Raw genomic sequence first — 137,053 nt, 5'->3', positions numbered from 1 at the left:
CACCCCAAGCTGAGTGGCTGTTCCAACCATCTGCCCCATGGGGAGCCCCAAAATCACCCTGCCCTGACCCCTGACCTGTGAAGTGTTCCCTCCTGTGGCCAAGGAGCTTTGCAGACCAGGCCATGTGTCTGTATAAAGTGTTCTGAAGGTCCCTATTCGGATCGCGGTGAGAGCCGGGGGCCACCCACGTCCCACAGGCTGTGACCCCATTGCCCCCGACAGACGGGGCACCCCCTTTGTCCTGTACCTGACACTGTCAACTCCGATTCTCTCAACGAGGCCAGCGTGACCCTGCCCAGCCTCTGCAGATTTAGGATGTGTCAACCACCCATCGGGGCAGGGGTGGGGGCTGCGTGAGCTGTAGGGCCCGCGGGGGCACCCAGCGATATGTGCTCACACACGGCAGCAAGGAAGGGGGTGGGCCCAGGCAGGGTGTCGTCCTAAGGGGTCTCTCAAGGAGAGAGAAGAGGAGAGGGGGGGGATGGCTGTACCCCGGGACAGCAGAGGGCTCCCGGTACCAGGGGTGTGAGCTCCCGTGAGCAAGAAGGAGCTTTGTGGTCCTGAAGTTTAGGGACTTGGTGGGCTTCTTTGGAGGGAGGTGTCCACTCTGGAACCCCCCCTGAAGGGTGAGGATCCCAGAAAGACCAGGAGAGCCCGGCAGTCCGACGCTGGGCTCAGGGTGACAGGGAGAGGACCCTTCTGGTGTGTCCAGGGTCCTTGGAAAGGGGCAGCCCCACCCCACTCCCCATGCATCCCCTGAAGAGCCGCATTTGAGTAGAACCCAGGATCTGGGCTGATTCTGGCGTAAGAGGAAATGGCGAGTTCCCTGGCAGCGGGACAGGGCCCCCCAGTGCAAGGCTTCCCCACAGCAAGGAGAGACTCCCCCCGGGACATGAGTAGCAGCCACAGGACCCTGGCCCACGACCCTGCACCTCTGTCAGGTCACCTCCCTCGGGCAAACCCACAGGTGGTGAGCTCCTTGTGTGGTTGGACCCCTCTCCCCACTGTGTGCGCCCTGGCATGGGTGGGCAGGGGGACCTAAACCACCCAAGGAGCCTGTGCCCTGCTGGTAGGCCAGCAGCAGTGCCCACCCGGGTCACTGGGACCGACAGGCCACGGGAGGTGGTGTCCGGGCCCTGCCTCCCATCCCCGCACCCCTGATCTGGGCGGTGGGCACAGAAGTGGGGTGCTTGCATGTGGGAGGGTATTTGGGAGCTGTCAGTCATTTCTTTTTAATGCACCATAACTGAAAAAACCAGGACCTTGCTTGGATGGGCCTTTTGGGCGTCAGCTGTGGAGTGTGGATCTCTGAGTCAACCCGTAGATAGGATCAGGCATTCAAGGCCCACTGGAGGTCATAGGACAATCCCCCGGTACAAACCACCCTCCATCTTAATTCTTTCTAAGCATCTGCTTCATGAGGCTTGTAACCTGTACACCTTAAGTTCATAAGCAATTTATCCCTATTTGTGCTCCCCCCCAAATATTTGAAGCAATTTAAAAATAAGCACTCTTAAAAAAAGACATCAAAAAATAAAACTAGAAAGACGGCTCACAGTTAGGTAGGTGGAGGTAACGTCTACCCTGAATGTAGAGTAACACAGCTGAGAGAGTGCTGAGTTCGCTCTGAGATTCCTGGTGGCAGAGGTGAAGACAGACAGAGACGGGGAGACAGAGAGGGAGCAAGGCAGAGAGTTCCTGTTGCTGGAGAAAAGGCAGCATCCCGCTGACCGGCCTTGACACACCGAACATCAGTCCTCCTGTCCTTGAGAAGGAGCGGCTTCGGTGTTCGTGAGTGGAGAGGCAAGGCACGCTACGGACCCGGGATGACGGGCCTTCCCCCAGACCAGGCACAGACAGTGGTGGGACTCGCGGCGGGGACACACGACACTGCTCCCCTTGATGATCCACTCTGGACCTTTCTCGGGTTTCTGTCCGTGGTTTTCTTGGTTTTGGGGTTTTAGGGTTTCTCCCCCGCTCTCCCCGGACTGAAATTTTGGCACAAGTGCTACTCTTAACCAAAACTCTGAGAATGAACAAAGTTGTTCAAAGGTTAGTTTGAACTACCTGTTTCACTTACCTCTCGAGAAAAACCTGGTCTCTACTACTTTGCTCTGGAAAGAGTTCTGCGGTCAGATGGGTTCAGGAAATACTACCAGGGGGACAAGGTAAATCAGTTCTGCCTTCCACAGATGAGTCTACACCCCACCGTCTGCGGGGCAGACCTCACACACGTGGACAAGAGCCTTTCTTCTCGGAATGCCATTCACACCGTACAGGCGCCAAGCGGCCGAGGCCGGCAGAGCGCAAGGGACATGGAACGTTATGACAGACGGCCTGGTTTTAAGTCCCAACAGGGTCACTGCCTGACTGTGTGGTTGTGGGCAATGCCATTTCTCCGAACTCTGGCTTCCTGGCCTGTCAAATGGGCCCGATGGTCACGTTTCGGACTTGAAGCGTGGCGCAGTACTTGCAACGCAAGGGAGGGGTCTGTGGGGGCGGAATGCCGCTCAGAGGGGGCTGGGAGGCCCCAGTGCTCGGGGCACCGAAAGCTTGGGTCAGCCACCACCTGCTATGGAAGTGAGGGGGGACAGGTGGGCGGTGTTCTGCTTCCGCCAGCAGGCACTAGGGCACCGGGCTGATGGGGTCCTTGGACACGGGGGCGCTGGGCAGGGACTTCAGGTACTCCAGGTGCCTCCTGGCATCCTCCTGGTTCTGGCGCACGTAGTACACGACGTAGGTGATCACCATGGCGAACCAGCCGAACATGGTGACCAGCATGGCCACGTCGGTGGTCTTGCGGTGGGTGCTGCAGAAGCTGACCCCGGAGTCCAGAGCCTGGATCAGCGGCTTCCCCACGAACTCCTCCTGCGCGGCCGTGTGGCAGGCGATCTCGTCCACGGACTCGGGGTCCAGCTTCAGCTCCCACAGGGCCTCCTGCAGCGCACACTCGCAGTGCAGGGGGTTGTGGGACAGGCGGATCTTGGCGCTGAGCTTGCCCAGGGCATCCTTCGGAATCCTGCGGATGCGGTTATGGGACAGGTCCAGCAGCCGCAGGCCCCCGGCCAGGCCCGAGAAGGCAGCGGGGCCGATGGTCTCGATGGTGTTCTGGGACAAGTCCAGCTCCCTCAGCTGGTTCAGGTGCTGGAAGGCTCCGTTAGGGACGTGGGTGAGCTTGTTGGCATCAAGCTTCAGGAGCACAGCGTTGGCGGGGATGTCCTTGGGGATCTCCTGCAGGCCCCTAGCACTGCAGTGGACGGCCACGGCCCCGGCGTGCTCAGGGCACTGGCAGCTCTGTGGGCAGGAAGCGCCCAAGCGCAGGCAAAAGAGGAGGATGAGGCAGGAACCCCCCGCGGGGACCGGCAGGGATGAGGGGCTCTGCTTGCCCACGGGGCCCATGCTGACCACACCTGGGGACCGGCGGACGGTGGTCTCCTCCCAGCGGGTGCTGCAGACCTGCGATCTTCCTCACCCCCCCAGCCGCCGCTGTGCAAGTGACCATCTGACACAGGCGTCAACGCTCCCTCCTTCCGTGCAAGGAAAAGCGGTGTTCTCCTCCAGTCCTAAAAGAGAGCGGCAATCAGCATCGCGGTCCGCAGGGAACCCCGGGGAACACTCTGACTCTGCGGGAGATGTCACGGGCACACTGAAGCATCTGACCAGCGGGGGTCTCTGTAACTTCTTTCCGAGATTCCCAAAGCCACCCAGAAAAGCAAGGGCAGGTCGCGCTGACCGCTGGCTGGTCCGGGAACCCTGGACACACCCATGGCACACCTAGAGGAGCAGGGGCTGGCCCGCCGGAGGAGGGGTCACCCCTCCGAGCTCCCGAGGCTGGAAACCAGGAAGACGGGGCTGCAGGGGTTTCCCAAGAAAGAGGAATGCAGGGCAGAGGGATGGGCTAACGACTGGCAACCGAGCGGTGCGCGCTCCTGGCCGCCGGGGTGGCCGCCGGGGTGGCGGCCGTGGCCGGGGTGGCGGCTGTCGGAGCTTAGCACTTTGCTCATCCTGACACCCCTCACACAACTGTAAGCTCGGAGAGAGCCCTTCTTTGTCAGCCCAGCGGGGACGAGCACGCGGCCCCGGGGGCGGCGCCTTGCATTTCAGTTGTGGTGGAGAAAGAAGGAGAGCGAGAAGGGAGAAAAGCCAAGCCCTGGGCGCGCGGCCGCGCTGGGGCGTGGAGTGGCGGGGCCGCGCGCGGGGCCTGGCGGGCGGGGCTGGGACCCCAGACCCGGGATCCCGGGACCCTGCGACCCCGGGCGGCGGACGGGCGGGCGGGGGCTTTACCTGCGCGGCCGCGTTCGGAGGCCGCTCTGCGCGAGGCTCCCGGCTGCTCGGAGCCCGACCCGGAGCCACACCCCGGCGCGGCGGCGACCCCGGGCCTGCGCCCACCTCTGCGGCCGCTCGGGACACACGCGGCTCGGCCTTCGGCTCCGCGGGGCGGGGCCTGGGGTGGGGGCGGGGCATGGGGCGGAGCCTTAAGGGCGAGATGGGGTGGGGCCTGTGGGAGGGGCGGGGCTTGAAGCGGAGCTGTAAGGCAAGAACAGACGGGGTCTGGAGGCGGGGCCTGAGGCGGCGGAGGGGCGGGGCGGGGCTTGAGGCGGCGCTGCGAGGAGGACGGGGCGGGGCCTGAGGGGGTGGAGGGGTGGGGCTTGGGCGGAGTCTCGGATGGGGCGTGGCCAGGACGAAGCGGGGCTTGAGGACCAGGGGCCCGGCCTGGGGCGGAGGGTACGGCCGGGCTTGGGTGGAGTGTGGGGGCTGTGGGACGGGAGCGGGGCGTCACTCTTAGACGGAGGGTGGGGCGCGGGGAGGGATGGAAATTTCAGGGTCTGTGGGCGTGGCTGGGGGCGGGCCGTAGGGCCGCAGACCCCACCCCTGCTCGTGCGGCTCACGCCCGGGCTGGGAGCGGTGCCTTCCCGGCGGGTCAGCAGGGCCCACCCAAGCTGGTTAATGTGTTCTCCGCCAGGCTGGGTCCTGCCCCAGACCATGGCCCCAGCCCCTACCCTCCCGTGTTCTGAGTAGGTAATGTGGGGGTGGGGTCTAGCATTTAAGCTGGACTGGAGCCATCTTTAGGGTTTTGAAAACAGCCTTATTGTGGTGTAGTGACACACAAAACCTCATATTTACATTTGCTGTGTTTGACATCTGTATGCAGCCGTAAAGCCGTCACCACAATCAACAAAGTAAATAGCCCAGAGTCTCCCCTTTCCCTCCGGCCCCCTCACCAGGCAAGTACCGGTCTGCTGGGTCATTGTACCTCAGCTTGCATTTCCTGTAACTCATATAAACGGAGTCGTGATCGTGTCCCTTGTTGGCCCAGCTCATTTCAGTCAGCGTAATTATTTCGAGTTTACTCATGTCGATGCGATAATCGATAGTTACTCCTTTTACTGCGGAGTAGTAATGCATTATATGAATGTTCCATGCTTTGTATATTTTTCATTTATTATCCATTTTGGGTTAGTTTTGGTATACGGTGTGAGATGTAATTCAAGTTTGTTTTTTCTGCCTATGGCTATCCAGTTTCCGGGGCTGTTTGTTGAAATAATGATCCTTTCTCTGCTGAGTTGCCTTTGTACCTCTGTTGAAAATCAGTGATCCTTTATATGTGTGTGAACCTATTTCTGTACTCTGTGTTTCATTGGTCTATTTGCCGATTGTTTAGATTTTATTTACTTATTTAGAGAGTGGGGGGAGGGAGCAGAGGGGGGGAAGGGAGCAGAGAGAGCGGGAGAGAGAGAATCCCAAGCAGACTCCCCACTGAGCGCGGAGCTGGACCAAGGGCTCCCTCTCCCCACCCTGAGATCATGACCTCAGCAGAAATCAAGAGTCAGGCGCTCAATCAACTGAGCCACCCAGGCACCCCTCTATTTGCCTATTTTTATGCCAATTTTCCAAGCTGTCTTCATTGCTGTGGCTTTATAATGATTCTTGAATCAGGTAGTATGATCTTCCACTTTTGTTTTCATAAAGTTCTTTTTGGTTATCCTAGATCCTTTGCACTTCCTCATGAATTTTAGACCCAGCTTGTCAACTTCTAGCAAAAAAGCCTGGTGCATTTTGTTTGGGATTCCACTGAATCTATAGATCAGTTTGAAAGAATTTATATCTTGACGATATTGAGTACTTCAGTCCATGAACATGGTATATCTTCTCATTTATTTAGAACTGCTTTTGTTTCTTTCAGCTGTGTTTTGTAGTTTTTGGTTTAGGTATCTTGCCTATCTCTTGTCAGACTTATTTCTCATAATTTCATGTTATTGTTAATGGTATCTTTATTTCAATTTCTGCTTGTTAAATGCTAATATATAGAAATAAAAGAGATTTTTGGGTTTTTTAAAGTTTTTTTTATTTTTTATTTTTTATTTATTTTGACAGAGAGACACAGCCAGAGAGAGAACACAAGCAGGGGGAGTGGGAGAGGGAGAAGCAGGCAGGGAGCTCGATGTGGGGCTCGATCCCAGGACCCTGGGATCATGACCTGAGCCAAAGGCAGACGCTTAACAACTGAGCCACCCAGGCACCCCTAAAAGAGATTTGTGTATACTGATCTTAACTTTGCTAAAATCACTTATTTGTTCTAGTAACTTTTTCTATAGATACCTGAAGATTTTCTACATATACAATCACGCTATCTGTAAATAAAAAGATTATTCTTTTTTTTCCAGTCTGGATGCCTTTTACTTCAGTCTGTGTCTAATTGCTTTGGCTAGAGCCTCTATTTCGATACTGAATAGGAGGACTGAGAGCACATATCCTTGTTCATCCCAATCATAGAGGGAGAGCATTCAGTCCTTTAAGAATAATGTTGGTGGTAGAATGTTTTTGTAGCTGTTCTTATCAGTAAGAGGATGCTTCCTTTGTGAAAATAGAGGAAACCTCTTGAAAATGGAGTCAGGAAGCCCCAAAGAAGCACTGTCACTCATGTCCCACTCCTTGCAGCCTGCATCACCAGCAGGAAGAAAGAAGATAAGAATTATCTTGATGAAGGAGGACATTTTTCCCATAGGAATTTAATCTCCTGCTCTTAAAGAAAGGAAGGAAGATCCCTCCCTGTCCTAGCAACACACTAACTAACCACCACTTACCGCCAATGAGGAAATGCCAGTTTTCTCCAATAAACTGTTTAAAACAACCCTCCCCAACTTCCTCCTGAAACCAAATAAAAGCTGACCTTCCCTTTGTCTCTTTGGACCTGCCTCGGCTCACCATGATTTGCCTCACTCCAAATTGCAATTCCTCTGCTATTCCTGAATAAACTCATTTTGCTAGTAAAAGAAGTGGTTATTTTATTTTTAAGGTTGATACCTTCTATTTCTAGTTTGCTGAGAGTTTGTTTTATCAGGGTTTTGGATTTTGTCAAATGTCTTTTCTTCACCCATTGAGAAGCTTTTTTAAAATTAATATGTTCTTATGGAAGATTATATTAACTGATTTTCAAGTGTTGAATTAACCTTGTGTCCTTGGAATAAATCCCACTTGGTTATGATATATCATCATTTTTATATGTTATTACATTATTTAAAGAGATAGAGCTGCTGAAGTTATATTTTTCCTTGACTGAATGTTGGTAGTTCATCTCTCTCAAGGAATTGTCTGTTTCCACATAGATCAAAGGAACAGAATAGAGAACCCAGAAATGGACCCTCAACTCTATGATCAACTAATCTTAGACAAAATAAGAAAGAATAGCCAATGGAAAAAAGGCAGTCTCTTCAACAAATGGTGTCGGGAAAATTGGACAGCCACATGCAGAAGAATGAAACTGGACCATTTTCTTACACCACACACAAAAATAAGCCCAAAATGGATGAAAGACCTAAATGTGAGATAGAGATGCATCAAAATCCTAGAGGAGAACACAGGCAGCAACCTCTTTGACCTCAGCTGCATCAACTTCTTGCTAGACACGTCTCCAAAGCAAGGGAAGCAAGGGCAAAAATGAACTATTGGGGCTTCATCAAGATAAAAAGCTTTAGTACAGCAAAGGAAACAGTCAACAAAACTAAAAGACAACCTATAGAATGGGAGGAAGATATTTGCAAATGTCTTATCAGATAAAGGGCTAGTATCCAAAATCTATAAAGAATTTATCAAACTCAACACCCAAAGAACAAATAATCCAATCAAGAAATGGGCAGAAGACATGAACAGGCATTTCTCCAAAGAAGACATACAAATGGCCAACAGACACATGAAAAAAATGCTCCACATCACTCGGCATCAGGGAAATACAAATCAAAACCACAATGAGGGGCACCTGGGTGGCTCAGTCGTTGAGTGTCTGCCTTCAGCTCAGGTCATGATCCCAGGGTCCTGGGATCGAGTCCCGCATCGGGTTCCCTGCTCGGTGGAAAGCCTGTTTCTCCCTCTCCCACTCCCCCTGCTTGTGTTCCCTCTCTGGTTGTGTCTCTCCCTGTCAAATAAATAAATAAAATCTTTAAAAAACAACAACAACAACAACAAAACCACAATGAGATACCACCTCACACCAGTCAGAATGGCTAAAATTAACAAGTCAGGAAACGACAGATGTTGGCGAGGATGCGGAGAAAGGGGAACCCTCCTACACTGTGGGTGGGAATGCAAGCTGGTGCAGCCACTCTGGAAAACAGTATGCAGTTTCCTCAAAAGTTGAAAATAGAGCTACCCTATGACCCAGCAATTGCACTACTAGGTATCTACCCCAAAGATACTAATGCAGTGATCCAAAGGGGCACCTGTGCTCTAATGCTTATAGTAGCAATGTCCATAATAGCCAAACTATGGAAAGAGTGCAGATGTCCATCAACAGACGAATGGATAAAGAAGATGTAGTCCATATATACAATGGAATATTACTCAGGCCTCAGAAAAGATGAAATCTTGCCATTTGCAACGACATGGATGGAACTAGAGGGTATTGTGCTAAGCAAAATAAGTCAATCAGAGAAAGACAATGATCATACGATCTAACTCACATGTGGAATTTAAGAAACAAAACAGAGGAGCATAGAGGAAGGGAGGGAAAAATAAAACAAGATGAAATCAGAGAGGGAGACAAACCATAAGAGACTCTTAATCATAGGAAACAAACTGAGGGTTGCTGGAGGGGAGGTGGGAGGAATGGGGTAACTGGGTGATGGACATTAAGAAGGGCACATGATGTAATGAGCACTGGGTGTTATATGCAACTGATGAATCATTGAACTCTACCTCTGAAACTAATAATACACTATGTGAGTTAATTGAATTTAAATAAATAAAAAAAGGAATTGTTGGTTTCATTTAAATTGTTGAATTTATCAGTATAAAGTTATCTATAATGTCCCCTAGTTATCTTTTCAATATGGAGTGTGAAGTGATGTCAGTTCATTCCTGATATAGGTAATCTGCATCTTCTTTGTTCTATTACTGATTAGTCAGGATAGAAGTCTACCAATTTTACTGACATTTTCAAAGAGCCAGTTTTTAGTTTCATTGACTTCTTTATTGTTTACTTTTTTATTTCCCAATTGATCTTTTGCTCACATTGAGTTTAATTTTCTCTTCATTTTTTTGGTTTCTTAAGGTGAAAGCTGAGCTCACTGGTTTGAGACTTTTCTTCTTCTCTAGTACAGGCATTTTAGCGCTATAAATTTCCCTCCAAGTCCTGCTTTAGCTGCATCCCAGAAATTCTTAATGAAATTCATTAAGTTTAAAACACTTTGTAATTTACCTTTTGATTTCTTTTTTGACTCATAGATTTAGAAGTGTTTTATTTTGTTTCCAGATATTTGGGGCTTAATTTAAATTCATTGTCAGAGAACATACTCTGTATGCTTTGGGTCCTTTTAAATTTATTGACTCATTTTATGGTCCAGAAAGGGGCCTGTGTTAATAATTGTTATATGTGTGCTTAAATGTGTTGTATGGTTGCTCCGTGGAATGTTCTAGAAGTGTTGATGAGATCAAGACTGCTGATAGTGCGAGTCTAGAATCTTACATTATTGCTGATCTTCTATTAATTGTTGACAGAGGGGTGTTGATGACTCTGCCTGTGACTGTAGATTTGTCTGCTGTTCCTTGCACTTCTATCAGCTTTTGCTTCATGTATTTTGAAGTCCTTTATTCAGATTATGATGTCTTCTTTATAAACTGGCCCTTCATCATTATGAGGTAACCCTCTTTGCCCCCAGATTGTTTGCCTTGGGCTCGGTTTTGTCTGACACCAGCGTAGTCGCTGCAGCTTCCTTGCGATTACGTCAGCGGGGGGTGTCTAATTTCATCCTCACACTTGTGTCTTCACACTTGGCTTCCTACAGGGTTTCTATAGCACCAAAGTATCTTCCTCCATATATTTATTAACTACAAAGGGAAAAATAATCATTTTGCGGTGGAGAAGCATAGCAGAAACCACCCTACCTAGGGGACCAAGGTTAATATCATCAGTAGTGAGAAATGAGTGTCACTTAGCCCTTGATGCAATGGACCGAGAAACACACACCAGCACTTCTGGGCTGTTCTTGCCAATAATGCATGATCTCACTCCAGTCGTGAGAGCTCTTCAAACACACCCGAATTGAAAGACACGTTACAAGTGACTGATCAGGGCGCCTGGGTGGCTCAGTTGGTTAAGCGACTGCCTTCGGCTCGGGTCATGATCCTGGAGTCCCGGGATCGAGTCCCGCATCGGGCTCCCTGCTCTGCAGGGAGTCTGCTCCTCCCTCTGACCCTCCCCCCTCTCATGTGCTCTCTCTCTCATTCTCTCTCTCTCAAATAAATAAATAAAATCTTTAAAAAAAAAAAAAAAAAAAACAAGTGACTGATCAGTGCACTTCATAAAAGACAAGGAAGAAAAGCCTGCGTCGGTGTCACAGACTGGGCAGAGCGAGGAGAGAGCAGAGCTAACTGCGATTGGGTCCCGGACAGATGAGGACGCTGCGGGGGGAGGACGCGACGAGCACCAGGCCATAGCGTTTGCTGGCGGTGCTGTCCTGGCTGCGAGAACCCATACTCCGGGCTCGGGCTCGGGCTCCAGTCTGTCTTCCTCTGCTCTGCTCCCTTTTCCTCTCTCCCTGCCTTCTTTTGGACGCATTTTTGTGATCGTGCCTTTTGTTCTGAGTTGGCTGTGACAGCTGTGACTCTTTACGGTGTGATTTCGGTAGCTGCTTAGGGTGTCACGTCCAGCTGTGGCTGCTTACCACAGTGGTCCTTCAGGCCACATTTGGCCGCGGCCTGTGCAGCGGTGTACGTCCTCGTGTGTAGGGACCACACAACACCTGATTATTTCTGCTTTCAACAGCCGACTCTCTCTTTAGAGATTAAAATAATGCAAGCCTTGAAGCTGCGGGTATGTCAACGTGGGGCAAGTCAAACAGACGCCTAAAGGGAGCCCCCAAATTAAGGAATATTTTAATATTCAAATTAAATTAAATGGGGTTGCTACCCCAAACCACAGTGCCGGTCTGGGGAATCCACAGACATGAAGCAGAATGGGAGAGGCCAGACATGCCAAGCTCACGCTGTGCGGTTCTGCTTATGGAAAGTTCCAGAGGGCAGTGATGGGATGGGGCAGGAGGGGTTCCTGGGGCTGCATGTTCTGGATCTGGATCTGAGTGCTGGTTGCTCGCAGATCATATGCGAGATGTGCCCAGAAGACTAAGTGTGTTCTGCCTCAACAACAGAAAATAGTAACGTGCCACACAGGTTTGCTGTTCTCGGGCAATTCTGCATGGACGGATGGACGGACAGATCGATTCAGGCGCTCGTGGAAAGCTGTGTGGTGAGCCGTCTTCCTGATTGCATGGCCAGCCTCACAGGGGCCGCCGGCCACTGGCCAGGCCACAGCCACAGAGCCCTGCGAGAGTCTGGCTCTCCGTCCACTCCAGACAATGCGCCTGTGCTCTCAGAAACACCAGAAACCTTCTACTGCTCTCCTGGCCGTGTGGTCTGCCCGCTGTAGCTGCCCGTCAGACTGTAATTGGGCTCAGGGCTGATTATCTCACCCATTTATCCACCCAGAATCCAGGCTCGCTCGCCCCGGGGATGCAGGACAGCTGCTCCGGCTGGTTAATTGCTTCCCCATCAGGAAGGTGGTTTTGCTAGGCAAGGTCCGAGAGCATCTCTCTGGGGACAAGCACAGAGGAGCCGAGCCTGCGGCATCCACAGGGGCCAGGATGAAACCAGGCCAATGAAAAAAACACCTCGGTGAGGTCAGCATGCTGCCCTCCCCCAGGGAGACCGCCCCTCCTCAGAGTGTCTGGGTGTGCGCTCGCCTCTCTGCTGCCCTGCCCCGCCCTTCCTGGTGCACGGTCAGCCCTCTCTGCCCTGGCCTCCACCCCGGCCCCAGGGGGCCCCAGATCCGGCCCTGGCCCTGCCATGGGGACCCCCAGACAGAACCCGGGGCCTGGCAGGCACTGTTGGGAATAGCGGGCTCCCAGGAGGGACTGGAGCAACACAGAGGGAGAGGACAGAGGGCAGCTGACGGGGAGCCCCAGAAGGCAGGGCCGGCGACCCCGCGGGCTCTCCCAGAGCCTCGCTGGCTGACGGATTGCCACGTTCTGTCTGCTTGGTCCGTCTTTTCCAAGAACCGGCTTTTTAATGTATTCATCATGCAGACTCCTATTTTTCCCTCCTCCATAAATCCCGACTTCTTTGGCCCCTGCGTTTATGTTGTAGCCTTTTCTCGAGCTTCTTCAGTTATAACCTCAGATAATTCACTTTCAGTCTTTGATTTTCGAATAAGGGCATCTAAGGTTGTAAAGGTTTCTCTTGAGACTCTCCAGCCGCATCCCACAGGTTGTGACATGAACCCCCTCACTGTCTTGCACTGGTTTGCTCCCCACTAAAGGGGCAGGTCGCAGGCAGGGAGGCGGCGGGCACAGTGGCTCCCCTGGGCTTTCCCTGGACAACGCCCAGCTCACGGTGCTTGCTTGTCCTTCCCCGAGCAGCTGGGGGTGGCCCTGGGACAGAGTGCTGGCCAGAGACTCAAGGACAGCGTCTGCTCTCCTGACAGAGGCTCTGCCTTCCTCGTTAGTGCTCTTGCCTGGGAAACAGGACCAAAGCCCCTCCAGGGAGGACAGAGGGCAGAGGGCTGCATCACCCAGCAGTGCCCTGCCCTGGACACCACCTCCTGTCCCTCCGAGCTGGTCAGGGACCAGTCACTCACCGTCCCAAGCACAGGCTCCTGGAACCACTAGATGTGGTTTCTGTCCCTTCTGGTGTACGTCCTTGTTCTAACATTACTGTTGTTGTTGTTGTTGTTGTTGTTGTTGTTGTTGTTTTAGATTTTATTTATTTAGAGAGACAGCAGGAGCCGGAGGAGGGGCAGAGGGAGAGGGAGAAGCAGGCTCCCTGCTGAGCAGGAAGCGACGTGACACGGGGCTCCATCCCAGGACCCCGAGATCACGAGATCATGACCTGAGCTGAAGGCAGACATTTAACCAACTGAGCCGCCCAGCACCGCTGCAATGTTACTGTTCTAATGCTCTGGCCGGGGAGTGTGGCTCCGTCCTGGGGCTGCCTTTGCAAATCTGTTGCGATCTCTCCTCGATGGTGCAACACACGCTTGGTTTTTGTGAATGTCCTGTGTGTCTCCTCTGGGCCTCCGGTTCCTGCTGTTGGGGTCGGTGCAGAATCATATACACACACATGCATGAGCAATGTATGTTTATGTATGTGCTATGTCTGTATGCATATGTTACACACCAGTTAATACACAAACATACATATTTCATATTATATATAAATACATTGTACATCACTTATACAATTTGTATGTAAATGAATTTATGTATAAATTACACATAATGTATGTGTATCTCATATAATTAGTACATATATTTACATATGAATACACACATGTACGTATGAAATTGTACACACACACCCCACACAACGACACACACAGAAGGACCTCAGTCCTATTGATTGCATTATTCAAATTCTGCCCCGTTTTCCTTTTGCTTCATGATTCCCCGATTTCTGAGAAAGTATCTCAACTATTACTGTGAATTTGCCAATTTCTCCTTGAATTTCTATCAAGTCTGCTTTATATATTTAAAAAGCTGTGGTGTTGGGGGGGTAACAGTTCCTGAAGGTGCTAGCTTTTCAGCAGATGATACCTTTGCGTAATCAAACACTCCTCTTTGCTCCTCACGGGAGCCACGTAGGCGCCTGCGTCCGCGGGTCCTGCTAGAACTCTTCCCACACCTTTCTCTCTGAGAGCCTTTGCCCAGCACGACTTCCCCACGTTGTTAGCTATCAGACGTCTGTCTTAGGTGATATAGAAAAATACACGGGAAACAAGACAAACGAGGTGCGTTGTTTTTTTAACCCCGTATGAAAATCACGATATATGCGGGCCATAATTACTGCTGTGCCTTGAGCTCCCTACCATTTTATTTCATAGTAACCATCCTCTGCGGATTATTGTGCGTCCCTTGATCTCATCGCTCCCACTTAATTGCTCTGGGGGTGCACAGTTCTTCCCCCGCCTCTGCCCCACCCGCGGCCACTAGCCCCACGACCGTCCCGCGGCCCCGCAGCAGTGAGCCCTGCTGTCCACGCGGCACTGCTGTGGGCAGCATCTCCTTCCTCCTCCGAGTGAGCGGGGACCGTGGCGCTGGGATCGCCCGCATGTCTCCTCCGCCTGCTCCCAGGGAGACCAGCTAAGCTGGTATTAAGTTTTCTTTGTACAGCGTGCCTCAACAGTTACGGGACTTAGCCGTACGTTTTAACAGTTTCTTCGCCAGCACAGAGCTTGGTCTGTGTGCCTGCGTGTGCGTGTGCGTGTGTGTGTGTTAAGGACGGAATGTTTGTGCCCCCCACCAAATCCCTATGTCGGAGCCCTAACTCCCAGTGTGGCTGTATTTGGAGGTGGGGCTCTAAGGAAGTAATTAAGGTTAAATGAGGCGAAGGAGCGGAGCCCTGAGGTGACAGGTTTAGGATCCTTGTAAGAAGAGACGCCGGAGCGCTCACTCCCTCTCCATGCACACCAAGGATGGGCATGTGATCGGGGCAGTGAGAGACAGCCAGGAAGAGAGCTCCCGGCAACCGACCCCACTGGCACCTCGATCTCGGACCTCCAGCCTCCAGGACTGGAAAGAAACGTCTGCTGTCTGAGCCGCCCCGTCTGGAATTTTGTTACGGAAGCCAAGCTAAGTCAGTGTTTGCTTTTCTGAAATTCATCTTAGAGAAATTCTTTCAGAAAGAATGTGTGAGTAACACATTTTTTTTTGAGTCCTTACAATTCCAAAATGTCTTTATTTGGTGCTGCCAGTTGAATGCTAGTTTGGCTAGGTATATGAGAGATTAAAAACCCAGGCCCCCACCTGCATGGGGGGAGCCATGAAAAGGGCTCGAGATTGAGGAGTCCCAGCCTCGGTGCTGGGGGCCGATGCTGGGGCCCACGTCCTGGAGAATAAAGTGTAGGGAGAGGGGCAGGGGTGGATCGGAGAGGACGTGGTGAGTTTGGGCCTCAGGGGCCTGCAGGATGTCCACGGGGAGGAACCTGTAGGAAATGGCCACAAGAGACGCCCTCGGGCCACGGGTGGCTTGGCCATGGATTGGAAGAGGTTTCAGTGGCCCAGACATAGCCCCCTGACCACTGTATGTGTCTGAACTTGATGTAGGAAGCACGGAAGACTCTGGGCAGGCTGGTTTGGGCAGCACATTTAATGTTGGGTTTTACAATATTCCCAGGCCTGACGATTCCTGGTGGTTTATGCTGATGGTCTGTGAGCCGCTGACAAGGAGCAGGGTGTCGCCCCGCCATCTGTGCCCACTGCCTGCCCCTCCCTGCACTCACAGGGAGGAGGGAGGGAGTGCCATGCTGCAGAGCCCCCCGAGGCCCCAGGTAGCCCATAGGCAGACACCCTTGGGTCTCTAGAGAAGGCGTGTGCTTGCGTGGCCCCCGCCCCCTGGTGCACGGGCTCAGCCTTGACCGCCCGGGGCAGTGAACTGAGGGGCCTGGTGCCCCACCCCAGAGCAGGTGAGGGTCCGAGTAAGGTCACAGTGAACACCGTCTCCGGGATGTGGGCCCGAGGAGAAGGCCACGGGGGAGCCCCGACTGTCCAGGAAACACCGGCCTTGGGCCAACGCACGTCTGGTCATGGACCAGCTGCTCATGATGTGACCAGGAGGGAATCTGGCTGAGGGCCGAGGCTGCAGGGGCAAGGATGGCTGGCAGGGTCCCAGGGGCCACGTCAACCCTGACGAATGGCCAAGTGACCAGAGCCAGATGTCCCCTGCCTTGACTCTCCCCTTGGGGTGCCCTGATGCCCTCCAATTCACAGGCTCATCTGGTCGGCGACTCGAGGTGGCTGTGAGAGGTGGCAGATGCCCACAACACACCACGCGGTGCCCCAGCAGCAGCCTCTGGCCGCCCGAGGTCCAGGGCAGCATGTGGCTCGGGCAGCTGGTGTCAGCCTGTGTGCAGGGCAGCCCAAGCCTCCACGGGGACTGCGGGCGGGCTGGCCGCACCTGCCCCTGGCAACAGGGCCCAGCCGAGTCCACGGGTCAGTAGAAAGCCTCAAACAGAGTGGCCACCTTCTGGAGGATGGTCTTGTGGTGGGCATACAGCGGGATGCGCTTGTCCACGACCTGCCACTGGGCGGACATCCCCGGGTCACAGGAGTGCAGGTGCTGCAAGAGGGCAAACGCAGAGCCTGACTCCCCCCGAGCCAGCCCAGGCACCCCAAAACTTCAGCTGCGGAAGGGCCGCAGGGACACCACAGCCCTGGTCCCTGCTACGGGCCCGGCCTATGGCTGGCTCACTGTGCTCTTCTAGCAAAGGGGAGTGAGAACAGCTACTTCAGACACGACTCAGAGAATCCTGCCCAGCCCTGATAATCCTTCGTGAGAACAGAGCAGGTGGCCTTATTCTCAGGTGTTCGTCCTGCAAACCCAGCCCCAGGTCTGCTCCCTGGGCCTCGGTGGTCCCAGCTCTAGACTGATCTAAGTATGGGGGACGCTATCCCCGTGAAGACACGTGAATCCTGCAACTCTGACTCGGCTCTGGCCTCTCCTGGTGCCTCTTGGAGCCCCCGACTCTCTGCAGCCCCCACCCTCTGGCCTTAGCCAGCTCTGGCCGCCTGAGACCCCGGGTAGACCCCTCCCGGAGGCCTGGAGGTCCCCCAGAGCACGCTCGCCCCATGTCTCCCCCTCCTGGGAGCCTGTGGCCGAAGCCCCATACAGAGTTCAGCCTCTTCAGGTCCATGTCGCTCTGGTCTGGGAAGTGGATGCTGATGGCCACCGTCTCAATCCAGGCGTTGTCCGTGTTCCTTGGGTCGTCCACGTACCCCTTGTACACCTGGGGGGCGGCGCGGGGGTGAGCTGGTCCGCCCAATGGAGCACTGAGCCCCGCCCCGGCGAGCTTCCAGAGGGAGGGGCACCACGCGTGCCCTTTGCTCCCTCCAGGCCCTGGGACGCCCTGGGCACAGCTGTCCGCTGCCCCAGGCCCCGCCCCCGTCTCCCTGCCTGGTGCATCCTGCTCCCCAACACGGCCCCAGCTCCCTCACTCAGCTCCCTCCCGGGTTCTGGCCCAACATCCAGACCCTTGGAAGGACTGAAACAGGATGGCGGACCTCAAAAACATGAGGCTAAGTGAAAGAAGCCAGATGCCAAAGGCCGCACACTGTGTGATTCCACTAGCAGCGGGGGTCCTGTGGGGGCCGACAGGTGCCTGCAGGGGCGCGGGCGGGGGCGAGGGCGGGGGCAAGCGCTGCTGGGTGGGGCGGGCGCTTGGGCTGATGGGAATGTCCTGGACAGGTGGACTGATGGTCGCACCCACGGCCAGGGCACTCAAGGCCACCGACCTGCTCACTTTGAAACGGTTAATTTTATGGTACATGGATTTCAATAAATAAACTACTTAATTCTTCTCACAAAGTTGAGAAAAGAGACGGTGGTGTCGCCCTCAGCCCTGCCCGGGACGGCCCTCGTGAAAGGACTGGCTCCGTAGATCAAAACTGAACAGCAGCTCTTGCCTGTTTCGCCCCGAGCGGGACCAGAAACAGGGCCGGGAACAACTCAGATGTCTGCTGAGGACGCTCGGCAAATCGTGGCGCAGAGCCTCCCGGGGCCATGGAAAAGGGCGGGTGAATTTGTAAATCAGGGCTTAAAAATATGACCATTACGAATTAAGTGAAAAAGGTTACGGAGAAATGTGTGCCATGTGGCCCCATTTCTGTCAAGCGTGTGTGGTGTTCACGCGCAGAGGTCGCGGGCACCGGAGACCCACGTGGGCGTGCACAGAGGTCAACAGAGAGCCTGGAGCAGGGCTCTCCGGGCAGCCCTGTGGGCGAGAGTGAACATGGGTGTGTGACGGCAAATGCGGCTGCTTTCAGAATGACAAATAGATTCGATGAAGAACACAGGCCTGACCAAGCTGCACGGGCCAGGGCCTGGGGAGCCGGCGGCTGGCGTCCCAGCACCCCTCTGCCCGGGGAGACACAGACCCTGCGGTCCCCGTGTGCCCGGGTGTGCTCAGGGCAAGAATGAGTGTGGGAGGGAGGCACCCAGCCCCTTGATTTAGAGAGAATGGGGACAGAGAGGGAAAGCAGGTGCCCAAGGGCCAGAGCCATGGCCTGCCACCCCTCCCGCTCCCAGCTCCTTCCTCCAGGGGCTGCGGGGTGTGGGTTGGCAGCAGGGTCCCCAGTGACCCATCCTGCTCACCCTGCAGCCCTCACCAGCAGCACGCTGTGGGGGACCAGGACACACAGACAGCACTCTGAAGCAGGAAGGCCCCCTTACCTCAGTGCCCTGAATCAGCAAGTTCTGGAAGGAATACCAGAACTCTCTGCGGAGGACCTGCTTCAGCTTCCGGGGCAGTATCTCTCCTGGTTCGCGGGAGCCCTAAGCAGAGAGGAGGCAGAGGCAGGTCTGCGAGGCTGTGCAGAGACCCACCTCCACTGGCCGCCTGCCCAGCGCGGGCAGCCAGCCAGCCCCACGGAGCCGCAGGCGGACGAGGGTCTGGCAGCTTGGCTGTCTCGGGACTGCAGTGACGCTGCCCAGAGCCCGCTGTCCGCGTCAGCCTGGGACGGAGTGGGGCTGAGTCAGGCCAAAGGCACAACCTCGGAGGGGTGCACGTGGGCACCGGGGCCTCTCTCTGGCGCCCATAAGGTAACCAGCACCCTACCCCCAACCTGCCCACCAGCAGGAGGGCATGTTTTCGTTGTTTGCATCCCTCAGATGCCATCTCCCACCTCTGCTCCCCCAGGCTGGGCTCCCGGCCACTCCCAATGCCCCCTGTCCCGGGGACCTGGATCCTGAGCCTGCACCACCCGGCCCTTGACCCTCTAGGAGACCCTGTTTGTTATTGAAGTCCCTCCAAGTCCCTATCACAGCCATCCTGCTTTGGCCCTTGAGACACGCCTGCCCCTCGAAAGATGCAGTGCCAGGGACCTGTTCAGGCAGGCCGCTGGGGGGTCTGCAGGCACAGTGCCCGGGGGTCTGCAGGCACAGTGCCCGGGGTCTGCAGGCATGCTGCTCGGAAGATGCCAGTTGGCAGGAACCACATTGGGGCTGGGCCAGTGTCCTGCCCGGAGAGATCAAAGTGCCCAAGAGGGAGGCTGAATCATGTTAGAGAAGCCCCAGGGCGAGAGGGGCTGGCCGTAAGCCAACCTCCCGTTCAGCGTCGTGCTCCCTCAGCTGGGGATACGGGAGTCCTGGCTTCAGGGGCCAGAACTGCCCAGCGCCCCGGACTCCTTGTTGCAGCCTGGGGACCTGGCCATCCCCAGCCGAGCAGCCACTGGGCCATGGGCAGGTGCTGAGCTGGGGTAGATCACGGACATCCCGGGAACAGGCTCAGAGGAGAGGCCCCCGAACAGGGCTGCATCCCAGACACTGTGCACCAGCTCAGAGCCTGTCGGGGGGCCTGGTCCTCCTGCCAGGACCCCAGAACAAGGATGGGGGCCGGGGAGGGCAGACTGATCTGGGAGTAAAACCCAAGCGGTTCAGCCCAGGGCCTCCTGCACCCCAATCAGGTTTGTCCCCACAAGGCCTTGGGGTGCACTCCGGCCTTCAGCCCTACAAGCATCTGCCACTCCCTGCCTCCCCACGGCCCTGCACGCTGTCCTGTCCTTAGAGCTCAGCTCAGCGCCGCACAGAGGTATGTGCCCGCCAGGGACACCTGCATGAGGAGCCGTGTGTGCCCCCGAGGCCACGAGCTCCACAGGAGGCCCAGCCCGGGCTCTGACACAGTGGGTATCAGTCAGACTCTCACACACCAGAGTCTTCGAACCTGTTTTCACAACTGCCAAAGGAGCAAACAGGACGGGGTTCCTTCTACAAAGCCCAGTCCGTTTGTCCTTCAGGACCAGGGACAGAGTCCAGAGCGGGCGGGTGGAGGCGGGGTGGCTGCAGGGGGGAGGTGTTGGGCTGGCGGGTGGGATGGACGGACCGGACGGACAGCTCCCCCTGGCTCACCCCTGGCAGGGCCCAGGATTCCGAGAGCGGAGGCTTCACGACCAGCACCTCCAGCATTTTCTTTACGCTCTTCCTGCAGACGGCGCCATCCTGGTTCCGCCTCCACCTGCAGAATGGGCCGCTCACGGGGATCCTCTGACCTGAGCGCTCCCCACCTCCGCCCCCTGCCCTCCCGGGGCCAACCCTGTCTCCTTCCCCAGCGGCCGCTCCAGGGGAAGAACCGGGTGGTGGCCGTTGGGGGGTGTCTTTCCACTTCACGACTGCTGGGAGGATGAGAACGGGCCGGCTTCTCAGGCAAATCGTTTTTTATCAAAAGCCTCAAGGAGGCACATGCCCTGACCCCCGCTGATCCACTGCTCCCTCTTTGGAAATGCTGGGTGGGATTACACGTATTTTCGTTTTGTCGGTGGTCCTGGGCCTTGGCCATGGCTTTGCCCCTCCTCCCAGAGGCAAGCCAGGGGATGGGGACCCAAAGGGAAGCAAGGGCAGCCCAGGGCGTGGGGACGGGCCTGGGTTTCTCCCAGGGGGTACGGACACTCCCGCCCCATGTCTCAGGTGTGCCCAAGGGTCAGCGGATGGAATGGACATGAGGAGGGCCGTGGGTGACTGGGTGGCCTCATTGGTGGCGTACTCACTGGGTGATCACAGGCTGCAGTGTGTGGTTGGGTCCCAAACAACGAAGGCTTCCCCGCCCACGCAGTCCCGTGCGGCCCATGGGGTTCCTGGGGTGGACAGGGATCTGCTTAGATTGCCGCTTGCCTCTGGGAGGACCAGGCCGGGGCAGTGGGCAGGGGCCCCTCAGGGGGAGCGCTCTGGCTCCCCCCGGACCTTCTGCGGCCCAGGATCTTCAGAGCACAGATAGCTCACCGCAGCGGGATGCTGGGAAAGAGCCAGTGTGTGGAGGCGTTGATGGGACCCCAGATCCACCAGCCCGGCCAACTCCACCTCCCCACCTAGGACTGTCCCGCTGGGGACACATGTCCCTGAGGGCCTCCGAGGGATGAGGCAGGAGCTTCAGGTCACCTTGGAGCTGGTTGGAAAAGCAACATCCAGCCCCACTGTTGGAGTGGACACCGCGCCCCCCTGAGAGCGTGTGCCTAGCTCATCGTGCCACACGACGCACGTCCACACCCGAAGGCCTCGTACACGCGGGTCCCTCTGTGACATGCCAGCCTGCTCTCTCCCTGTGCCACGGCCCCGCGTGGACTCCTGTCTTGGCAGCGGGGGCCCGTCTCCCACCACCTCCGGACACAGTGGCCCACTCTTGTTCCAGGACATTCCTGAAAGCCCTGCCCCTGCCAGCTCTCTCAAGCCACCCCAGGGCCCGTCCGCTCCACGGGGCTCACGGTATCCCAGCAACTGTTGTCCCTCCCCTAATTCTGATGGCTCCTTCCTCATCCTCCAGCCCCTGGAGCTGCCTCCTCCCCAGCGACCCCACCCAGAGGAGGCTCCTTCAACTCCAGACCCCCAGGCTGACACACGGAGGTGATCCCCAAGGACTGCCGGGCATGATGTCACCGGTCACTCGACAGCTGGACTCGGACATACAGAGTGCCCGTCCCCGCACAGAACAGACGCTGAAAACACCGTCATCCCCTGACGTGACCCCACTGCCCCTCAGCTGCTCCCCTGCGGCCAGAGCCCTCTCGGGGGAAGTCTGCTCTTTCTCAGAAATCCATGGAGATGGCGGGACAGTCACCCCCATTTTACAGGGAAGACTGGAAGTCCCCGAGGTTACTCAGGGCTGAAGGCAAAGCACCCAAGGTCAGTGGGGTGAGCCCCGGGAGGGGCAGAGAGGGGGCCTCGTCCAGGTGCCAAGGAAACGTTTTATGTCAATCTGTCCTTTCTTCTGTGTTTTGTTCATTTTTACCAGAAAAATGGCTAGTTTGCCAAGACAGGACAGCTGAGCCCAGAAGCAAGCCCCCAAAGGCCCCCCACAGGGTCGGGGTGATGCGGGATGGCGGGCGGCCGCACTCACAAAGGGAGCCCGTCCTGAACCGCGTAGAGCCCGTGGAAGCTCCGCCGGTCTATGGGCCCGTCCACGGCGTTGTAGCTGATGCCAGCCAAGGCTTCCAGGGCGCTGGGAGCAAGCGGAGAGTCACGTCCCCGGTAAGAGAGGGTGGCGCCCTGGGCTGGGCAGTCAGAGAGCCCACGACCGCAGGTGCCCACAGCCACGCACCTCCCAGCTCATCCCAGCCCTTGGGGAGAGCGGGCACCCTGTCCAGGCAGGAAGCAGACCCTCACCCTGAGCTGGCGCTGGCGGTCACCTGGGAGCACCCGGCAGGTCCCTCGCCCACCCTCCTGCCGGGGGCAGGGATGCACACACTCACTTTCCCACGGGGTCCACCAAGCCCTTGTCCTTCCTGTCGTCCGTGTAAAAGGGTGGGTCGTAGATGAGAAACTCCGTCTGCACAAACACGGCGGTTCTCCCCTCAGACGGTTACCCCAGACTATGGCTAGGGCACCCAGGATGACCAACGGCGGCTCCTCCTCGTCAAAGTGCTCATAGCCAAGGACCCCGAGACTGTCCCCAAAGTGCACGTGGTAGCTCTGAGCTCAGGCAGGCCTGCGGGGTGCACCCCTCACTGGGGACCCAGCCAAGGGGGCGGCAACGGCACTGCTGGTCTAGGGGAGCCCCCAGGATGGGGCGGGGGTCCAGGCTGGACTGCAGGAGTGAGGAAGACTCCAGCTGGCACAGACTGGGGAGAAAGAATGGAAGCCACAGCCTGGAAGGTTCTGGAAAGGCCAGAGAGAAAGCCCGTGGGGCAGGGAGGGCACGCAGAGGCCGTCAGCCCTTCCTCTCCCTTCGATGCCTTCCCCCAGCTGGTGCTCACAATAGGGGCACTGACCCCTCCGGGATGCTGGGGTCCAGGACCAGCGAGGTGGCTGGAGGTAGTAGGACGGTCTGCTCCCCATGTGGGTCAGATCCCAGCTCCACCACCCCCAGCTGTGTGTACCTACGGGACTCCGTCTCCACCTGTGTCCAACACGTCCCTGGGGGGCTGCAGCAGGCAAGTGCACCTGGGGCCCGGCTGTGTCGGAGGGCTCGGGGCAGGACCGCCGCCCCGGAACCCGGGCACCTCCGGCCAAGGCTGGCACTCACCTCCCAGGGCACCTTCTCGTTGGGCACGGGGAAACGCGTGACGTGAGAGTTGGGGTAGAGGAGGTGCCGGGCATTCACGTGGTGGGTGTCGCCCACGTCTTCTGCCTTCTGCTTGCCGTCCAGCTCATGGTCCTGCCCCTCTGAGGTCTTCTGGGGTGCTGGAACAGCCACAAGGAGCCGTGGGCAAAGCCGGACTCCGGCTCAGGCTCCTGCCCACAGGACAGGGGCGTCCTCTATGGCCCTTTCCCCAAAACTGAGCCTCCTCCACCTCCCTGAGTCCAGAGTGAACACCACCAGCCCTGAAGGGGGCCCCAGCCCAGGGCCCCTGGACCATGGCTCTGGGAAGACCGAGATCTGGGGTCAGGGAGTGTGTCCCCAGCCAGCACCTGCCTCCTTGTGTGGCTGCCCCAGAGCCCATCCAGTTAAGGAGGGCCAGCAATGCCCCAGGAGGGCTAGTCATGCCCTCTTCCTGGCTGGCTGCAAACTTAGAAATGCAGACTTTGCTTTCTGTCCCCCAGCACCTTCTGGAGCTGCCCCTCCTTTGTGTCACGATGCACAAGAGGAGGTCAGGGACGTGGGCCAGGCCTCTTCTCAAAGTCCCCCACCTGGTCATGTGGGGTGCTCGGCTGTGCCGGGCCCCTGCTTCTCTGGGACAGGCTATGCTCCCTCTGGGCGCTCGGGGCTCAGGAAGAGCTCAGTCAGCCCACCCCCAGGCCGAGGGGGAGCCCTGCTTACTGCCTCTCCTCCCCATGGACCCCCAGATTCAAAAGAACACAGGCCAGTAGAGACCAGCCGCGGTCGCGGCCTCCACTCACCCAGGGTGGGGAGGCCCTCCTCTGAGCCAAAGCCACCATCCCTCAGCGCCTTCATGATCCAGTGCAATGCTCTGGACATCTGGGCCACCTGGAAGGCAAATCCCAAACAAGGTGTGGTCAGCACCTTCCTCTGTACCGCACAGCCACCCCCCCACTGAAACCACGAGGGCACTGCTGGGAGCGCCCATCCCGCTGCAGTGACCCCACGGGCATCCAAGCCCGCCCTGCTTCCCTTGGTCACCAGCAGTGCCCACCAGAGAGACACAATGGCCACTGGGACTGGACACACCAGAGGCCACTGGACTATGCTGAAGCCCCAGAAGATAGCTCTGAGCCACAGGGAGAAGGTGGGGCACCACGACCCACGGAGCTTCCCACGGCTCCTGCTCCTCCCAGAGAAAAGAAGCTTCTAGAAACCAAACATACTCAACTGCAGGCGATGGCAGGAGCCACGTGATGAATAGGGGCCAGGAGGACGCTGCTCGGCAGCACCCGTGTTAGAGGGTGTCAGCAAGGCGAGGCCCCACAGGGGAGGAGGCAGTTAGGGCAGACCCCCGCATGCAGCGGTCCCTGGGCAGGGGCTGGCTGACGGCGGAGCCCCCGCCAGCACAGTGGCCGGGTGGCTTGCCCCCACCTGACACAGCAGAGCTGAGAAGAGGCAAGACTCCAGTGCCAGCCTGGGGGACTCAGGCGCTGCCTGCTGGGAGGCTGCTGTGGGCGGCAGGGGCTCTCATAAGAAAGCACAGGTCCGCTGTGCCCCCAGCAAGAGGGGCACAGAAGGGCAGGGACCCAACCTCCACCCTGCCTACCCCTCCTTATCCTGGAGGCTGGAGGCCTCCCTGACTGCCAGCCCCTATAACTGCCTTCGTTGCTGTGCTTATTAAACCACACTGTGACAATGGACATTTATGTCTGTGCCCCCCACACTGGAAACCTCTGAGGGGGAGACAATTCCTGTTCACCTTGACATTCCTCAGGCCAGCCCTGGATGTGGCACAGAGGAGGAGCACGGGAAACATGAAATGAAGGATGGATAGATGGATGGATGGATGAAAGGATGGATGGATGGATGGATGGATGATGGATGGATAGAAGGAAGGATGGATGGATGGATGGGGGATGGATGGATGGATGGATGATGGATGGGGGGATGGATGACAGATGGATGGGGGATGGATGGAAGAAAAGATGGATGGAAGGAAGGATGGATGGATGGAAGAAAAGATGGATGGAAGGAAGGATGGATGTATGGAAGGAAGGATAGATGGATGAATGGAAGATCCTGAAGGATGTATGTATGGATGGATGGATAGATGGGGGATGGATGGATGGATGGATGGATGGATGGATGGAAGGAAGGATGGAAGGAAGGATGGATGGATGGATGGATGGATGGAAGGAAGGATGGATGGATGGATGGAAGGAAGGATGTATGTATGTATGGATGGGGGGTGGATGGATGGAAGGATGGATGGATGGAAGGAAGGATGGAAGGAAGGATGGATGGAAGGATGGAAGGAAGGATGGGTGGATGGATGGATGGAAGGAAGGATGTATGTATGGATGGATGGGGGATGGATGGATAGATGGATGGAAGGATGGATGGAAAGAAGGAAGGATGGAAGGAAGGATGGATGGACAGATGGATGGATGGAAGGAAGGACAGATGGATGGAAGGATGGACAGAAAGAAGGACAGAGGGGTGGATGGAAGAATGGATGGATGGAAATGGATGGATGGAAAGAAGGATGATGGACGGATGGATGGAAGGATAGATGGATAAATGGATGAATGAATAAATGAATGAATAGATGGATGGGTGGGTGAATGAACGTTCAGGGACCTGAGCCCAGCTAGCCTGCAAAGCTGCTCAGGGCTGCCTGTCTCAGGCCCAGGGCTTGGAGTCCAGTGGATGTGGCCCAACTGGTGGGGGAGCATCAATGTTCATTGATGGGGGATGAGTGGGGCAGGGGCTGTTCACCTAATGCCAACTGCCTGTTGACAATGTCCTTTGAGCTCCCTCTTACAAAAGAACAAGCTCCCTGCGTGCAGAAGCATCCAAACCTTGACCCCACATTCCAACCATTGGGGGCTGGTCTGAGATGTCCACACGCTGCTTTCTGACGTTGCTCCCGACATTCAAATGCATCTTGCGTCCCCTGTGACCCTCCCTCCCAGCATCCCCAGGCAGCCTGGGAAAGCAGGCCAGGGCGTGTGTAATTCCCACAGCGTCTGGATGTGGAGTCCTGCAGAGGGGTCATCTCAGAGGACAGCTCTGAGGAGACCAGAGAAGGGGACCAGAGCAGCCCCCCGGTATAGACACCTCCCAGTGCACTGGGGTCGAGCTCAGTGGGGAATATTTGACAGAATTTTCTGGAAGACAAAGAAGGCACTTCTTCCGGTTGGGAACGGTTGTCCCAACATTCCCCAAGTCCTTCTCAGGGTCATTTCCCCAGCATGCTCCTTCTCAAACAGCGGTGCCCAGGCCTGTCGGAGGCATGACCCAGAAAAGGAGGCCCGGCCCGGCGCCTACCTGCTCCTCCAGGGAGGACAGTCTCTGCTCCATGGAGCCTGACCGCTTCAGACTTTCCATCTCCAGCAGGTCCACCGCGGTGTTGACCCTGGAAGAGCACACAGCTGAGCCCAGGCCAGGCTCGGGGGCCTGGATGCTGAGGAAACATGGTGCTAGGCTGCAGGGGGAGGTCCCTGCCAGATCCAGCAGCCTGGCCCCTCCTGCCCTTAACTTCAGGCCTCTTCCCCTCTATCTGAAAGTATTTATAACATACATTTCTGTGCAGAATGAGCACTGCCTCCTGCCCCGAAGGGGAAGATCTGGTAGCAAGTGCATTGCCCCCCACCTCACACAGCCATTCTGACTCCTCCCCGGGGGAGAGACGCAAGTATGCGAGACGCTCCTTGCCCTGATGGGCCCACAGGCTGCCAGAACGCGAAGCACAAAGCTCCGAGCTGCTTCTGGGCAGCACTGGGCGGGGGGAGGGGCAGCACTGCTGTTCGGTTTGGTCCTATTTTGCTACAACATGGGAGTTTCAGCAGCTTTGGCCTGCCGCGTTTACAGTAATTCCAAACGTCGTCCAGACTCTCCTGTCTGGCTGTGCGTAGGGCACCCAGTCCCACCTGCAGGGGACGCTCTCCTGTAAGAGACTTAGCCCCCACTTCAGTGGCCGGTGGGCGCTGAGCTGGGCCCGTGGCCCACTTTGAATGGTTCTCTAGGGAAAGGGGAGGGAAGCGCCTCACTGAGGGCCCAGGCGTTTTCTCTTCCTCTCACTACGTGTTCCCTAATCCCACAAAAGCCACAAAACCGCTTCCTGCCACACCCCCATCCAGCCCGTGAATACGCTGCGTGGGTACTGACAGTGTCTTTGGACCCCTCTGACTCCCATCACCACGACAAGCTTGTCAGAGACCCCACCTCATCAACAGACTCCTTCCCCACTTTGTGGCTCAGCCACAGGGCTGTGGGGCCGTGGCGTGCCACGTGGCCTCCGGGGCCTTGGATCCCTCCCCCGACCCGGGGGGGAAGGTGGCCAGTGCAGGGCAGCATCGTCCCCTGTGCCCCAGCCAGGACGCGCTCCTGCCTTATACGTGCGCTCCCTCCCGTGTGCTCCGGAAACCGTGCCAGGCGATGGCTGTCATCACAGCTCCGTTCACCGAGGAGCCCAGAGACGCACAGCAAGGCAGGTGCACAGCTCTGAGGAGAGGTGCGCTCGGGCTCGGCCTGGCTGCAGGGAGCCCACCCCCTGGATGCTCAAGGCCCCAGGACGTCCTTCTCCACACACAGCCCACGGGACCGCACCAGGGACAGGACATAGTTACAGGGCACGTGTCCCCTGCCTCCTCCTGGCCCATGGCAAGGCATACCCTGACCGCAGGACCAACTCCTTCCACCCATCAGGGCTGGGGGTGAGCAGCCCCGACCTTACACCAGAAAGAAGGCGGGAGGGAGGAACTGGGGGCAGGGGGACAATGCTCAGTGAGCCTGAGCTCCAGGCCCAGCCACCACGGCCCCACAGAACCTGCAGCAAGGCTGTGTGCCAATAAGCTCACTGAGCTCACCCCCCAGGCCAAGTGGGTCTCCCCTGCCAGCACCCCTCCTTTAGCCCTGTCCGCAGGGGTCAGCCCTGTCTGCAGCCCAGGTGATCTTCTCCCACCCCGTGGGGTCCAGTCCTCCTAAGGACCCAGAGGGAAGGCCATGGGTCAGCTGGAGGACACAGGTTTCCCACCCCAGGGGCCTGGCCCAGGTGGGCTATGGCCCCGTGTGACTTGGAGCTGCAGGGGTTTCCCCGCCCCCGGGCTGCCCCGGCCTCCCGTACTTATCGCCGATGTCTTGTATCTGCTGTTCGGGCCTCTGCTTCTGCTGGTACTGCTGGTTCTGCAGGTAGTTCTCCTTCAGGTAGATCTCCCAGGACAGAAGGGCGGCCTCCTCGTTCTTCTCCAGCTTGCTCTCTGCAGGGGCGGGCGGGGGCAGATGGAGGGACCGGATCACTGGGGCGGAGGGGGGACTGGGAGGGGCCGCGGCGGGGAGGAAGGGCTGGGGAGCCCACCCAAAGGGCTGGGGGGAGGTCGGAGGCCCATGGAGCTTCCAGGATTCTGGAAGGAACAACCATGCTCCCTACAGGCCCCTGACTGCACCCAGGACCCGAGACAGTCAGTCTGGGGACCGCGGAGGGAGGGCCAGCTCACTGAGCTGCTTGTGCCTCTTGGCGGGTATCTTCAGGACGACCCTCCTGATGAACAGGTGCAGGTGGCTGAGGAGGATGAAGGGGGGCGGCGCGGGGGGCCTGCTGTGGTACTCCTCTATTAGGTCGTGGCGCTGGAACTTCCAGATCTGGTCCGTGTGCTCCTGGACCTGCTGGAACGTGTAGCTGGCAGGAGGCAAGGGGCGCAGGTCACGGAAGGGCTGGCGGGACCCCCAGAATCGCCCACAGCACCCCCTGGGGGGCCTTGGGGGCGGCCCGTGAAAAGCAAACACACAGCACCCCAGTGGACAATTCCTGACGCAGACAAAGACCAGCCTCAGGGTCCTGAGCTCCTGGGAGCCGTGGTGAGAATGAAGATCCCTGGATTTCAGATGTTATAAAACTTGTTAGCGGACAAAACAAGGCAGAGGACTGTTGGGAGGTGGACAGGGTCCTGGCATTTGACAAAATCTAAACAGAGATTATCTGTGAATTTGACACACAGAAGGGACAGGATCTTCAAGGGCGGACGCGGCTCATCTCCGCACACTTGTCGTCTAGCCAATGGGCCTTGGTGGGCTGCCCCACAATGCCAGACATAGAGAGGCCCCCGAGGGGCGAAAGAGAAAGACACCCGTCCAGACCAGGAACACAAGGGACCCTGCACGGCTGACCCACTCGGCTCCTGTTGGGGCTTTGTACACAGAGGACGAATACAGGTCATCCCATATCGGAAGAGCCGCGTCCTTAAATGCTGGGACACACTCTTCCACATGCAGAGATGACCTCAGCCAGGTCCCCTTGCCGCACAGCCCAGCTCCCTTGTTCGCAAAATGAAAGGTCTGCTCATGGGGCACCCAGGTGCCTCAGTGGGTGAAGCGTTTGCCTCTGGCTCAGGTCATGATCCCGGGGTCCTGGGAGCCTGCTTTTCCCTCTGCCTGCCCCTCGCCCTGCTTGAGCTCTCTCTCTCTCTCTCTCAAATAAATAAATAAAATCTTTTAAAAAAAATAAATGAAAGCTCTGCACAGAAAGCTTTCGCCCTCTGGATCTTACTTGTTTCCACAAACAATCTGTGACATAGTGTTTTCTCCACCAGGACAGAAGCTGAGCAAAGCTCGGGTATTTCTGAGAGCCCTGGGTGAGACTCCAAGCTGCGCCCCAATGTGGCTGTGCTCCGGGCCCCCAGGAGGCTCACTTCCCCGTAAGTCCCCGGCCCGCGGGCGGCCTCCGCACAGCACGGACCAGGGAGGGAGGCCATGCGCTGGGCGGAGCGAGGCAGCTTGCAGCGTGGGCGTCTCGGGCCCCAGGCTCGCTCCATCCCCCGCTGGCTGGGCCCTGCGCCGGCAGCACTCACTTGAACATGGCAATGAGGAGGTTCAGCAGCAGGATGTTGGTGAAAAGCAGGTAAAGGCAGAGCAGGATGACGGTCAGCCACTCGGGGAAGGCAGGCTCGTGCCGGATGGTGTCGCTCTCGGGGCACTTGGGCTTGTAGCGGTCTGTGCCATTGGGGCTGCACTGGTCCAGGCTGAAATTCACACCTGGGGGGGGCAGGGAACAAAGAAACCACACAGAGTCACAAGTGTCCCTTGGGCAGTGAGCACCCCGGGGCCTGGACGCCCCCACAGCTGGCTGACCTCAGCTCTGTCAGACAGAGAGAGGCGTCTGTCTACACCCAAGTGTCCTCTGTGGGCAGGAGGAGGGAAGGACCCCTCCAGGACACGTCCTGGGCCCCGGGCAAGAGCCAGCCCCAGGGGGTGATGCAGGCCCCACCACGGAGAGCCCAGTGCCGTGGGAGAGAATTCGAACCGAGAAAATGAACAACTTTCACAACGAGGAAGGAGGCAGGGGAGGGAACTGTGTGGCACGGGCCACGTGCTGACCCACACAACGGGGCGGGGGGTACAAACCGAAGTGCAGTCCCACATTTGTAGCAGAGTGAAGGGTACAGAAGATAATAAAACATAAATAGACGTCCAGCTTGTACGTCAAAACACTCCCAAGGAGGCACAGCCATTGGCAGCTCTTAACGGCAGCTAACCCGGGAAGCGGGGTCACAGACAGCATTATTCTTTAGACCTACTCTGGATTTAACAGTTTTTCAACAATGAGCATGCACTATTTTCTTAAAAACTGGAAGTCTGTACCTCCCACCGCCCTGCGCCCATTTTGCCAATCTCCCTGCCCAACGAGCATGCACTGGTAAGGAGAAGAAAGAGCCCAAATCAATAACATAACCTTCCACTTTAGTAAACTAAAAAAAGGAAAGCAAACTGAACCCAAAAAGGAAGGAAGTAAGAAAGATCAAAATGCAAATAAATAACAGAGAGAATACAAAAAACAATAATCAATAAAAACCAAAATCTGTTTCCTGGAAAAGATTAAGAAGATTACAACCCTTTACCTAGACTTATCAAGGGGAAAAAAGGTTCAAATTGCTCAAGTTATAAACGAAAGAGAGAACATTACTACCAACCCTAAAAAATAAAAAGAACTATAAGGAAATACTACAGAACTGTGTGCTAACAAAGTAGATGACTTGGAAAAATGGGCAAACTCCTAGAAAGAGACAAAACACCAGAAGTGACTGAAGAAGAAATGGGAAATACAAACAGACCTATAACAGGCAAAAAGATTGAAGTAATAATTTAAAACTTCACACAAAGAAGAGTTCAGGCCCAGATGGCTTCACTGGTGAATTCTACTGAATGTTTGAAGAATTAAAACCAATCCTTCACAAACTTTTCCAAAATATGAAGCAGGAGGGAACACTGCTAACTTGTTCTATGAGGCTAGTATCACCCTGATACCAAAACCAGACAAAAACAAAACTACAGACCAATGCCCTTTATGAACATAGATGCAAAAACCCTCCCCAAAATGCCAGCAAATTGAATCCAGCAACACATAGAAAGAATTACACACCATGACCGAGTGAGATATATCCCAGGAAGGCAGAGTTGGTTTTACATCTGGAAATCAATTAATATAACACACCATATTAATAGCATGAAGAACAAAAGTCATGTGAACATTTCAACAGATGCAAGAGAAGTGTTTGACAAAATCATATATGCTTTCATAATAAAAGCACTCAAGAAACTAGGGATAGAAAGGTGCTTCTTCACTCTCATGAAGGACATCTACAAAAAACCCCACAGTGAACATCATACTTACTAATGAAAGACTGAGAGCTTCACCCTCTAAGATCAGGAACAACATAAAAATGTTTGTTCTGGACACTTCTATTCAATGTTGTACCAGGAGTTCTAGCCAGGATAATGAAGCAAGAAAAAGAAATAAATGTATCAGATGGGAAAGGAACAAGTAAAAGCATCTCTATTTGCAGAGAGCATGATCTTGTATATAGTAAATGCCGAGGAATCCACTAAAAAACTATGAGAGCTATAAAGACATTCAGCATGGTTTCGGGATACAAGATCAACACACAAATATAGCATATTTCTACACACTAGCAATAAACAATCCAAAAATGAAATTAATAAAATAATTCTATTACAATAACATGAAAAAGAATAAAAATCTTAAGAATAAACTTAAAAGGAGTGTAACTTACACACTGAAAATTATAAAATATTGTTGAAAGAAATTAAAGATCTAAATAAGCAGAAAGGCATCCCATGCTCACAGTCAAAATCCTAGATGCCTTTTGGAGAAAGTGAGAAGCTGAATCCAAAATTCATGTGGACCCAAGGAACCCAGAGGCCAAAGCAATCTTGAAAAAGAAGAACAAAGTTGAAGGACTCACACATCTCTGATTGCGAAACTTACTATGAAGTTACATTTGCCAAGACCGTGTGGTGTTGGCACAAGAACAGACATACAGATCAACAGAATAGGGTTGAGAGTCTATAGATAAACCCTTTCATTAATGGTCAGTTGATTTTTGACAAGGAGGCTAAGACAATTCAATAGGGAGAAATCGTCTTTTCAATACATGGTGCTTGAACAACTGGAAATTTGCATGCAAAAGAATGGCCCTTACCTCACACCGTATAAAAAATTAGTTTAACTAGCTCAAAGGCCAAAAGTAAGAACAAAAGCTATTACTTCAGGAATAAGAACACAGACATGAGTCTTCATGACCTTGGGTCAGGCATCAGGTTCTGAGATATGACAACAAAAGCACAAATGATAAAAGCAACTGATAAGGTGGACTTCATCAAAGCTAAAAACTTTTGTGCTTTGAAGGACACGATCAAGAAAGTGACAAGCTGACCCACAGAAGAATATATTGGTAAATCATACAGATGAGAAGGAACTGGTATCCATACGTAGAGAATTCTCGTAACTCAGTAAGAAAGAAAAATAATCCACTTGAGAAATGGGCCAATGAGAGGAGCAGACATTTCTCCAGAGAAGACATCCGAATGGCTCAGGGAGCACATGAAGAGATGCTCCACATCATTCACCATCAGGGAAATGCAAATCAGAGCCACAATGAAATGCACTTCACACCCACTGGGACGGCTAGAAGCAAAAAAAAAAGACAATGACAAGCCAGAGAGAATGTGGAAATTGGGGCCCTCATATACGTTGCTGGTGGGGACATAAAATACAGGACAGCTGCCATAGAAAATAGTTTGGCCGGTTCTCAAAAAGTTAAACACAGACTTAGCATACAAACCAACAGGTATATGTTACAGTTCCAGATATATATCCAAGAGAGAAGAAAACATACGTCCACACAAAAACTTATTAAAAAACATAAATAACTGTTTATAGCAATGTTATTCATAACAGCCAAAAAGTAGAAACAACGCATGTTCACCAACTTACAAATGCATAAACTAAATGTGATCTATCCATACGATGGAATATTATTTAGTAATAAAAAAAGGGAATTAAATACTGATGCAGGCTACAATATGGATGAGTCTTGAAAACGTTACACTAAGAAAAAACAAGATACAAAGATTACATATTACATTATCTGATTTATATGAATGTCTAGCAAAGACAAATTGAACAGACAGAAAGTAGATTAGAGGTCACCAATGGTTGGGGGGGATGGGGAGTGACTGCTAATGGGTGTCTTTGGTGGGTGATGCAAATGTTCTAAAATTAGATCCTCTAAGTACACTAAAAACCACTAAAGCACACACTTTATATAGGTGAGCTTCACGGTATGTGAATTATATCTCGATGAAGCTGTTGAAAAGAAAAAACTCCATATACAAGAAGGATTCTCCCCGTCCAGAGGAGGAGAAGGGATAGGGAGGCATGCAATGTGGGGGAGGGGTGCCAACTGATGCCCCAGAGCCCCAGGCCACATCCTTGGCCCGCCTGGGATCTCAGTACGGCTTGGCTTCGGCTTCGAAGATCCCAACCCCCTCAACCAAAAACACGCACCTGTCTCTCTGTCATGCAGGCACTTGGGGAGCTGCCCCCCTTGTCCCCCTGTCCCCCATCTTTCTGTGAGCTTTGCAGGTGCCCCTGCTGGAGCTGTCAACACCCCATGTCCTACCGTCAATGTAAGCTGGCATCTGCCCGAAGATGGTGAGGTATGACTGGTAGACGACCCCCCGAAAGATCCAGTCCACCCGGCTCTCGTTGTGGATGAGGATGGCCTGCTTGGCCACCCCGAAAGACACCACCCACACCGCCAACAGGAAGAGGAAAAAGAAGACGTCCTTCATCTGCAGAGACGGAGGGCCCCAGCTGCAGCCGCGTGCACCCACACGTGCCCCCTCCCCCCACACCCAGGTTGTGCGCTCTGCAGTGGTGGGAGGAGCCGCTGATGCCCAGGGCAGGGACACAGGGGCCCACAGTCCTGGGCCTGTCCCCATATCCTAACAGGGTGCTGGGCACCACACAATGCATACGAGGGGCTGGATGCGACTGTGACCCACGGAGAGGAGTGACCGGAGCTGTAACAGCAATAAGGAACGAGCTGTGGAGATTAGGGAAGGCTGCCTGGAAGAGGTGACATACAGGCAAGGACCTGAGACAGGCATGCTGGGGTTGGGAGCCCGAGGGCAAAGCAGGGACATGGGAACCTAGTAGTGTGCTCAAGTCCTGGGGCACCTCACGTGCTGCTGGTGCAGGACCCGCTCATCCCCTTACCATCCGCTTCACGATGATTATCTTGGGCCCCAGCGTCTTACTGATGGTAAAAATGTGCATCAGCCGGAGGCAGAACATGATGAAGTCCAGAGAGAGGATGATGCGCCCAGAGTACAGCAGCCCGGGGATGAGCCTGCCCAAGGCAGAATCAAGGACCCCTCAGCTCGCCGCTCCCGGAGCCTGCCCCCAGCTGCCTGCTCACCTGCCCGAGCCCACATGTGGCTCTGGAGGCCTCTGGACCCCAAAGTACTAAAAATGGGGTATGAGCTCATGGACCAGAGCTTCCGGGGAGGTGTGTTTTCCAGAAAAGTCTGGGAGCCCAGCCTTGGGCAGGGTAGGCAGGCCATGCAGGCCTCTTGGGAGGCAGTGTGGCTGGTCCCTCTTGCTTCTTGGAGAAAGGGACCATGGCAAGGACGCATGTGGCCCCAGTGGGCAGCGGAGTGGCCGGGGCCACAACAGGAGGTGCCGGGAGGGGCCACTGGGCTGCAGATGCTCAGCCATCTGAGGGGCAGGGAGCTCTGGCACCTTCCTGCTCTACTCCTCCAGCAGTCCCGGGGTAGGTTCTGCCCACCAGACAGACAACAGGCAGGTTCGGGGCACCTGAGCCCTCGGGGCTGCAGTCGCAGACGGCGGGGAGGTGCAGGGCAGACAGGCCACTCACCTGCAGGTCAGTCCTGCTACGAAGAGCAGGATGGCACTGATGTCCAGTTTATTCCAGAAGTCACTGAAGTACAGGAGTGCCATCTTCGTCAGCCCGAACTCGTCGGGGTCATAGAAGAGCTGAGAGAGGACATGGTTAGGGGCCTGGCTGTCGCCACCATCGTCACCTGAGCAGTGAGAACGCTCGCTCCTTCCCGGAGAGGGAGGCCAGCCAGGCAGGGCACAGACTTCCACCGTCCCTGGGCCCCCGGGTGGAGCAGCAGCGGGAGACGAGCTCCAGGCAGAGGTGTCGCCAGGCCGCCCTGAGCCCGCCCTCCGACTGACCACAGCCCTGCTCAATTCGCAAATGGCTGTGTTCTTGGGGCCGACTATCCTCTCTGTCAGCAGTCAGCCAGCTCCCACCGGACCCCTGTTCCCCTGCTTCCACGGCAGCCCCAAGAGGGGTGGGGACCGTGGCAGCCCTGGACCCTTGCAGTTGGGCGGGTCCCTTCTGGAGATGGTCAGACTCAGGGAGGAGGGTACATGTGACCCCCATTCTGGGGCTGCCACCTTTGAGGCCGGGGCTTCGTCCCCAGGAGAGGGTCTGGCTTCAGGAGGCGGCGCAGCCAGAGGAAAGCTGGGAGAGGCCAGGGGGACAGCGCTGCCTCCCGCACCGGCCTCCCAGGGGTTCTGAGGCCGCCCCGGGCCCTGGCAGCGGCGCCTGGGCGCCTGTGAGCCCACCGTGAGCCCACCCACGGAAGTGACCGGCTGCGGGTCCCGGGGCCAGGTGCTCCCAGATGGGGGCGGGGACCAGAGGACAATCCACGCGGGCTGGGGATGTGGGGAAGGGGGCCCGGGGGGCGCACCTGCCGCAGCTCCTCACACACCAGGGAGAAGAGCCAGAAGTAGATGAGGTACTCGCACCACGAGGGTGTGGGCTGGAAGTCCACCATGAGCACGTAGGCGAAGAGGCACAGGAAGGCAAAGTAGGACAGGATGTTGAGGTGGAAGATGACCACGGGCGCGTTGAAGAAGGCACGGACCCGGAGCAGGCCCCTCCTGGCCTGCAGCTTCCTCTCCCTGCAGGGCAGACACCAGGGGGAGGGGGGGATGGCAAGACTGTGAGGCGCCTGAGAGCCCAAAGGACCTCTGCCTCCCCCAAGGAGTGGGGCCAAAGTGCTCATGTGCTCACGTCACATGACAGAGACAGAAGCACTAGGACAGACGCTGTCCATGCAGCCCATGGACCCTGCATAGGCAGCCACGTAGAGGGCTCCACCAGACGGCTCCACGTAAGGGAGGACCCTGAAAGAGCCCTTTGGCTCTGGTTTTGTTAGGACTGAAATGAAATGCTTGGCTAGTGGGTGCTCAGCGCAGGGCAGGTGCTCAGTGTAAAGTAGGTGCTCAGGGCAGGGCAGGTGGGCAGGGAGGGCAGGTGGGCAGGGAGGGCAGGTGGGCAGGGCAGGGTGAGTGCTCAGAGTAGGGCAGGTGCTCAGGGCAGGGTGAGTGCTCAGGGCAGGGCAGGTGCTCAGGGAGGGCAGGTGGACAGGGCAGGGTGAGTGCTCAGGGTAGGGCAGGTACTCAGGGCAGGGCAGGTGGGCAGGGAGGGCAGGTGCTCAGGGCAGGGCAGGTGGGCAGGGAGGGCAGGTGCTCAGGGCAGGGTGAGAGCTCAGGGTAGGGCAGGTGCTCAGCGCAGGGCAGGTGCTCAGGGCAGGGCAGGTGGGCAGGGAGGGCAGGTGGGCAGGGCAGGGTGAATGCTCAGGGTAGGGCAGGTGCTCAGGGCAGGGTGAGTGCTCAGGGCAGGGCAGGTGCTCAGGGCAGGGCAGGTGGGCAGGGAGGGCAGGTGCTCAAGGCAGAGCAGGTGCTTAAGTCAGGTGAGTGACAACGCAGGGCAGGTGCTCAGCCCACAGTGGGTGCTTCACACAGGTGGGGACCCTCCCTCTGCCTCCCGCCCGCATGCCTCTCCACCACTGTAGGACCCAGGGGCAGCCATGAGGATAGGCATGACTTGCCCCCTGCAAGCACAATGGGGAAGGACGGTCTGAGGCCCCGGGCCCTGCCCACAGCCCAGCAGCCACCTGGTACCTGAAGGAGATGAGGCTGGTATAGAGCAGCGGGAAGGCCAGCATACACAGGATCACCCGCCAGAGCCCGTTGTCCACGCAGAGCTGGCCCCACCACACCTTGGTTAGAAAGGCCTGTGGACAGAGGAGGCAGCTTCAGAATAGTGGGCGACACTGGACCCCACCCCTGAGGGTGAAGGACGGGTCTGCTCCATGCGAAGTGCCTACATGCTCCCTAGCACAGTGCTCTGAGCCCCCCGGGCCACGCCGTGTGGTGGGCAGTGCAGGACAGACCCCATCATCTGCCGGCTGAGGAAGAGGCTCGCGGTGGGCAGGGCCCAGCCAGTCTTTCCCAGGGGAACGGGCTGGGGCCACCCGGAGGACTTCAGGCTCCCAGGTAGGAACACCCCTGTAGGGATGAGCCTTCACAACCCACCACCCACTCTCTTTTAGTGTCAGTTTCCTGACCTGCAAAACGGGAGGGGAGCACACAACCAAGGGCCAGACCCTGTCCCCGGGACCCCGGGCAGCCGCAGCACAGGGACCTGTGTGCCTGGAGGTGAGCGAGAGGCTGCATCGGCGCCCACAGCCCACAGGCAGCTCTTCCTGGAAGTGAGCCTCAGAAGGTCACCTGGATGCCTCCGTGAGACACGAACTTCATGTCCTTGGCCTGCAGGGCCAGCTGCAGGCAGGTGGTCTTCCCCCAGGCCTCCGACACACGGGTGAGCAGTTTCTGCGCTCTTTCCTCGTCCTTCCGGTGGCACTCGGTGAACACCCCTGGCAGAAGGAAGATCCATGTTCGACCTGGGGACAGCATCCGGGAGTGGCTCCTCCAGATGCCACGGTCCGAGCAGGACCAGGGATGAGGACCCTGGGGCGACGTGTGAGGAGTTGAGCCGTGGTCCAAGGCCACCACCCATGAACTCACCGATGGCTCTGTGTTCGTACTCATCAGCGAGCACCAGCATCCCCTCCAAGCTATCCGTGTCCTCCTCCTCCTTGGACAGCTCCTTCAGGATCTTGCTGCAGGCCAAGGCCGCCACAATGCAGTCCTGGCTCTGGGCACCAGGGAAGCTACCGTGAGGACCTGGACGGTCCAGCCCAGGAACCCCAGTCACACTGCCCGGGAGTGATGAGAACAGAGGCCTCACGACAGCGTGGGCCACTACATGATTACTTGTGCCCCTGTCCACATAAACCACTTGGGTCACCCCAGATCAGTAGGTGAGCCTGAGCTGGTGGCCCAGTCTCCCACACTGGCCAGTGGGAGGGGTCTGCTTGCCCACCCAGAGCACAGCCCAGACAGCATGAGTCCCAGCACTGCCTGGGCATCTGGTCAACCCCAGGCACGGGGCTAAAGGGCAGACACGGGACCAGGTCCACACAAGTCCCCCTCAGGCTCTAGCCCCCCCGCCTCAGTGGCACTACAGTCCCAGGCACCAGGGATGCTGAGAAAATCTCAAGCACAGCCCAGAGGTACTGTCTGGCCCACAACAAGGGGCTGGTGGCAGAACCTGGAAATCTCTGGTCCTCCCGTGCACTGAGCCCCACAGAGCACACCCGAGGCCACAGTCAGGCCTAGCTCTGCCGCTGACCCACCACATGCCTTGGGAAAGGACAAACCTCCCAGAACCATGGAGAGGGTGGAAGCCACCAAAGCCTCTCTGCTGGTGACACTGGGGAGGGGGCCAATTCCATAAAAGCAATTTGGAAATGCCAACACTGAGAAGTAGGGGACTTCTCTGAGAAAAAAATTACACTTTAATTTACCTTTACGAAGAGAATCTGCTTGAAATAAAGGAAAACCACGTGTGGGGGACTTGAGCCTGGCACGTCCTCCATCATGACCATGAAGCTGCCCACAGTCTAGTGATGAGGGAGCTGAGGGCCGATGTTCCCAAAGAGCTCACAAAGGGGCTCAGGGCAGATACATCGGGGGCTTGCTCCCCATCTGACTGTCTCTGTCGAGATCCCTAATGGTCAGTGGAAGGAGATGCAGCCCCTCCCCGGATGTCACCTTCTGCAGAGTCTCTACTGAGCAGGTCGGCCATGGCACAGGGGCCGACTCACCAGAACCCACCTGTGTCACCATGGAGGTTGGCTCCACCCAGCTGTGCCTGCATGCTGAGCCTCCGCCCTGGACAGCACACCTTCTTAAAATTCTTTCCTTGCCTGAGCCAAGCTCTCTGTTCTCCAACACTGGGCACTCTGGGTCCCTTCTGGGGTCATGGACACCCACTGCCCTCCCTCCAAGGTCACATGCTCCTCTACCTGCTGTTGGTCCTGGGCTTTCTGGCCACACTCCCTGGCTGGAGCCCTGTTACCTGTCCACACACGGTCATGCATCTTGAGAAACAGGTCTAGTTACCTGCGCCCAGATGATTTCTGCCAGCTCCCGACGGTTCTGGATGATGGCCCAAATGAGAAGATCACGGATTGGGTCCATGGTGAAGGACACATGTCCTGGTGAACGCTTGTGGAGGGACCGGAGACTCACTCCCTGCATCTGGTGAGCAGTGGACATTCAGAAACTCTCCTAGGTTCCCACTAGCATCAGTATCCCTGGGTGGGCCTGTTGAGGGTGCAGGTCCTGAGCCCAGCTCCACACCTTCCCAGAACCACTGTCCCTAGAGGCTGAGCCCCCCCACACCTTTCCAGAACCACTATCCCTGGAGGGTGAGCCCTGCAACTTGCATTTTCAACAACACCTTAGACCGATTTCATGCATACTGGAGTTTTAAAATCGTCACTCTGGAGACATGTAGAAACATTCAGAAAGTGGAATACCCAGATAATTCCTTTGCCAACAATTGTAGCCTCTTATTTACACAACAGGCACCTCGAGTTTCCTTAATCTTATCTGATGGCATCAAAGCCTTTCTGTGATGTCAACTTCTAGCACAGAGTCTGTTCTAGATTCATGGCTGTGAGCTCCTCAAGGGAATCTACACAGTGTCTCCTGCAGAGAAGACCAATAAGAAAGAGCCGAACAGACAATGATTACATGTGACCAGGAGGGCACCTTGCCCCCAGACACACTCAATTCACACAGTGATGCAGGAATCCAGCTTCCTGGCCCATCAATCAGTAAACACCTACTCAGACAGTCTGGAAACAATTTCCAGAAGTGAGAACACATTTCCCACACCACACACAAGATTCCACTTTCTTTAAGAAATTTTAGAAATTTCTTGAAGGCTCGTCTTTATATTAAAAGAAATTAGTTGACAAACTAAATAAATTACGGACATGGTTAACTATGAGCTTCCACTTTGGATCTTTTTAAAGGGTATCTTAAATACAATGGAATCAAGAAGAGCAGAATTGTGAATATACAAAACCAAGCCACAACAACATCTTTCTCAGGAGGGGTCAGACAGAGCTCACCCGAGACAATGGATGAATTTGAAAACCTGAAGGAATGGGATAATTTTCTACCAAAAAAAAAACACCCCAAAACAACAACTACAAACCAAATCTGATTGTAGAACACATAGAAAACCTAAACCAAGAAATTATCAGAAAAGAAACTGGAGAAAGTTCTCAGAGCTACTACCCAAAAAGGCACTGAGCCCTGATGGACTCACAGGAGAGCCTGCTGAGCTTGTAAGAACAAAGAATTCCAGCCACATAGAATGTTCCAGAGCAAAGAAATAAGGAAGGTTTCCCAATGGTTTTCCCAAGGATAACATAAAGCTGATACCGGAACCTGACAAAGATAGCCCCCAAAATAAAACTACAATCAAAGGCTCAAACATTCTGATGCAAAAACCATGAAAATATTGGCAACATAATCCAGCATCATACTAAACACATGTTCCGCTGCAATCAAGTTGAGATTAAAACAGGAGTAAAAATGTTTTGCTATCAGGAAATCTATTAAAATAATTCAGCAAATTCATAGGTTAACAAAGAAGAGCAGTTCAAATTCTCAAAACGCACCTGACAAAACTCAGCGCTTGGGCTTCGTTTGTGAAAGCTTCAAGAATGGGGAGGTGGATACTCGCTAACATAACACTTAGTGCTGAGATGCTGCGGGATTCCCATCAAATATGGATAGAGACTAGAAAAGGACTTCTCCCGCAGTGCAGTGCACGTGCTGGGTACCCTCGCGGTGATGCGGTGGAATCCTGCTGACCTGACCACATGGTGGCCAGGACTGGAGTTCATGGCATGAGGGGGACCATTTTCCCCACATAACCTTTTGTTCCATTTGAAATTTTTAGAAAGGGAGAACTATGGACTGAAATGTGTCCCCAGAATTTGTATGTTGAAGCCCCAACTCCTAAAGTGACTGTATTTGGAAACAGGGTGTCTAAGGAGGTGATTAGGGCCATAGGTTGTGGCCCTGATTTGATAGGACTGGTGTCCCTATAAGAAGAGAGGACACCATTGCTCTCTATATCTCTCTGCGTGCCCACGGAACAAAGACCACGTGTGGACGTGGCAAGAAAGCAGCCGTCCTCAAGCCAGGAAGAGAGGCCCCACTGGAAACCAACCCCGCTGACGTCTTGACCTCGGACTTTAGCCTCCAGCCTGTGAGAGACTAAATGTCTGTTGTTTAAGCCGCCTGGGCTATGGTATCTTGTGATGGCGGCCCTGACAGACCAAGATAGGGATTATATTTCTTTCCAATAACAATAAAAGATTATTTCTTTAAACAGAAGTGCTAAGAACCTAGCAGCGGCCCAGCACCCAGGCCAGGCAGGGCGGGGAGCCCCGTCACCAGCACGCACATTGAGCTTGATATTTGGCACGGGGAGCAGGAGATGGGGCCGATCGCCCGTCCGGGGCCGGGGGTACAGCGGCTGCGTGAAGTCCCCCAGGAGCTCGCGGAGCACCTGGGCCACGTGGTGCATCTGCACGCGGGGGGCCGTGGGCCCGGACGCCGGCCGCTCGGGCTCCTCGGCCAGCACCTTCTGCAGCTTGCTGTGGAACAGGCAGGAGGGGTCCAGGTGCTGGTACAGGTAGAGGAGGGTGTCCCAGGTCACGAACTCCTTCAGCCGCACCCCATTCTCCAGGAAGAGCTTCACGAACTCGGGCTTGTTGGAAATGAGGGCGGCCATCATCACGGGGTGCAGCTCTGAAGGCTGAGAGAGAGCAGCATGGGGGGCACGCCTCGCATACCCTGATCGCGGGGTGTCCGATTCGGGAAGGGAGGAAGTGACCGGGGTGCTCTCCACCAGGAGGAGGCTGGGGTCTAGACAGAGGCCACCCTCAGGGCCTGTCCTTGCTCCTGCCGGCCAACAAGGCCGTCCGCAGGGCCTCCCAGGAGCCCTACCTTCCACTGCCGCTCGTCAGAGAAGATCTCGCTCCGGGCGATGTCCACGCGGTTCCACGCCACCGCCAACTTCAGCTGGTGGCCCCAGTTCTCGTGGCCAAAGTAGTCATGGCTCCGAGAGGCTGCAGGCAAAAGGCACTCATGTCAGGGGGCTTTGGTCTGGGCCTCAAAGCCACTTCCCTGCATCCGACAAAGTCAGACAGGGAGGCACCTGTCACCAAGCCTGGTCCTCCGTGACTTCGACCGAAGAGCGTGCCCAGCAGCAAAATCCGCCCCCGTGAAGGCGCTTTTCCTTTCAGTGCTGGAATCAGAGACTCTCCGGGTTTGGGGCATCGCTTGGGCTCACCCCTGCCCCCTGCCTGGTCAAGCCCCTTGTCCCCCAAGCTTAAAGAAAACACCGTCTTGGACAGACAGGCGTTTCTGAAGGAACATTCGGAAGTGACACCCACACATGCGGGCCGTTCCCTTTCCCGCCTTCAGTGCAAAACCAGAGTTCGGCCAGGCTCTCACCGCGGGCACTCTGCCCACCAGTTCCTGCTCTCTCCTGCTGGCGTCGCGCACTAAATCACGGGTGCTTACTTGGGGAAGGGAACAGCAGCTTCGACCCTTTCTCACACCACACAGTGCGGGAGCCAGCGTGGGGCGCAGTGTGGAGACGCCAGCAGAAGGCTGTGCCCACAGCGAGGCCGCCTGAAGCCTGAAGCCTGCAGTCGCGGGCGCGGGGGTTTCTCGGGCGCGGGGAACATGAGCCACACGCGACAAAACGGGTCGATGACGCTCCGGTGAAACCTAAGCCTTCCGCTCGCCAAGGACACCTTGAAGGAGCTGGGAAACGGGGCCAGGACCCAAGAGAAAGCACCCCCAGGGCATGTATCAGACAGAGGCCCTGAATCCGACTGCATCGAGAACGCTTAGGACTCAAAAACGAGACGACCAACAACCAAATAAACGCGGACAGAAGACCCGAAAGACCCGTCTCCAGGATGATACGTACCCGGCCCACAAGCCCAGGATGTCGCCGGCCATCGGGGAGACGCGAATTCAGACCACACTGAGCTGTCACCTCACACCCCCCGGATGGCGACCGCACCGAGGGACGGTGAAGACGCCGAGCCGCTAGAGGCCGCGTCCACGCCTGGCGGCGGGGTAAAGGGGTGTGATCTTGTTGGAAAACAGTTTGGCGGTTTCTTATCAAGTTAAACATACGCTTACCATAAGGAACCAGTAATTCCACCCCGAGATGTGGACCCAAGAGAAACGAGAACAAATAGCAGCTTTATTTATAAGAGCCCCACGCTGGAGGCGGCCTGCGTGTCCAGCGACACGTGCACTGGAAAACTAGCACTGGAGGACTGCTCGCGGCAGAAAGGAACAGAGTTCTGGGACGTGCGACAATGCGGAAAAATCTCCAGATGTTGCGCTGAGCCCGAGAAGCGGGACAGAAAGGAGTACTGCGTGTGGTTCCACTTATGTGAGGCTCTGTCATGGGGATAAGCCCGCCTATCAGGACAGAAAGCAGGTAAATGGTCGCCTGAAGCACACAGAGGCACAGGGAGCTTTCGGGGGGGGGGGCGGGGGGACGTGTCCTGCGTCTGGATTGGATGGGTGCACGGGGGGGACATACCTGTTGAAATGCACATAGCAGTAAACCCAGGATGGGGGACTTTAACTGTATATAAGCCGTATCTCAATAAAGGTGATTTTTAAAAGGGGTTGTCATTGAAAAACCATATATATGTGTATATTTCTATTTTCTCATATATACTCACATAATAAAGGGAGAGTCCCTTTCTCCCAGAGTCCCACTGCCTTTCTCCTGAGCAACGAATTACAACCAATTGCTCTGTGTTGCTTCCAGAAATAAATGCAGCCTCTGTCTCTCCCCCATGACCCGCTCTCCCCCGGGCTGGGACTCGGGAGGCACCGTCCACAGATGCTGCCCAACACAAGCTAAGGCCAAACAAGCTTTCCCTAACTCCTCACGGAGGGTGACCTACCTCTAAAGGGCACCGCCTTAAATGTGCAGCTCAGCGACTCTGGCTGACGTCTACACCTGTGTCACCACCACCAGGATCGAGAAATGGAACTTTCCACCACCCCAGAGGCTCCGGCCCACCCTCCCAGGCTCGGCGCGGGCCCCAGCAGAAACCACGATCCACAGCGCTGGCCTCACTGGGTCTCGGATGCCCGAGAGCACACGTGAGAGCAGACGTTGGGGTCCATCCTGGCCGTGAGCAAGGGGTCCTTCCCTCTGCAGCGGTGTGCGCAGATGGCCACACCCAGGGCCCCAGGCCCCCTTCACCGCCTTCGAGGGCATTTCCCTGGACGCGGGCGGCCTGGTGTCCCTCTTCTGGCTCCTTCGGCCACTTCACAGAAGGCTAGGAAGGGACAGACGCCCTCACGGCCCCATCCTTGAACAGAAGGGTCGGGCACGGCAAAGTGAGACTGTCGACCCCCTGCCATCACATGGACATTCACGCCGGCTTTTCTGGCCCCCCGTGCCCTTGCTGGTGGGGGTCTGTGGGGTCCGAGGGGTCCACCTCCTGCTCTGCCACACGGTCAGCCTCCACAGTTGCTCTGATTCTATTCAGCCGGCTCCTCCCGGCTCTTCTGTCTCCCTGGACAGAGGTCTTGACGTGGGGGCCCTGGTCCTGGTTTTAACCATCTCGCTGGTTCTGGGAGGTTTTACGTCAGGAGGAGGTCGCAGAACAAAGCCGGGTTTGAGCCTCTCCCACCAGAGCTTCCTGCCCTGTCGCCCGGCTCTGCCTGGGCCGCGTCCCTGGAGGGTGAGGGGCAGCCGGCGGGCAGAACATCAGGACGTCTGCAGCCCTGTCGGAGCCAGTGGAGGGATGGGGGCATCTGTCTTCCCCCAGGAGGGGAGGGGGGAAGCGTGGGGCAGAGAGCAGACCAAGGGGTTGGCCCAAGCCCAGCCACCGCGGGAGCTTTAGTGTCCGGGGGGGTCCCTGCTGCATGTGAGGACGCATGGGAGGTCAGGGGCAGGCCTTCCGAGACCTAGAATCGTATGTGCAGCTGTGACGACCGTGGGGGGCACCTTAGTGTGGGTGCCCTCGGGTTCCCGTGAAGCAGAGAAGCTGCAGAAAGGAGCCCGAAACCCCAACACCGGCCGCAGGGCACCCTCCGCCTGGCAGGAGAGCGAGGTGGGCCCCAGCACGGTCCACCACCAGCTGCCCTCTGACCAGCACGTCTGACCCAGGGGTCGGTTTTTGGCTCATGCAAACTCAGGGTCCTGAGCCCCCTCGTTCTGCTTCTCCCTCTCGCCCCACCTTGCCTGACTCTCACCTTTCAGCAAGGCCTGCAGGATGGCCACGTCCACGTCCTGCTGGCCATCCTTGCCTTCCCGGAAGATGGTCAGCAGCTGCCGCTTCCGGACGATGTCTTGGATCTGCAATAGACATTGCCCGAGTGAGGTTTGGGGTGACACGCAGGCCCCCTGCCTCCTCAAAGGGCACCTGCAGAATCGAGACCCCAGACACACAGCCGAGCCCAGGCGTGAGTCCTGCCTGCCGGTGTGGCCTGGGCCAGCACCTCGCCTCCGTACGCCCCCAGTGGTGAAGATGAAGACACATAAGGACCAAATATGCAATATTCGTGAGTGGTCTGCCGGTGGAAACACAACCCAAGTGTAAGGAATTTCACACCGGCATGAGACAGTGTGTGCTGAATGCCGGACACCGCTGAACTTGAGACTTCTCCCCCAGTCCTCCTGCCTGGGCCCTGCCACTCCTCACCTTGCCTACCCACCTACCTGCCCGCCCACCAGCCATCCAGTCGTCCACCCACCCACCCACCTGTCCACGTACCTATCTATCTGCTCGTCCTACCTACCTACCTACCTACCCGTCTGTCTATCCAGCCACCTACTATATCCGTCTGTCTGTCCATCCATCCGTCCGTCCGTCGTCCATCCATCCATGTACCTATCACCCATCTATCTATCACATCTAAGCTGCCAGGCACTGCTCCCCATCGGCCCTTCACCCTGAGGCCAGGGTGAGTCTTTCACAAGCACATCATACCGCGGCTCCCACGGGCCTCCGGCCTCTCCCCTAGCTCCCTAGTCGGCCACGCCCAGCCTTGCCCGCCCTATCCCCCCCCACCCCAGCCTGGCCCCCTCCCCACCTAGAGGGCGGCCTCACTCGCCCCACCTCCACCTCTAAGACCCCAACCTTCCCCATCCCTCAGGTCCACCTTTCACGCCGACTCTAAAATACCCCCCGTCTCCCTGCCCAGCCCCCCCACCCCCAGCTGAAATAATGTCTCCTGAGTTTAGGCCCTGAGCTGAGTGGGAGCAGCTGCCAGCATTTGAGCTTATGTGTGCGGACACAGTACCAAGCACTTTGTGTAGATACTCGCTGTCTGTCCTCTGAGCTTAAGCGATATTATCCCTATTTTAAGGACAAGAAAAGCAACACTCAGAGAGAGCAAACAATTCCCTTTTGACACACAGCTCTCTGGTGTTGGCTGCAAGCCCCCGCAATGAGCAACCCCTCACCACGGTGGATGTCCATGCCCACCCGCGGCAGCATCGGAGGGAACAAGACCCTCCTATTCATCCCAGCCACCACCCACGGTGTAGACCAACACTCTGAGGTTTGTTGAATGAATAGCGGATCGGGACTTGTAGCCGAGGGTCCCCCCACCCCTCCGAACAAGAATGACAATGAATGGCAAGACTTGAGATGGATTCGTACGAGACCTTTTTTAGGGCTTTGAGTCAGCCACGGAGAGTGGATTCGAACAGGCAACTTTTGACAATAGTGAGTTAGATTCAGTTCGAAGAATTGCCTGAATAATTTATAAAGTAACTGGAGAAAGGCCCCAGGGCGTGCCCACCAACGCCCAACGGCGCCATCGGGAGCTGAGCTGACGCTCACAGCCGGACCTCGGCGTCTTCACAGACTGAGCCGGCGCTCAGGGCGAAACCATCTCGCGGAACATCCGGATCTAACGTGGTCGCTCAGAGACCGCAGCACGCACACGAGAACGGGGTCACTGTGCCATCCACAAAGCCCTGAAAACCTGCGCCCGCCCCCCTCCAGAGTGAGCCCCTGCTGCCCCCACTAGGCCCAGCCCCTCCCAAGCCCGCATCCCCCCTCCACCTGGCCGACCACGGCTGTCCCTGTGGTCCTGGCTGCTGGGCACAGATTGTCCGCGTGGCTCGAAATTAGACATGGTCAGAGGAGCTAAGCTGATCTACAGACGTGCCCCGAAAAGCATCTGTCAGGTGCTTAAAACTTCGGATTTGCAGGAGTTTTTACAACCCGGCTTGCTGTTCACACACCTCAGTGAAGCACAGAGACTGAGCTCCTTACTGGGGAAACCGATGACCCGAGAAGCACCAAGAATGCAGCTGTGAAACAGAGGTCAGGTGACCTCAGATGGGCCCTGAGCCCCCAGGTTCAGAGAGCAGCAGGGACAGCAGGGTCCGAGTGACCACCAGAGTGGGAGGTGCTGGGGGCTCCCCGCTCGAGCTCCCCCAGGCTGGCCAGGCTGCATGTGCCAGCAAGGGCCCACCCGGCCACACTCCTTCACGCTCATCGCCCGCCCCGGCAGGCTGCGGTCCTTCCGCAGAGCTCACGGGGGCCACCCAAAGTCTGCTCTGGGGACACAGCCGCTTCTGAGGCTCACTGCAAATGCTGCAGTTCTCCCAGCGGAGCCAGACAGCCTCCGGGCATCTGCGAGCGTCAGGGGAAGAGTCCTTGCCTCATTCCTGCACTAACTCCCCCCACCCCCCACCCCCTGCCTGCGAGGACCCCCGCTCCGAGAGATCACGGGGTGCCTGTGAGGCTCACAGCTCTGGAGCTGAGGACAGGAGCAGAAAGTGGGGCCCCCCAGCCCCCAGCCTGCCCACAGCCGGAGCAGCCCCCCTTTCCTCCCGAGCTTAGGGACGCTCCAGAAAATCTCTGCAGTCTGGCAGCTAGCTGCAGGGAGGGGAGGGGGGCTCTGCGTTCAGCCAACAGTGAGGAACCAACGTTCATCTCTTAGTTTCAACAGTGCGCTGCTCCTCTGCAGGATGTGGGCATCAGGAGAGCTTGGGTGAAGCGTGGATAGAAACCCTCTATCTTGGCAACTATCCTACAAAGCTACAATTATTCCAGGATAAAAAGAGCGCGAGAGCAGGACCAGGGCCCTAGAAAGGCTGAGCCCAGCAGCTGAGGGCCAGGCCCATCCCTCTCGGGGCGTGTGCCCAAGGTGTTAGCTGCGGGTTCGTGTCCCCAAACTCCTGGTGTCCACTCAGGATGTCCTGCCATGGTGCCCCTGCGGGGGGCCTCCTGGAGAGCAGGGGGATCCCCTGGAACGCTCCCTGCACCTGCAGATCCCCAGGAAGGGCCCCCATCTGCAGATGCCTCTAGCGGAGGGGTGCCCATGAAGCCCCTTCCAGATGCCACACGGGCCCCTCTCCCCTCACCTGCCTCCCTGCCTTGCCGGCCCTCAAATGCCTCCATTCATCTGCCGCGGGGCGGGGGGGCGGGGCTGAGCTTGCCAGGCTTGCAGGCTGGGCCTGACCCTGCCACCCGTGGCTGTCACCTGGAGCGCCCCTGTGGCCTCTCCAGCCCTCTGCCCCCGCCCTGGCCTCTGCGGCAGCCTCCTGCCCCCAACCCAGCAGGCCCCTCTTCTGAAGCAGCTGTGCGGTCAGCCCCCAGTGTTCCCCAGCAGAGGCCTGAACTTCGGGGGGCAAGAGGTTCAACACACCCACCCTCGGCAGGACAGTGTGCGGCCTCAGCTGAAGGCTTCCCAGCCCACCCTGGGCCCCCTGCCTGCCCGGCACGAAGCCCCCACCCTCCAAAGTGCATGCCATGCCCCCTCCAGGCCCACTGGGGTCTCCGTTTCTGGGCTGCAGCCCGGGTCCTGTTTCCAGGCTAACGGCGTCTGGGAGCTGGCTGCACACCTCCCGACCCACAGGCCCGTCTGCTCGCCTTTTTGGTCCACTCGACAATCCTGTTCTCGCTGAAGGTCTCAAACGTCTCCTGGAAGAACAGGCTGAGCTTCTGCTGAATCCTGGAGATGGTGATCTCGGATATGGGCAGGCCGGCCACCTGGGCAATGACGTCGGCCACGCGGCCCGAGCCCTCCACGACCACGCAGGGCGTGCCGTTGGTGATGGCATTGTAGACGGTCTGCAAGGCAAGGGCCCCCCGTGAGCCCCGCGCTGACTCTCCCCGCACCGGGGACTTCTCCGGCAGCAGGGCTCAGTATCGGAGCTAAGGCGCTCCCGCGAAACGTACCGAAAACATTGCGTTTGGTAGCATTCCCCTGCCCCGAGGGGAAAAGTGGCTCATCCTGACAGACCAGCTCCTTCAGGCCCATTGCTCAGGGACCGTGACCACCGAAACAGAACCCCCATGACGTGTCGGCCCATTGATCCGTGTCGCGGGCGAGGGTGCCGCCTGGCCCGGCCCTTGGGAAGGCCCAACGTGAGACCAGGACCACCAGGGCAGATCCCCCGACACCCAGGGTGAGGTCAGCCTCAGGAAGGGCCTCGGACCCCTGCGGGAAGACACCCTCCGGGCCGACGAGGCAGGTCTGGGCACCACCTGTGGGACCCCGTGCAGAGCGCTGCACGTGGGGAGGGGGTGGGACACCAGGTGCACTCCTGTCCCCCCGGCAGTCCTCCCGCGAGACAGTTCCTATGGTCCTTCTGCCCCAAATGTGTTATTATCCTGCGGCAGAAGTGAAGGCAGGCAGCGCTCCAGCAGCGAGACCAACCTCACTCCGTGGACTGGGTTCTCCGTGGGAGCCAGCTTTACACTCAGCTGTGGTCCCGTGGGGCTGGGGCGGGGCCTGACCTCTGCGCTGACGCTCCCCCATCTGGCTCTGTCCTTGCTGCCGTCCCCTGGAGGCCCCTCTTCCTGGCCACACACCCAGGGCCAGAGCCAGCACGTCCCCCCCCACAGCAGGGCGCCTCCTCGAAGGCCACCTTCCCGCCACGCCTGGAAGGGCTCTGTCACACGCCCCCTCCCTTTCTCCCGGCCCCCCGCCTTGCCAATGGCCCCGCGGGATGCTGGTCAGGGGGCTTCGGGCCAGCAGTCCCCCCTGCAGCAGAGCTTGACCCCCAGAGCCCCCTCCCCCGGCCACTACTCACGTGCAGCGTGCCGGGCCCCCCTTCCAGCACCACACAGACGATGGGGATCTTGATGGCCATGCCTAGGACGAAGCACGGATCCCCAGTTTAGGGAACATGGGGGCTCAGACCCTCCACCTGGGCACTCTCGCCCGCCTCCCACCAGCTCTAGCCTAATCACGGCGATGCATCTGATGGGAGATGCGCAGGAAGTACTCAGTAGCTTCCGCAGGCTGATGCTCTGCAGTCGGCGGACGACCTGCTTGCTCTGTGTAACAAGAGCAAATCCGAGGCCCTGAGACAGGTCCTCCACCGCGTACTCGCACTCCCGTTCTGGGGCGGGAGGGGAGGAGGGCCGTCTGCCTGGCCGGCCACCATGACCAGCCTGCTTCTCTCGCCGGCCCTTTTATGGCGCCTCAAACCTGGGCACGCCATGGGGACACACCAAGCCAGTGGGCGGAAGGCACCATCAAGGCGGGGGACATGGCACGGGGAGAGCAGGGGGTCCCCTGGGACGCTCCCTGCACCTGCAGATCCCCAGGAGGGGCCCCCATCTGCAGACCTCTGTCCCACCATTCGCCCCCTGCCCTGGGCCTTTCATCCATCCCGGCGGCCTGGGCCTGCTGAGGACTTTAGAAATCTCTCCGGGGCAGCAAACTTTGCCTCCAGGTGCCGCCGAGGTTGCTCTGCCCTCCCATCTGCGCCCCCCCAGGCTCCCGCAGGCAAAGCTGGGCTCTAAGTTGTGGTCCCAGGCCAGCAGCACCAGCCTCACCTGAGGCCCGAGAGCGGCCAGGTTGGCAGGTCCTCGGGGGGCTTGAACACCCCTGCTCACCACTCTAAAAGCTCCCACCCAACCTGCTACGGAGCCGGAAACTCCTGCTATCCGGGTCCCCCCTCTACCCCCCAAATTGTGCACAAATTCCTGCGTGTTTGCCCTTCCCGTGTCGCAGAACCCACCCCATCTCACCCACAAGGGAAACGGTGTCAGGGCCGCGTTCTGCACATTCCTGTTTCTGAACTGAGCCCGGGTTTGTGGTGCAGAGTGACTGTAGGTGGTCTACGACCCGAGAGAGAGCAGAAAAACCGGGGGCCTGACCCCACCTCCCTCCACCAGCTAAACGGGGTGACAGAAGGCGTCCCCACTGAACGCGCACGGAGAGACGGTGGGAAGAAGTCCAGCTGTGCCCGATGGCGCCCGAGCAGCCCGCCTGTTGAACGTCCTGCCACGGCCGGCTGTGCCCGGGACTCCCTGGCCAGCCGGCGCCCCCCACCGCCCTGAGAGCCCTCAAAAATACGCTCCACTCACCTCCTCTTTCCTTCGTCTGCTCGGATATGAACTTCTCCAGCTTCGTCCGCAGGGGAATCTCGACCCCATAGCGGCCGTGGGTCCCGTCGTCCACAAGGATGAAATGGGAGTGGTTACTGTCCAGGCAGGTCAGCTGCCCTTGGCCTTCCTCGTCCATGATGTACTCAGCAGGAAAGCTGCCCTGGGGGCGGCCAGAGAAGCGTCAGACACGGACAGACGGGAAGCTCTGCGTCTTGAATGCTAGGAATGGGGGGTCCGGTAGGCTGGATAATGAGCCCCAAAGATAGGAAGTCCTAAATGCTGGCACCTGTGAACGTTACCTTATTTGGAAAAAGAGCCATTGCAGGTTTGATTGAGTTAAGCATAACATGGGAAGATTTTCCTGAAAGGTCCAGGCAGGTCCTAAATGTCACCCCAGGGTCCTTACAGCGGGAGGCAGAGGGAGATGGACCACCAGAGGGGGAGAGCCCGACGACCGTGAAGGCAGAGACCCGAGCACTGGGCCACAGCCAAGGACAGCCCGCAGCCGCCCGGCCAGGCGTGGCCCCCCCGAGCCCCACTGACTCCAGGAGTGGGAGAGAGCCGTGCAGATAGATAGAGTCGCAAGAGCGGCGAGGGCTTGGAACGCGGGGTCGGGTGGAGGCTGACCGAACACGGGCACGTGGTAGAAGAGGCCCGGCCGCCTGGAGCAGACAGCGCTGGGCAGGGCAGCACTGGGCAGGGCAGCGCAGGGCAGAGGGCTCGGCGGGCGCCGCCAGAGGGGGTGGGGAGCGGGCTGCGCGAGCCAAGGCTGTCTCCAGCGGCAGGGCGTCCCTGGCCGTATGGACGGATGCTGAGGTGCTGCTGGGGGCGGCCCAGAGGGACACGAGGACCATGGCATTGGAAACGGGAGGAGGGTGACCGTCCTCTCTGAGGACCGATCCAGGAGGGACGGCAGCGGGGCCAGCGCACACGGAAAGCGGAGCTGAGCCGCGTGGGGCCGCCGTGCGGAGAGCGCGAGTGTAAGCGAGGGGCGTGGACGCTGAGCCAGGGGCTTTCTGAACAGCCGTGCACGTGCCTCCTGGCTTCTTCTTGCTGAGAAAGGGGACAGGCTGAGGGGACCGGGACTTGATGACGGGGGACACGCTCAGCCTGTCCAGATTGCGATGCCTGCCTGCAAGCTCCTGGCTCGCGGACAGGAGGCCCCTCTCAGGCGGGGCTGGACCTTTGCTGGGGATGCGACAAGAGGCGTGTGACTGGGGGCTCCACCATCTCGGGGGACCCTGGAACACAGGCGGCATGGGGACCGGCTCCATGTCTGTGGCATGCCCCTCCCCGGGACACACGCCGCAAAAACAGGATGTTGTGTCAGCAGAAGCACTGCTAACCTGGACCAAAGGGAAACAGGATCTGCACTCCCAAACCTCTTCAGGCGGGAAACAGCAGATAACCTTCAAGAAAACGGCATGATCATCCCCGGGGCAGGGTCACGGACGAGGCAGAGGCTGGGCCTCAAGTCACAGAGATTCCAGAGTTCAGCGACCTAACGGATTTCCCCGTTGGGCTTGGAGATTGCTGGGGACCCGGGACCCCTTTATTCCTGGCACGTTCCCCTTTCTGGGAGGAGAACATGCAGCTATTCTAGGATGCCCATCCCATTATTGTATTCCGGAAGAAAGTAACTTGTTTTCCAGTGTCACGGGGCCACGCACAAGGGGGAGCCTTGTCCCAGGACGGATCACACGCAGAGCGTCGTTCATGCTGATTTGGATGATTCAGATCATGAGATCGGGCACTTTTTGGCTGAGCAGATGCTGTAATGGGTGGATAAGGTGGGGAGTCTAGGGATGGGGTGAATATACTTTGTGTGTGGGACGGACGTAAATCTTAGGGGGTCAGAGGGTAGGCTGCAGCGGGCAAACCTCTGTCATCCAAAGACATCAGGACCCCGAGCCAGGGAAGGCCCAGCGGCCAGCAGAATCTGCAGGAGGCAGAAGCAGCCTCCCCCAGAGCCTCTGGAGGGAGGACAGCCTGTCCGCACCATGACTGTGGCGAGGGAGGCTCATTCCAGACCTCTGGCCTCCAGAAGTGGGAGAATGCATTTCTGCTGCTCTCAGCCACCAGGTTTGCGATCACGGGTTCCAGCAGCCCCTGGACACTGATCCAGGAGGGATGGCTGCAGGGCCAGCGCACACGTCCCCTGTGGTCCACAGAGGACGGCAGGGAGCTGTCATGGGGACAAAGTCAAGAGTGGTCTCGGAAGTCACCCCATCTCTCTTGGCCTCGGGTTTCCACTCCCTGGAATGAGCAGGCAAGGTGGAGCAGTCCCGTCCCTCTAAACACACCTGCGACTCTGACACAGGAGGACAAAGCCTGGCCAGTCACCAGCAACCGTGATGGAAAAGGGGTCACTGTCACAGAAGGGATCTTCCTGGGAAAGAGCACTCAGCGCCGTGGCCCCGAAACCGGGAGGCCCCCATTTGTAAATTACCACTCACGGGCCCGTCGTGGGCCCGTGTGTCGCGGGACGTGTCTGACTGTGTGTTAGGTGGCCCTGTGCTCCTTGTGCCACATCCACTGTGTCCTTCAACAATCTCATCGGAGGAACCCGATGATCTTTTCCAAAGCAAGTCTCCGCATTCAAGCGAAGGCCCCCACTACCGCCCCCTCGGCAACACACCGGCGTGGCAGCGACTGCCAGAAACCGTTCTGGGCTGGAGCCACCGCAGCGTGCGGGGTTCCAAGGGTTCAAGTCAGGCTCTGGGATCACACAGCCTAGGCTCACCCTAACCCAGACGCGCCCTGCCCTCTGCGGAATCCGTGTCTCATCTGAGCAGCTGTTCCGACGACCTGTGGTGGCTCTGAAGCGGCTCCTACGCGGACCCGTCCTGTGGTTGTAAGGGAGTCCAGCCGAGCTAGCTGCCTCCCCCGGTCACCAGGGTCTGCGGTGCAGCTGGGCATGAGCCCCGGTCTCCTGTGCCCCTGTCCAGGCTCTTCCCCCTCCGCTGCATTTACCCCGGTGTCCAGACGGTGGCCTGTCCCCTGCAGGCCTGGGCACTGGGATCCTACACCTCACCTCCCCTGCCCCCGAGCCCCAGGGGAGGTCGCCGAGCTCACCGAGGGGTGGATCAGGCCTTCCCGGTTGTGCACGGTGCCCCACGTGGCAATTCCGACAGTGACGACTTCTTCTTCATTGTAGCTGCTGCTCAGGGTGAAGTCCCGCACCGCCTCGCCCACCTGCTTCATCACGCCCGTGTGGGACCCGCCGGTGATAATCCAGGCCCCTGGGGAGAGGAGCAGAGGTGCGCACCTGCCACGCACAAGCCTGACGCCGAGGGCCCTGTGTGCTTCCCATGCTCACTCCCCTTTATCTGCAGGCCCCTCCTCAAGGGCTCTCTAACTCATCACCAGGCATAAGTCTCAGAACCACGACCACGGAGGAAACCACACTGTGATTCTGTCTTTAAGGTGCGGCTCTGGGGGCCAAGGTCTCCCACATGCTCAGGTAGGCGGTGGGGACAAGAACGGGGACAGCAGGCCTCTGTCCCCACCTGCCCGTTGCTTCTTCTCTGTCCTGGACTCGGGAACACGTTTGTCTGAATTCTTCTACTCCAAGACATAAAAGTCCCTTCTTCCCCTCAGTTCCTGGGGCCTGAGTGTGGTGGACTATTCCGCTGCTCCTGACCTACTCACCCCGCCACGCTGCCCATTGGCACGTGGCTTGCAGTGGCCCCGGCAGGGCACCCCCTTCCCAGCCACGGCCCAGCCCGGGGACCTGCTTGGTCACCGCACGCAGGCGAGGAGCATGCACGCCAGGCCTGGGCGCTGTGAATTTGTGCCGCAGCTGTTCTTGCTGTGTCTCTCCTGCCACGAGAAAGCCAATCCCCGTGAGGTCTGCTCCCCTAAGCTGTGTCCCAGGTGAGGGGAGACGGGGGAGAGCTGCCACCGTGGGCCTGCAGTCGCCTGCTGGGAACGCAGGCAAAGGGTGGAGTTCACGGCTGTGCGGTCGCCTGTTCCCAGGGCCATGACGACCACGGCACGGAAGCCAGCTCTGCGTGGCCATAAGGAACAAGCTCAAACACGCGGCTCGGGCTTTGGGGCCGGGACGTGGCAGCCAGGACATTGCTACTGAACGCGAAAAAGACGACCATCAAGACTTGTCACCTGTGATGACCTGGGGGACAGGTGAGCACCTAACAGGTTCACAGCCAAGCTCACGAGTGTGCCTGGGTAATGGTCAGCTGCACTTAGCCGAGGCCCGCGTGCTGAGGAGACTCCAAGAGACGCGGGCCAGGAGGACTCAGACTGAGCCTCTGTTTCAGGGCAAGGACCAGAGGGCGTGGGCCTCCTATGCTGCTAAAACTGGATCCTAGAAAGAGGGTCAGTGTCCCCCTGGATGGCCCAGTCTCACCTGGACCCAGAACCCTCGCTCTCCTGCCATTAACTTACCCAGTGTAGCCCCCCCGGAGGCCACGGGCACCATGGTTACTCCTCCAGCGTCCCTCTGAGAGAGAGCCAAGGGCCGCCTCCCATGGAGTGCACGCAGCCTCGGGCCCTGCCCTGTGCTCACGAGGTGTGGCCTCGGGGGGCATGGAGCCCTGAGGCAGTCACCTCACACAGCAGTCCCTCCTTCCCAGATGTGGACAGAGGGATGAGGTAACAGGGATCTGGTTAACAGAGACCCTCACCGACATCCCCACGACTAACACAACCACCTCCAGGCTCCTCCACTGGCCACCACATTGGCTCACAGTTAACTCGGGCCTCCTGTGGGTATAGAGCAGTGCGGTGCCATCAGGAGCTTGCTAGAGCTAGGTCCACCCCACGAGCAAGCCTCGCAGCTGCCACTGTGGGGCCGCAAGGCCCGGCTGAGTCTGACCTGGCAGGGCATGGCCTCGGTGACCCCTGAGGACTGCTCCAGTCCCAGCACCCCGTGCTGTCCGCTCAGCCCGCCCACGGCTCCCAGCCCCAAGTGCTACCTGTGGTCTGGGCCACCTTGACCAGGCCTCTTCGGAAGACACTCTTCAGCCTGGGCTTCATGTTGAAGTCCTTGGCCCCGCCTGTCACCGAGATGAGGAGGTTGGGGATGTCCAGGCCCCAGTACTGGGTCATGAGGTGGTAGATCACGCTGGGGGGCGTGTCCTGGGAGAGGCGAACGTACTGCAGGGAAGTCAGAGGACAGCAGAGGACACCCTGTGTCAGCGAGTGGCCAGCCCAGCCCCAGGGACGGCAGTGCAGCTGTGCCCGAGAGCCCCAGCCAGGGGATGGACACCTCCCACCCTGGGTCTAGAGTCAATGAGTAAAAGTGGCCACACCCAAGTAGAATTAGGATTGAGAGGAAGGGGGAAGGGGCGAAGGCCCAGCGAGATGACAGGCCACCCCTGGGGAGACCAGCCCCCATCTTCCCAGCTCCCTCAGGCCACCCCTGGGGAGACCAGCCCCCATCTTCCCAGCTCCCTCAGCCCAGCCCCGTGCCCACAGCACCCTCCCCACCCTGCTTCTCTGCTGTAGGACGCACCCAGCCCAAGGCTCACCCTGCCCTGTGGTGACCCAGAACTCAGAGCACCGTGGGTCTCCTGTGAGCCTTGTGGAGCCCCCGCCCACCCCTCCCCTAGTGCTGGCAGGCTGGATGCCTTGGGTTTCAGCCAGCCTCTCTCTCCCACGCCAGGAAGTCCTGGCCACTCCGACCATGGAAGGTTGACGCGAGTCCACAGTGAAAACAATGGAGGGATGAGGACCAACCTTTCCCACCTTCTGGCCCAGGCCCGTGAAAACAAGGTCACCAAAGGCGTCTGTTGGCATCTGCTGCACATGTTTTTTGGGGTCCCAATCCTTGCCCTGCAAAGTGTGGGGCCTGGTAGCCTCCTCCAAGTGTTGTTGCCGTGTGTATCCACACTCACACACCACCTTCCTGCAAAGACCACACAGTCACTGGAGGAAGCAAGGTGCCCCGTGCTCCCCTCTGGGGGGTCAGGACTTCCAGCCCCCAGCAGTGAGGAGGCACCCCAGCAGCAGGGTCAGTGGAGGCCCAGTGGGGAGTGGAGCAGCCCTCCCACACCCACAAGAACAAGGAGCCCCTCCCTGCCAAGAATCAACTCAGGCTGAGAGGGGCTTGGACTTCTTTGCCCACGTGGCAATAATGAGGCAGTGGCCCCCTTCCCCATAGATAGGTCATAGGCGACCCGCTAAAACACAGGATGCAGAATCTTATATATCATACCCCAAATACCACAGTTTCAAATTGAAAATCACTAGTCATACCAGGATCGGGAAAATCTGCACTAGAATGAGCAAAGACAGCGGCCACCAATGCCAAGGTGATACAGACGTTAGGATTAACTGTCAAGGACTTTACGGCAGCTATCTTAAAAATGCTTTACCAGGGAATCATGAACACGCTTGAAAAAAAAAGAAAAAATGTAAAGTCTCAGCAAAGAAATAGAAGGTACATCAAATGGAAATTTAGAAGTAAAAAATGCACTAACCAACCAAATTTCAAAAAAAAAAAGATCAGTGGGTGAACTCAGCCAATGAATGAAGGTGGCAGAGGAGAGAATCCATGAACTTAAAGATAGAACATAGAAATAACCCAATACAAACACCAGAGAGAAAACAGACCTAAATAAACAACCAAGTGAGGAGCCTCTAGGACCTGCAGAACTATGACGAAAGACCAAACATGCATGTCATCAGAGTCCCAGAGGGAAGAGAGAAAGGAGGCAGGGCTGGAAAAGCATGTAAAGAAATTATGACCAATCACAATGAGCACTGAGTTATGTATGGAAGGGCTGAATCACTATATTATACACCTGAAACCAATATCACACTGTACATTAACCATACTGGAATTAAAATTTAAAAGTTAATAAAAAAAAATATGACCAAATGGGAGCTTCCCCAGCAATGCAAGGTTGGGTTATCATATTAACAGAATAAGGAAAAAAAGTCTAATGATCATTTGCTTGGGTACATAAAGTGTTTTACCAAATTCAACACCCGTTTATAATAGCGACTTTCAACAAAGTAAGAATGGAGGGGAACTTTCTCAACCTGGTGAAAAAGCATCTGTGAAAATCCTACTGCTAACATCATACTCAAGGATGAAAGGCTGAGCACTTTGTCACGAAGACTGGGGACAAGACAGTGGTGTTGACCCTCAACTCTGCTGTGCAGCATGGCACTGGAGGTCCTAGCTAACGGAATGACAGAAAAAAGGGAAAAAAAAAGGAAAGAAGAGAAAAGAAAAAAGGAGGGAAGGAGGGAAAGGAAAGAAAAGGCACACATATAGGAAAAGAAGTAAAGCTATCTTTATTCACAAATGACATAATTTGGTGTGTAGAAAATCCTAAGGACTCCACAAAAAGCTGTAAGACTGACAATAAGTCTAACACAATTGTAGGGTACAACATCAACAGAAATAAATCCATTCTACGTCAATTAGAAACCGAACAATTAGAAACTGAAACCAAAACAAAATACTACCTATAATAGCAAAGAAACATAAAAAACGGCCAAAATCTCCTGCATTTGGAAAGAAGACATAAATCTACAATTCAAGAACCTCAAGGAACACCAAACACGATAAACCCAAAGACATGTATGCCAGGATACGTGAAATCAAATGTCTATAAACCAAAGACAAAAGAAAAAATCTTGAACGCAGCAAGACAGAAATGACACCTTAACTATTGGGGGGAAATCATTCAAATAACAAAAAACTTCTTATCAGAAACCAGAAAGCAGTGCAAGGAGGAAGTGGCAAACAAAACCAGAACCTCCGACCCAGAATTCTCTACTCAGCAAACATCGTTCACACGGGAAGTAGAAGTTGGACATCCTCAAATGCAGGAAAACTAAGGGAATCACCCACAGAGCTAACCAAAAAGGATGGATGAAGGACATTCTCTAAACAGAAATGGAGTGATAGCAGGTGAAATTGTTGAATATCAGAAAGGAAGAAAGAACAATAGGAAGGGTAAATGGGACTCCAAAGAGATGTCTGAGTCCCTCAGAAGCGCAGAAAAAGAAAAAAAAAAACCTGAAAACAGAAAAATGCAGCAGCAGACTTAAATCCTAACATATTGATAATTACATTAAATATAATGTCCTAAATATGCCAATTTAAAAAAACACCGATCAGCAGAGTGGGTTAAAAAAATAAGACCTCTAATTATTTGTTTTTTTCAAAAATCTCACTTCCAGTATAATGATGGTGGCAAACTGGAAGTGACCAGACCACTCAGCAATGAAGAGGAGAAGACTGGACACACACAACACAAGTGGGTCTTGAAGGCATTGTGCTGAGGGAAAAACTGAAAAGACCACGTAGGGTAGGATTCCTCATGTGACATTCTCGAGGTGAGAAAGTTATAGGGATAAAGAACAGATTCATGGCTGCCAGGGGTTAGGGTGACGGGGGCAGAGGACATGAGTAACCGGCGGTGGAACCAGGGGAGATATCTTTTGTGTCTCTGCAACTTCCCAAACTCTATAATTATTCCAAAATAAAAAGGTTAAAAATCCCCAGATGGTGCAGGCTCCAAGCAGGACCTTCCAGACACAGGCCCAGCAGGATGCACGAGGCCCGCACCCTGCAGCCAGCCCCGGGCCCAGCTGGCCTAACCTGGGTGCCGCCACAGCAGAACCCCATCTCTAGGACGCCCCACTCTGGTTTCTGCCTTCCCCACAAGAATGCACCAACGCCTCCTGTCAGCTATGACCTCCTCTCTTATTTCCTTCATGTTCATGGATTGAGACTTTTTATTCCTTTACTGCTATTCCCTGGGGCTACAGGAGAGAGAGGAGATAAACGTGCTCCTTATACCTTGTTTAATTGGAAATCATGAATTTTTAGGTTCTGACTTTTTGTTAGTACCGAGTGACCTGAAAGACAAGATCCAAATGAGACAGAACAACCCGTCCAAGGCCAGGTGAGACCAGGGCCAGGTGAGGCCGGGGCCAGGTGAGGCTGGGGCCAGGTGAGACCGGGGCCAGGTGAGGCCGGGGCCAGGTGAGGCCGGGGCCAGGTAGCACAGGGAGAGGACGGCTGGGCTGCCCTGTCACTTACCCAGTGCACAGTCCCAGATGCGCTGGCTTTCCATTTCTCTGCTGGTAGATAAGGAAAACAGTGCATTCCCTGACCCCTACCCTACTAAATGTTTTGAGGGTCAAACAAGGTTCTAGAAATAATTTTTTAAAGATTTTATTTATTTATTTGAGAGAGAGAGAAAGAGAGAGAGACAGTGCGCATGAGCCGGGGGAGGGGCAGAGCAATAAGCAGACTCCCTGCTGAGCACAGAGCCCAACGCAGGGACCCCGGACCAGGACCCCGAGATCATAACCTGAGCCAAAGTCTGATGCCCAACCAACTGAGCCACCCAGGTGCCCCTAGAAATAATTGATAAAACTAGCGCAAAACAGTTGACCATGCAGAGCACCAAGGATGGGTTAAGAAATGCACAGCCTCTCACACCACACACAGAAATAGACTCAAAATGGATGAAAGACCTAAACATGAGCCAGGAATCCATCAAAATCCTGGAGGAGAACACAGGCAGCAACCTCTGTGACCTCGGCCGCAGCGACTTCTTGCTAGACACGTCTCCAAAGGCAAGGGAAGCCAGAGCAAAAATGAACTATTGGGACTTCATCAAGATAAAAAGCTTTTGCACAGCAAAGGAAACAGTCGACAAAACCAAAAGACAACCGACAGAATGGGAGAAGATAATTTGCAAATGACATATGAGATAAAGGGCTGGTATCCAAGATCTATAAAGAACTTATCAAACTCAACACCCAAAGAACAAATAATCCAATCAAGAAATGGGCAGAAGACATGAACAGACATTTCTGCAAAGAAGACATCCAAATGGCCAACAGACACATGAAAAGATGCTCAACATCACTCGACATCAGGGAAATCCAAATCAAAACCTCAATGAGATATCACCTCACACCAGTCAGAATGGCTAAAATTAACAAGTCAGGACACGACAGATGTTGGCGGGGATGCGGAGAAAGGGGAACCCTCCTACACTGTTGGTGGGAATGCAAGCTGGTACAGTCACCCTGGAAAAAAGTATGGAGGTTCCTCGAGACGTTATAAATTGAGCTACCCTACGACCCAGCAATTGCACTACTGGGTATTTACCCCAAAGATACACATGTAGGGATCCGAAGGGGCACATGCACCCCAATGTTTATAGCAGCAATGTCCACAATAGCCAAACTGTGGAAAGAGCCAAGATGTCCATCGACAGATGCATGGATAAAGAAGATGTGGTATATATATACAATGGAATATTTTGCAGCCATAAAAAAATGAAAGCTAGTCATTTGCAACGACGTGGATGGAACTAGAGGGTTTTATGCTAAGTGAAATAAGTTAATCAGGGAAAGACAATTATCATACGATCTAACTCATATGTGGAATTTAAGAAACTAAACAGAGGAGCATAGAGGAAGGGAAGGAAAAACAAAACAAGGTGTAGTCAGAGAGGGAGACAAACCACGAGAGGAATCACAGGAAACAAACTGAGGGTTGCTGGAGGGGAGAGGGATGGGGGAATGGGGTAACTGGGTGATGGGCATTAAGGAGGGCACGTGGGTGTTCTATGCAACTGATGAATCACTGATCTCTACCCCTGAAACTAATAATACAGTATATGTTAACTACATTGAATTTAAATAAAAAATTAAGAGACCCACAGCCTGCCCTGTACCCAGTGCTCCTGGGCTCCTCCAGGGCTGCCCCTCCTGCTATGTGGAGTGACCACAGGGCCTCCCACTGCTCTGAGCACAAGGGCCCACCCACGGCGAGCTCAGGGCGTGCCCTCTGACCTCCTCCACAGACCTCCTAAGGGGGACTCAAGGCACTCTCAGACTTGCAATGATCTCGGGGTACATGTGGGCTATGTGACGTCCTCGACCTATGGTCCACGGCAGGGACGGAGCCACCAGGATGAGGACCCAGCTCTTTATCTTGGCCCAGTGCTGCCCCAGACTTTCTACGTCTCTAATAGCCTGTGACAGGCCACCTCCTTAGCTGGTCTCTGAGCCAGCCCCTCTGCTTAGATCTTAAATCTACGTGGCTTCCCAAGCTGACTCAAGGCAGGAAACGGCACCCAGTCCACTGGCCCAGAAATGAAATAATCAGAGCATTTCTGCGGGGCTCTGGGCCCAGACGGGCATGAAGGGGAACCAGCACCAGCCCTGTGGGAGAATGGAGGCTGCAGCGTCGCAGTCTCTCCGTCTGGGTCCCTCCCAGCCGTCCGGAGAGGCACCTTGTCCCACTGAGCACGCTCGCCTCATCCTGAAGATCGTTTCCAAAACATCCACTTCGGTCTGTGTGTGACGGCGGAGGATTTGGTGTTCCGGGGAAGAGAACCACACGCCAGGGCCGCGAGGTAAATGTGACAGAATGCGGGACGGTCCGGGGTGGTGGTAGGGAGAAGGGCAGAGCTGAGCAGGACCCTCGGGACACGGGACTAATGAGAGACGGCAGGTGAGGCGGGGGGCTCCTGTCTGGAAGAAGGTGCGGGAGACCCTAGCGCATTTGATGGAAATGTTTAAAGTGTGGAGATACATCTATTTCGAGGCTCCGTTGGTGATGGGGAGGACCTTCCCTGCTGGAGGGACCCGTCTGGTGGGCGAGAAGAGAAGGGCTCTGTGCAGGACGCGCTCCGGGCAGGCCTGACGCTGCGGTCAGAGGGGTCTGCTCACACGGCTGCCCCTGCTGGCCCCCCCCACCGGCTTTCAGAGCGCTCTGCAGTCCCCGACCCGTGGGCTCTGCTCTGGGCCCACAGCGCGCAGACGCTGGGATTTATGCAGAACACCTGCTTTCCCTCAGGGCCTGGGATTTGGGGGGTGCTAGGCAAAGGTGCCTATGGGATCAGCCCACAGGGCTAACCCCGGGCACTGAGTCCCCAGTGGCTTAGCGGGACAGAGACACGGCGCACGGCTTCCTGCATTTTTCCCAGCTGGCCTGCCCCTCGGGAGGGGGAGAGCGTCGCAAGCCTGCGCGTGGGGGTCTCCGGACCCCTCTTGGGTGTTTTCCCTTGCTGAGCCTGGTGTGCATCCCTGTGACACCTTGTCGCCGGGTCCCAGAAGTCTTAGCAAATCACTGAACTCGTAGAGCGGCCTCGAGGACCCCCAGAAACCAGCCGCCACCGCCCAGCTCTGCCTGGAAACAGTCCCCCTTCCTCCCTGGGGCCTGCCCACCCGCGGGGAGCACCTTCCGCGTGGGAAACACGCTGATGAGCGGCCGGCTGCGGACACACTGTCCTCCTCCATGCTCACCAGGGCGCCAGGCAGCCGTGGCGGCCCCAACCACCAGGCACCCGACCGCTCCGCAGACCCCACTCTTGCCACGTGGGGTCCCAAATCTTCGAGAAGGAAAGTAAGAGATCATGAGGATGCTCTCTTCTTCAGTGAACGTGCTCTAGGACCCAATCTGAGGGCCACTGGTGCTTCCGGGCGGTGACCAGACACTGGCCGCCTCCAGGACCCCCAACACGCCTGGTGAGTTCCCAGTGGGCGGAGGACGGAAAACCTCCGCGCAGCCGCACCTCGCCAAGCTTTCCGCCCTCCCTGCGGTTCCTGACACCCCAGGCCCTGGAGCTCTCCCCAGGACCTCCGGAAGCCTGCTTCCCCTTTCCAGCTATAAATCCTATCCCCGAGTTCGCATTCATTTAAAGCTTCTGAAACACAATTTAGGGAAATGCATCCATAAGACGGCCAATCAGGAAACAGTGGACTCCATTCATTCTAGTCGCTGTTAACCAGTTACACTGACACGTACTCAGAATAAAATACCTCTAGGTGCCCCCCAACTTTCTGGCCCTCGCCGGGTCCCACGGTCCCCAGTCGTCAATGTAACATCCAAGGGGACGAGCCACTCCGCCTGCTATCTCCCTATGGCACGCCCTGCATTAAACCTGATGCTGGTAAAGGTGCTTCTGGAAATTTCCAGAACCAAACACATCCTGAGCACTTTCTTCAGCGTGGGGAAAGGGGTAGGAAGCCCCATTTCAGCCTCAAACCCAAGCTGTGTCCCCCAGCCCTCGCTGACCCCTGTCGACATTCCTCACGGGGTCGTAACTCAGAGCAAAGACGGGGTCCGGAGTTCCATCGGTGGCGCCCCGGAGCCCCGCAAGCTGGAAACCAGACATGGTACGTCTCAGAATGGCTCTGCAGCCAGTGAGTCCCGTATGGGGACTTTGGGTGGCTCTAGTTCTCTCTGAGGCTATGTCCATAAGCTTATTTTAACATAACTAAAACTGGAAACCTCGACGCAACGCTCTCTCTGTACGTTGTCAGACTGAGCCATGTGGCCTGGACACCACCCGCTGCATGTATCAGAGGTCACTCTGAGCTGGAGCACGCTGGCAGCCGTCCGGCTCAGGGGTCTGCTCCCAGCACTGAGAGGTGAGGACCCGTCTCTGAAGCGGGGCCAAGCCAGGGGCGTGAACCCTGACACGTGTGCAGGACCTGCAGGGCGTGAACCCCGACATGTGTGCAGGACCTGCGGGGCGTGCACCCCGACACGTGTGCAGGGCGACACCGGGGCATGCCGCAGGACCCCAGGAACGGCATCATCGTTGGGGACCACTCCTGCCTGACTCCGTGTCATCGTCCCTCCACCTTCCCCATACAGGGCCTTCCCGCACAGGCTGCTCCTCCCGCGTCATGTGACACGTTGAGCTGGATGATATCGGTCCACGATGGGGAGAGAGAAGGCGACTCTGCCACCACAAAGCCACGCAATCGTGGTGCAGTCTACTGGTATGAAAGACAGGTACATGGAGTGTGGGGAGGGAGCGGTTACTTCCCAGTGCAGTCAGGGAGGGCTGCTCAGCAGAGGCAGCCTCAGCCACAAAGAAGGAGTGGAAGAAGTAAGGAAGGACGTGGCCCGTCCCACACAGTGCGGACTCGGGTGTGGCCGCAGGGGAGGCAGGAACACAGACGTGCTCCGTGCATCCGCAAGGAACGCCAAGCCACACCACGCCTCCCGCGAGGTTCCTGCGGAGCTGCCCGCAGGCTCCCCCGACTCAGGGGGGACCAGCGGCCCAGGAGTGAAGTGTCCCGCAGCGTGGAGGCACCGTGGCCCCTGCTGCTGGTGGAGGTGGTCGTGGCGGCCACACCAGAGCCCCGGGCTCCGTGGGGAGGGGTGGCAACAATGGTGCGGTGGGGCTTTGGGGTCAGGGGTCCCTGTCTGGATGTGGCACCCTCCCCGGTGAGGGGCCTGGCTTGTGGGCTCTCCCTGAGGCCCCTTGCGGTCCCCGAACCTGTGACACTCTCGACTCCAGAGGGAAATGAGCATTCTAGAGCATTCTAGAGGCGGCCACTGGTGCCCAACTGGGTTCCAGTCCAAGCACCACTGCAGAGGGGTCCCATTATGACCCTGGACGGGTCACCTAAGTTCTCTGCACCTCTTCTGCAAGCAGGACGGGGCGAAGCTGCTCCCCCCAGCAAGCTCCAGGGCTAAGCGGAAATGCCACAGCCGCCCAAGGCCACACAGCCACGCCATGGGCACGGACACACTGCCAGGCCACTCACCCGGCGTCCGACAGTTTGGAGCTCTCCACAAAGTACACGCACTCCTTCTTCTTGATATTTTGCGGGACCCACGAGCTGAGATTTTCTTGCTGAGGATAAAAAAGGGCACTTTGAGACCCTGGGCAATCACAGCACTATTCGGGGGGAGCACACCCTACGCTGCTCCTGGACATGGCTGAGCTCCCTGTCCAGCTTTGGGGGCCTCTTCCCAGGACAGCGGTGGGGGGGCCCGGCCGAGGCTCTCAGGTGTGGGTTCCAGCGGGAGGATCACTTCCCAGAACTTCCAGTTTCTCTGTTAACACTGCCTTCCTCGAGAACAGAGCCACGTGGTGGATAAGGGTCTGGACACCTGCCTCCGTCCTGGCGAGACAGCAAGCTGAGATGCCCTCTTGCCCACCTGACCAGGGGCCCAGCAAACCAAACGCGCCCGTCTGCAGTCTTGTCCTGGGCCTCCGGGAATCTGGTCCAGGACTTGGGTGGTGCTCAGGGCCCTCCCAGTCAAATCAGGGACATCAGGGGTGACGGCTTCCCGTGAGTCTGGCCCCGGACAGGACTGACATGCTTACCCAGCACCCTCCCAACCAGACCAAGAACATGAAGGGGTCGTGAAGCCCGTGGGAGGGGACAGACCTGGCCACTTACCATTCTCTCCAGGCCCCTTTCCCCCAGCCCCGCTGAGCCTCTGCCCGGGCAGGAAACACCCCTCCCTGGTGGTCATTGTGCCCCACAGGGCTCTGGTGGACCCGGCCGATGGGGGCCTGCGGACCCCCGGAAACCTACCTTTGCACTGTTGCCAAACAGGTACTGCAACCTCCTGGTCTTGCAGAGACTGCTGTTGCTGCACCGGAGACTGGGGACCATGCCCAGGTCAGCCATCCTCCTGGCTGCACCCCAAAGCCCTCCTCCTGCCTGGAGCCGGCTTTCCTCAGGGTTGGGGGCTCCGTCCTGCGGGCTGCTCCCACTCCAGCTTCCACAGTCTCCGGGCCCCCTCAGGACAGCCTTTCCTCCAGCTCACGAAGCTGAAGGTTCTGGAAGGACACCATGGACGGCTGCTGGAGTAGATCAGAGAGGGAAATGAGGCAGGTGTCTGAGAGGACCAGGCACAGGTCTCCTCGTGTGGGGCCCGGTCCCCTCGCGGATCTGCACGCTTCCCCTGCCGCCCACGCTCTGTGCCCCAGCCGGGACTCTTGCACGTGCCCAGAGCCCAGATGCCCATCTGTAACGAGAGCGACCTCAGGTCACGGCGAAGGGCCCGAGGAAAAGCTCCGTCCCCACCCCTGCTGCTCCTGGCATTTCAGAGATCAGGGGCCTGCCCTCCCAGCATGGGCCCAGAGTGTGTGTGCGGGGGGGGGGGGGGGGGGGGGCACGGGCAGAATGATTTCAAAGGAGGAGCCGTCGCTGCCCTGCACCCCTCCCATCTTGGGCTCTGTTCTCCGAATTCCCACAGCGAGCCATGCAGTAGCCCCTGGTCCTTCCTTCCAGTTGCTCCCCTTTGGGATGGGAATGTCTGTCCTGTGCCCCATCATTGCATTCGGGACAGCTTCACAGCTGGAGAGGAGTCTGCCTCAGCATGAACGTACCTGGGGTCTCCCCCCACCCCTGACTTAGATGAGATTTAGATCAGACTTCGGACTCCCCTCCCCTCCTCCCCCCCCACCCCACAGTCTGGACCCTGGAAGAGTCTGGAAACCCAGGGCTGACCATGATCTTACAAAGTCCCCCCTCCAAACTTCTCTGAGGTTCTCCTCCAAATCTGACCATCAACCCTTTCTTCACATTTCCCCCGAAAGCAGTTGTGGTCACCCTGGTTCACAGCTCTAATTCTCCATGTGCCATGGCACAGCTGTGTGTTAAGAACACTTTGAAAGGAAATGGCTTCCAAGAAGACAGGCCCGCAGACACATAAACACGCAGAAGGTGTCAGCACACGGGCCTGCCCGTACCGTCACACGAAGTACACGTCTAGGTGCTCGCTGTAAAACTCCTTCCACTTTGCTGTATGTTTGGAAATTTTTACTTAAAAGGTAGGAAAGAAACCCAAAATACAATCAATGGACTCAAAAAGTAGAGCATAATGGTATAGACACTAATTATAATAAATATATGCGATCAGGGTAGCTATACAAACGTTTCTGAAACACACACACACACACAAATGCACATCCGTAAGTGTCATTCGGCACAGGCCCCTGACGGGAATGTGAAGCTGTCGCCACAGAGCTCGCGGGCCTGAGCGGGGTGGATGTCCAAATCAGAGCGCTGCTCTGAGCGATCCTCAGGAGCAGAGAGGACAGAAGGGGCCACGGGCCATGAGCACAGGTGCACGGGGAGGGGGCCCCACAGCAGGTCCGTGCCCAGGCAGCACCCCTCATCCCCGCCTCCCGCAGTCCAGGGGGGCGCTGAAAGATGGCGCCCCTGGCAGCATCGGGACTAGACACCAGGTCCAAACAGAGTGAAAGCCGAGGACCGTGCTTTAGAGCAGCCACCTGGGGCCAGGACGTGGGAACTCACCGAGACAGGGCCTCCTCCTCACACCCCACCCACCCCAGCCTGAAAGGCCCAACCAACAGGCTTCATATGTGAGGCCCCACCACCCCCGTCTCTGCTTCTCTCTCTAGACCATGTACCTGCTCCCTGCAGCTCCCCAGGTCAGGCATCCTCTGAAATCCAGGCTGTGAAAACACTTTCGAGACTATAAATAGCTACACTTGATGAGGGACGAAGGAAGTGCCAGCCAACAGCTCTGGGCCCTGTGGTCTTGGGGGTAGGGGTGGGGAAGTTGCAGTCAGAGCTTAAGTCCGAGATGGGCCAAGTTCCGGATCTCCCCAGGTCTGGGTAAGGCGCCCCCGCAGACTGCGCCTGGCCTTGCCGCGGCCAGCCTGGGTCCCTGCGCCACGCTCCTGCCTGCGCCCAGGCCCGCAACCCCACCCCGGAGCTTGGCCCCGACTCTGCGCCCCCTCTGTGCCCCCGCAGCGCCCCGGTTTGTGTCCCCCGCCCGCATCAGCACCCCGGCCAGCGCCCAGGTCTGGCCCCGGGCAGCGCACGCACCCTAGCCTGCCCTCTGCTCGTGCCTGCAGCCCAGCCGCGCCCTTGGATCCTGGGACACCCTCCCCCCAACCCGCGCACCCTCCCCTCCCCCACCCGCGCCGGTCGTGCTACCTGTCTCCGCACCCCGGTGCTGTCCATCCCGGTGAGGGGGGGCGTACCTGCTCGGAGCGGGCCCGTGTCCCCGCGTCACTCGCGCCGCTGCGCAGGACTGCCAGCTGGCCCCGCCGGGCCGCCCGCATCTCGGGCTGAGTGCGCGCCCCGCGCAGTGCCCCCCGCCCGCCCCGCAGCGCGCTCTGCGTCACTGGCCGAGAGCTCAGCCTGCGGAGTCCCGCGTCCGCGAGAGAGCCAAGGACGCGGGCTCCGAGACGCCCTACCTGCCGGGTTCCGCCTTCCCGGAGACCCCTAGACTGGGCTCTCAGGCAGGCGCTTGCCTCCCGAGGGGCTAGCAGCCAGCTTCTCTTTGAAAGGCTGGGCGGCAGCAATTCTCCCCAAGCCCTGCCGGCGCTGGGCTGGGACGGGAGGTGGGGGTGGGGGCTCAGGTGGTAGGCAGGGCAGGAGACCCAAGGGGGCCTGGGGCCTGGGTGAGCCACCTCCCCTCCAGGCCTCAGAACCTCCTCCACCAAGATTCCTGCAGCTACCCTCGCCCCAGTCTTCCTGGCAGGGCCCAAAGCCAGGAGGCCATTCCCAGTCAGGCAGGACCGGTCCGCAGGGGCCTGAAAGCTCTCACCACAGAGCAGCCAGGTGGTAGGTGCTGGCCATGGGGCCCCACAGATGTCCAAACTCCTCCCTGGTTGCCCTGGCCCTTCTCAGTCCTCCTGACTGGAAGAACCATAAGGAATTCTGAACCCCCCCCAAAAAAAGCTGATCGCAGCTTTCCTAACGGTCCAAACCACCCCCCACAGGGCTCTCACCTCACAAAGGCCACTGCCCTCTCCTTCCCAGCCACCAGCCCACAGTGCCCTGCAGCCACTCCTGGGCCTCTGACTAGGGGGCGGGGGACTGCGGCTGACCCCCAGCTGACTGGCCACCCTTTCACTTCCTCCCCCGGCTGTATGACCTAGTGTCAGATTCCTGCCCACATCCTCCTCCACCGGAAGGCCCCCAGCCTTTATCTGCCCCTGCCTCCCCACAAAGGAGCCAGCCACAGTGCTATGGGTCCACGGGACCCCTGCCGCACCGTCCCACCCCCCGGAGGTCTGTGTGCAGCTTGGGGAACGTGTCAGGACCCATCAGAGCCCCTTGCACAGGCCAGTACTTGATGGATTTCTCAAGACACTTCGACAGGCACAAAGGTGGCTGGAGCCCTCCCCGAAGCAGTTAGCACCAGGAGGCAGAGAGCGGGCGGCAGTGAGCAGGACCACCGCAGATACGAGACTCTCGCCTGCAGGAGGCCCGCCCACCTGTCACTGCGGCATTCTGGGTCCGCCGGCTCGGGCATTCGACAGGTGCCCGCCACAGGAGTTAGCTCGCTGCGGCTGCCGCCGCCTGGACAGCGGTCTTAGGCCCCAGGTAACCGGCCGAGGCAGCAGAGACCCGCCAGTGCATGCAGCTGTGTCCAGGCCCGGGCCCCGCGCTCCTCCCCTGGGCTGCCTTCGGGCCTGAGAGCCGTCTCACTGACGAAAAGCACACGGCGTGTGCGTGCGTGCGTGTGTTAATATTTCATGACACGGTGACAATCGCAGAGCCCTGGTGGGTGGCATGGACGGACTGCCTTTTGCTTCCACGTATCCCAGGGCCTCTGTGGGAACATCGGCTGAGGGGAAGTCGTTCATGAAACAGGCTGCTGACCCGGCATCTGTGCTCACGCTGTCCCCCATGTGGCTCCTTCCCTTCTAAAGAGAAACCACACATTTCACAAGAAGGCCACGTTCCATCTGCCAGGACGCCATTGCAAGAGCATTTACGAAACATCCTTCCCATAAAGATAAAAAGGCATTTGACCATAAAGCAGGAACACAGCACATACTGATGATGATTGCGTGTTGTCTCAGGTTCAGATAAAGGAAATGCAAAGCAGAGGACTTTTTCCGACACAGACAACATGCCCTAGATAAAAAGCTCTAGCAGCAAAAAGAAAACCGCAATCCGTGAAAAAGGGAGCAATCTGACCGCTTGGCATCAGCACGCTCCGGTCATGAATAATACACAGGGCTAGAGCAGCTCAGCTGCTGGCTCCTGGGGGGGGTCCGAGGGGTGGGGAGGCAGCACGCCCAGGGTCTAGCGCGGGGGCTGCAAACTTCTGTCCGGCCACATGGTAAATACTTCAGACCTTTCGGGCCCAGGATCTCCTCTTGACTGCTCAACGGTGGCCCTGCAGCCGGAAAGCAGCCACTGGGCCGCAGGGAAATGGATGCGTGTGGCTGGGTGCCAATAACACTTCATTTATAAAAACCCACAGCGGCTGTGTTTGCGGGCCCCTGGTCCAGAGCAAGCCCCGGGAGAGGTGGGCTTCATGCTGGGGACACCGTTGCTTTCCTTCATCTCTTCATGTCTGAGGTCGACAGATCAGCTGCATTCCAAAATGGCTCATGGAAAAGGACTCCCCATGAGATGTGAAGGTGAAGTGGGAGGCACACGGTGCACGTGAGGATACCTTGCGACTAAGGGGCACGGCCTGCCCCGGTCTCTGCCCCGGTCTCTGCAGGCCTGCCCCGAGAGCCAGAGCCGGCAGCGCGTTTCCAAGCAAACAGTGATGGGGACAGAGCTGGAAATGACCCCTCAGGTCACTGCATGAGGTGAACACACACGGGCCACCCTTCCCGCTGCGGGTGTGTTCTGTGGTTTGCCGCGGGGATGTGGAACATGCCGGCGGCCCGTCCTTCCTGACCTCTCTCAGCGCCGGCCGGGGGCACCCTCCAGCAGAGGGGTCAGCGAGGTTTATTCGCTTGTGTGCACCCTCCTTGCCAAGTGCCACACCGCGCTCCCCATGCCTGTTTGCAGTCCTCACAACACGACGTGCCAGGAAACCTTCTCATGCCCATTCCCTGATGAGGGACCTGTGACTCAGGGGAACTAAGGACCATCCCAAGGACCCCCGGCAGGGTCCAAAGGCACCTGCAGACCCAGCGTTCATCTTGGTCAGCCCATCCCCAGGCATTTCCTGAAGCCTTACCGTGCCCGGAACCTGTTTAGGGGCGAGGGCTCCAGGAGAACGGAAGCCCAGGTCTCCACGGGGAGAATGGCATCAACAACTTCAGGTTCTGTGTCGTGAACACTGAGGAACTCAGCTAGGCAGGAGCTGGAGAACAAGGAGGGGTCAACGTCAGGGAAGAGCAGGTGCAAAGGCCCTGAGGTAAACTCAAGTCTTTGTGTTTGAGGACAACAGGAAGGCCACCAAGGCCAGCAGAGGATGCCAGGGGAGTACGGCAAGAGATGAGCGAGGCAAAAGCAGGGGCCAGACCATGAAGGGCCTTCTGGCAGGGAAGCAGGTCCCTTGGTCTGACACAATGTTGTTTGGGGCCCTGTGCTGGTGGGTCAAACCACCATGGGCCCTCAGACCAGGTGCTGGCCGAGGCCCCACAGGCAGGAAGGGCAAGCCCAGACCCAGAATGTGCCCATTCTGTGGGAAGGCATTGCCATCCTGTTCCTTTGAGGGATGCTGTGGTGCATGGCCTCTGTCTGGGCCTCCGTGGCCATGCCCTTCCTGATCCACCTGCAGCCCATAGCTGGCTCAGGATGGACGCTGATGGATGCCAACTGGCCAAGGAATTTCCCTCCCGAGCTGTCCAGCACCTCATCCATGGTGGGTGTCCCTGATGGGCCTTAACGGGGGCATGAGGATCTCCACCGTGCCGCCCACTGCCGGTGCCTCTTCCCGGTCCTGGTCCCTAGTTTTCCAGTTTTCCTCCCCTTGGGCCCCCACCAGAGCAGCAGGCCACTCCAGCCATGATTCCACCACGCTCTAATGTCAGTGTTCTTCCCTTCCCCCACAGAGCAGAGAGGCAGGTGCTCCGTGTGGGGGGCTGGTCCCCCTTGGGCCTCACGCACAGCCAGGCACGATGGGGCTGGCCGCCTGGTCGCGTGGTGTCTACGAGGGCTCAAAGCATGGATAGCGCCCACTCCGGTGGCACAGCCTTGCTCTGAACACTGTGGGGTCTGCATGGTGACTTTCCTATCGAGGCTTATCTCCCCCAGACCTCCAGCACCATGGGGTCGGCCGGGTCATATGGCCCACACAGCAGGCTGCCTGCACCCCAGAGGCCCTGGAGTCGAGTGAGGAGCTAGGCCTTTATGCCCCACGTTGATCAGTCCGTCACTGGATGGGCCTGGCCCCTGGAAGGCCACCCCAAGGAGCCTGACACCTGAGGGCCATGGCCCCAGCGCACAGAAGCCGGGGAGAAGCCCTTTCCCACAGGAGTGTCTGGTGGGGTGGCTCAGGGCACCCCCAGCTTAGGATCCCAGAAGCCATGCAGGGCTGAGGGCAGGGCCTGGTGTGGGGCAGCGGCTCCAGGCGGCCCCCGCTGGTCCTGCCGTGCTGTCCCCTGTGCATGCGGGATGGCGGGTCACCTCCCAGGTGACGGGCTGCAGCACCCAGGCTTCTGTCCCTGAGCTTGTGTTGAATTTCTCCCCCTCCCTCATCACTCACTCCCCAGAGGCTGTGCAGTAACAGTGAAGCTTCCTGACCACAGCCTCATGAACAAGCTTGGAGTCGCCAGAGACGGCAGCCCCGGCCCACAGCTGGACCTCCACAGAGGCCCCGAGCCAGGCCCCCGGCCCAGCGGCTCCCAGATGCCCGCCCCTCGGGACCGGTGAGACAGCAACGTCTACTGTGGGGAGCTGCTACATTCGGGGCTGTTTGTTATGCAGCATGGATAACCGATACGGGTGGAAAGGTTCGATGGCGGAGCGCGGCGGGATGGGGGGCAGACGGAGGGAAGGCTGGGGCAGGTCCGGGTCCTCGCCCAGGCCCTGCGTGGGCAGAACAGCGTGGCCAGTGGGCCCAGCGGGCAGTCCCCCTCCCGGCACACTGAGGACAGCACAGACGTGGACCGTTGCCCTCAGCAGTGCTCCTGGCAGTGAGAGGCAGCCACCCCCACACCAGTGGGGGACTCCCCCAGCAGGGGTGCTGGACAGCCCGCTCAGGGAGGCTGAGCTGCAGCTACAGGCAGGGAGTGGGGCCCACAGGGAGCCCTGAGGCTGGTGGCCTGCCAGCTGTGCACCTGAGCCCCAGGGGCCTCCTCCGGGACCCCCCACCAGTGATAGGCCAGGGCCCATGCCCTGGGGTGGGGCAGCTCCCCTGCAGAGGGCCGGTTCCTGGGAGGGTCTCCGCTGAGAGCAGTCTGGAGGCAGAGTGGCTGAAACACAGAGGGGACAAGTTCCCAAAGGAGAACCTGGCGGGAGGAGGGCAGGCAGGCCTGGGGACTGTGCACCCTGGGGTCCCCTTGTTAGCTAGTGAGTTTCTGCTGTCATTGGAGAAGCAGAGCTCACGCCTGGAGGATGTTCGCCCCCCACCCCAGGACCTTCCCCTCTGCCCCACTGTCCAGCCCAAGCGCCCCAAACTTTCCCCTGCGCCTCAGTCCCTGCCCGCTGTGGGGCAGGCCCCGGATGAGGGCTGAGCAGGCAGGCTGTAGGGAGGAGAGCAGGCCCCTTCCCTCGGTCCCGATCACCCCTGCTGGAGAAGCGCCATCCCCAGAACTGCCCAGGGGCCCGGGACCCAGGCAGAGGGATGACCGCACTCCAAGCCCCTGGAGGCCCCTCCCCTCCCCCCTCCAGCCCCAGGGCTTCCAAGAGCCCTAAGGAGGAGGCGCTGACGCCGTTGGTACCACAAAGGCAGCTTGCGGGAGTTCTGGGGGGGCCACGCGGGTCTGGCACACGGTACTGGCGGAAATGAAGTTCGGGACTCAGCTCGGCTAGAACTAGAAGGAAGGAGACTGTCCTCTTGTAGCCGGGGCCACCAAGACAACCCCAGGGCACCAGCCACGTGGCCACCCTATGAGCAGAGCCCCAGACAGACCGCTGAGAGCGGGGAGTTTCCCCGGGAATAAGGAAGTGTGCGCAGGGACACGAGGAAAGATGTGGTGGCCAGCCCAACGCAAGGTGTGTGCGGGCTGTCATCCTTCCCACAGCAACCAGCAGCCGAGGCAGCGGGTTCTCTTTTTCTCGGATGTTCTTCTGGGTCATCTCCCCTCCCTCCCTCCCATCACCCACCTCGGGCATGTGGCTCCGGCCGGCAGTCCCGGCCTTTCAGAGCCGGCCGCAGCACCGGGTTCGCGGTGGCATGGGGCGGTGCCAGGCCAATCCCCAAACGTGCACCGGAGTCACTGGGGAAAAGCTTTCTTGCTTCTGGACTCGAGCAGAGAGTAGACAGCGTCCGATGTGGGCAACTGAAGGCTGGGAGGGTGAGGAGACCCTGGGCCCCAGTAACGAAGACTGAGGCCCTGGATCCAGCCACGCCTGAAACCAAGCCCCTTGGCTTCTCAGTCACGTGAACCAACATTTCATTTCCCCCATCACCCCCATCACCTACAGAAAACCCTCCAGGTGCAGCCCTGTCCTGAGAGCTGGGGTCTGTCCCACAGCCCTCCCTGGCATGGCTCACACCCCACCTGGACTGGTCCTTTTGTCTGGACCATACCGGTCCAGGTAGGAGGGGGAGGGGCCGTCTCAGCCAGGCGGGGTCCAGCAGGGCCAGCAACTCCCAAGCCCCCTTCCCGTCAGCCAGCGGCCCACAGCCACGACATACAATGCCCCGTCACAAACCCGCTCAGTCTTCCCCAGAACGAATTTCTGCAGATGCCTGCTTCTGTCTGCAGGTGGCAGCGTCATCCACAGCTTGGGCAGACTCTCTGGATGCTTCCACACCACCTCTGGGCCCAGCCTGCTCTTCACAGCTCCTGGCAGCCCCTGCTTTATCCCTGTCACCTGGTGGCTCTCAGGTTGGGACAGCCAGAAGCCCTCTGCAAGCTCCCATAGCCTGGGCCTCCTGGAAACTTCCTTCCACTCTCAGTGAGGCTGAGCTCGTGTCTGCCTTTCTCTTAGGTCGAGCCTCATTGGTTCGATCATTCTCTGCCTGCTTGAAGGCTAAGAACTCAGAATGCACTGCTGAAACCCCCCTATGCTCCCACATTTTACACTGACTCAACCATGGCCGCCCTGAGCCCCCTCCCTCATTCCCCAGCCTCCCGGCCATCCTATTCCTGAACTGCTTCTTCCATGGGGTGGACCCACGGTGCCCCTGCAGGCCACTACCCAACCTTGGCTTCTTGTGACTGCAGGATTCCCGCATGAGAGGTGTTCTGTCCTGCCCTGAGACCTGGACAGGTCCCCAGGGGCTGCTACTAAAGCCACTGGCCGCTTGAGAGCTCTCACTGCCACTGTTTGTGAGCCTTCTTTCTCCTCAAAGAACACCAAAGTTCTCTGTTGCCTGAGCAGACTCACACACCATTTTGGGGGCCACCTCACCCATGCCGCGGTGAGAGCGCTCAGGGCAAGAATCTGACTGATAAACCACTCATGGCATGCCGTGGCCCGGCAAAACACGGCACAAGGACACAACCCAAAGCAGCAGCAATTGTTAAAACTACTGTGGGAAGGCTTTCCTCTTTGTGGGATCCCCCATGTTGTCTTTGTAATACAAGCAGCAGGGCTGAGCAGGATGGGGGATCCTGCAGTAAAATTCTGCTCTCTCCCACTGCATCTCACCTCTCGCCATGCCACAGGGCCCTTGTCCAGGCTGGTCCTCCACGTGTCTCAGGGGCCCTGGGAAAGCAACCCCTGTCTGACCTCTGTTCAAGAAAACATTATTCTGGGGCGCCTGGGTGGCTCAGTTGGTTAAGCGACTGCCTTCGGCTCAGGTCATGATCCTGGAGTCCTGGGATCGAGTCCCACATCGGGCTCCCTGCTCAGCGGGGAGTCTGCTTCTCCCTCTGACCCTCTTCCCTCTCGTGCTATCTCTCATTCTCTCTCACTCAAATAAATAAATAAAACTTAAAAAAAAAAAAAAAAGAAAACATTATTCTGCCACTTCTTAAAACAGTAGGGAAGACTTTATTCAAGACTATTGCAATAGGGGAGAGAGGTTGGCTTCGACTCCAAATACAAAGAGGACAAAAGGGGTTTACAGCCAAGGAGCAGAGTTGGGGGCCAGTGGATGGAAAAGTACTGAGACATCATGGGTAGGGGGCCTTGCTAAAGGCAGGCTAAGATGATCAGACTCTACTTGGGGGATGAAGAACTTAATCAGCTAATGGGGGTGATCAGACATCAGGGGTGGGGGTGATAGGCTTTGCTGAGATGGGGCTGGGCAGGCCACAGGCAGGACAGCGGCTTAGTGAAAAAGAGGCCTTAGAGGATGACTCAAGTGGGGTCTTGTCACCTCCACCAGCTCTGAGATCCCAAACGCTGGTCAATGTAATCTGCACCCCTGGTAATCTTTGATTTCTAAGAGGCTTAATGTGGGGCACCTGGGTGGCTCAGTCGTTAAGCGTCTGCCTTCGGCTCGGGTCATGATCCCAGGGTCCTGGGATGGAGCCCCGTATCAGGCTCCCTGATCAGCGGGAGGCCTGCTTCTCCCTTTCCCACTCCCCCTGCCTGTGTTCCCTCTCTCACTCTCTCTCTCTCTGTCAAATAAATAAATAAAATCTTAAAAATAAAAATAAAAAAAATAAAAGGCAATACTTGAAAGGCCACCTTTCCTTAAATGCTCAAGGGGAGGGAGGGAATCCACACAGCCCCCGGACTGTCCCTGATTTCTTATTTCAACGGTTTAAATCGCAGTTATTCAGGGAGTCAAGAAACTGTCACCTCTATCCTCCAGGCTTGGGGGTTTGGGCTCGGGGGCTCAAAGGCTGGGGGCTGGGGTCCTCGAGGGATCGGGGCTTGAAAGCTCGGGATTGCGGGGACTCAGAGGCTCGAGGGATCGGGGGTTCGGGGGACTCGGAGCTCGGGGCTGGGAGCCTCGGGGGTTCGGGGCTAGGGAGCTCGGGGCTGCAGAGCTCAGGGGCTCGGGGGCTCGGAGCTCCGGGCTGGGAGCCTTGGGGGCTCGGGGGTGGCGGGTTTGAGGACTCGAGGGCTCGGGGGCTCCGGGCTGGGGGCCTCGGGGACTCTGGGGTTCGGGGGCTTGGGGCTCGGTCACGAAGAAGGTCCTCACCCGGTCGCAGCAGAACTACGTCAGAGGCCGCATCTCCAAGCCGCACATGCGCCGCACCGGGGGCACAGCCCGAGGGGCGGGGCGGGGCAGGCCGGGGCGGAGCCAACGCCTGAGCACAAGTTGGGTGGCCTCACTGCGCTCGCGCCGCTCCGCCCCCTCACGGGGTGACCAATGGGCTCGCAGGACCCGCCCCTGACGACGGGGGCCCCGCCCCCTGGAGACGGCAGCCGCGGAGCCGAGACCCTCCCGGCTAGCGGGCGGTGGGTCCGGGGAAGGGCCGCGCCGGGGTTTGGGTTCCCGGCGGCCCTCCGCCATGAAGCTGACTCGGAAGATGGTCCTGTCCCGGGCCAAGGCCTCGGAGCTGCACAGCGTGCGGAAGCTCAACTGCTGGTGAGGACCCAGAGGCTGGGGCCGTCCCCGCGCGTCCCCCCGCTGCCCAGCACCCGCGCCGGGGCGGAGCGGCCCCGGACCCGCACCTCCGCTCTGGCCGGGGGCGGGACGGGCCTGCGGAGGAGCCACAGGGCGGCTTGGGGCGGAAGGGAGCAGGTGCCAGGGCCCCACAGCCTGCGGGAACTGCCACAAGCCCAGGTGGCCATTGCCAAAGATCCTTCCAGAATTTTTACCCCCTCTGGGTTGTGGTGTTTCAGACGCAGGCTCCAGACATGCTGGCTTTGCTCGAAGCAATTGGAGTTGCCTTCAAGTCTTGTCGGCCTTCTAGATAGCATCAGTGGGGCGAACGGTTCCCTTCGGGAAGGGTCTGTTTTCTGACATTGTGGGTCATTGGGAGCCGAGTCGACTAATAAGGTGGGAGACGGAGGGGATTAACACGTTCCTAGTGGGAAAGAGAGAGAGCTGAGGCTCCAGAGTAACGATTCAGGAAACATTTCTGTAACAGTGCTGTTGGGAGGGGCTGTCCCCAGGTGCCTCACTGCCTGGGAGGGGACAGGACAGGATACAGGAGCTGTGGGGTCAGTGCAGGCTCCAAGGTGGGGTGGCCAGGTCTGGCTGGGCCAAGGAAGGACAGACGCACTTCAGGAACTCCTGAAAGATCTACGGCGAGGCCCACGCACCCCTGTACACACTGGGCAGTGGAGCTGGGGCGGGAGGAGCTCAGCCCCCAGTCCGCCGTCCTCCTGGGAAGTGTCGCAGACGGACTGCAGTGAGCTCTGCCTGTGGCACTTAGGACGTTCGGCCCTGTCTCTTGTTCCCGATAACGCCCCGCTTTGTTGTGCATGCGGCAGCCAGGCTTTGTGTGAGCGGGGGAGACGAGGGCCCTGATTCCGGCTCTCCAGCGTCTGTTTCATGAGCTGCATGTTCCACAGCCTTTGAGCTGGGCCCCTGACAAGGACTTGCTTGTTTACTGACATCAGTGAGGGACATTGTCCCGCCGTGCCACAGCCTGGAGGATGAATGGATCTTTGTGTCCTCCAAGTGCGGCGGCTGTCCTGCTCTCAGTCTGAGAAGCGCCCCTCAAGCACCGAGCGTAGAGAGTTCTGTTGCAAATAGCCCCGCAGCAGGTTTTCTGGACAGGCTGTCCCTGACTTTGTCGCTGACATCATAGAATTTTAGCTTGTAGACTTTGTCATTAATTTTTGGAATTTTTGTTTCTAATATTTTTTTACTCAACTTTACCGAAATTAAAGTATGTATGTCTTTTTTTTTCCTAGGGGCAGCCGCCTCACAGATGTAAGTATTCTGCTGATCATCTCCAAATGCTCTCTGATCCCAAAAGCTGTATCCTGTCCCCCGAGAGGATCGCTGAATTCACAGAACTGCACACATTCAGTTCAGCCCCTAATCTGGTACTTGGTTCATTTAGCAGTTTTCGTAATGTGGAACGACTAAGGAAAGAGGTGTTCCAAGTGCCCAGCTTTATTTTGAAGTTCCTTTAAGTGTTCTCCTGTCGATGGAAGTCTCCATGTCCCAGGTCTCATGGAGGAGGGAGCAGATCCAAAGTTCAGCTGGGGATGAATGTCAGAGGGCTTGCTTTACTTCAGACATGCACTCTGCCTGGAGGCTTTTTTCATGGGTTCCTGGGCTGTGAGTCACTGAGGAGGTTGCTCACTTCAGCTCCTGCTCTCGGTGGGATCCAGTGTTGTGCTACCCACTCCAGGCCGTGGCAGGACGGGATGGGGCCCAGGCTGGGGGGCAGGGAGCAGTGCCCTGAGCTGAGCTGTGGGTCTGTGAACAGAGTTCTTTCCCTTTCTCTCTCTCCTAGAATGAATGTCCCTGACTTACACAGGGATCGTGTACCTGTCTTTTCTTTCTTACTTAGTTTTGTCACTTGAACTGTACCTTTCCTTGAAAACAGAGTCAGAAATGCTGCTGAGACAGTGGGCTATCCAGAAAAGCTGAGTCCACCTTACGCTATAACTGAAACGCAGCATATCCAAGCACCCAAAAACAACCCTAAAAAAACAAAAGTACCACCGTAGCAGAAAACAAATCCACTGCACACGTGAAGCATTCTAAGCAGACCGTGAGCCTGTTGAGGTCAAGGGTGTCATCTGGCTCGGTGCCTCGTGCATGGCAGGTGCAAAGACACTTGAGGACTGCCCCGCCCATCGGCCTCACAGGTTAGGGGGCCGTTGTGGACCAAGCCGAGCACCCTGCTGCTCTTTTGCCCTGAATTGACAGTATTAAAATGGCATGAGATCCAGTCTCAATCCTGTCTCCCTTTTGGCCCAGCTGTGTTGGCCAAGCCCTCTCCTTGTGCCTCAGGGACAGCAAGACAGAGGTTCTCTGTCCAGCGTAGGGGCCACAGAGGTCCCCTTAACTGATGTCTTCTGCGGGCATCGAAGGGTAGGGATTGTGGCCGCGTTTGATGGCGGCGAGAGAGAGTGTTTCTCCTTTGGATGTAGGGAAGCCGAGGACGATGCGGTACACGGAGTACGATGCAGAGCCTGCGCGCGCTCGCGTCTCGTGTGCCAGTCCCAGTGAGCCCAGGCGTGGCTCTGAGTGGCGCACCGCGGGTCTGCGCGCGCTCGCGGGGAGTGCCCGGCGGTGTTGCCCCATCAGCTTCCTTTCCTTCCTAGGTCTCCATCTGCCGGGAGATGCCCAGCCTGGAGGTGATCACCCTCAGGTACCTACACGCCTGCTGTGCTCTGAGTCACGGGGCTCGAAAGAAGAGGAGAACCTTCACATGCCCTTAGATAACCTGAAAACTCCCGAGAGTGTGCCTGGGATGGCCGCTTCTGTGGGCGGGGCAGCCGGGCAGCACAGGGCCCCTCCGAGCTCTGCCTGCCCGTCCCCCTCGAGCACGCTGCTGGGTCCTTGCCCGCCCTCCCCGTGGTCGTGGGCACAGCCCCCACCCCACACGAAGAGCGGCCGCCGTCACGTCTGCCGCCAGCGCCCCCACCGTTTTGCCGTCTGGTTCTGGTGCCACCAGGAGCTCTGCCGGTGTCCCTGTGTCACATGCTCTCTCATTTTGATAGCCACCTCTTCCGGGGGCATTGGCATCTTAACAGACTAGGAAAGCCGTGGACGAACCAAATGTGGCCGCTGGAATTTCTGGCAGTTGAGCAGTTTGGAGGGTCGGGGGAGGGAGCATTGTCCTCTGCCCCTGAACTCCCTCCTGCCCCCTGGGGACCCGGGGAGGGAGCCTGGGAGTCGTCACTGCTTGCCAGATGCTGGCTCTCCCACCTCGGGCGAGGCTCAGATCTCTGGGCCTCAGTTTCCCTCTCTGTAATATGGACCTAATACCGGCATCTGCCCACGTGGGGGCAGTGAGGAGTGGGTGCAGGCAGGAAAACAGAGTGCTTGGCGAGCGTGCACGCGCCAGATGTCTGTGTCACTGACTTGTTATTGGTGAGGCCGAGATTTGAGCCCCGAGAGCCTTCCCTGATGATTGAATGGATTGCCTTTCATTCCTGAAAATAGGTGTGGCTCGAACCCTGGCTCTGCCCTGCCTGGAGTGATTTGGGGCAAGTTGCTGGGCCTCCCTGAGCTGCAGGATCTGTCATGCTCACAGCTCGGAGAAAGGACGGGAGGCCCAGGGTTGTTGACTGAGCTCAGGTGCCCGGTCTGCGTGGCTGGCTGCGTTGGAACCCGAGTGTAAATCGCTGCGTGAACGCGGGGTGTATGTCCTCTCCTGGGTGCAGTCACTTCCCTTTGGTCTCAGAGCCTCGCGTGGAGGCGGCTGTCTAGTCTGTTCTGGCTGCTGGAACAGAATCCCATAGACCAGGCGGCTTGCGGATGATAGACATTGTGTGTCGAGCCTCTGGAGCTGCAAGTCCAAGGTGAAGGTGTTGGCATTTTCAGTGTCTGGGGAGGCCCTCTTCTAGCTGGGTCCTCGCATGGCGGAGGGGGAAGGGGGCTCGGGGGGCTCTTTCATGAGGGCACCGGTCCCCTCCGAACCCCATCACCTTAGGGGTTAGGTTTCAGCGTAGGAGTTTGGGGGGCACGAATACTCAATACCACAGTTAGCCCTGCCGTTGGACGGCAGGCCGGGGTACAGCCTCGGATCTTCACGTTGCAGCCCGGCCTGTGCCTCGGACAGCTTTCTCAGACTTGGAGATGGCAAAGCCTGAGTCCTGCTCGGGGTGCAGTGGCGTCCGCCGCACTCCTGGCTCTCGAGTGAGGCAGGCCGTGTGCTGAGCACAGTGCTCCATGCCAGCAACCCCATTAGTAAGTGGGGCCACCACTGCAGTGTTGTCTTAGGGACGAACTGGGCCATCGCTGCCCACACCAGTGCAGCCTCCAGCAAAGAATGTTCTAGATAGGTCTGGCCCTTGGGGCAGGGTCGCTTGGAGTGCCCCCCCCCCCCCCCCCGTGCCCTCCACATGCAGGGAGCGGCAGCGGCCCCAGGGCTGCGGAGAGCACTGTCCCGGCCTGCACGGAGCTCCCGCCAGGCTCGCAGTCCTGGGCGCCCGCCCTCGAGCCGAGCGTGTGTTCGCGGGCCATCTGCGCTTGTGGAGGTGGGAAGGTTTCTGCTTGTGTCCGTGCGAGCCTGTAGGGTCTCTGCCTAGAGGCCTGGATGGTTTTCTGTCTCTGATGTGTTCACAGTTCTGAGGAACAAAATGTAAGCCCACACACTCTGTTTCTTCCTTAGGCATGGGATTTGGGAAGTTGGGCGCTCGGTTCTGTGTCCCGCGGAGCTTGCTTGTGTTTGCTGTGGGTTTTTGTGGCCGCTGCCTACTTTGGGGCACAGAGACGTTCCTTGGTGGCCGGTTTCCTGTCCTGTGAGGGCAAGTGAGACCTCTGACCCCCCAGCTGACTCCATGAGGCCTGCACCGAGCAGGAGGCCAGGGCGTTGCTCACTGCTGCTCATCTGTCCTTACGCTTTCTCCTTGGTCCGGGGTGTTTGTTGAACTTGGCTCACGCTGTCCACTTTTGACCTCCTTCCAAGGCGAGGGCAGCTGGGCCCGACCCCGGGGGCGCTCTCGCCTGGTGTTTGCAGCGGACCCGAGAGGAGTGGTGTGGAGGGGCGCGGCCCTCCGCGAGCGGGGTGCTAACCGTGCCGTCCCCGTGCCGTCCCCGTGCAGCGTCAACAGCGTCTCCACCCTGGAGCCCGTGAGCCAGTGCCAGCAGCTGAGCGAGCTCTACCTGCGGAAGAACTGCATCCCCAGCCTGGCGGAGCTCTTCTACCTGAAGGGCCTGCCGCGCCTGCGCGTGCTCTGGCTGGCGGAGAACCCGTGCTGCGGCACCGACCCGCACCTCTACCGCATGACCGTCCTGCGCAACCTGCCCCACCTGCAGAAGCTGGACAACCAGGGTGGGTGTCCGAACCGCCCGGGACCCGCACGCTCCCAATCCTTCTGTGGTCTCGGGGGAGTCCCCCAGGCCGCTGCTCCTCGTGTCGCAAGTGTGAGCGGGTCCGACCCCCTGGGTGCGGCCCCACGCGGAGTGCGGGATCGCAGGCGGGCCTCACGCACGCTTCACCCACCTCCTGCTGGGCACGCTGTTGCCTCTGCTGCTTTGTTCCTGCTCAGGGCTCTGCTCCAGACGCTTATCCGAGTGGCCTGGCGAGCGAGGGACAGGGTCCCGGCGGGCTGGCCGCGTCCATGCTGGCCCCTGGGGCCCTGCAGCAGGTGAGGGCGTGCCCGTGGCCCCCCGCCCTCCCAGCACTGGTCCCCCGCTGCTTGCCTCTTCCTGCTGGAGGCCCGAGGGGCCTCCCTGTGGCGCTGACCCGCTCCTTCCCCACCCGTTCCCCGGGGGCCCTGCCGGGTTCTGGCCACTGGCATTGCTGCACCAGTCCCTGGCCCTGGGCACGCGTGCACAGTTCTTTCCCCCAGAAAACAAGTGCGCAGAGAAATTAAGCCACGTGGGAGTGAAACGGACTCATACTGTGTACTCTGTTCCTTTTTAAAGCTGACCTTAATTTGGCTTTTGATGAACGCTTGTAGCAGGGGCTGGAATTGAGATTCATGTCCAGCACGGGCCGGGACAGGGAGGTGACAGGCCCCGGCCCTGCTCTCGGGGGGCCGGCCAGTGGGGCGGAGAAGCATGCCTCCTGTCTACGGCAGAGTGTGCCGCGGCCCGGGGGCTTCTCTGGGGCGAGTCCGCTCTGATGCTCTTGTCCCCCCCACTCCGAAGCCGTGACCGAGGAGGAGCTGTCCCGTGCGCTGATGGAGGGGGAGGAGGTCACGGCCCCCGGCGCACAGGGCACGGGGAACGGCGGGCCTGCGCTGTCCTACGCCCTGAGCGCCACGGACACCACTGCTGAGACCCGGCAGGACACGCTGGGCTGTGGCCAGGAGGAGACGAGGTGAGCTGGCGGGGGCGGCGGGCCTGGCCCTGGGTCCTCCTGTGGAGTCGGTGGGCCTCTCTGGGGAGGGAGGGAAGGGAGCTGCCCGCGGTGGTTCCTTGCTGTCTGTGGCTCTCAGTCGCCCCCCAGCCTGCTCGCAGCTGTGCGTCCGGAAGGCTCAGGGCCCAGGGCTTGTGTGGGTACGGGCCACCCTCGCAGCTGGAGCCGCCTGGAGGTGGGCGGGGGACGTGGGCCAGGGGCCTGTGGGCACCACGGGGCCCAGCACTGTGGTCCCCCCAAGGGAAGCCACCTGAGCTGCCATGGGGCGGGAGGGCTGTGCGGCCCCGAGGGGGGCCCTCCCTGACCGCAGCACCGGAGACGGGCCTGAAGCAGCCTCTGGGGGCAGGCTGTTTTGAGCAGCCGCAGAGCGCGGGTAATGTTGTAGAAGCAGTCGAGCCCAGTGGGGCTCAGGCTGCGTCCACTTGGCAGCCAGGCCTGCCGTCCTGTTTCCCGCCAGCGCAGGAGGCCACCTGCGTGCTGCCCACTGCTCTGCGTTCCCATTTGCATCTTCAGTGCCCCCAACCCTGGTGGGAGCCCAGGTGTGGCGAGGGGCCCCCGGGGGCCCAGAGAGATATGTGCTAGGCCACAAATCCTTCGTCCCACCCGCCCGTGCAGTGCTCCGTCCCTCCAGAAGCAATGTCACCAAGTGGCAGTTCTCCATCCTCGCTGTGCTCCGAGGCCCTGGGGTTGGAAACGGGGCCCCGAGCAGGTCAGGCCTCACAGCCCCATGCTCCCTCTCCTACCCGCAGCATCCAGAGCCAGCTCAGCCTGAAGCCGCCTTCCCGGGACCGGTTTCCTTTCTTCTCACAGAGGGACGCCGCGAGCAGTCGCAAGAACAGGGTGAGCATGATGGGGACAGCCCTGGCTGGAGGCGGCCGCCACTCCCACTGCCCAGAATGGGGGGGTGCGGCTGGACAGGCTGCAGACACCCAGGGCGCACCGAGCTGGGCCCCAGGGGCTGGGAAGCTGGCTCTGAGCTGAACTGGAAGTGGCACACTAGAGGGGGCGGCTGCCAGCAGAGAAGTAGCAACCCCGGGGAGAGGAGACCCCAAACCAGCCTGCAGGCAGCTTGGGTCTGGGCTGGGGCTGGGAGGGCGGCACCTGACGCTGCAGGGGGTGCTGCTCTCGGGGAGGCCTCCCTGTCCTGGCGGGGTGGCTTCCGTGGCACAATGGCTCCTGATGGTCCCTAAGGAGTGATAGGCTCAAGAAGTGGGTCATGTGGGCGCTTCCGTCAACGATGCTGGACCTTTCCAATGTCTGCCTCCTTGTCATTCTGGTCTGTCCTGGGGCTTGTTCCCCTCCTGGTCAGTGGGCTGGCCATCTGAGCCAGGCTCACACCCAAGGGGACAGGGGCCATGTCTTCCCATGTGTGTCCTCATGGGACAGAAAGCGCAGCTTCCCTGTGGACCGCCCCCCCCAACCCAGCAGGACTGGCTTCATCAACTGGAATTGCTCACATCCTGAGTGTGAGCGTCATTGGCCAGAAGAACGGGGTCACCACCGTTAGCTTGGCCCAGCGGGGACCTTGCCTCCTGGTCACGCGGGAGGGGGGCTGCCTGAGCAGAGCCGGAGTCTGAGGGAGGCCTGTGACCCGCAGCGCGTGCTCCCGACTCCCGGCCGCAGGGTCCAGCCAGAGCCATGGGACCAGCGAGACTCGCACTGGAGGGACTTCGCAGTCGGGGCTGGGGGCTGCTAGCACCCCCTTGAGGAACTTGAAAGCTTGTGGGAGGCACAGAGGGGGATGGACAGAGGCCCTGTCCTTGGGAGGGGCCAGCCTGCACTCTGGGAAAAGTGTCCCCCCAGAGCTGCTGACAGAAGTGACTGCAGGCTGCAGGCCAGTGTAGGCAGTGGCCACTGGGCCTTGGCCCCTTCGCTGCACAGGTCACCGTCCTCTGCACGGTCCGTGCACGTGTGTAGCCCCCCTACATGGCCCCGCAGCGGGTCAGCCTCTGCAGGCAGGGCCACTTCCGGGGGCAGAAAGGAAGGCCCTGGCCCTACTTTGAATGGGGAAGTGGCTCATCCTCCCACGGAAGGTCCTGCAAGCCTGAGTGGGGGGATGCGGATGGCCAGGGAGATCGCACCGGTGTAGGGCTGCAGGGGGAGCAGGACCCCCGAGGATGGCTGAGGTCAGGGGTTAGCGCCATGGGGTGGGCAGGGGCTCTGTTGCCGAGCCCCAGTGTGACCCTCTGAGCGGCTGTCACGTTGCTGCCGTGTGCCCCCGCTCACACCCAGCTCTCCTGTCACCTCGCGGGAAGAGCCAGCTCGAGTAGCCCCTGTTTGCAGAATCCTCTCTTGCTCCGGTGTGGGTAGAAACCACACGCACACGCATGACACACACAAGCACGTGTGTGTGTGAGAGCTCACACGTTCCTGAGCGCTGTGCTGGCCACGCAGCCCCTTCTGCCCCTGCTGTGTGGCTGGCTGTGTGACCGGGGGCCCGTTGCTTGGCCTCTCTGGGCAGTCCCTGCGGGCGATGCCGCTCGTCTGCCTCTGTGCTCTGTCCGGGGTTGCTGGAAGGCCGCTCGCCTGCCATGTCCGTGTCCGGGTGGGGGCGCTCAGCGGTGACTCTGTGCCCCCAGAACAATGTGCTGACGGCCGTCCTGCTGCTCCTGAGGGAGCTGGACCCCGAGGGGCTGGAGACCGTGCACCAGACCGTGGCCAGCCGGCTCCAGGCCCTGCACAAGCAGCACCTGCAGGACGACATGGAGTGACCGTCAGTCGGAAACCCGAGCTGCCACGCCTTCCTCCCGCGACCCCGTGCCCAAGCACCTAGGAGACGTGGGGTCCCTTCCGTGGCCACGGCCTCTACTGGACCCCAGCTGAGTCCCAGCATGCGGGCTGTGTCCCCGGAAGCTCAGGCCTGCCTGGGGAAGCCAAGCCCTCGGTGTGGATGGCGCCCCAGCGAGAGCAGGAAGGGCGTCAGGCACTGTGCCGGGTGCCCTCCCTGCCCGGGGGCCAGGTGCACGCCGGCCTGCGTGGGGGGCCCACCTGGACTTGGCTCTTCCTGAGGGGGGCATGGCGGCCACTGTCCCTAATAAATATCTTACCAAAGTCCGATCTGGAAGGCATTTCCTAGGGGACAGACGTGACCTTGACGTTGTTTTGAAGGTGAGGGCCATTGCTCATGCGCGTTTCCCCTGTCGGTTCTCTGCCCCAGTTGTGGAATAGACTCTGTCCGCCATGGCCAGCTTCCAGAATGGTGCGGTCCTTAGAGTGGCTTGGCATCAGCAGACCCACACCGCTGCTGCTGGCCACCACCGGGGCGTGTCTTGCGGCTGGTAGGGTGGGGGCAGGGCTGGAGAACGCACCTTCCTTTTCTCTCTGCCTTTTTGAGAGCCCACAGGGCCAGGGGTTTGTGCGGACGGGTGGGAGAGGCCCGGGGTGGGGGAGGACACCCCAGGGAGAGCCGCAGGCCTTGCCCTGATGGTAGTGCCCCCCAGCAGCTGAGGATGCCTCCCTGGGCCGGGGAGCGCCGTGGCCTCTGAGCCGGTAGCGGGTCTTACTGGTGCTGCTGCGGCCGGGACAGGAGTGGGGTTGCCTCGCCCCCGCTCCGGTAGATGGGGACCCAGATCTGTGTCATGTGTGCGTCATGCTAGCAGAGGGGTGACTCCTGCGCCGTGTGCAAGAATCCAGGCGGGGCGGCCATGCCCGGGAGACGGTGGTGCCCTCAAAGAGAGGCTGCACTCAGGCCAGCGAGTTTCAAACAGCCCGGGGCCCAGGGGGGCTGCTGGGCGCTGGGTGCCGGGCCCGGGCGGGTGGCTGCTCTCTGGGGTGTCTGTGGTTCTCCAGGAACTGAGTGGCAGAGCGAGGCGTCGCCGCGTGGGGGCGTCTGTGAGGGGTGGCCGCCCGGCCGTGTGTGCGCTTTCCGCTGTACGTGGGGATGGGCGTCGGACTCTCAATAAAGCGTCTGAGAGCAAGCTGGGGGTGCTTGTGTTAAATTGAGAACACTCTCCCTTCCCCACCCACCTGGCGGGGCTCACACCGACTTCCCGCCTGCGCCATCACCTGGTGCACCCCAGTTAGGGACCTTGGATTGGCCACCAGGCTGGCTGGGCCCTGAGCACCCCACAGCTCTGCTCCCACTCGGCGGCCGGGGAGCTCTGAGCTCAGGGGGAGATGCGCTTCGAGAAGAGACCAGGGGTCTTTGCTGCCCGCATTCTCCACGAACGGACACATGGGCTCCAGGGCTGCCCTGGGGAGCCCAAGGTTTTGGGGGGCCCCGCCGGGGCCTGGGGACAGCCCGGGCTGGCCTAGTGTGCTGCTAGCACGCATCTGAGGAGTTCTGCGCAGCTGAGGGAGCGCTGCCCCGGCCGGGAGTGGACGCCCACAGTGGCCTCGCCGAGGGCAAGCGGAGCTGGGCATCCACGTCCCACGAGGGGACTTGTTTGCTGGCCCGCGCTGCCCGCACCCCTGCATTTCTAGCGTGCGCTCGGCCAGGCCGTGACCAGCATGGGCACACGGGACCGCGCACTTGCTGGGTGCTCTGTCCCCACATCACGTAGCCGGATCTTAGCCGCTCCCTGGGAAGTCGGCCGTTCAAGTCCTGCAGGGCCGTCCAGTTTCGTGTGAGGAAGAAACACTGCTTGTGCGTGAAGGGCTGAGCTGCCCATCATGGCGGCACACTCGGGAGGCCGGTGGCCGCGGTTCTCACCCAGGGAGCCCACCTGCGCCCTCCCCTCCCCAGGGGCTGGCGGGGGGGGGAACCTGTGAACGCTGGCCCGGCTGATGATGTAGCGTCCACATCACCCCCTTCCAGATGTCCTCAAGCAGGAAAACCGGACAGGTTCACTACACCTGCCCATGCGCCCGACAGCCGGGGGTCCCCGTGGTGAGCGTCCTCAGTGGGCCGGCTGACTGAGCTCAGCGGGGGGGCCTTGTCGGGGGCCTGGGACGGCGCCCCGATGCCTGCTACTGCCCACCCCCTCCCCGCATGCAGGCCCTCCGGAGACTCCTGAAGTCCTGCCGTGAGCACGAGCCTCTGGGCGATTTCCCAGAAATGCTCTCCAGCGCTCCCCCGAGCCCCGTCAGCAGCAGAATTGTCGAAACATGTTCAATCTGCCAGACACTGAGGACTCCTGCTTCGGCGGATGCTTCTCAGGGTCCTGGTACCCCGGTAAGATTTACTCACGGGCTTCGTTGCCCGGAAAGCTCGCGGAAGGACCCGTATTCTCCAGGGCTGAGATAGTCTGCACACAGCGGCCCGGGATGCAGGGATGATGAGACAGAAGGATGCATTTGTGGTCGCCTGCATCCCAGAGCCTCTGGCAGCCAGTAGGCCCGGGGGCAGGGGGGCCAGTTTGCCCCGTGGGCCACACCCTCCTCACACAAGGGACGGTGGCTTCAGGGAGCTGCCCTCCAGGGCCGCCCCGTGCCTTGGGGTCAGCCGTCCGGGTGGAAAGCTGGCTCTGGGTTCAGCTGCTCCCCCTGCTTCCCAGCAGGCCAGCCTCAGCCCAGGGGTGCTGAATAGGGGCTGGGGAGCTGTGGGGACGGGGCTGCTTCACAAGGCAGATGGGATCACTGCTCTGCTTTCTGGACGTGTAGACACCTGCCCAGCGCCCCACTCTGCAGCAGACCCCACTGGCTGCTCCCAGGACCCCGCCCCAGCCACAGGCAGCCAGAGAGTAATGCTTGCTCCCTGGTTCACCACATCCTGGGGCCTCCAGCACCCCTTTCCGCAGCACGCTCCCGAGGCCCGTCTTTGGCCTCACACCCCCACGCTGTTCTGAGAACCACCTCGGCACATGCTTTCCTGCAAGTAAGGCCGGGGCTTGCTGTCTGTGGGATTCTCAGGTGGCCCCAAGGTCCCAGATCCCTGGTGTGCACACCCCATATGACCCCCACGCCCAAGTAGGGGGTCTCTGAATATGGTGGATGCCCTGCATATATGGCCAAGGTGAAGGAGCTTCACAGATGTGCTTGAGGTCCCTAACCGGCTGCCTGAGTCAATCAGAAGGGAGTTTGGCCTGGGTGGGCCGGGCCTAACCGGGGAGTCCCTGCGGCCCGCCTTTACAGGTGCCAACCGATTAGGGCTGAAGAAGGCGTGGGCCTTCTGTCCCTGAGCTCAGAGACTAGAAGCGGCAGATGTCCACTGCCGCCCCTGGAATTCAGCCACCAGGCAGCTCAGAAGGGCCTGGGGTCCAGGGGAGCCCGTGCCCGGCGGACACCTCAGTCACGGCTGTTCGTGAGCCAAGGACCCAGCTCAGCTGCACCCATACTCCTGAGCTACTGTGAGGTCACAAATGGGGGTGTTTGAACCCGCTATGTTTGTGGTGGTTCTCAGGAAACCAGCACGGTCTCCATGCGGGGAGCCGAGTCCTGCGGGAGCTCCAGCCCACAGCGGAGCCCCTGCCCACCCCCAGCAGGGCCCTCCAGGCATGGCCCGCCGCCTGCCTGCCCCGCCCGCCCCCCTCTCCGCGCAGCAGGGACCCGCCGTGGGCTCTCTCCCATCCACATTGTGCGTGTCCGGGTCCACAGGCGACTCGTCGAGGCCTTGGCTGTGTGCTCTTGGGCTGGTGGCTCCCGAGCAGACTCCACACAGCGTCCGTACCGTGGGACACAGAAGCCTCCGGCATTTGTCCACAGCCTTCCTGGGTCGTGATCAGAGGCCCACGCACACACGCCGGGAACGCAGAAGCCACTTGCAGGGGTCCCGCGCCCGCCAGAGCGGCCCTGCCCTGGACTGGGGCCTCCCACGGTGGCGAGCCCCTGACCCTCAGGCGCGGTAGAGAGCACACTTGTCAGCGCCCTGTGGCCAGGCTACTGGTGCCACCCCCACCCTGCTGGACACCCCACATGCTGTGTCCTAGAGGATGAGCTGGAGGGCAGAGCCCACTGGGCCTGGGGTTCAGGGCCTGCTTCCCAGCCTGGGATGGCCCCAGGACAGCCAAGCCTTGGGGGCCTCCTCCAGGACGAGCCCCCCTTTGCTTGGGGAGCCAGGGCCTGGCTTCAAGGAGGGGGTGTTGGGACAGCAGGGGCCGGGCCCGGACGCCTCGGCCTTCCGCCGCAGGCCCGGGCCGGTGCGTGCCCCGCCTCCCAGGCTGTAGCATGGCGGCCATGGCAGGCGGGGGAGGCCGTGCTCCAGGAAGCAGAGGCCATCTCCAGATGCCGCACGCTCAGGCAAAACCAGTAAGAACGTCCCGCAGTTAGGCTCCCGAGGCTCCCCAGCTCCCTTCCCCAGGCCAGGCCCTGGGTGCCCTGGGAGGCCTGACCGGCACTGCAGGGGGGCCGGGGGGCTGGCGAGGGAGGGGTCAGCACGGAGCAGGGCCTGGGCCAGCCTGGCGTCTGGGCTGAGTGCGGCTGTGTGCTCGACAGATGGACACGTGGCTGTACACTGGAGGGTGTTTCTGCCACAGCCAGGGTCCTCCCAGGGAGTCCCCACCTCTGAGCCGCAGCCTCCCCACTGACACGCGTAAGCACACACGTGTACTCACCTGTACACACGTGCACACATATGCACTCACACACGCACTCATAACATGTCTGCACTCAGGCATGCACACGTATGCACACACACTCATACACACGTATGCATGCACGCACTCACACGTATGCACTCAGGCATGCACACATGCACATACACACGTATGCACTCACGCTCATACACACGTGTGCATGTATGCACGCTCATACACACGTATGCACTCAGGCATGTACACGTATGCACGCACGCACACTCATACACACGTATGCACTCAGGCACGCACGCACACTCATACACACGTATGCACTCACGCACGCACTCATATGTATGCACTCACGCACACTCATACCCACGTATGTGCTCACGCTCGTACACGTGCACACATATGCACTCATGCACACACATCCGATCAGGCATGCACACATGCACTCATTCACATATGTGCACACGTATGCACTCACATGCACACTCAGGTTTCTGGGACCCAGGAACTGGTCCCTGGTCTCTCAAGGTTCAGACACTTGGGACCCTCTCCTTGGGGAACTGTCCCCTCCTCGGCCTGCCCCAGGAGCACCCACACTCGTGGCAGGCAGAGTAGACCAGAGGGACCCCAGCTCCAGAAAGCCCTCAGGCTCGGGGCCCATACGGTGAGGAGGGCGGGGTCCCCTGGCCTGGCCCCCACCATGCCGGCTGCTTCCTTGGAGTGACCAAGGCACCCTGCCAAGGTCTTGGGGACGTGAAGGCAGCTAGAAGGACAGAGGGCCCCAGCCTGGTCCCTAGGCCCAACCAGGACATCCCCTGCCAGGAGCCCCTGATGCGGCCTGTGAGCCCCCAAGGCCAGGGGCTCCCCACAAAACCTCATGGGTCCCAGACCCTCCCCCTGAGCCTCTGCAGGTGCCAAGGGCAGGAGTGCAGGCCAGGAGCAGCCCTGGACTGAGTGCCCAGGTAACGGCGGTGGGAACAGAAGTGGATCGTGCGGCGAGCTCAGGAGGGACGGAGGTCCCCGAGAGTGCAGCTGGTGTTAAGGTCCAGCTCGTCCTCCCGGGGACCCTGGTGCCGGCACCACCCTGCAGAGCAAGGCTCCATGCCGCCCCCAGAGCTCGTGGTGCATTGGCCCTTGGCTCCCAGTGGTGACAGCATTTCTGACAGCCTCCCCCAGTCGCCCACCCCCCACCAGGGTCTCCCTGCAGTGCTCGCTCCATCAGCCACTTGCCCCAGGTCTTCGGCTGTTTCTGAGACCCCAGTCCAGGCAGTGTAGGGAACGTTCCAGGTCAGACCCAGGGCCTGGAACCAGGCTCAGACGCCCTCCCAAGACTGGGGGAGGGCAGGCCCGTGTGTGCAAGCCAGGGGCTCCCACCAGCCGCCCACCCTCCTAGGAGGTTTCCCAGGGCCTGCTGTCCAGAGACTGGCCACACTCCACAGTCGGGGTGATTTTATTTCTAGAAAAGGTGGCAAGCTCCACGCTACACGGTGGCCAGTGCGCACAGAAGCGGGCGTGGCGAGGCCCACAGGGAACGGCGTCCCCGCACAGGTGCCCCCACGGCCCCCAGATCAGAAGGTGGGTGTCCGGGGGGCTCCGTGTTGTAGGAGAGCCCAGCGGGCGGCGTGGGTGCAGCCAGGGCCGCGAACGCCCTGGAGCCAGACCGAGAGGGCCGCAGCCCTGCCCGCCCCCCGCCCGCCTGCCCGCAGACTCCGGGGAGGGAGTGGGGGGGCCGGGAGAGGCAGGTGCGGCCGCGGCTTCAGAAGCCCTTGTCGATGCTGAGGCTGCGGCGGGTGACGTGCTCCAGCTCCCCGGACACGTAGTCGGCCATGCTGATGCGGTAATGCGCCAACATCTTCAGCATGAGCCGCAGGTTCAGCCACCACTGCTCCCGGGGCATGCGGTGCCTGTGGCGGGGCGGGATCGGGGCTCAGGGGCAGCCCCCCCGGGGACAGCCCCGCGGTGCTGTCAGGGCCGCCCCTCCCGCGTCTGCCCCCAGGACGGGCTCGGCACAGGCCGGCTGGGCGAGGGAGGCGCGGGGTGGCCCGGGGCATGGGGACGGGCGGTCCAGCGCTCTCTTCAGAGGCACTCACTCAAAGTCCGTGTCCTTCTTGAGCTCGGTGACGGGGCTGAAGGCCACCGCCTTCTTCTGCAGGCCGATCACGCAGGCCGAATCGGGGGCGTTGGCAAACACTCGTCCTGTGGGCACAGACTCTCGTTGGCAGCCCTGAACCCTGGGCCCTGGCAGAGGGCAAGGTCAGGCCCAGGGCCACCACCCCATCCTGCCACGCACCATTGCGGTAGACCGCCCGCAGCTTCTCCGACATCCAGAGCATGGCCTTCACCCCGAGCTTGGTCCCGTAGTTCCGGTCAAAGGGGGTCGGAGCACCGCCCTGGAAACGCAGCGGGGGAGGAGGCAGGTGGGCGCTCCAGGAGCCCAGCAGCCTGGCCCCACCGTGACCTCAGGGAAGCCCCCCTCCCGGGCAGCTTCTGACACCCCGTGCCCTCCCACCCCCCTGTATTTCCAGTCCGTTCCCTCTTTCTCCACCCCAAATCCGGCCGGAGAACCACCTCCAGAGGCCGGCAGGTGGGCTGCCTGCTCATCCAGTCGGGTGGCCTCCGTGGGCCCCCCATCGGACAGGCGCGGCCCACCACCGGCAAGCACGGACTCCCCCAGGGAGGGGGGCCCTCCCTCCGTGGGCTGGGAAACCACACAGCTCGGGCTCCCTGCAGGCCCAGAGGAGGGCAAGCACGGAGGGGGCCGGGCCTGGCCCGTCCTAGTGCTGAGGCCTCGGCGGGACAGGAGCCTCGCCCTCCGCACCTGCGCTGAGGGATGAGGAGCATGTGGCCGGGTGCACGGGGAGGGACCCTCATCCTGCCGGAGCCTCCCGGCCCCGCAGCCCAGGCGCAGACGGGGACAGAGGCCAGCACCCGCCCCCCGCCCGTACCTGCTGCAGGTGGCCCAGGACGTTGGTCCTGCAGTCAAACACGCCCTTCCCCTCAGACGAGTACAAATTATACAGAAACTCCGTGGTGTAGTGCTCATGGCACTTCTCGTTTCTGGAAGGAGGGCCGGGCCTGCGTTAAGTGGGAGCCGGCTGGGGTCTCGTCCCAGACACTGAACCCCCACCGGGCCGAGCCACAGACCAGTTCTGGGAGAGGGCACGGTGCCCCTGGAGAGGCCCGTTGGCCTGGCTCTGCCCAGGTGCCCCTCCACAGCAGCCCCGACCCGCAGCCTGCGTCCCGAAGCCCCACCGTGGCTCAGGCAGACCCCCTCCCGCCCGGCCCACCTCCCGGCGGCCTCACCGGAGCACGAGGCCCCTCTGGATATCTGTCTTCATCTTCTCCGTCATGTGCTCCACGTTGGCCTGAGGGCGCGGGGGAAAGGCAGCGTGAGCCGGGAGTCAGCCGGCTGTGAGGGCAGGAGTCCCCCAGGCCGGCCCACCCTGGAGCCTGGGTGCCCCAGGGGCCGTGGGGAGGCCTGCGGGCCCAGCTGGGGGCAGCAGGGCCCCGCTGAGGGGGCCAGGCCAGGAGACCACGGCGGCCGAAACGCAGACACAGGGTGGGGGGACTGCGTGCGCCTTAAGAAGGGACCCCACTCAGCCCTGCCGGGGGGTCTGCAGCGGGAGACGGGCTCGGGGCTCAGCTCACTTTCAAGTCTTGGATGTTGAAAGGGTCCTCAAAGACGTAGGCGGCGTCGGCGCCCACCGCGATGCCCGTCACCGTGGCCAGGTAGCCGCAGTAGCCCCCCATGGTCTCCACGATGAACACGCGGCGCTTGGTCCCCGAAGCCGACTGCTTAATGCGGTCACAGCTCTGGGGGGCGGGGGCAGTCAGGGCCTCCCCGTGGGCCAGGGGACCCACCCAGGACCCTCCCCGGGGTGGACTGTGGTGGGGGCGGAGGCCAGGACAGCCCCGTGCCCGCCGTGCCTAGGGCGTCACAGCCCTCCCCACGCGCTCCCCACAGGGCCCTGTGAAGCAGGGTCCTCACTGGGGTCACTGTGCGCCCGGGCACAGGGCGTGTCAGCAGCACCTACGGGGTGCAGGCCAGGGACGGGGCTACGAGGCTCTCATGTTGGGCCAGGGAAACACTGGGCCTTCATTTTCTCATCTGTCAATGGGACCGTGGGGTCGTGGGAACAGGGGACCAGGTGACACAAAGTCCACACTCTGCAGATGCCAACAATGACGTGACGCCGGATAGTTCTAACCCAAAAGCGTCAGAGTTTGAAAGGGAAATTATAACATTAAAGAACTGAGAAAAGAAAAATGAGACCAGTAGGTTACTGGGGTCTGAACCATGAGGTTAAATCCCAAGTAAGAGACAACCAGCAAAGTCGAGAAAACTGCTCCAGTGTTTGCCAAAGGATCAATATCCTACTTCTGTCTGTAAAGAGCACTTACAAATAAAAAACTCACTAAGAGAAAAATGGGCAAAAAAATAGGAAAAGGTCACCTTCCATAAAATCCTCAAAAGGGCAACAAACAGAGAAAAAAGTTCAACTTCACCAGCGATCAGAGCATTCTTCCCGTCGTGGAGGCAAAGAAAACAGGACTGTGTTTGGTGCCGGTGAGCGGCAGGGGCCCAGAGCCCCCGAGGAGCTGTGGCGGCCCACAGCCGGTGAGATGGCAGGGGTGGGGGTGTGAGATCATGGGGTCTCCGGGTCGGCAGATGGGGGGCTCCTGTAGTCTCGTTTGTTCTATATGGATTTTCCCCCTTCTCTAGCAACACGCAGAAGCTGCTCGGGTCGGCCCGAGGCCCCCACACACACAAGTGCTGACCCCTTGGGGGCAGTGGGCTCACGGGGGGTCACAGGTGGGGTGGGAGAGCCATGGGGAGGCCCCCACGGGGCCCCAAGCGGGCACCCACCCTCCCACGTCCCAGCCGGGGGCCTGGGCTCTCCCGCGTCCACGTGCAGCTGGTCCACGTGCAGCCGTTCACTGGACGGGACCGCGGCCCGCGGCCCACACGGGCATCAGCCCCGCTCGGTCGGTTCTGGCCCTGACAGCCCAGGGCCTCGTGCCGCAGGACCCAGAGCCACAGCCCTGCCTGACACCCAGGCGGCCTCCCTCCCCGCGGCAGCCCCCCGGGAGCCCGCCGCACGCCCACCCGCGTCCTGCCCGAGCGCGGCACGGGGCCTGGCGTCACCTCCATGGCGGCATTGACAGCGGTGTCCGAGCCCAGGCTGAAGTCGGTGCCTGGTACGTTGTTGCTGATGGTGGCTGGGATGACGCACATGACGATGCAGAGCTCCTCGTAGCGCCCGCGTGCCTCGACCAGCTGCAGCACCCCCTCGTAGGCCTGTGGGCGCACGGGCGGGCAGGGGCTCAGGGCCGCCCGCGGGGCCGGGGGGGCCGGGAGGAGGCAGGGCGAGGCGAAAGCGGGCTCCCGGGCCAGGCGTCCTCGGCCCGCCGTGTGCCTGGGGCGGGGTGCCGGGACCCAGCTGCTCCCACCCCCCGGGCCGCGACCAGGCGGACCCCACCCAGCCGGCTGCGCGGCCGTCAGCCAGCGAAGCCGGACTCCGAGGAGGACGGGAAGGAGGCCTGCCCGCCCTGCTGTGACCCATCCCCGTGGTGCAGGCGGCAGGGGGCCGGGGCCCCTCCGGGAAAGGGCAAGAACGGGCAGGTGTCATTTACGGGGGCTGGCTGAGCGCCAGTGTCACCCCGGCGCGGGCCGAGGTGCTCAGACCTCCGCCCGGGAGCTGCACGAGGGACCCCACCTCACAGGCGGGTCGGGCCACAGCCGGGAGGGGACGGACGAGGAGGCCGTGGGGCTCGCCGCGCCAGGCTGCCCACCCCCACCAGGAGCTGCTGCACCTCCCCCTGCCTCTCCCCTCCGTCCCCCTGCCCCCCCACCTCCTCCTCACCAGCGCCCGGTTGCCAGCACCAATTTAAACTGTGAAGCCTACACTGGACCCCGTGGCCCCCAGGAGTCCGGCTGTGGCCCGTGGACTTCCCTGCACCCGGCAGCGGCCCTCACCTCAAAGCCACCGATGACCAGCAGGGCGTGGATGTTGTGGGTACGGATGTTTTCCACTATCTTCTCCATGTAGCTCTTGGGCAGCGTCCTGCAGGGGACACGAATCAGACGAACGTGGTGCAGCACGCCAGGCTGCCAGGACCTGCCTCCACACGGCAGCTGACCGCAGGGGACGGTGGGCCCTGGACATGGTGCTGTGATGCCCGTTTAGAGGCCGAGGCAGAGGCTCAGCGCCGGGGGGACACGGAGTCCCGAGCACCGGCGCGGGAGGGGGCGCATGCTTCCTGCCGCCCGGGAGCCCACTCCCTGCCCAAGAGGATGCTCTCCGCCGGCGTGGGGCCTCCTGGGCAGCTTTCCCCTGCACAGGTGACCTCGGGGCGCTCTCGGCCACAAAGGGGCAGGCAGGAGGGTCTGCAGCCCGCTCCGGGCAGGCCACCAGCTAGAAGTGGGGACCCAGTCCCCGGCCACGGGGCAGGAGTCCCCTTGCAGCCCCCACCCCTCCTGAGCCTGCTCCCTGGGTTTCCCGCCCCCCACTGCCCACGGTGGCCAGGGAGCCCGGGCCCTCGGCCAGCAGCTCACCTCTTGGTCCCCAGCATGGAGCCGCCACGGCCCAGCCAGCCGGCCACGTCATGCCAACTCACTTCTTGTACCTGCAGGGGAGGGGGGCATGCAGCCTCAGGGGGACAGCCTGGGGGCACTCACCTGTTCTTCCTCAGGTGACAGGTGTCCCCATCTGAGAGGGGACAGAAGCTGTGCCAGGCGCTGAGCGGCACACTGCAGGTCAGAGCACGGTCCTGGGCCCCCCGCCAGGGGAACTAACCCCTCTCCAAAGAGCCTGTTACCCCCCTTCTTTGTGGACCTGAGCTGGGCCATCGCCTGTGACTCCGTCCCCTGAGCCCCCTGGTCCTTGTCCGCTGTGAGCAAGCTGGGGGTGGGTCACACGACACACATGGGCCACCGCGGCAGGAGCTGGGCCGCGTCCCTGCTGCCCGCACCCACCTGACCCTTGGCCAGGCCTTCGAAGCCATCGTGCACGACGTACACCGTGTGGCCCTGGGAGATGCCGGACCGCACGGCCGAGCGCACCGCCGCGTTCATGCCAGCCGCCGGGGCGCCCACGTTCAGGATGGCCAGGGAGAAGTTGGTCTTCAGAGAAGAAAAGGGGACAGGAAGGTGAGCACGGGGCCGGGGAGGAACCAGCAGACCCAGACGGAAGTCAGCGAGAGCGCGGCCTCCGGAACCGGGCCCGGGGTCTCGTGGCCGCCTGCACATTTCCCTGAGTGGACACCGCTGGGAATGACATTCGTCTGCCCTACGACGCCACGAGTGTCTGGCCAAGACCCAGACGAGCCATGGTGCAAGCCCGGCTCGTGACCCGCCAGGGCCTCAGCCAAAGGTGTCAGCGGGACTGTGGTGGCACCCAGCCAAGCATGCTGGTGGGGGCGGCGGTGAGGGTGCGGGCCAGAATCAGTGCCTGTCTGGAAGCTTCCAGCAATCACGCCACACTCCGGGCTCAGGCAGCCAGTGCCCCATGCACTTGGCAAGCGGCACGGATGCATAGCGAAGGGGGCCACAGAGGTCACGGAAGTTTTCTAGGAGCCACGTTAATCAAGTGCAAAGAAGCAGGTGACCCTATTTTAGTAACAGGGTTGGTTTAACCTGACGAACTAAGTATCACCTCAACCTGGAATCAACGTGAGAGACTCCAACAGGCTCTCACATCAGCTTTCCAGACCGTGTCCCAGAGCCCGGCGCGTGCTGGGCACACACAGCCCCCCTCGCTGGGCAGCCGTGTCCTGAGCACTCCGTGGCCACACGTGGCCACACGTGGCCAGCCAGGGGCTCTGCCAGGCAGCGTGGTTCTAGTGGGTCCTGGGAACACAGCCCTGCCGCCCCGGACGCGGTCACACCGCCACAGTCCCAGACGGGGAGACCACGCCACTGGGCCGGGGGTGCGGCCCATCCCTGACTAGCTCCTGGGATGAGCCGGGGCCAGGACCCCACTGTCCGGGACGGTCTCAACGGGACCCTTTCCTCGTCCCCGGGGTTTCGGAAACAAGTCCTGCTGTCGTCCTTACTTTGAGGAAAGCCCATTTCATGAGGCTTTTAGCTATTTTAGAACCTTTCATAAGCACTAGATTCCTCCTGTCCTGACCTACACCTGTGGGCCTGACTTAATGTCCTTCAGCTGTTGGCAAAGCAAGCGGCCAGGGTCACGTCCAGGCCCAGGACCTGCTGGTCAAGCAGTAGCCGCGCCTCTCAGCTCACAGCTCAGACCCCCGACGGGAGGGAGGGTCCACGGGCTCCCCGGGCCAGCTCGGAGCTCCCTGCTTCCTGGGCAGGCCCCGACCCCGCGGGCGGGCAGACAGGGGCAGACCCTGGAAGCGGGGGCGGGCTCGGCCGCAGCCGCCGAGGTAACAGTGACCGAGGGGCCTGCGGCTCACACCACCTCACCTTCTCTTTGGAGAGCTTCTGGTGTGCAAGCAGCTTGTAAATGTTCCAGTTGTTCTCAAAGCTCCTGGAAAGGAAGCCGTCGTGCATCATGCAGCCCACAGCCACGGCCACCCCACTCAGCCACGAAGAAGCGGCCCACTACCCCACCCTAAGCCCTAGCTGGGGGCAGGCAGAACAGCCCTGCAGAACGCGCGGCCCGCACGCCCCGCTCAGCAAAGCACGTCCCCCGGGCCCCTCCAGGCCTGCCCCCGCTGCTTCCTTCTGTGGACGCCCCCCCCAGACCCCACCCAGCCGCCCTCTCCCCTCCGCCCAGCACGGCAGCTCCGCTCCACCCCACAGCCTGCCGGCTTCCAGTCGCAGGGACCACTGAGCCCCTGCTCCTGCCGTTCCACTCCCACTCAGCGGCACGGGCCTCAGGGCACAGCCGTGTACAAGCCACGCAAGGTCTGCAGTGGGCCCCCCACCCACACGGCCGCCGTGGCTCCAGGCCCCGGGAGGCCCTCACCTGCCGCGGAGCTGGATGGCCTCGTCGAACCTCTTCTCATCCATGGCCTTCTGCACCTCCTTTGTCTTAACGGAAACGAGAAACAGGCTGGAGGAGGCCTGGCGCACGCTCACAGCGGCCGCCGACTCGGTGGGCCTGTCCTGCACCTGCCGGGCCGCGGTCACTGCCAAGGCCAGCAGCCGGGAGGGCTGGCTGAGACCAGGCGGCCACCAGGTCTTCCCTGCAGGGCCCGCTCCTCCTCAGCTCCACGGGGCCCCGCCAGGGCCTCGGCACCAGAGCAGAAGCAGGGCCGGCAGCAGTCAGCAGCAGTCAGGCCAGAGGCCTTCCAGGGGAAGTATCAGGGAGGCCAAACCTCCACACCCCCTGACGCCTGCAGAGCCAGGGCCAGTGTCCCCAGTCCCTCTGCTCCGGCGTCCCTGAATGACCCCCACGCCTGCTGAGTCCACACAGGGGCTCTGGCCACCTGCTCGTCCTCCTGCCTCCCATCCTGCCCCGGACATCCCACCCTGCCCAGCCTGGAAGGTCAGTCCAGGGCCAACGGCTCCAGGAAGCTCCGTGACCCTGGCTGCCCCGGCTCTCTGCAGCTCCCACCCCTCTCTCGGGGCTCGTCCCACCTCGGGGACATGCTCGCACCTCCCTCTCCAACCCAGAGGACTGCAGGCCTCCGATGCCCCGAGGCCACGACAGGTAACAAAGGAGCAGCAGGGCCCCGCGCGTGTCCGGGGGGCAGAAAGCGCCCAGCCGGGTGGGGCGGTGTCCCTGCCGCTCCTGTGGGACTGGGGGGGACGCCACACCAGGGCCTCCTGGGGAAGGCAGACGGGGTGCAGCAGGCCCGCTGGCTGGGGCCCCGAGAGGCCCTGGAGGGACAGGTGGGCCTGTGGGGAAGGGGGCCGGCAGCGCAGAGCAGGGGCGTCTCTCTCAGGAGCCCCCAGCTGGCCCACCCTGGGCAGGCGAGCACTTACCACCTGCACACACTCCATGAGGGGCAGCCGCACCGACTGGTTCCCCGAGAGGCTGACCACGCAGGCCTGCGTGTCCGGTGTGGCTTCCAGAAGCGCCATGACCGCCTCCATGCCCATCTTGCTGCTCTGAGCGGGGAGAGGGGCGGGCGGGTCTCAAGCAGGTGCGCCCCCCCCAAGCCGCGTGCACATGACCCTTCTCGGCTCTGGGGCCACGCTGAGCTGGCCCCACACCGTGCACCCGACGTCCCTTCACCCTCACCTTCATCCCCCGCCCCCAACGCGCACACACACTGGCCGAAGCTCCTAGAACAGGTGGCACCAGAAATGACCTATGACCACCGTCCACGAGAGCCCCTCGGGGGGCTCGGACAGCCCTGTGAGGGAGGCTCGTCCCCCCCAGAGTCACCGCCTGACGGCACAGGTGGAAGCCGGAGCCCGTTCTCAGGGCTCTTTCCGCTATGACGAGGCTCCTCGCTTGGGCCCGTGCAGAGTGGTCCTCGTGCACGAGCCAATGATGGACACGGGCTGGCGGGCCAGGCGAGCTGAAACATGTGGGAACGGCCCTCCTTGGGGACAAATCACACATGCGGATCCCGGCACGGCCAACGGGTCCAGCCCGTGCTCAAGAAAGCAAGGCCTGCGGTCACTGTGGCCTGCCCCGCGAGGTCAGGTGCGTGCTACCCGGCCTCCGGCCGCACCCCCGGACGATGCTCCCGGGCTCCGAGGCTTTCTGCACGTTGCGAGCGAGGCACCGACTGCTCAGGTCGGCATCAGGAGCACCCGGGGAAGACCGTTCCTGTGCCGCTCAGGAGCACGGCCCGGGCAGCCCATTAAGGGGATCTGGGGTCCCTGAGCTCAGGCTCCTCGCCCCGGTGCCGTCCACCGTGTGCAGGTATGGCCCGTGGGCACGGGGCTCGGGACCAGCACAAAATGCCGCCGCTCTAGCTGTCCTCGGTCCCTGACCCGGGCATCTCGTGTCTTCTGCCAGCTTCCACAGACTGGCAGCCCAGTCTGTTCTCCTGCAGGGAGGGGAGACCCAAGCCGTCCCCGCACATCTCTGCCCCCCAGGCTCAGTGGAAGGACAGTGCTTGGCCCTGCTGTCCCGGGACCCTCGGGAGGCTCTCCTGAGCGCACCCCGGCAGCCTCACGCAGGGGGCACAAAGCGCCCAGCCAGGTGGGTCAGTGTCCCTGCTGCTCCGTGTGGGACTGGGGCGGGGGACACCACGCCGGGGCCTCCTGGGGAAGGCAGGTGCATCTCACCGCAGGCCCCAGGCCCAGGGTGACCGGCCCTCGTGGGTGGGCACTTTACCACCCATGGGGCCTTTCCGGGCCCCCAGACCCTGTCCCCATTTGGTGGCACAGGATTCCCACGTGGCAGAGGACCAGGAGCGACCCAGCAGTGATCAGGACAGTGGTGGCGCTCAGGCCACAATCCAGGCCTCTGCATCCCCAGGGCCTCCCCCAGACCCTAAGGGCTGTGGTGCCGGACTCAGAACCACCAGACGTCAGACCCTGGAAGGGCTGAGCCGTGCGCCTTGTCCTCTGTGCACCCCCTCCTTTCCTGCCAAAGCCATCGCCGGGGGGCTGGGAGCCTAGGTTGCTGAGGTGGGGGGCGGGGATGGAGGCTGTCGAGACACAGGACTCTAGCCCCACACTGTCCACCAGAGAAACGGAGGGGCCACACATCGGTCTCATCTACGAGGGCAGCAGCGGCGAGGAAATGCCCACCACACTCACCCACGCGTGCACACCCAGGGCCAGAGCAGGGCCCCACCTACCAGGATGCGGTCGAATGCCGAAGGGGTCCCTCCCCTCTGCACGTGGCCCAGCACAGTCACACGCGTGTCGAAGCCCAGCCTCTGGACCACCAACTGCTCATTGGGAGAGAGTCAGGGGGTCCTTGGGTTTAGTGGCCACCCCACGGGCCCCTAACCCTGGTCCTCACCACTCCCCATCCTCAGGGATGCTGGGGTGTGAGCCCCCCCGGGCCTGCAGAGCCAGCCCAGGACTCATGCCCACAGTACGTGAGTGTGGCCATTTCCCTGTGTGGGTGTGCATGGCAGCGTCCCTGCGGCCTGTGGTCCTGGTTCAGCCCCTCGTCAGGCTCCACCAGGCCTGTGGCTCTGGGCCGTCAGTGCAGACTCAGCGGATGGACTGGCTCCTGACTGGGAACACAGAGGCTGGGCGGCCAAAGAAAGGGGGCACAGAGGCTCCCCGGGCTGTGCCCTAGCAGGAGGATGGGGGCCCAGGGCCCTGGGGTGGAGGGCAGCAGATGGGTGGAGGTCACAAGGAAGGACTCCCCACCGCTGTGAGTCCTGCACTGGGTGGGGGTCACTGTCACCGAGGGGCCAGCAGGGGTGGGGCCCTGTCATGGGGATGTTTTTGGGGCCTGGACTCGGCCTCTGGGATGGGGGTTGGGCCTGCCCTGCAGGGAACATGTTCTGAACAAAGACTAGAAGCCGGGGGATGGGTGGCTCCCAACTGATGTGGGGCCCAGCTCGGCCTCTGGGGCCAGCCTTCTCAGGGAGCCCCCCGGCATGCCCACCCCACATCTGGCTATCGTCGGGAACGAGGAAGCACCCTCCAGGAGCCTGGTGTCCATGGGCCCCAGCAGGAGCACTTGGGGACTGGAGATAAAGGGGTGTCCGCCCCCACGGAGGCCCCACCCATCCTATGTGACCCAACCCCCTCCCCAGAACTCACGTCCTTCACGTAGCGGGAGGAGATGGGCTTCCCGTTGCGGTCAATGGCGCCCTCGGCGATGATGATGATGTTCAGTCGGGACCCCCTGCTCCGAGTCTAGGTCAGAGAGGCCCCGGGCTCAGCGGCCAGCCTGCAGACGCCTGCCCCCGACGCTGCAATCTGCGCCTTCCCCAGGGTCCACGCCCAGGGGCCCGCAACCCACACAGCAGGGATGAGGGGTGGACTGAGATGAGGGGGTGGGGAGGGCTGCAGGAGCGCCGCCGAGTGGGCGCCCTCAGAGCTGGGAACCAGGCAGACGGCACAGCGGGGGTTCGGCGCAGGTGCTCCCGGGAAAGCAGTCACGACAGGAAGCCACGCGGCGCGGCAGCCTCCCCAGGACTCGGGGCTGCCGGCCGGGATGCAGGGCAGAGGGGCCCTCGACTTAGGCCTCACAGCCAATCCTGCCAGCAGCTAACCTGGGACCCTGAGGTCACCTCCAAGCCTCAGTTTCCTTATCCTTAGAATGGGTGACCTCACGGTGCCGGCCACCAGCCAGGGCTTCCTGGAGCGAGACCCCCTCCCCTCCCCAGGCCGTGGAGGGTCGAAGGCGGCACCGAGCTCTCTGGGGAAAGCCCTTCCCAAGCCTTCATTTCTTCAAATATATTCAAAACATTCACTCTGGCCCACAAGCCCCCCGTCTGCCCCACAGCATCCAAAGAGCCTCAGAGAGGAAGACGGCCAGAGCAGCTCCTGTGAGCCCCAGTGCAAGGGAGGGAGAGGTGGGAGTGGAGGACTGCCTGGAGGAGGTGACACTGGTGCAGGTGAGCTGGGACAGGCAGAGACAGGGCAGCAGGTGGAGCAGAAGAGCCGGGGGGAGGGGGCAGAGAGGGGATAATATCTGTACCTCGCAGGTGGGGAATTGGAGGCTCGGGGAAGCTGAGGGAGGGCCCGAGGGTCTCACAGAGCAGGAAAGACCCTTCCAGAAAGGCCTGGCCCCACGTTCGCAGCGAGTGAGCCAAGGCCGAGGTCGACCAGGGACCATGCTACCGAGCCCCGCTCCACATGGTCAAGGCCACGGGGCCCCTGCTGAAGGAAAGAACTCCACCCACGGACAGAACATGGGCCTCTGGCCAGCCCCACCCGCTGGGCTTCACGTGGCCCTGCCCTTGGCCTCGCTGAGCCTGGGCAGAGATGTAATGCAAGGGGCCGGTGGGCGGCAGGGGCAGTGGATGGGACTGATGCTGCCACCATCCCATGGGGACAGGGACACTGAGCGCCAGCCCCGGGCCCACCCACCTGTCCCTCAGAGGACAGAGGGCCTGCATGCTGACCTCCCAGGGCTTCAAAACTGAAGAAAGGGGCAAGCCCCTGGGCGGCCTCGGTGCTCACCCTGGGGACGCAGGCCGAGCCTGAGTGTAAACTTCGGGGCTCAATCTCAGGGGGCCCCCCGCCTCAAATCCAGACCACAGCCCCTTGATCTGAAGGCCCCCCTCCCTACCTCAGGGCCCTCCTGTCCACCGCTGAGCCCTGCCCTGGCCGAAGGGCCAACCTGTGCTGGCTGGGGCATCTTGGGGCTCCCCAGGGCAGAGCGTCTGCCCGTTCCACATCAGCACCCCGACTCCATCCTGAAGGGCCAGAGCTGCGTCCCAAACACTCCGCTCGTCCCCCGGACAAGGCCTCAGCCCCCAGCTGCCTCTCCATCCCCTCCCGCCTCCACGGCCCATTTGGTGCCTCATCTGCTGGGGTCACTGCCCCATGTCCCATCCACCATCTTCAAGAGGCCACCTCCCTTGGCTCAGGCTCAGTGGCCACGGCCCCCAGGAAGCCAGCATGACCGTGACCCGCTCCTGCCCCCTCCCCAAGTCAGCACTGACCACGAGGAGCTGAGCCCGGGGCACTGTCCTGAGCGCCGTCCTCCTCCGCCTGAGGACGCACATCTGCCTCTGTGCCGTCTGGGCGGCTTGCAGCGGGAACCTCCGGGAGAAGACCGTCCCCACTCACCTCACCCAGCCTCTCACACATGAAGTTCTCCCAGCCATCCTCGGGGGGTGCCTCAGGGATGAACAGCCAGTCGGCCCCCGAGGCCAGGGCGGACACCAGGGCCAGGTACCTGGAAGAACAGGGTTAGGTGCTACCGCGGGCGGCGGGGTGCAGCCCGGCGCCACGGTCCGAACCCCGGGTCACGGGGGAGGTACGGCCCTGAGCCACAGCCAGGCCCCAAAAGCGGGACTCGCCACACCCTGAACTCTCACTCCTCCGGCGTCAAGTCAGCACCTGCCCCATTCCAGGCACCGTGGAGGTGCCAACACCCCCTCCCCCCACCGACCAGGGCAGCCCCCCGTACCCGCAGTGCCGTCCCATCACCTCCAGCACGAAGGTCCTCTGGTGGCTGTGGACAGGGAACAGGGTAGAATCCGTCAGTCCGCAGCCCGGTGAGCTGTCTGCCCAGCCCGGCCCGGCCCGGCCCAGCAGAAATAGCGTCGGGGCACGGGAGCGGCCGCCCACGGCCCCAGCCCTGCCCCGGAGGTGCCCCGGCGACCCAGCAGACTCAGGAGCTGCCCAAGCACAGACAGCCCACCCCACTGCCAGGGCAGCCGGGTGTCTGCACAAAAGGCCACCTCTGCCTCGGGTTCACCCCCAGCCTTTAGGCCGGTTTCCACGGAGCTGCTCCCACGGCGGAGGGCCACTCGCTGGGCCTGGCCATCCCTGGCCAGGAGTCTGAGCGCCCCGAGGGGTGCACCCCTGCCCCGGGGCTGGCGGGCAGCCTAACAAAGACCGCGTACAAAGCTGGGGCCCCTGCTGACCCTGCAGAGCAGCAGCCTCAGCCCCGGGCTGGAAGGCAGGATCCCAGGCTTGCCCGGTCGTGGGGGGGCGGGGGGGGCCCGCTCACCTCTGGGCGGTGGTGGTGATGGCGTCGATGACCTCCATGATGCGGTGCAGGGCCGAGTCGGTGCCGATGGTCATGTCGGTGCCGCAGAAGTCATTGTCGATGGAGCCCACCAGGCCCACGATGCTCAGGTGCGAGTACGTCCGCGCCGTGCCCTCCGAGATCCTGCCTGGGCGAGGAGCCAGCCCTGAGGCCCCGCCCCAGCCCCCAGGCCGTGGGGCCCCAGCAGGTCCCAGGCTCAGAGCCCCCCGCCCAGTCCCCGGGTCCTGCAGCAGGGGTGGGGCGGCTGCAGCAGAGGCTGAGCCCGAGAGACCTCCCGGGCAGCCTGGGAGAGTGCACCCCTCCTTCCCCTCCCTGGGGCCCCACAAGGACTGAACGCAACTCCCAGACGCCACTTTCCGACCTCAAACTGTGACAAGGTGTGTAACCCACGTCTGGGAATCACTTACAGACAGGACGTGTCCACACAGCACAGGATGGCCCCCGGGACTGCTGTCCACCCCCAGGAGCACGGATGCTGCCGGGGGGGCCCTGCCACTGCGCCCCCAAACACTGACGTCTCGCTACTGGCCGAACCCACCTGGCGCTCTGGGACACAGCCAGGGATGCCCTGACCTTGGGCCGGGCCAGGCCCTCTGCTCCCAGCCAGCAGGCAGATGCACCCCGCGTCCTCACGTCCCCATGACCTCGTCCTGCCCGCTCCTGCCGCCCCGGCCGCTGCGTGCCGGGCCCCCGACCCACCTGCCCCCACCAGCTCCTCCAACAGGCTGCCCCACTCGCTGCGGAAGATGTTGGCGCCCGTGAGGCTGCCGTCCCCGCCGATGACACACAGGTTGGTGATGCCGCGCTGCACGAGGTTGTAGGCCGCCGCCAGGCGTCCCTCCCGGGTGGTGAAGGCCTTGCAGCGGGCGCTGCCAATGATGGTGCCACCCTGCACGGACGAGACGGCAGCCTTGGGGTACGCGGGCGCTCCAGGGGGACCCCGGCACTGCGCAGCGAGGGGCTGGTGGGCCTCGCAGAACCGACAGAGAGAGAGGAGTCCAGGGGCTTCTTTGGAAGCCTGGCCAGGTGCCCCTGCTCCGGGGTCCTCCTCGCACTTACAGTGAGGAGAAGAATGCCCACGTGCCAGGCTCAGAAGTTCAAACAAGGTGGTGGAGAGAGAAGGCCCTGAAATCTGTAACGCGCGCACGCGCACAGGCCGGCCACCGGGCCACCAGCGCAGGGAGCTCCCTGAGCCGCCGCGAGAGGAACACGCCTTCAGCAGCGCGGCCCTGGCCAGCTTGGGTCCGGGGCTCCCCCAGGACGCGGCCACGGCGCACACCCGCAGGCCCGCTGTGCTCCGGCCAGACCTGGAGAGCAGAGCGCCCCGGGTCCCGCCACGCCGCTCGTGAGACCCGCCAGGCCGGGCCCTGGGCCCCAGACTTATGGGGCTGGTGCAGCGGCCCCAGCCTGGAGGCAGAGGCCAAATCCCCCCTCGTCTGCCCCCCACAGTGAACTCTGGGGCCGGAGAGCCGGGATGGCAGGGAGCCTCCCGGCGGCCCTCCTGAAGGTGCTCAGCTTTCCTCCCAAGAGCCCCTCCTGCCCCCTCTGCCCCTCTGTCCCCTCCTGCCTCCATGCCCTGGGCCCCCCACTCCTCCCCAAACACCAGCTCTTTCCGGCCCCTTCCACCTGCCTACCTTCGATGCTGCTTCACAGCCCAGCTTAGTACTCAGCCTAAAGCCCCTTCCCCAGGGCTGCTCACCCAGAACAGAGAGGCCACGGCCATCCTCAGACACAGGGTTAGAGCAGAACAAATGGCCAGATCAGGGTCTGAGGCCTGAGGGACCAGGCCATAGCCCCATTCCAGGACACGGCGCGGGGGGGGGTGTCTAGTGAAGCCCAAGAAGGAGGCTCATCCACGTCCCAGTGGACAGAGCAGAGCAGGGACGGCAAAGTGGGCCTATCCCACAGGTGCCTGGGGGAGTGGAGTCCATCAGGAATGCCTGCCCTGGGCAGGAGGGGTGGGCAGCGCCCGCGGGGTTGGCCGTGACTGGGCACCAGGGTCCAGCCCTGGCCCCCCACTGCTCCCGCTGACCCACCTGTGCCTTCCAATGATGATCGGCCACTTGAATGGCCCTGCCTCTGTAAGCTGGGGAGAGACACCAGCTTGCCTGCTGCCTCGGTCACTGGGAAGCTCAGCACGATGACCGAGGGGAAGACCAGGTAGAGGGTGGGAGAGGCCGTGGCGCACCTTGCCCAAAGGGTCTTGTCCTCCCTGCCCGCCCTTCGCTGAAGACTGAGCGTGATCTCGCAGCAGAGCCATCCTGGAGCCATCGTGTCCCCATGACCCCGGAGCCCGCCCGCTGTGGGATGGCGTTCGTGTGTACTTGTGTGTGTGCGCGCGCCCGTGTATGTGTGCGTGCATGGGCATGCTCATGGGCACCAAGGGGTCGCCCCACTGAGGCCTTACCAGCTGGATGATGTTGGAGACGCTGAGCCAGCTGGCCTGCTTGATGTTCTCGCCTCCTTCCACGAGGCCCTCGTAACCCTGAAACCAGAGGGGGGCCCGCGTGAGCCAGGCGCCCACGGCACGTCGGCCGGACAGGGCGCTGGGACGTGGCGCCCAAACCCCATGTGGCTGGCAGGGTCCTGACCGCCGAGGCTCCCCCACGCCCGGGGCCTGGGGACATAAAGCTGGGCTTGGCCGGCGGTCTCGGGCTATCAGAGGGAGCAGCCCAGGGCGCCCAGCTGGCCCCTCCAGAAGCCCTCCTGCCGGGCTGGGGAGCCTATTGACTAGAGCTGACACGCGGCAGAGGCTCGCCGGCGGCCGGCCTGACGAGCTCCCGAGCCCCGCACGCCACGTCCGAGACCAGAAACCTCAGCAGCCCAGCGCCCAGCGGCCCGCTGACCCGGAGCCTCCCGCCGAGGAAGCTGCTGTCCTGCCCCCTCCGGGTACCGACGGCCACAGTGTCTGCCCTTTGCGTCTGGGGGACCCACACCGCCAGTGCCGGGGTGCGTGGCCGCTCCTGCACCACCGTCATCCCGCGGCCCCACGGGCTTGTGATCTGTCCCCTGCTGATGGACGTCTGGGCGCTCTCCAGCTTGAGGCTCACAGAGCATGCTGCCAAGAACGCACACGTGTCCGAGCAGGGGCCCCATAGTCACCGGGTGTGTGGCCAGGCTGACGGCACGCCCACACGGAGCCCCCCGTGCTCGTGGCCACCTCCTCGCCAACGGGCAACACGGCCGGACGTCGGGTGCGCGCCGCCGCCCCGCGGCCTAGTCTCCGTTCCGAGGCTGTGTCGGTCCCTGCAGGTGGTTCTAACTGGAAGTTCCTAGGACAGAAGCCACCGGGGGGGCCTGGGAGGAGCGGGCTCCAGCGTCTTGCCCATTCTGCCATCATGTGGCCTACCCCTTTCTTAACTGTCGGGGTTCTTCATATGGTCTGGACACAGCGCATGTGTGTTTATGAGCAGCAAAAAGACGCGGCACCACCGCGCTGAGAGGAGCAGGGCTGCCTCCTCCCTGCAGCCCTCCCCGCCTCCTCCCCTCGGGCCAGTTCACCCTGTCGTCCATCACCTGGGCCTGCAGGGGCCTGGGCGGCGAGGCCCTGGGGCAGGCAGGGCAAAGGCTCCTGGCGGTGGGGGTGGGGGGGCAGGTGCCCACCCTGCCAGGGCCGCAGGGGGGCCTGAGGGACCACCAGGCTGCTTTCTCCCGCTTAGGTCTGGTCGGGACCCTCCCCCTCCCCCCATCTCCCTCAGGAATTTTCTGCCACTAGGACACAAGCCAGCCCCTCCCCCCCACCCAGGCTCCAGAAAAAGCAAGAAAATGACCTGAAAACCCACAGCTGACACCGCCCAGAGCAAGCAGCTACGAACAGGCAGCTCTGCGCCCACAGGAGCCCAGGACCGGGCGCAGGGCCCAAGCACAGTGCCAGCCTGGCCCCCCTGCCCCGCTGTGCACCCAGCACCCTGGAGACCCGGCCGTGGCCGGTCAGCTCAGCTACAGTCGAAGTCTGACAGACACAGCCCTCCTTTCCTAGCCTTGGAAACTTCTAGAATGTCTTTGCATACCTCGACCCACGGTGTGTCACCCCGCCCTCCCCCCACCCCTTCTCCCTCTCCAGCCCTGCGGCAGCTCCCTGCGTCACCTCTGAGCCCCGAGGTCCAGTGTTGGCTCCCGGGCCATTTCTGTATGAGCAGGCCCGCTTCCCGACCCTCCGGTGTCAGGACTGTGAAAAGCACATTCATTCACGATGTTGCAATAGCTTGCCCTAACATCCCTGCTTAACCGAAGAAACAGGTCACAGTCATGGAGGTAAGGACGCACCTGTCACAGGCACACAAGCTCAGGGAGCCCGGGCGGGACCCACCCCTCCCTGTGCATGGAACCAGCCAGTCCCTGGAGACTCTTCCCCTGTCACCCAGAAGGTTCTAGACCATTACCAGGTGTGCGCCCCCTGCCCAGCTGAGACTCTGCAAGCCTGGTCTGAGGGGAGGGCCTGCCCACCTGCTCACTGGCTCACCTACTCAGACATCCCCGCGCAGCCAAGGGCTGCGTGTGGACCGGCCTAAGCTGGGGCCAAGGTGCAGGGACAGGGACAGCCCACAGGCAGAGGAGGAGAGCTGGGGAGACGGAACTGGCTGGGGTTCGCTACAGTCTATGCAAAAAGTGAAAACAAAATAACACAACAGCCAAAACACCACAAGGCAACATTCCACAAGGGTGTGTGAGCTGGTGCCCATGCGTGGGTGTGGGAACCCGCAGGCTGGAGGGTCAGCCTCAAATCTGAAACAGGGATGGGGTGGGGGGGGCAAGGCAAAGGGGGCCACATTCAGCCAGAACGAGATAGAGCAAGAATGCTCTGTCACCCCCACTGTTACTATGGGTACTTTGGACACCATTTGCCCTGTGCGTGCTGAAGGGTGCAGGAGGGCTGGGGTCCAAGAAGGACGGGGCTGGATGAGGTCCTGGGGATGAGGTCCTGGTGGGGATGAGGTCCTGGGCCTCTGAGGGCCACAGCTCCCCCCCCACCCTGCACCTCAAGGGCCATGGCCCGCCCCACAAGCACCCAGGGTGGGCTCCCCACCTGCACCCCAGAGCCGGGGCCCAGCGCCTCCCGACCCAACACATTCTGACCAGCCTCCACGTCCCCATCCCTGCTCTTTGAACCATGAGTGGTGGTCAGGGGTCTGTCCTTCCTCCCCACGTGCTGGCCCCAGCACACAGCCCACCTAGCCGCCGTGGGGGGGCCCGGGACCCTGGCCCGCGCCTTACCTCGTAGATGAGGAAGACTTTGGCTCCCACGTAAATGCCCATGCGCGTCACAGCTCTGACAGCCGCGTTCATACCTGCGAGGGGGCGGGGCAACACTCATCAGTGGAGGCGCACACATGTCGGGACCCGGGACCATCGTCCCCTGCATCTCAGGGGGTACCGAGCCAGGAGTTCGAGGTCAACCCCGGGGGCCCGGTCAGGCACAGGGTGAACCACTGCAGGGCTGTTTCAGCTTCTGAGCATTCAGAGATAAGGTGCCCCTAGGGTTAAACCAGGAGAACCCGCGCCCGGCCTGATTCGGCCTGAGCCGGGGACCAGGTGGGTGCAAACGCTCCAGACACTTTACGGCCGCATCCAGTCCCACACGGGCTGCTCAGCAGAGCCCCCACCCCCCGCCCCACAGGGCCAGGCCCCGCCCTCGGGGGGTGAGAACGAGCAGCTGAGTGCTTGGCCCAAGATAGAAAGGGGGCGCCCACGGGGGCAGCACCTTCCAAACCCACCTCTCCTGCTCTGCTGCCGACTCCCAGGCCACGACAGCAGGGCGCAGCTCAGGGAGCCCACCGAGGGCAGTGCCCACTGGCCCCGAGGTCTGAGCCCCCTGCCCCCTGTCCTGGAGGGAGGGCGCTGTGAGGCAGGACAGGACGGTGCCCCGCTGGCCAGCATCTACGGGGGGTGCGGCAGCCTCAGGCAGTGCAGCTGGGCTGGGCTCCGGCTCTTGCCCTCCAGCCCACACACGCCAACAGAAGCCACCAGACTCCAGCAGGCCGCCCAGCCCCAGCCCCCTGGCCCTAGCAGCTACCCTGGAAAGATGAGCCCTCCCGGGGCAGGAGAAGGGGCAGCGTGTGGGAAATGCTCCACGCCCAGAGGACCCTCAGCCCCCCTCTTCACGGCTGCTTCTGAGACTGCAGCCCACAGACAGAAAGGTGTCTGCTTGAGGTCCCCTCCATGTCCTCGGGGACCGGGGCACAGTGGGCGCTCACGAGGTGAAGCTGAACCAAGCCCTCCGGGGCGGCCTGCAGAGCGGCCCCCTGCTGCTGCTGATGGGGGGGGGGATGGGGTCTTGCCCAGTGAGCGAGCCTCCAGGCGGCCGGATGGGCAGGTCACGTACCCTGGCCAGTGGCCCCAGTGCCACGCACCCTGGGTCCTATCCTCTGACGCCGGGTCTGGGGGCCAGATCGCAGAGGTGCCCTGTGTCGGTGCCCCCCAGAGACCACCGCCTCCTCCTCCTTCCTTCCTGCCAGTCCCGGCCTGCGAGCGCACACGCACATCCTGTGCTCTGTCCCAAGCTTAGGGAGCCCTCTCCCTGGAAGGCAGACCCCCCCACCCCAAGCCCCTGCCCTCTGGCCACCCCCAGCTGGGCCTACTGGCTTCCGGGGTCCCTCACCGCGTGTGTGCTCCACCTGGCGACCCCGGCGTGAGGACTCTGGGCCTCTACCCTGGTTACACAAGTCTCCCAGGTCTGCAGCCTGGAAGCAGGGCCCAGGGCTGCACAGAGCACTTGAGGAGGAACCCAGCAGACAGCCCCTCCCATGCGTAGGCTCTGGGCACAGGGCTCCCAGGAGAGCCACTATTCCCACTCCACAGACGAGAAGCTGAGGTTCCGGAGGGGGGGTAGGGGGCCTGCTGGAGCCCCAGCGGGTAAGGGCAGTGGCAGGATGGACCCTGACTTCTCCTTGTCCCCACCCAGCAGCCGAGGGTTCTGCTGCTGAGGTCCAATGCCAGGGGTTCCAGGGGCAGGGGCACCCGGACGACCCGGGGACAGAGCAGAGGCCAGCCGGGACCGGAGCTGGCCACACTCGCTGCTTACGCTCTTGACTTTAGCAAGAGAATCCCATTGCTGAAGAAATCATAAATGTCTCACGACCCCAAAGGGGGAGAAGTGGGGTTGCAGAGAATGAAGTTCAGGCAGGATCCCGGGGGGCACCACACACCCGCCAGCCGGTGTGTGGGGGTGGGGAGGGAGATGAGATAGCAGCAAACCTTCCCCCCCCCCGCCCCACCCCTGCACCCCCACCCTGCCCCAGGCCCCGGCCAGCCCAGCCTTTCCACTCTCTCCTATCTTGGGGCGAGGCCACTGTGGGCCCACTGCAGGCTCAAGGTCCAAGCCCCACCTCTGGCCGGGGAGGTGAGGACACAGAGCACAGGTGGGGACTGGTGGAGCAGGAGGGCAGTGGCCAGGGACCCAGGCCCACCGTCACGGGGTCATGATCATCTCCCGAGCCCGCCGGTGGGCTTGCCTGGGGCCCCGGACAGCGGAGGGCCCCCGGGCTCATGCTACCCCGTTCAGACCATATTATGGGACGGCGTGAATTTCAGAACAGGACTGGGCCAGCTGCCGTGGGGACGCGGCCCGAGGGCTGGCTTTCCCTGCACACCTCACTGTAAGCTGCTTCTCAAAAGAGCCTTTTCATTGTCCTTTAATCTGCTTTTCTTTCTCAAAATAAACCCTAGGCAGCAGCCCAAGCCCCAAGCCCCGGGCAGGGTCAGGAGAGCAGCTTCGGCCTCCGACCCTCGGCCCTGCAATGGGCCACGGACACAGCAACCAAACCGCAGTCTGAAGTCCACGCAGCTGTTCCTCACGTGACCTTTCCTCATCCGATCCCCGAAAAATAAATGTGTGAGAAAGTGGTGGCCATGTGGTGACACTGGGCTCGGAGGAACAACTTTAATTGTAGGCTGGGGGCCTGGCTGGGACGACACAAGGTGGGGGGCGGTGGGGGGGGAGCTAAGTCCCGCCTGCAGGGACGGGGGCGGGGGGGGCAGGTCCCACTCTTTCCTAGTCTTCTTACTTTCGCACCAAGTCTGCCCCCCCCCGCCCCCGCCTTCCCTCAATCGGCGGGCAGGAAGGCGGAGGCTTGGGGCGCCTGGGTGGCTCAGTTAAGCGTCTGCCTTCGGCTCAGGTCATGATCCCAGGGTCCTGGGATCGAGCCCCGCATCGGGCTCCCTGCTCCGCGGGGAGTTTGCTTCTCCCTCTCACACTCCCCCTGCTTGTGTTCCCTCTCTCGCTGTGTCTCTCTCTGTCAAATAAATAAAATTAAAAAAAAAAAAGGAAAGGAGAGGCTGGAGCCTGCAGAGGATGCTCTGCCCCCTCCCCCATTTACAAAGGGCCATGCTTGGGTCACATCGACACAGCCCAACCACCACCAGGTCTGGCCCTCTACTCCATGAGGCTGGTGGCTTTCACGCATTCCAACAAATGCAGAATTTTGCATCCAGGAGGAAAGTGCACCCCAAGGTCCCCACTCTCCATGGCTGCTGTCAGCCCGGCACCCGCACCGGAGGGCATGTGTCATCGGGTGCGTCATCGGGGCCCTGTGAGCTCAGCCTTTATTTGGAAGGCAACGGGGCCCCCTAAACTTAGAGAACCCATCCTCTGGAGCCAGATCGTGGGGGCAGAGCAGGCAGGAGGGCGAGCCAGCCCAGGGCCTGCACCCACGGACTGGGCTCAGGAATTACACACCAGAAAGGCTCCATTCTCCCCCTGGAATACCTGCTGGCCCCTGCATCTTCCTTCCAGCATCGGCCCTGAGCCCCGAACTGGGAAGGGTGTGGAGTCACCCCCCGTGGCAGCTCCAAGCATCGGACCCCAGGTTACCCTGTCTCCACGTCAGAGAGAGCGCCCGTGCTCTTGGGAAGTGAGGACACTCGCAGAGAAGGGCATGAGGCAAGGCGGCGAGGGCCGGCCACACTCCAGCCGCATCCGAGAGGCCCTGCCCGTTCTGGGTGAGAGCCAGGGCCAGGCTGGCCGCGTGGAGACCAGCAACGCACACAGGCTTTGCTCTCATCTGGCCCACCCGTCCGGGCTGACAGCTCCCTCGCGCCCAGGGCCCCTTCCTCCCCGGCCCTTCAGCCGCCCGCCCTGATGCCCCATCCTCGGCTTAGTCTGCGCCAGGAGAGGGCAGGGGCATGCCACCCACAGGGCTTTGCACCCGTCCCTAATGCGTGCCGCTTCACCTTCTCCAGCCCCTCAGGTCTCCTGTCTCCTTGTGCAGACGGCAGCGTGGGGGGCGGGGGGGGCAGCTCTGCGCCAGCAGGAACCAAGGGAGTCTGGGGATGTGCCTCTCCTCGCCTACACCCGGCCTCTCCCACGGTCTGATCGGGGACGATGCCTCCCCAAGGCCACGCTCCACGGCTGCGCCCCTCACCCTGCATGCTTCAGGCCGCCCCCACTGCCCAGCCAACAGGCAACAAGGGCCAGGCCCAGAGGGCTCAGCACCAGCTGCAGGAGGGCCCCTGCGCAGGGCAGCACGCCAAGGGCGGCTGATTCTGCCCTCCTGGGCTCGTGAAGGCCTCCTCCTCCTACCTCTTCCCTGCTTCTGAAGGGGGAATGGGGAGCCGGGGGCAGGGGGGAGAGGGAAGCAGAGAGCGTGTCTGCAGCCCCTGACGTGCAAGGAGGCAGACCCGGCCTATCCCTGCAGCAGTCTGCGTCCTGGTCTACTTGAGGTCCCTCCCGGGGTTCCGGGCAGGCATGGGGCTGGCTGGCTGAGCAGGGGAGGTGCCACACCGGCCCCCCAGGCCCGAGGCCCTGGACAGCAACAGTCAGGACGAGACCAGGCTGCGGGGACACACACCGACCCGCTGTGCCAGACCCCTCCGCGGGGCGCCCAGGGAGCAGGCCACCAGGAAGCTGGCTTCCCGTGCACAGAGGGGTGAGAACGGGTCTGCGCGCAAGAAAAGTCCCCAAGCCCAGCCAGCGCCGCTCCCACCCGCCGCTCTTCCCCACCTAGGCCTCCACCCGAACGGCTGTTCTGGTCCGTCTGCCACTCCCAGCCCGGCCAGCCCGGATGGAGGAGGGGACAGGGAAGGGGTGCAGCGTCTGAGCGGCCCCGAAGGGGAGGCGGTGGTTCGGGGCAGCACGACGGCCCCAGGTAGCGTGTCTGAACCAGGAAGAGCAGGGCTCCGGGGCCCGAGGGGCGACCTGCCCAGCCCCGGGCGACCTCCGCTCAGCGTGACCTCCAGGAAACGGGGTCCTGACACGTGCTGCCCGGAAAGGGGCGCGGGGAGCGGCCGGGCCGGCCCGAGGGGCGAGGGCGCCAGTGTGACGCCGCCACTCGCGCGCGTCCCGGGGCCACCGCGCCGCGCAGACACACCCCCGGGCGGCCGGGAGGCGGGGCGCGGACGCCGTGGCGGGCGGCACGTCCGCCGGCAGCTCGGGCGCGTCTGGCGGGGAGGGGGGCGGGCGCGGGCGCCGACAGGGGGACCCGCAGCGGGCCCGGGAGAGGGGCCCTGGGGGCGCAGGCTGCAGCGCGGGGTCGGCGGCCGCGCGCCCCCGGGTCGCAGCCGGGGGGGGAGGGGGCGAGCGCGGCCGGAGGGGCCCAGGGACAGGCAGAAACCACCCCCCCGCCGCGGCGACGGGCCCCGCGCCCCCGCCCACCTTGCGCATCTCCGCCGCTGGTCAGCACGCCGATGGCCTTGCCGGCCCCGGACATTCGCAGCTTCTCCAGGTCCACGGTGGCCATGGCGGCGCCGAGACGGGCCACGCTCGCTCCCGCCGGGGCCGCGCACTGTCGCCGGGCCCGCCCCCGCGCCGCTGTCCCCGCCCCGCGCCACGTGTGAGGTCACCGGCCGGGGGCGCGGGCAGGGGCGGGGAGTGCGGTCGCGAGGCGGTCCCCGGGCCCCGGTCCGACGACACGGGGAGGCATCCCCACCGCGACCTCTGACCGAGTAGGCCACGGTGTTTCAATTTGGCAGACGCGGCGCGTTGATGCGCAGTCCGTGCCACGAGTCCAGGGGCTATTAACCCGGACCTGCAGCCAGGCTTTCCAAGTGCCTTACAGACGGCCGGTCCCCTGCCCAACCCTGCGAGGTATTTGCAGTTCTAGGCCCGGTCTGTTTCAACTTTGCTTGTCAAGAAGTTGGTTGCAGGAGCCCAAGTACCCCTCCGTCCTATTCGGGCACCCAGGGAGCGCCTTCAGGCTGTAGCTCAGGCCCGCCGAGACGGTGCGGCTGCTTGATTAGGATGCCGACTGGAAGTTAGAGCAAAACCAGCCAGCCTTCACTTGTTCATTCCTGCTTCAGGAAACACCTGCTGGACCCTTGGAAAACTTGCACACCTAAGTCATATGGGGGCCGGGACCTGGATCAGGACAATGGCCTCCACCTTGCATGGTCCAGGGGTCAGCCAGGTGGAATGATGGAGCCCTTCTTGTGAGCCAGGACCCCAGGAGTGGGGACCAGCCAGAACGCGAAACAGCCTGGCCCCCACCCTCAGGGAGACTTGTGCCGAGAATCCCTGTGAACCAAATAAGGGGCTCCCCAGAAAAGCGCCCATCCTGCAGGAGCCCTTACCCAGGACTGGCGATTGGGAAGGCCCAGACAGCCACGAGGAGTCTTGGGATGCAGGTAACATTGGGTCTCCTGAGCTGAGTGGTGACAGGGCGTGGTTGCTTTATGAAAATGCCGCATGCTGATCACCTATGATTTGTGCATTTTCTGTATGTGTTATGTTCTGATAAAAGGTTTGCCTAAAGAGATTCCATTGTTGTGGTAGGAGAAACGGGGAGGTATTAGTCAAAGGGGGGCAGAGATCCATTCTGCAGGATGAATGAGTCCTGGAGCTCCACGGTCCTGCCCGGCACCTGTTCACAATTCTGCAGTGTACCCTTAAAGCTCATGCTGGGGCGCCTGGTGGCTCAGTTGGTTGAGCATCCAACTCTTGGTTTTAGCTCAGATCATGATCTCAGGGTGGCGGGATTGAGCCCCACACCGGGCTCCATGCTCAGCTCGGAGTCTGTTTGAGATTCTTCCTCTCCCTCTGCCTCCCCCTCTGCCCCTCTCCCCCACCCCTGTGCATACTTTCTCTCCAACAAATAAAATCTTTTTTAAAAACCTCATGCTGGGGCGCCTGGGTGGCTCAGTCGTTAAGCGTCTGCCTTCGGCTCAGGTCATGATCCCAGGGTCCTGGGATCGAGCCCCGCATCGGGCTCCCTGCTCGGCGGGAAGCCTGCTTCTCCCTCTCCCACTCCCCCTGCTTGTGTTCCCTCTCTCGCTGTCTCTCTCTCTGTCAAATAAATAAATAAAATCTTTAAAAAAAAAAAAAACAAAACCTCATGTTAAGTCTTTTTATCACAAATAATGATGATAATAATGAATAAAGAGGGTAACTAACAGCATTTAAAAAAGTTTTGTTCCAAGAAAACCATTCCATTGTGTGGAATATTGGGAAAGAGTAGAGGTTTGGGATTGGCAGGGGGCAGGGGGCCGGGGGAGTGGTGAGTGTGAACAGAGACCACCGTGCATCTTATTTAACCGCAGAAAGTACGAACACAGCAAGCGCTATGTCCAGGATAGAGAGTGTGAACCACACACCGGATGTTCCCTCCGGGGTAACCAATATGCTGATGTTTTCGTTCACCATTTTCTTGCTTTTCTTCTAGTTTTACACGTGTGTATGTATGCCTGTGTGTGTGTGTGTGTGTGTGCTTAAAAGCGCATGGTTTAGCTGTGCAAAGCTAAGTGGCAAACACAAAGGTCCCTGGGCAAGGAAAGGCCACTGTAACCGCTGTTGGATTGAAGCTCTCGCAGAAACGGAATGCTCTCTGGGCCACAGTCCGCCCATCTCCCTGAGAGCTGCAGCATCAGATACTGTCGCTGCGTGACAAAGTACCCCGAAACTTGGAGGCCTGTAAAGCGACACCCATTTATGATCTCATGGTTTCTGAGAGTCAGGGCTTAGAGCGTGGCTCCACTGCATGGTTCTGGTTCAGGATCTCCCATGAGGGTGGCTGCATCATCTGCAGGCTCGACTGGGGCTGAAGCGGCTGCTTCTGCCACGGCACCCGCACGTGGCTGTGGTCGCTTCAGTGTCCTCAAACATGGTGCTGGCTCGCCCCAGAGAAAGCGATCCAAGGGGAAAACCACAGTGCTTTCGATGACCTAAACTCCGGAGTCCCACATGGCACTTTCAGCACATTCTGTCCTTTAGAAACAAGTTGCTAAGTTCAGCCCACACTCAAGGGGAGAGCTCCCCCTCTTGAAGAAATGGAGATCAAAGAATGTGGTGACATGATTTAAAGCCACCACCAGTCCCTTCCAGGGAGACAAGTCAGCAGGGCTGTGGTGTGGGCAGGTCCTAGACATTAGGCAGGCATATAATTGGGGAATGGGCTGGTTTTTCCTGCTGCCAAGCAAACTGAGGGCCCCCTCCTGGCTCTCAGAAGATGAAATGCATGTCCCAATCGCACAGAAAACATCGAATGTTTTCTGACATGGAGTGTGTCTGGAAGTTTTTCCCACACCAACCAATTCTCCAACACCAACTGGGTGGGCAACGATTTAATTCCATTCTGACCCTAATTACCCAGTTAGGGTCAGACTCCACAGGTTAAGGGCTCAGCCCCACAAGACTGTCTCCACCTCAGATGCCAGTCATAAGTGGTGGGGCCCCAGGTCACCCACACTTCTGTCTGACTTGGTCACATTTTGGGGGTTCCCACAACTCCCCCTCCTCGGGTTTGATAATTTGCTAGAACAGCTCACAGAACTCAGGAAAGCACTTTACTTACTATTGCTGGTTTATTAGAAAGGATATGATAAGGGATGCGGATGAACAGCCAGATGAAGAAGTCCATAGGGCAAGGTCCAGAAGGGTCCCAAGTGCAGAAGCTTTCTGTCCTCAAGGAGTTGGTGCACCACCCTCCTGGCAGGTGCATGTGTTCACCAACCCAGGAGCACTCCAAACCCCTGTGCTTAGGGTTTTTGTGGGGGTTCCATCATGCTAGCACAATTGATTACATCGCCAGCCATTGGTAATTAACTCAATCTCTGCCCCTCGCCTCTCTCTGAGGTTGGGGGTGGCTGAAAGCTCCCACTCTCTGATCACTGGTTGCTTCTGGTGACCAGTCTCCCATCCTCCAAGAGTCACCTCATTGACATATCCTCAGGTGTGGTTGAACGGGGCTTGTTTTGAGTAACACAAGGTGCTCCTCTCGGCCCTATACATCAGGAAATCCCCAGGGTTTTAGAAGCTCTTGTGTCGGGAATCTGGGAGAAAAAGGACAAATATATATTTCCTATTATCACAGAAGGGAAAAAAGAGCCTCATCGGTCACAGTGACACCAAGTCAGGCACAGATAATCTGGGCCACTCACCTGGCCGTCTGCCCTCAGACTATGAAGATGGAACGATGGTGGGGACAATGTCTTTCTGGGGGAAAGGCAGCCCTCAAACTGTGCCCTGAGGTCTGCTGCCCCAGTGTGGATGGCGGCCATCCCCATCAGGTGTGCACCTGTCAGCCCTAGGATCTCTGTCATCATCAGTGTCCTTTGTGCATCTCATGTCTACCTGTTCCCAAATCTGGATGGGGCACATGCTCCTTCCTGATGAAGTGCTCATGGGAGGCATTTTTTGAGGCTCTGCACGTGCTTGAATTGACATTGCTCTACCCTGACACCCAAATGGAGATTTGCTGTATATAGAATTTTAGTTAGAAAGCATCTTCCTACAGAATTGGGGAGGTGCATTCCATTGTTCTATGGCTTCCAAAGTTGCTATTGAGAAGTCAAAGCCACTCTGACTCCTCACCATTTGCACACAACCCAATATTCTCTCTCCAGAAGCTTGTAGAATCTTCCTTTCCCAGGTGTTGTGGAATTCCACGATGAAGTGCCTCAGCAGGTCTGCTTCCCACGGCGGGGCTGGGCACACGCTGCATCCTCCCAATGCAGCGGTGCGTGTTTTCCGTCTGGGACAAGTTCTTGAGTTGTTTGACCAAGGACTTCTGCTCTGCTCTCCCCTTCCCTCTTCCAGGAGCTCCCGCCCTTTACAGCTTGGATCCTGGGCTGATCACCTCTGTGTATTGTCTGTACTTTCCTATGTTCTAACTCGTTTCTGCTCTACTTTCAGAGATTTCTTTCACTTGATATCTCAACCTTGTGTGAAGTTCTCTTTTTCTGCTGGCATGGTTTTGACTTTCAAGAGTTGTTGTACTCTGAACGTTCCTTTTAACAGAGTCCTGTTCTTATCTCATAAATAGAGGACCCATCTCCCTAAGGATCTTGCTCGTTTCATTTAATTTTTTAACATCCTCTCCTCCATTCCAAGTCTCTTCTTTCATCCACTCGGCTTTATTTCTTTTTGTTTCTTGCTCTTGGTCATGTTAGAGGAGTGTATGGGGAATGTTGACCATCGTGGTTAAGGTAGGTTAAGCCAGGGCTCCTAACACAAGCCTCGTCTGCCTGTCTCTGGCTGATGGTCCGTGGGCCATGGGGAGACAACAGGTGCTACAAATGCAGTCCAGAGCCTGACAGAGGAGCAGGGCAGGGACCTGCCCGGGGAGGTGGCGCGGGTCAACAGTGAGTGCTGGGAGGCTTCTCTGGGAAGATGGGCAGCTGACTTGGCTACGGGCTGAACTGGGGACTGTGATCACCTTCTGGCTGCTTGGAAAGGACCTGAGGGTCTGTCGTTGGGGTTTTGTCTTTGCTCGTGGGCTTCATTTCCCATTTTGCTGCGTTGGGTTTCAAGCACGCACTTGAGTAGGGAGAGCAGTAGAATGGCCCCCTATGCCCCTCACCCCATCCCCTCCTCTGAAGGGTCTTCAGGAAGGCCTCTCTGGGTGGAGGACGGAGGGGAGGGACGATTCTGGGGGTAGAGGCAGTGGGGGCAGGTGGCTATCCCTGCAGGCACCAGCAGTGTTGGCTGGTTCTATGGTGGTGATGGCAGAGAAGGGGGCGGATCTATGGGGTGTTTAGGAGGCCCAACCAGAAAGCCTGGGGACACAGGGTGGGACAGTATTGGTGCCAACCTTGCTGGAGGTCCACTTGGGAGACCCACCCCGCCCTCCCGTGAGGCCCTTCAGCTGTGGCAGGGCTATTGCTCTGCCTCATCCCGCGGCTGCCCCTCATCTCTGTGTAAAGGCAGCTCCTGTGGGCATCATGAGGGCTGTTCAGAGAACAGGTAGCGGGAGCCCCAGCTCCGCCGTAGGAAGCACCATGCTGAAATGGGGAGTGCAAGGTGGTGCTCATTCATTCACTTATTCACTCACTTGTGCACAGGCTCTGTCGAGATTGGCAGGCCTGGGCTGGGGCAGTGGTGGGCGACCACCCACCCACGGGGGCTCGCGCGTCCAGCATGAGGTGGATGTGCCTTTCAGAAATCATACTCTTGCAGTTATTTAAAAACAATCTGAATGAGAACAACTTACAAAGGAAAAATGATCCATAATCCCTGCTGTAACAACCTGTGTTCGTTGTTTAGTGTTTCCTCCTAGTATTTCTCTCTCCCTGTGCGTGTGCACACACACTTGCACATTCACATATGCACATATGTACATATATTTATCCACATATGTATATTCTCTTTTTGTATATATCCTGTACATTTACACTCTATATACCTTCTCTCTTTATACATACATGTATTCTATGTACGTATGTGTGCATACATAGATATATGTAAATAAAAATATATAAATATGTAAGTAAATACATTTAATTTAAATTAATACTCATCTGTTTCCCTACCAGGCTTGTACTCAGCCTTTCTAGTATCTGGATAATATCCCAATCTGTGGATATAACACTATTTCTCAAAATATTCCCTGAATACTGAATGTTTGGTTCATTTTCAAAGTATTCACTAATTCTGCAAGTATCTGCCGACCAGCCCTGCACTGGCCCTGGTCAGCCTGGTCTCTGCACCGTCTACAACACAGACTGCCCTCGGCACACACGGTCTGGAGGGGACAGGCAGTGAGCAAGTAACTAGACAAAAGACAGTCACAACGGGAGTGTGGGCTGAGGGACGGAGAGGCGGGTGTGGACGAGGACGAGGGGCTTCCGTGGGACGGGGGTGCAGCTGTGTCCTCATCACACACAGGAACGGGCTTCCTCTGGTCGGTATGTCTCTGCCAGGGGGCTGAGGCCCTCTGGCTGGGCTGCGTGGGGCACATCACGTGGACTCGCCAGTTATCAGGCAGCTTTGAGCTGGTTTGCGGGTGGGCAGCTGAAGGAAATTCTGCAGCTGGAGCAGAGTGGCCCGTCCCTGCAGCCCCTGTGAGACCCCTCCCAGAAGGGCTTTCAGAGCCCAGTGAAAATCGGCAGAGGCGTGGCCCTCAAAACTGTCTTTAAAGCACAGGGTTCACCGCTGGGTGACTCCAAAGTTCCTGCCCAGGGTGCATGTATGAGGCATGAGTTCCGTCCAGTTCAGGTTACGGGCAGGAGCTCCAGCCCTGCTTTGCTATCTTGAGTCTTGTCCAGAAATACTGCCTTTTCCTGAGCCCACAGGGCATGTCCACAGGCACCAGGCTCTTCACCCACTAGTGAGCCATGTCTCTGACCCTGAACCAGTCCGTCCCACTCAGTCCACCGAACAGGACCGGGCACCTCAGGGCAGGACTGGCTGCAGGGCCCGGCCCAAAATGAAACTCAGACCCCTTGCCCATAAATTGTTAATTTCGAAACAGTGACAACTGAGCTTCCAACCAAGTGCTGGCCTGTCCACAGGCTTCTGCTGACTCTTTGGATTGGAAGAGCTGATGTTGGTATTCTGGCCCTGCCGTGTCCTCGCTAAAGAAAAAAATACTCAGGGCGCTTGCTAACAACGGTAAGGGACTTCTCCCGGGACCACAGCAGCAGGGCAGAGGGCTCGGGCTCAAGTCCGAGCACAGCCCCAGACGTGGGATTTAAGGCCAAGGAGCAGGTGGGGCACCTCAGGGTGGATGGAGGAGAAGAAACACCAAGGTGGGGGCACTGGGGCCAAGCCCCCACCAGGGCTCCTACAGAGGGCGGCCCTCAGCACCTCAGAGTGGGACGGCATTTGGACACAGGCCCCTACAGAGATGCTTCGGTTAAAGCGAGGTCACGGGGGTGGGTCCTAACCCAATCTGCTGGGGCCTGTGCGTCGAGGGGATGAGGGCCACGCAGAGGGCCCAGCAGGTGAGGACACGGAGTCCTCGGGAGGGGCCTCGGGAGCCACGCCGTGGGAAACCCGTGTGGCGGGCGCTGGGGCAGAAGGGCCGGCTCAGTCCCGCGTGCACCTGCTCGCTCGCTTGGCAGCCACGCACTTCAGGCTGTTACAGACACGGACATTGTTCCCATGCTGGATGAGCAAGACAAACTTCCAAACCCACAGACAGACGGACGAGAGCAAGCGGACGCGCCACAGCGGGCGGGATGTCCGTCAGAGCCGCAGGGCCCGCCTGTATTCCTGTCTGAGATGCCCGAGGCACACGACGGCCACGCGAGTGCAGGCTCATGGCCAGGAGTGAGCCACCGAAGACGCGGGCACATGAGCCCCCTCCTGGCCTCGCCATCCCTGCCCTGCGGCTGGGGGCGGGGGCGGGGGTCCTTCTGCATCTCGGCGCGCTCACCACAGACAGGACTCGCGGATTCGCAAGGATGGAAGTGCCGCCTGGCAGAGGCGCCCACGAAGCCGTGTGGCCCACGGTGTGGTCGGGTGAGGGGGGCTCAGGCACTCAGGGGCTCAAGTCCCCAGGAGGAGATGACCAGGGTGGGCCACCAGCGGGAGCCCTGAGCCCCCAGGGGGCCTCCATGGACCCGTCTATAGAGGGATTCTGATCGAGCTGGGGTCTCCAGGCCCCGGAGCCCCCAGGGGTCGACCCAGTGGTGCCAGGGCTGCCCTGAGCGGAGAGGCAGGCCAGCCCACGTCTGTGCAGCAGGGATTTGTGGTCGGGGTGCATTCGTGGGGGGGGGGAGCGATGTGGACACATTTGGGCATGGTGTTGGAGGCACATGGGTTCGCCCTGTCAGCTCCCCGAACAACCCCTCCCCCAGCACGGCCACCCCATCGGCTGCTCAAGGTCCAGCCTCATTCCATCCCGTCAGTGAGGGCTGGGGGCCGGGACAGGTGGGCTCAGGGCCCAGCGGCGCTCCATCTGCGGGGGAAGAGAGGGCTCTCGGGAAGCAGGGTGCTGTGAGTAGGGGAGGGCTCCCCCTCTGTGCCCCCACCCCGCTCTGGGCGAGCCAGCCTGGGCCTGCTTGTAGGCACTCCCTCCCAAAGCCTGTCTCTGTCTGTCCCAGTCCAGAAAAGCCATCCACCCTCTGAGCTGCATCCACGTGGTGGGCGCCCCTCCTGGCCTTGCTGTCCCACTGTCTATCTGTCCCACTGCTGCCCACATGGCCTGGCCAGGCCAGCTGCCTGCTTGCTCCCAAAACAGCAATGTCCACCTCGGTGGGCGTCCTTGTTTGAACAAGCAACTCAACCAAGGATCGTGGGACTCTTACCCCGACCACTGGGCGTTGGTTTGGCCTCCCCAGCCCTGACCTGACCCTAAAGCACAGCTGTCCTAGGTGGGCCCATCCCTCCCTGCCCCATTCCCAAGGGGCTGCCTAAGAAGCCCGTGTGTGGACCGGGGTGCCCTGGAGGTATCCGGAGGAGCGGGGTGAGCCAGCCAGAGCCCATGAGTCCTATTTCTGACGTTGCTCCCTGCCTGGGCTGCCCGGGGTGGGGATGCAAGCCGCCATCCAAGTCAGCGCACGTCCCACAGCTCTGCTGCCCACACACGGCCTGTGGCCATCCCCCCTCCCCATCAGGGCGTTCCACCACAGGGGCCCTGCGGGTGGGGGGCTCTGGCAGTCCGACGTCTCCTTCCACCACAAGTGACCCAGCAGCTGTGTCCTAGACAGCGTCCTGGGGCCCGGGGCCCCCAGCCGTGGGCCAGCATCTGCCCGTGAGGAAAATAAGGGGCGGCGCTGTCCGTGAAGCCCCCTGCACTCCGACCACCTGACCTGGTGTCTGTCCCTGCACCTGCCATCTCCACCTCCACCCCCAGCATCCTCCCGCCCCGGCCCCGGTCCTGCTTCATGCCTCACAGTGGTCACCTGCCTCTTGCGCGCGCGATCTGTCCCTCCAGCTGGAATATCCCTCTCGGACCCCCGTGCCTGGACAAATATGCACGATAGGGAAGATCATTTCTTGGATAAATGTCTCACTGAACAAGGAGGTGGCGCTGGGGCAGACGTGTGGGATGTGGAGCACCGAGGGAAGGAAGCTCTGGGCCCTGGAGGCTCTGGGAGGGACGGAGGCCGTGGGGGCACGAGGGGGCAGCAGAGGCGGGCGGGCCCAGACCTCGGGCTTGGATCTCACTGGGGGCGGAGGGGAGCCAGCAGAGAAAGGAGCGCGCCGTCCACTTCTCGGGGCCATTCCCGCGCGTGGGCCTCTCCCTTCCCACCAGCACGGCCTACACTTGGGGCACCGGAAATGCAGGACCCACAGCCCCCTGGAGAGCATGTCAAACCCCCACAGGAGTGGCGTTTATTTGAGTATACGCAATGGCTCGTGTGTCCACGAAGACAAGCAGGCTACAAGCCGAGTGTGGACAACGCGGGGACCTTTCCGTTTCTCTTGGTCCTAACCTGGCTTCCCGGGGTGGGGAGTGTGTCCTGCTGGTACTTCTCAGAGCAGGCCACCACGAGCACAAGTGGGAGCTCACTGGCATCTCTTGATTCGGAGATGGGAGAGGGGGTCCGCGCTCAGCTGAGGCCGCGTCTCCTGGGGCCTCCCCTCCCCCAGTGCTGCCCCGCAGACCCCGGCCATCCTGGATCAGGAGGGGAAGGTGGGCGCCTCGGCCAGCGGGCGGGACATGCTCTGGATGGCCCACTGCAGGATGCCGTCAAAGGAGTGCTGCAAGACAGCAGAGCAGAGGCCTCGGGGACCTGCCAGAGCCCCAGGGGACAGGTGTGTATACCCTGGCCTCCAGGGTCACCCTCCTACTCAGAGGTAGGGAAACTGAGGCCCGAGGCACAAGACATGTCAGTCGAGGGAGGGCTCCTCATCCAGTGCTCCGTCATAGCGTCCTGTAAGCACAGGGCATGGCCACTGCGGCTGTTTTGCCTCCTTCTTCTGGGGCTCTCTCCCTCACTGTGCTCAGGGGCCTGACGCTCCCCCAGGATGGAGGGGTCATGAGGAGGCCCAATATTCCAGCAGAGTGGGGTGACCGCACCAGAAGGGGCTGGTGAGTCTGCCCCTCTCTCCAACGGTCTCAGGCGGCCACCCCAGCCAGAGCTATGGGGTCTGGGCTCCCCCACAAAGACACCTGCACTGTGTGGGAACCCCTGTGCCCAGCCCCCCCGCACAGGGCAGGGCCCCACGTCCCAAGGAGGACACATGTGGGCCGCCTGGCTCTGGGTATGGCTGGAGGAGTCTGACCTCCTGTCAAAAGAAGACGGAATCCCTAAAAGCCCCATTTTCTTCCCAGTGACTGTAGCTGTTCATCTTAGGGCAGAGAGGCCTGGGTTGATAGGGGGCCGTGAGAGGCCCACTGAAGGTGGTCCACTGAGAGGTTCCGGGCTGCCCGCCCCACCCCTCGGGGACATCAGGCTTCCACAGTGCTGGTGCTGAGGTTCTGCAGCCCATGGCCCCGGGGGGTTTAGGACCTCCGGACAGGGCTAGACGCAGGAAGGGCTCAGGGCCCCCTTTGGGTTCCTTTGTGTGCTCAGGGCTCCCGCATATGCGGGGGGGGGGCCAGCATGGGCCTGTGGTGCTCAGTGCACCCAGAGACAGGGATTCCCCCAGCCGCCCCAAGGCTTGGGTGCCTGGAGGAGGAGGGGCTGGTGGAAGCCCAGCCTGGAGGAGGAGGGGCTGGTGGAAGCCCAGCCTGGAGACCAGCCTGGAGGAGGAGGGGCTGGTGGAAGCCCAGCCTGGAGACCAGCTTGGAGGAGGAGAGGCTGGTGGAAGGCCTGCGGGGTGATGCATTACCTCGCTTAGCAGGGACTCCAGGTCATCCCTGTGCAGAACCGGCTCGTGACCAGCAGAACCGTCTCCTGCCTGGAGCCCAGGAAAGGGAGGTCAGCCTGACTTCCGCACCCCTGCTAGGGACGGCCGAAACAAAGCAGGACTCCCTGCAGAGGCAACAGGGGCCTGGGGGCAGAGGCTCATGCCAGGGCAGTGGGGGTGCTGCCCCGCCCAGGGCCCCAGGATCTGAATTCTAACACCCGGCTCCTCCCAGGGTGGTGGGCACAGGCAGGGTGGGCATGAGCGAGCTTCGGGGCTGCCGGCCAGGGTCCTGGCACCGCTGGAAGCTGGTTCCCCGAGGCCCCCGAGTCTGCCGGCCTCCGCATGCTACACGCCTCCTTCTGCGGAAAGCCAGGCAACTTAAGAGAACCAGCTAGCAGGGACCCTGTCATGGATGGGGAAACTGAGGCCCAGAGAGGAAAGTTCCTGGTCCGATGCCAGCCATTCAACCATCCAACAAAGGCTGCCAGGGCCCACGGTGCCCCTGGGCAAGGGGTGAACCACCCAGGATACTGCCAGGTTCTGGCTCAAAATAGCCAAGTCTCAGCTCATCAACACTGGCCCGGGGGCAGCAGCAGCTCCAGGGCGGGAAGGAGGAGCACAGCCTCCAGGGTGTGCAGGGGCCCCGGGGAAAAGATCCGGGGCCACACCCACATTCTTGTGTCTGCACCTGGGAAAGGTGGGGCTAGGGGAGGGGTCAAGGGGGCTGGGACAAGTCACTCTCCAAGGTCATTACATTTTACATCACAAGGACAAGGTCTTTTAAAAGCAAAGACCCCAGGTGTCAATGAGGAAGCATCTTCTGGAGGGCAGGACCCCCTCCTGGCGGGGGTGGAGGTGCCCCCCCCCCAGAGGGCTTGCGCACACTCAGTGCAGAAGGGTGGGGATGATGGGAGGCTTCCAGGCCGATCTGCACACTGCACGCAGGCGGGTGTGGGCCGGGCCAAGCCGTGGGGCTGCACCGAGCCCCCTCGTGGGCAGGGCCTCGGCCCCCAGTGCCTGGGCTGGCCTGGTACCCACGCAGCGTGTTCGGGGGAGTACGCGGTGCAGCTGGGAAGGAGGGTGGGCCACAGATGGGGGTAGGACTTATCACCTCCCCCAGGGCCCTCAGAGGTTGTCCTGGGGGCAGGGACATGGTCAGGAAGGCCCCTGCTGCGGGAGAGGCTCCTGTAGGAGCGCCCAGGACTCCCACCCCCCAGGTTCCCAGGACCACTGCGGCTCAGCAGGAAGGCAGAGTAATGACCACAGACAGCTTGTTGTCCCCAAGGGCTCCGGCTGGCTGCAGGATGGGGCCGGAGAGGGTCCCAGCCCGCCACTGCTGGAGGACTAGGAGCCCAGTACAGAGCCGAGTCACACCGGGCAGTCCAGTATGCTTGCTCATCCCAGGTGTGGAGCCTCCTTGCTGCTTCCGCCTCACCCCCACCCCACCGGGGGATAGGTGACCCCAGGGGCTGGGAGAGGGGGGACTTGGGGCTGGGCTCGGTCATCGTGAAACAGATGCATCCAACTGGCATCTCATTCCACTATTGCTTAGTGGGTTTCCCTTTCAAACAGATGTTACCAAAAAGGAGTCTATTTGAACAACTGTATTGTATAAAAACAACGAACAAGGGGTTCATTGGTGCACACCCGCGAAGCTGGCGCCTGGAGGGGACCTGGAGGTGTGCTGGCCCCCCAACCCCGAGGGGTCCGCGCCTCCCCGGGTAGCACTGACCTTGGCAGGCCCCGGCGCAGCGCGGGCGGGGTTCGGGGCGGGGGCCCCCTCCTCGGGGGCAGGGGCGGCATCTCCGGAGCAGGATCGGCAGCGCGGGACCGCCCTGCGCACAGCGGACGAGGGTGTCGGTGTGTGTGGGCGGGGGAAGGGGGGCGCGCCGGCGACCCCGGTGTCCCTCCCCGGCCCGGCGCCCCAGCCGCCGCACTCACCCTGGCCGGGCGGCGCCCCCGGGAAAGTGGCAGCGCCAGTGGAAGGCGGCGGCGCAGTGCGCGCACCGCAGTGCGTCCGTGCCGTCCCCGCACACGCCGCACCGCGCGGCCGCCGGGCCCTGGAGGGGAGCAGCGCCGTGACTGCGGCGGGGAGAGGGGCGCACCCCGGCCCCTGGGAGCTCAGGGACACCCGGCGCCTTTGGACTGCAGCCCTGAGAGACCTCGCTCCCCCTTGGTGGGCCCGGACCCCCTTTAGGGCTGGTCAAGGGGACCCCAGAACCGCCCCCCCCAGGAGAGGCGGAAGGGTGTGGGTGATGGGCCATCCCCCTTATTGTGGTGCCTGGTGGGGAGGGGTTTCAGGATCAGGGACAGAATCTCACTGGTGCTGGAATCCCTCGGCAAGTTTGCTTCCCCTGCCCCAGCTCTTCACAGCGCTCCGCCCTTGTTCTGGGCGCCCCTGGGCCGCCCTCTCCACGGCCAGTCTGGCTGCTCTTGGCAAAGGCCTCCCTCAGCCCTGACCCCAACCCCCCATCTGACTACTGCCCCGTGTCCCCCTGCACGTCAGAGCTCCATCTGGCTGCTCCGCAGACCCTGAGCGCCCCCCCCCAGACAGCCACCCCAACCCCCACACCCCTCACCTGCTGCCCCTCAGGGCCCACACACAGTAGCGGGCGCAGGGCTGAGGGGTCCAGCACCGGCAAGGGGGCTGCCGAAGGTGGGGCCAGCAGGTGCTTGTAGGGGACAGCAGCATCTATCCCGGCTGGGGGCTCCCTGGACAGTCCCTTCGCCTCTTCTCCTGCCAACCTCAGCCCCAGAAGGACCTGGAACCAGAGGGTCAGTGCTTGGAGAGGCCACAGGGGACCTGCACGGCACCACCCAGGGAGTCAGTGATCGCCGGGACCCTGGCAACCCGGGGGGCTGGTGTGGGGGGAACCCCACACTGGGTTGGAAAGGTTTGGGTACAGTTCCTGGCTCAGCAAGGTCCTTGAGCCTTTCCCCACTTAAGACTGGGTGTCTGTGGCCCTCACGGGCTGTCAGTGATCACTCAGTATAGACCCGGGCATGGCTTGTACCACTCATGTCTTTGCTGCAACGGAATGCTTAAAACATTTTTAGAGAATGTTCTCAGTAGCCAAAGTGCATGCCCTGTGCTGGACCGGCAGAGCTGAGGCCCCAAGTCAGCCCTGAGAAACCGGGCCATTGTAAAGGCCACTTCCCAGTGTAGAAAGCCAAGCCGGTGAGGCCCGGCCAGGGGTGGGGGCGCACGGTTCTAGGGCTGGGGCCGGTCTGACCTACAGGAGCAGCCAGGATGCTGGACAGGGGGCCCTGCAGGGGACCTGTGCGCACCGGGGTCTCCACAGGCGGCTCCTGGGGCCGGGGCTCCTCAGCCCGGGGCAGGTCCCGCTGGGCTCTTCCCTGGAGGCAGCTGGAGCACCTCCAGGTCCCGCTGCTCACGTGGTCACCAGCCAGACGCATGCAAGGTGAGCAGAAGGGACAGTAGACTCCCAAACACATAGGGCAGGGGAGACCCGAGGGTTCCTCTAAGTCAGCCCTTTCCCTTTACAGATGGGGAAACTGAGGCCCGGGCAGGACAGTGGGCAGAGCCACGATGGAAGCGCTGCCTTGGCCAGTCAGCAGGAGAGCCCAGGATACTGGGAAATTTACCCCTGGTGGGGTGGCCCTCGCTAGCCTGGTCAGTGTCCCGTCTGAGAGCTTCTCTGATGAGTCCCGAGAATCCCGGACACCTGCTAACCTGGAGTGGCCTGTGTGTGGCTCTCATGGGCCCCGCCCCGTCAGTGGGACCTCTCTGAACTGGGGTGTTTATACCCCCCAGGCCCACGTTTCCACAAGGGGGGTGGTGCCCAGCAGAAGGGGACATGGTCAAGGGCAGGAAGGAAGACAGCAGCCCCATCGCTGGAGCTGAGTGATGACCCTGGCCGAAACCTTTCATTTTAGGGACAAGCATCTGGGGCTCAGAGACAAGCAGCCTAGTCAAGGTCACTCAGGGAGCCGGGCAGGGCCAGAGTAGAAGGGGGCTCACTTCTCCCACCCAGACTCTTCCCCACGGCTGCGGTGTCCCGCGGGAGCTGGTGGGAGAGGGCAGGGCTGGGAGGGTGGGGGAAGGGAGCGCCAGGAGGCAGACTCCGGAGGACTCGTGCCCTGCCAGGGACGGGCACCCATTCAGCCTGACTTCTTGCTTGGAGAGGGGGGACTGGCTGCTCTTGGGAGTTTGGGCTGGGGGTGTGTGATGAGATGGGACAGAATGGCCGTTCTTCACCGGGAGCCTTCATCCTGCTTCTCTGCCCTCTGGGGCCCTGCTGGCCAGGCTTGGGGGGGGGGGCGGGCAGTGCGGCCACACGGGGAGGGGGGGTGCGAGGACCCAGGGCCCAGCCCCACTGCCCAGTGATGTGGACCAAGGCCTCCCTCCCAGGTGGGCCCCACTTCCCTCTGTGGAACAGAGAGTCTTCTGGGCAGCTTTGTGCTCAGGGTCAGCTGGGTAGAAGTAGCCATGAAGCCAGGTGGGGGGCGGCCTGGGTGGCTCACCTGGGAATGTCGCGGAGCGGCGGCGACAGGCAGGCCAGGTGGAAGGCCCGGGGGCAGCCGTCGCAGCAGATGAGCTCCCCGCCATCCCGGCATACAGCACACTCATCCTCGTTCTTCTGACGCGGGCAAGACACACGCGTCCTCTGGAAGATCCCGGGACGGGGCAGCGCCCTCCCCGAGAGCCCCTCAGAATAGCTCCACTGCAGCGTTCCCCAGGGGCACCCTAGTCCCCTGCCTGCTCCCTGCTGGCCCATGCCTAAAATTCTGCCCCGGCTCGCTGCCCTCCCCCAAGATGCCCTCCATCTCTGAGGCTCTAGGCCCCACGGCACAACCCTGCCTGACGGTGCCACGGTCCCCTCCGGGGTGTCACCTCTTCAGAAGCCCAGCAGACCGGGCAGCCCTGCACAGCAACGAGCACACTCATTGTAATAATCCCCCCGATCCTGCCATCGGGGGAGCCCCTGGGGGCAGGCAGGGATCCTGCTCATTCCTGGGTGCCTGGGGCCCCGCCCGCGCCTGGCATGGGAGAGGGGCGGTCAGATCTGGGATGGGTTCTGCCTTGTGCTCAGAGCCCAAGGACGTGCTTGACGCTCAGCTCCCTGGCTCCCAGCAGGGGCCACCTCCCCACCCGCCGGCCCCCGGTGAGACAAGGGGCAGCTGGTGCCTCGACCAGACCCGTGGTGTTCAAAGCCTGGTAGGACTCACTTTCTCTGACTTATTTGAATTTTTACAGTTGTGTTATCAGAAAAAATCGTATTAAACAAAAGCTCTACTCTGTGAACAGGAGCTCAGGCCTCTGTCCTCCTCACCTGAGTGAGTGGCCTGGCCGAGGGACAGAGCGGCAGAAGGCCGCCCTCGGGTTTGTGGGGAGGGAGGAGTTCCATCCGAGGTCCGGGCATTACCTGGTGCAGCTGGGGCTCGCTGGGGAGGGCAGGAGGGGCCTGCACCCTGCCCTGTTGGCCTGTTCTCAGCTCACCTGCACCCTGCTGCGGGGGAGAGGGGGGCCACCACAGTGAGGAGCCCCCGCATGCAGGCCCAGCCCCAGCTGAGCTCTGTGGGTGCTGGGCGAGGGGTGTCAAGTGGGGTGCTTACAGGGGCAGAAGCCTGGGTCCCCTTGGCTCGGACCAGGGTCTTCAGGCTGCTGCTCCGGGTCTTGTTCTTCCCCCCACTGGGGTCTTCGAACTTGCTGGGAGTATAAAACTCCCCCCCAACCTGGAGGCACTTCTTGGAGCCACCTGGGAGGAGAGGCTGACTGGGCCCTGCACGCTGCACTCCTGGCCTGGGCGCCGTGGGTGGGTGGGTGCAGAGGCTGGGCGCGCTGCAGCTTTCTCCTGCTTCTCCCCCACTGCACTCAGCCCCGCTCAGCTCTGCGACCAGGGTCCTGGGCACAGGAGGGGTCTCCTGCGGGGACTGTACTGGGCGAAGCGTGTCCACCAGATTCGCATCTGCCTGGAATCTCAGAGCGCAGACTTACTGGGGAGTAGGGTCTTTATAGGTGGGATTAGTTAAGGATTAGTTAAGATGGGCTCCCGAGGGACACTGGGTCCAATGACGGGTGTCCCCAAGAAGAGCGGAGAGGACACAGACAGACACAGGGAGGAGACCCTGTGACTTGGGGGCAGAGGCTGCAGTGATGGGGCGGGCACAGGCCTGCCAGCAACCAGCCTCGAGCCTCCGGAGGGAGCAAGGCCCTACCAACACCTTGATTTTGGAACTCCTGTTGTTCTAAGCTGCCCAGTTTGTGGCCATTAGTTATAACTGCCGTAGCGAACTACTGCGGGGTCCTCGGGGCCCTCCCTGGGGGGTGAGACCGGGGCCCGCATTGGCCCCAGGGCCAGCGTGGGCCCTGGCTGTCCTTGGCATCCCCGCCGGCAGGTGCCCAGCCCAGAGGGAAGGGA

At 60.4% G+C, this 137,053-nt stretch overlaps 5 protein-coding genes and 1 non-coding gene across 18 annotated transcripts in view; 1 reads left to right on the top strand and 5 right to left on the bottom strand.

Moving 5' to 3' along the window:
* Nucleotides 1-2,625: 2,625 nt before the first annotated feature.
* On the bottom strand, nucleotides 2,626-4,398 carry LRRC3 (leucine rich repeat containing 3). The gene is made up of 2 exons (XM_032392488.1): nucleotides 4,285-4,398; nucleotides 2,626-3,563 (listed from the first exon to the last, which is right to left on the bottom strand). Exon 2 carries the CDS (start codon nucleotides 3,397-3,399, stop codon nucleotides 2,626-2,628), a length of 774 nt encoding a protein of 257 aa, XP_032248379.1. The 5' UTR covers nucleotides 3,400-3,563; nucleotides 4,285-4,398.
* Nucleotides 4,399-15,389: 10,991 nt separating this feature from the next.
* TRPM2 (transient receptor potential cation channel subfamily M member 2) lies at nucleotides 15,390-71,046 on the bottom strand. Of its 12 annotated transcripts, XM_032392561.1 has the most exons (34): nucleotides 70,951-70,989; nucleotides 69,619-69,748; nucleotides 67,772-68,043; nucleotides 66,992-67,080; nucleotides 58,178-58,346; nucleotides 57,415-57,595; nucleotides 55,553-55,719; nucleotides 52,457-52,637; nucleotides 51,172-51,233; nucleotides 50,006-50,206; nucleotides 46,368-46,470; nucleotides 43,068-43,189; nucleotides 42,523-42,876; nucleotides 40,155-40,292; nucleotides 38,715-38,844; nucleotides 38,418-38,563; nucleotides 37,809-37,921; nucleotides 36,590-36,803; nucleotides 35,746-35,864; nucleotides 35,085-35,217; nucleotides 34,486-34,657; nucleotides 30,355-30,538; nucleotides 29,005-29,186; nucleotides 28,635-28,767; nucleotides 26,837-26,924; nucleotides 24,304-24,391; nucleotides 23,489-23,646; nucleotides 22,716-22,792; nucleotides 22,364-22,465; nucleotides 21,021-21,107; nucleotides 20,386-20,491; nucleotides 18,712-18,813; nucleotides 17,153-17,269; nucleotides 15,390-16,602 (listed from the first exon to the last, which is right to left on the bottom strand). In XM_032392561.1, the coding sequence occupies exons 3-34, from the start codon at nucleotides 67,865-67,867 to the stop codon at nucleotides 16,477-16,479; spliced, it is 4,440 nt and encodes a 1,479-aa protein (XP_032248452.1). In that variant the 5' UTR covers nucleotides 67,868-68,043; nucleotides 69,619-69,748; nucleotides 70,951-70,989; the 3' UTR covers nucleotides 15,390-16,476. The 12 variants fall into 12 exon arrangements, with proteins under 12 accessions (XP_032248452.1, XP_032248449.1, XP_032248453.1 ...); XM_032392558.1 differs by lacking the exon at nucleotides 69,619-69,748 and having other exon boundaries at nucleotides 70,951-71,046; XM_032392562.1 differs by lacking the exon at nucleotides 69,619-69,748 and having other exon boundaries at nucleotides 67,772-68,040; nucleotides 70,951-71,046.
* LOC116624616 lies at nucleotides 20,369-20,432 on the bottom strand. The gene has a single exon (XR_004297925.1). It is a non-coding gene; the product is annotated as a Z6 small nucleolar RNA (small nucleolar RNA).
* An 8,293-nt stretch (nucleotides 71,047-79,339) lies between the features above and the next one.
* CFAP410 (cilia and flagella associated protein 410) lies at nucleotides 79,340-88,923 on the top strand. The gene is made up of 7 exons (XM_032392668.1): nucleotides 79,340-79,517; nucleotides 80,795-80,813; nucleotides 82,163-82,209; nucleotides 84,611-84,840; nucleotides 85,662-85,833; nucleotides 86,622-86,712; nucleotides 88,452-88,923. The coding sequence occupies exons 1-7, from the start codon at nucleotides 79,441-79,443 to the stop codon at nucleotides 88,581-88,583; spliced, it is 768 nt and encodes a 255-aa protein (XP_032248559.1). The 5' UTR covers nucleotides 79,340-79,440; the 3' UTR covers nucleotides 88,584-88,923.
* Nucleotides 88,924-94,709: 5,786 nt separating this feature from the next.
* PFKL (phosphofructokinase, liver type) lies at nucleotides 94,710-119,543 on the bottom strand. Of its 2 annotated transcripts, none has more exons than XM_032392621.1 (22): nucleotides 119,373-119,543; nucleotides 113,999-114,072; nucleotides 111,192-111,269; nucleotides 109,484-109,673; nucleotides 108,746-108,911; nucleotides 108,200-108,244; nucleotides 107,857-107,965; nucleotides 105,877-105,972; nucleotides 104,952-105,044; nucleotides 103,174-103,299; nucleotides 102,212-102,276; nucleotides 101,707-101,770; nucleotides 100,252-100,398; nucleotides 99,832-99,902; nucleotides 99,253-99,340; nucleotides 98,422-98,574; nucleotides 96,924-97,088; nucleotides 96,579-96,640; nucleotides 96,221-96,350; nucleotides 95,566-95,665; nucleotides 95,366-95,471; nucleotides 94,710-95,179 (listed from the first exon to the last, which is right to left on the bottom strand). In XM_032392621.1, the coding sequence occupies exons 1-22, from the start codon at nucleotides 119,455-119,457 to the stop codon at nucleotides 95,032-95,034; spliced, it is 2,361 nt and encodes a 786-aa protein (XP_032248512.1). In that variant the 5' UTR covers nucleotides 119,458-119,543; the 3' UTR covers nucleotides 94,710-95,031. The 2 variants fall into 2 exon arrangements, with proteins under 2 accessions (XP_032248512.1, XP_032248513.1); XM_032392622.1 differs by having other exon boundaries at nucleotides 96,221-96,332.
* A 9,742-nt stretch (nucleotides 119,544-129,285) lies between these two features.
* The window catches only part of AIRE (autoimmune regulator), a 10,707-nt gene continuing 2,939 nt past the window's right edge, over nucleotides 129,286-137,053 (bottom strand). Inside the window, exons 6-14 of the mRNA XM_032392545.1 lie at nucleotides 136,248-136,390; nucleotides 136,058-136,138; nucleotides 135,156-135,271; nucleotides 133,959-134,058; nucleotides 133,250-133,432; nucleotides 132,612-132,730; nucleotides 132,403-132,505; nucleotides 130,653-130,721; nucleotides 129,286-129,578 (exon numbers count right to left, since the gene is read on the bottom strand). Of these exons, the coding sequence (XP_032248436.1) occupies nucleotides 129,498-129,578; nucleotides 130,653-130,721; nucleotides 132,403-132,505; nucleotides 132,612-132,730; nucleotides 133,250-133,432; nucleotides 133,959-134,058; nucleotides 135,156-135,271; nucleotides 136,058-136,138; nucleotides 136,248-136,390 (995 nt within the window). The 3' untranslated portion in view covers nucleotides 129,286-129,497. The remainder of the gene's footprint in view (nucleotides 129,579-130,652; nucleotides 130,722-132,402; nucleotides 132,506-132,611; nucleotides 132,731-133,249; nucleotides 133,433-133,958; nucleotides 134,059-135,155; nucleotides 135,272-136,057; nucleotides 136,139-136,247; nucleotides 136,391-137,053) is intronic.

The sequence above is a fragment of the Phoca vitulina genome, unplaced genomic scaffold, assembly GCF_004348235.1.
Source record: "Phoca vitulina isolate PV1807 unplaced genomic scaffold, GSC_HSeal_1.0 scaffold68, whole genome shotgun sequence".
In the NCBI taxonomy this organism is placed as follows: Eukaryota; Metazoa; Chordata; class Mammalia; order Carnivora; family Phocidae; genus Phoca; species Phoca vitulina.
Note: the sequence above shows the minus strand (reverse complement) of the source record. Positions and strands in the feature narration are given on the sequence as shown.

What these genes read in the sequence shown, in the direction of transcription:
- LRRC3 (XM_032392488.1), bottom strand. Translation starts at nt 3,399, where the DNA reads ATGGGCCCCGTGGGCAAGCAGAGCCCCTCATCCCTGCCGGTCCCCGCG.
- TRPM2 (XM_032392558.1), bottom strand. Translation starts at nt 67,867, where the DNA reads ATGGCTGACCTGGGCATGGTCCCCAGTCTCCGGTGCAGCAACAGCAGT. An exon ending in CAAGAGGCACAAGCAGCTCA is followed by an intron (nt 28,768 to 29,004) that starts GTGAGCTGGCCC and finishes CCGCCCCTGCAG; the next exon opens with AGAGCAAGCTGGAGAAGAAC. An exon ending in ACCTGAAGAGGCTGAACTCT is followed by an intron (nt 16,603 to 17,152) that starts GTATGGGGCTTC and finishes GCCCTCTTGCAG; the next exon opens with CACCTGCACTCCTGTGACCC.
- CFAP410 (XM_032392668.1), top strand. Translation starts at nt 79,441, where the DNA reads ATGAAGCTGACTCGGAAGATGGTCCTGTCCCGGGCCAAGGCCTCGGAG. An exon ending in CTGGAGGTGATCACCCTCAG is followed by an intron (nt 82,210 to 84,610) that starts GTACCTACACGC and finishes GTCCCCGTGCAG; the next exon opens with CGTCAACAGCGTCTCCACCC. An exon ending in TGTGGCCAGGAGGAGACGAG is followed by an intron (nt 85,834 to 86,621) that starts GTGAGCTGGCGG and finishes TCCTACCCGCAG; the next exon opens with CATCCAGAGCCAGCTCAGCC.
- PFKL (XM_032392621.1), bottom strand. Translation starts at nt 119,457, where the DNA reads ATGGCCACCGTGGACCTGGAGAAGCTGCGAATGTCCGGGGCCGGCAAG. An exon ending in CGGCATTCGACCGCATCCTG is followed by an intron (nt 103,300 to 104,951) that starts GTAGGTGGGGCC and finishes CTCCCCGCTCAG; the next exon opens with AGCAGCAAGATGGGCATGGA. An exon ending in TCCATGCTGGGGACCAAGAG is followed by an intron (nt 99,341 to 99,831) that starts GTGAGCTGCTGG and finishes TGTCCCCTGCAG; the next exon opens with GACGCTGCCCAAGAGCTACA.